Source organism: Rhinatrema bivittatum, chromosome 19, assembly GCF_901001135.1.
Source record: "Rhinatrema bivittatum chromosome 19, aRhiBiv1.1, whole genome shotgun sequence".
NCBI classification, from domain to species: Eukaryota; Metazoa; Chordata; class Amphibia; order Gymnophiona; family Rhinatrematidae; genus Rhinatrema; species Rhinatrema bivittatum.
Window position 1 is genome coordinate 30,749,100 of NC_042633.1, and position 144,179 is coordinate 30,893,278.

At 42.3% G+C, this 144,179-nt stretch overlaps 4 protein-coding genes across 4 annotated transcripts; 1 reads left to right on the forward strand and 3 right to left on the reverse strand.

Moving 5' to 3' along the window:
- Nucleotides 1-2,172: 2,172 nt before the first annotated feature.
- Nucleotides 2,173-20,872, forward strand: LOC115080334 (vomeronasal type-2 receptor 26-like). Its single transcript, XM_029584484.1, has 6 exons — nt 2,173-2,336; nt 7,007-7,295; nt 10,413-11,237; nt 16,954-17,181; nt 18,406-18,529; nt 19,881-20,872. Exons 1-6 carry the CDS (start codon nt 2,173-2,175, stop codon nt 20,870-20,872), a joined length of 2,622 nt encoding a protein of 873 aa, XP_029440344.1.
- Nucleotides 20,873-37,998: 17,126 nt separating this feature from the next.
- Nucleotides 37,999-65,130, reverse strand: LOC115080484 (vomeronasal type-2 receptor 26-like). The gene is made up of 5 exons (XM_029584682.1): nt 65,066-65,130; nt 62,724-63,548; nt 46,032-46,259; nt 45,696-45,819; nt 37,999-39,634 (listed from the first exon to the last, which is right to left on the reverse strand). Exons 2-5 carry the CDS (start codon nt 63,522-63,524, stop codon nt 38,724-38,726), a joined length of 2,064 nt encoding a protein of 687 aa, XP_029440542.1. The 5' UTR covers nt 63,525-63,548; nt 65,066-65,130; the 3' UTR covers nt 37,999-38,723.
- Nucleotides 65,131-93,121: 27,991 nt separating this feature from the next.
- On the reverse strand, nt 93,122-113,869 carry LOC115080335 (vomeronasal type-2 receptor 26-like). Its single transcript, XM_029584485.1, has 6 exons — nt 113,706-113,869; nt 110,436-110,727; nt 106,480-107,304; nt 103,073-103,300; nt 100,890-101,013; nt 93,122-94,032 (listed from the first exon to the last, which is right to left on the reverse strand). Exons 1-6 carry the CDS (start codon nt 113,867-113,869, stop codon nt 93,122-93,124), a joined length of 2,544 nt encoding a protein of 847 aa, XP_029440345.1.
- Nucleotides 113,870-118,746: 4,877 nt separating this feature from the next.
- LOC115080336 (vomeronasal type-2 receptor 26-like) lies at nt 118,747-127,158 on the reverse strand. The gene is made up of 4 exons (XM_029584486.1): nt 126,934-127,158; nt 125,029-125,256; nt 121,252-121,375; nt 118,747-119,657 (listed from the first exon to the last, which is right to left on the reverse strand). The coding sequence occupies exons 1-4, from the start codon at nt 127,156-127,158 to the stop codon at nt 118,747-118,749; spliced, it is 1,488 nt and encodes a 495-aa protein (XP_029440346.1).
- Nucleotides 127,159-144,179: the final 17,021 nt, after the last annotated feature.

Genomic DNA, 144,179 nt, shown 5'->3' on the forward strand with positions numbered 1-144,179 from the left:
TGAACTCTGCTTGGTCTGGTACAGCAAGCTGTATTGTTATTTGTTTGACAGCCATTAGCAATGGTTGCAGCATAACAAACTTTATTTAATGTAACTAAAACAGAGTTCATGGTTATTCAACGTTCTTATCAAACAGTAGACTCCAGTGATCAAGCTCAGAACCTAACCTGTAGTTTACATCTTCTGAAACCTGCCCCACTTCTACAGGTGTATAGTTAAAGCAAGTAGGATGCTCATTCGACTCCTGCCCCAGTGAAATCTCTTGAAAATGGCACAAGCTGGTTAGCCCCATTTTGTTGTACAGCTATACAAATTTAGAGCTGTACAACAAAATGTTACTGGCTGACCCTAATACAAGCACCATTTTGAAGTCACTGTGGTGCCAGTCTCAGGGCAGACTGGTGCCATTTTTAAAGAGATGCTGGTGGGGCAGGAGACAAGTTGGCATCCTTCCTGCACCTTTCATGATACAGGTCCCCTATAGAAGGGTAATTGTGACCAGTGAGTTCCCGCCCCTGTAGCTTTTCTATGGCGGGAGGTCGGAGGGACCTGAGGATCCCCAACTGGACTCAGCTTAGCCCAACTTGCATAGGTTAGGGTCATAGGCAATTAGTGAATGCCCCAAGGAGGCCTCAAGGAAACCTTGGCTTCAGCTGGCATGGCTAATCAGCTACATTCTCTTTCATTCATAAATGACAGATTTAAAGAATAGTCTCATTCAGTCAATAGAAATATAGAAACGTGACAGCTGAAAAAGACCATATGGCCTATGCAGTGTGCCCATCCAAACCAACTATTCAACTTTACAATCCCTACCACTGCCTCTGTGTTTATCCCATGCTTTCTTCAATTCAGATAATGTCCTTATCTAAACTACTTCCACAAGGAGGCCGTTGCATGCATCCACCACCCTCTCTGTAAAGAAAGATTCCCTTAGCCTACCCCTTTCACCCTCATCCCATAAGCCCTTGTTCTAGAGCCTCTTTTCTTCAAAAAAGTCCCGTCTCCTGTGCATGGAAACCTTGGAAAGATTTAAATGTCTCTTTCATATCGCCTCTATCTCAACTTTCCTCTAGGGTGTGCATATTTAGATCTCTTGGAGAGAGAGGGGGGACAGGCCTTAGGTTGCAGGGGCTCGCTTCTTTCTTTTTCTAATTTTGGGGGTTGGGAGGAGGGGGGGATGGGGGGGGATCTGATCAGGAATGCCTGGAAGATTTTATTTTCAGCTGCCTGGCAGTGTCTACATTTACCTGTGCCGGGATAAACTTTTATGGGTAAACTTAACCGGTACCTTTGAAGGCACCAAGCTTAGCTATATTTAGAATATATCCGGTCAGGTTTAAAGTTATCTGGGTGATGTTACCCGGATAACTTTAGGTGAGTATACTCATTGCAAGATTTTTCCAGCTGAATATCTGTCTCAAGTTATCCAGATCAGTTTAGCCGGCTAACTTGTCTTCTCGCCTCTTTTCTGAATAGTGACCTTCAAAAGGTTAATCCTCCTATTTCTAAAATGGAAGGGGACGGTAAAGAATCTGAAATTAGAACAAAATAGTGTTCTTCCTCCTTCATGTACCAGGGAGACGTCAGGCTGTGATTATCATCAGAACCCGTTATTACAGGTCACACACCTACTCATCATATAATGAGTGCTGGAAGGCACCTGAGTACCACCTTCTTTAATTGCATCTCTAGAATTACAGGGGTCAGTGAAACAACCTCCAGGCAGAGAAGATATAAACCTTGTCCTCTGGTGCAATTATTCTCCTGTGCCAATCTGGCCTCTTCTCTTTACATTTTAAACTCTGTTGTATGTGTGTTTCCTTGTTATTTTCTCTCTATATCTCAATCTCTGTATTGAACATTCCCTGTTTATTTCTTGGTCTCTCGCCTCCTGATTTCACTTTATGTTTTTGAACTTTCAGTGATTATTTTCTTGTCTCACTATTTGATCTTTCTTTGGTCATTTTTCTGCTGTCTTTGCTCTAGTTCCCTTTTTGTATCTTTGATCTCTTTTTGCCTGTACTCCACTTGGTTTTATGTTTCTTTTTCCTTTCCATTTCTCTCTTCTGTACGTCCCATGCTGTGATGATGATGAATCCAGAGGCTTTGTGAAAGAGTGAGAAAATGAGACTTTTTGCGTGCTTGACTCTCTTGCTGCTTGCTGTTCCCATGAAGGAAGCGATAAAGCCAGGATGTAAGCTGGAGCTCCGGGAGATGGCTCCCATTTCTATGGATGGAGACTTTGTCATAGGGGTGATAGCTGGAGCTCAGAGTGATGTTGTTTACCCCATCCTTGACTTCAGAGAGACTCCTCAGCCAGCACGTTGTAAAGAGTAAGACATTCTGTTTGGGAATACTATTCTGTTACTGACAGTTCTAACCAGGATAAAGACCTGGGTCTATTAGTTGGTAATAAATTGGAAGCAAAGGTGCAAATCCAAGCAGAACACATGTTGATACGAATATCTCTAGAAGACTTTTAGTTTAGTTGTGTTTGGAACACTAGACATTGCCAATATTTAACACAATGAGAATTTCTTGATCATAATTTATGATTTCTTACTATAAAATTCCCAAAATTGGTGCACTGAATATCTGGTGCCTATCCATTATATTGATTGTGTAAAATATCTAACAAATTCATCAATACCTCAGTGGAAAGAAAGAACCAATAGAATGCGATAATGGCATATTGTCTAAGTTGGGAAGTGGTTGACTGCTAAAATATGCAGAATTATGTAGTTGGGGAGGGCGGGGGGAGTACAGAAATCAAAGGGAGCTTTATGCAGTGTGGCAGTGGGCAGCGACTGCAGGGTGATAATGTGAGGATTTCAAGGTAGTATAAATGTTGCCATAGGGCAGCAGCCAGATCTGGAAGGATGTTAGGATGCATAGAAAGAGGCAGATCTAGTACAAAAAGTGAGGCAGTTTTGCCATTGTACAAGTAGTTGGTGAGATCTCACCTAGAGAACTGTGTGTCCATTTCTGAAGGCCATACTTTCAAAATGATATGAGTTGATGTGATCCAGAGAAGGCTATTACAATTATAAATGTCTGCATCAAAATTTATGAAACTTATTTACTTATTTAATTGAAAAGAATTATAGCCCATTGGCTCCTAATTTTTGTGGTGGGTTACAAGAAGTACACTCATAAAGTCAAACCATACAGACTTCTAAGTGACTCAGCCAGAGAGTTTGCCATATATTCACAAAAACCAATACTAATCAGTCAAAGAAATCTAGTCCACTGTTTGAAAAACATCCGAAAACTAAAGGACCTAAGTATGTATGCTCTACAGAAGAGACCTCTGAGACTTTTTATTGACGATGTTCTGTTATTGTGCAATGGCACTGAGAAACAGTTGTTGGGTTTTCATCATTGGTTAAATAGAAACATAAAAATGACGGCAGAAAAGGACCAAATGGTCCATCCAGGCTGCCCAGCAAGCTTATGGTGGCAACAAAAGTATCAGGATTATTGGTTAAGGAAGTAACAACCGCATCAGCAAGTTACTCCCACTCCTACTTGCTTTCTCAGACCTTAAAATGTAGTGTCCTCGTTGCTTGCTGTCTGAGTCCTATTCCCCCCCCCCCATTTGTCCCCGCTACCGTTAAAACAAAGAGTAATATTGGAGCAGAGGGCAATAATGGAGTTGCATCTGGTAGCAACCACCACACAGCAAGTTACCCCCATGCACTTCCCTCTTCATTTCCATCCTGTAATCCCTAGGGATCCACAATGTTTATCCCATGCCCCTTTGAATTCTTTCACTGTTTTTGTCTTCACGACGTCTTCCAGAAGGGCAATCCAGGCATCCACCACCCTTCTCCGTGAAGAAATATTTCCTGATGCTGGTTCTGAGTCACCGCCTCTGGAGTTTCATTTTGTGATCCCTAGTTCTACTGATTTCTTTCCAACGGAGAAGGATTGTTGATTGTGCATCATTAAAACCTTTCAGGTATCTGGTCTGTATCATATCTCCCCTGCACAACCTTTCCTCCAGGGTGTACATATTCAGGTCCTTCAGCCTCTCCTCATAAGTCATTTGATGGAGACCTCCCACCATTTTTGTCACCCTTCTCTGGATCACCTCCATCCTGTCTTTGTCCCTTTTCAGATACGGGCACCAGTACTGAACACAGTACTCCAGGTGAGGCTTCACCAAGGACCTGTACAAGGGGATTATCATCTCCTTTTTCTTCCTGGTTATTCCTCTCTCTATCCAGCCCAGCATTCTTCTGGCTTTAGCTATCACTAAAAAGGTGGTAAAGAGAGTCCCTTGAAGTAGAGAGCATGCTCTCGAAATGCTGCCAGCATTGGGTTGTCAGTTGAGTTTCTCGCCTACAAAAGAGCTAAGTAGCTTTGAATACAATGAAATGAATATAATGAAATGAGAGATTACGGTAATAAAAAAATTTTTTATTTGCAATAAAAATATAAAAAAATATTGGTCTTTAACAGATACAGTTCCTATGATGATAATGTTTCACCACAGTGGTTCCGGCTGTTGAGGTCTAATTATTTGAGGAATTGTGTTTATCAATTCAAAATAAAGCTTTGTTTGCTGTTAGTTTTATTGCTAATTTCAGTGGTTACAGCTTGTCCTCTGTGTGGTACAAACATATTCAGAGGCATTAAACCAGATAACTCACAAATTATCCAGCTAAATGCTAACATTTAAATATTTTGAGCACTTATCTGGCTAACCTTTGGCTGAATATTTCATTATTTAGCTAAAATTCATTCAGATTACATATGGACATCGTGGGGGCATATCTGAGAGGCATAAACTGGATAACATATCCGGCTAACTCTGTTTGTGCCCTAGACCTCTCCTACAGTTAAGCTATCTTTAAGAAAGCCCTCTGTATTCCATGGTGTGACTGCACTAGTGAATATCTTTTCAAAGTTAGCTGGCGGATACGTTTATCCGGCTAACTTTACAATATGGCCAGTGACTGAATATGGAACACATATAGTGCAGGTGTCATTTTTGGGGATGGGTCATCTTCTTTGTCCCCTTTGCCCCCATATTATCATTTCATACAGCTTTCATGCAGCAGCACTGAACTTACACATGGGTTTCAAACAAAGGGACTTGGCATGTAGATGGTGCTGCAGAGAGTCAAGAGGTCATGACACTAGGTCACATACTGCACAACCTCTGAGTTCTTCTGTATCAAACACTCAGGCTTTCACTAATCTAGCTACGTTGGATGCCCCTACGTGTTCCGATCGGCCCACATTTCTGAGCCCCATTCATATAAGATACATTCTCTGACATCACCTATTAATTACCTAAAAGCTCTGTATTTTCTTTTCCTCCCTAGAGGAATATATTTGCTGGCAGATGCCTTATCTGCTATAAGTTCTGACTATTCAGTTACCTGTACCAATTCCCCATAACCCAGGTGGAAATGTTTTGCCTCTGGTGGTAGAAGACTGGTTCAGGACAATCTCTCCCTCCTTGAGAGCCCAAATAAGAGAAAAGGCTTACTGAGGGAGACCCATCCAGAATCCATGAGCCTTGCTTTGGGCTGTCCCAGCACTTCTCGGCCAATGTACCAATATTGTCATGGAAAATTGGCAAGCCTGAATAACACCGGACAAGTCAATCAGAAAGAAAGATTTTTATTATTGGTAAAAGAGAGAACATATACAAGTTGTATGAGCTCCCTTCACTCTCTTCTACTCTGAATAGCGAGTAAAACAAAGTGAGCCTTGATTGGCAGGTGAACATGTTTTTTTTTTATAACATTTCCAATTAATATTCTAGCAAGTCCTACATTTTACAAGCTTTCCAATTTCGGCTTTTTGCAGCTCACTGACTACTGGAGAAGAAGGCTGAAACTGCTAATTTACATTACACACCATCTTATCTTTAAAAGATACACAGTCTATTTCTTGTATTTATTCATGTTGCTTATCCTAGGCATGAAATTTATACTTTCCCTTTTATCCTTTACAGCAACCAGGACATGAAATCTGAAGCCTAGTTCAATTAGCCTAAAAAGCAAGCCTTGGGGTTTGCAGTTCCCCTACATTATGATCCCTACCACTCCCTTAGAGATCCTCTGTGTTTATCCCATGTCTTCTTGAATTCAGAAGCTTTTCCTATCTCTACCACCTCTAGAAGAAGGCTGCTCCATGCACCCACCACCTTCCCTTTTCAGAAATATTTCCTTAGATTACTCTTGAGTCTACTCCCTTTCACCCTTATCACATGACCACCTCATTCTAGAGCCACCTTTCCTTTGAAAGAGACCTGCCTCCTCTGCATGGAAACCTTGGAGGTATTTAAATGTCTCTATCATATCTCCCCTATTTCACCTTTCCTCTAGGGTATACAAATTTAGATCTGTAAGTCTGTCCCTATATGCTTTAAAACAAAGACCACTGATCATTTTAGTAGTTACCCTATGGACCAGTTCCAACCGGTTTATATTCCTTTGAAGGCATGTTCTCCAGAACTGTATACAGTATTCCAGATGAGGTCTCACCAGGCGCAATATCTCATCTTTTTTTCTGATGTCCATTCCTCTCTCTAACCACCCAACTATCTTTCTGGCTTTTGCCTTCGCCTTACCTTAAGCTCATCAGATACAATTACCTTTAGATCTTGCTCTTTTTTCATGTTTGGTGAATTTAACCCCTTATACATTACCTCTCCCTTGAGATTTTTATAGCCTACATGCATAACTCTGCATTGTTTAGCATTAAATCTTAGCTCACAGACCATAGATCATTCCTCAAGCTTTGCTAGATGCCTCCTTGGTATCATCAGCAAATAGACAAACCTTTGCCAATAATCCTTCCACAATGTTGCTCATGAAAATGTTGAAAAGAAACAGTCAAAGGACCAATGTCTGCACAAATATTTGGTCCATGTTGGTTTCCATCATTGAACGGTTTGATACTTTGAGAAGGAAGGAAGAATTCTGATGACTCCGCATCTTCCCAATGGTGTATCATCATGACAGAAATCTGATTTCTTCTTAAGTTTTCAGACCCGGTATTACCGTGATATATTGGCCACCATGTTTGCCATAGAAGAAATCAACCAGAACCAGCACCTGCTGCAAAACCACACCCTGGGCTTCCGGATCATGGACTCTTGCTTTTCAGAGGTAGTCGCTCTGAAGGAAACCCTTCTGCTGCTGTCTGGGGGACAAACACTCCCAAATTATAAGTGTGAGGCTCACTTGGTTCTGGCAGGAATCATCGGGGAGATGTACTCATCTGTGTCTGAGGTTATGGCCAGGATACTAGGACTTTACAGAATCCCACAGGTATGAGATTCCTCTTTCTCTGTCAATGACCCATTGAGTTATCCCATGACTTAATTTTATCTGCACAAATCCATGGAGTTCCTCTTACTTTTTAACAGCATTAATAAAAGTTAATAAAAAAATATAAGGTGATACCTTTTTATTGAGCTAACTTAGCGGCAATTTTTAAAATACACATGTTGCTTACAGGTGTGCAGCTACTTCCTATCTCATAGGCCTGTAAGATAATTTTCACCTCCTTCAAAGCAGGTGCAATGTCAGCACTGTAAGGTATGCATGGCTGTTTTACATTAAATCAATGAAGGAAGCAATGCAGCCAATTCAGAGCTTCAAAATAAGGGGTTTCTAATCAATTCTAATGAAATGTGTGAGCAGACATCCTCAGAAGGGGCAAGAAAACTACAAGGCACCAAGATTGAGGCAAAATGGCATGAATTGCTTAAGGCACCGTAAAGGGCCAAAAGGGTACCAACAGTGGCAGGAGTTCTCCCAGGCTCTATGGGAGGAGGAAAGCAGCATCAAGAATGAGAGGAACACTCAGAGACTTCAAAAGAGAGCACCAATAACCATTCCATAAGAGGAGCAAATGGCACCAAGGGTAGCATGAACATCCTAAGGCACCATGAATCGGGAAAGAGACAGCAAAGCTGGCAGGAAGGAAACCTCAAAATCACTGATAGAAGGACAGCGCAGCACAAACAGTGTATAGAAGAACCTAAGAAACCATGAGACATGTAGAGTAGCTACCCAGAATGGTAAGAATCACATAAAGTTGTAGAGTCCGGGGTATGGCAGTAAGTCTGAGTGTCAGAAAGCCCCTCAAGGTGTAGCATAAAGGATGTAGCACCAATGCAGAATGGCATCAATGCAATGTGGCAGCAAGACCTCCAAGCTGTAAAGTATGGGGATTGCAGTAAGACTAAGTTAACTGGATATGCAATGTTGCCCCGATCTGCCCACTGCCCGCCCACAAAGTTCTCCAGCTAAGAAGTAACTTGATAAGTGACTTATCTGGCTATCTAGCAGCCGCTGAATGTGTTTTGAATATCGGGCTCATAACCTTTTAGCATGCTGGAGAAAGTATTTTGTTTCCTGGTGATTAAATCTCAATGTTCATGCCAAACGCCTTTGAAGCTGCTGGTCATAATTACTTTTCTTCTGTGCAAAATAAACTTTTTTCATAATGTCATCCAGAGGTTTTTTTGCATACTTGCACAAAAGTGGAAAAGACGCTGACATTCGGCAGACAAAGTTTGCGAGTTCATGAAAACGTGTACTTGGTGGTTGCATTTAACTGACTAGGTCTCATTCCTAATAAAAGCTAATGCTCATGTCTACCCATAGTTATGCTGACCCTAAAACGTCTAACTAAAGCCACTGAATGGGAGGATAGAAAGGCCTGTTGGGATGATCAAGTTGGGAAACATAGTCAGGGGCCAGTAAATGAACACACTTGAAATATTTTGAACTGAGAACCAGATTAACTAACACAAAATTGGTATAACATGATTGGTGGACTTGACTCCTCACCAAAAGGCAGGCTGCAGTGCTTTCTAAAAGTTGGAGACAATTGAGATTGTATTGTGTGATGCCATGATATGTGGTTGGTGATTAGTATGCAACCGCATACGTTTCTTGAAGCAGTTATGCAGCTGACAAATCTGGTGCAGGTGCATAAAGGGGGTCTTTACTACCACTGAAATGTGAGTTTCCGTTATGAGATTCTGGTTGAGTTGTACCTCATGACTATGTGCAGAGTTTTTAGGTTGTAAAGGGGTTCCTAACAAGTAGCATAAAGTTAATAGAGAATGTCCTTGTCAGCTTAACTAGAGGAGTTCAGATTTGGAGGAGTTTATCTTGAGTTTGTGATTGTTAAGCAATCATTGAGAGTAGAGATGACTGCAGTTTGCTCAATCCCTGGTTTGATCCAAAGATGGATGTCATTGGCAAAATAGGCGAGATTCAATGTTGAAAGACTGACTGAGGTCACAGATTGATAGATGTAGATGTTGAAGAGGACTGGAGAAATGAACCCTGGGGTACTCCACAGATGAGATCCATAGGTATGGATGTTTTGTTGGCCCATGAAATGGACTGTGATTGCTTTCTCAGTAATGATTTGAATCATTTAATAGAAAAGCATTGGTTAACAATGTCAAATGCAGCAGAAAGATCAAGTAAGACAAAGAAGGATTTGCCAGTTGGATCAGCGTGTTGTTTTTAATGCTAACAGGATGGATTCCATTCTGTTCTGAAAGTGGATTGGTAAGGGTGGAGGATGCTGACCTCCATTAGGAAGTCTAAGCATTGAAAGTGAATTGCATTCTTCATTAGCATGGATAGGAATGGAAGTCCAGAGACTAGGCAACAATGATTGACTATTCTGGAGTTGACGACTGATTTCTTCAGAATGGGTTTAAAGGATCAGGTAAGCAGCCTTAGGTTAACATAGTGTTGGCTATTGTGGTTAGCCAGGGGGCTAGGTCTTGTTTCAGGTGGCAAATTAGTTTGGGATGCATAGAGATGTAAAGGCAAGGGGACTGATTGATCCTCTGGAGTATCTTCTCTTCCTCTACTGGGGAAGATTTTCCTAAACTCAGATATTGGGATGCAGTCTGGAAGAAGTTGATCTGGCTAAGATTTCAAGAAAAGTGTATGGAGTACTTTTATTGCATAAGGGGGAAGATGTGGTGACAAGGAATGAGCATATAGCATGATTTTTTAAATTAAATAATTTGATGAAGTCCTCTGCTGCATGACCCTTCATGGTGGTACTAGGTGCCATGGAGTCAAGTCAAGAGAGTTTCTTCATTAGTTGGAATAGTTTCCCTCATTATAACTTTGCACATAGTTTAAAATCTCTAAAGCTAGGCATGTGCCTCCCCTGACCTAGCCCTGTCCGAAGAATACCTGCAAAATTATGCTTGTTGATGACATATGCACATACGTTCTCTCACATAGAGAGCAGGCAATAATCAACAATCCATTACTCATGGAAATGTGTTTTAGTTTTGCCCACTTAGTACATCTCTTAGTATCTTCAACACCGTCGTTTGGTAGACCTCTAAGTAGTAACATGGATATTAAAGATGTAGATATGGAAACTTTTCTTTCTAGATCAGCTATGGAGCGCAGAAGTCAATACTAAGTGATAAAATCCAATTTCCATCCTTTCTACGCACATACCCTGAAAGCACTCTGCATCCCCATTCCATTGTTCAACTGCTCCGACACTTCAACTGGACGTGGGTGGGGATACTGACCTCTAATGTGGATACTACCAGCGTGCCCAGCCAGAAGATAAGGCAGGAGCTGGTGGATAATGGTGGCTGTGTGGCCTTCTTCGAGAAGGTTGATGATCGCTACACTAGAGAGAAATTGATGAGAGTGGCAGATGTGATTCATCAGTCCTCAGCAAATGTGATTGTGTGCGACTGTTATGAAATGCACATCAAGCCTATCCTGGAGATCCTTTCCTTTCGCAATGTCACTGCTAGAGTTTGGGTCTTCTCATCAGGGTGGGGATTCAACCCCCAACTGTTCACCAGAGAGACATGGAGGCTGCTAAATGGCAGCCTGGTTTTCACCGCTTACACTAGTGTCATCCCCCACTTCACTGATTTCCTTTACCACATTGGACATTCTGCATTCCCATCGGACACTCTCACTAAGCTCTTCTGGGAAAAGGCCTTTGGGTGTCAATGGGAGGAACAGAACAAGTCGCAGATAGTGACTGGGAAAGAGCTCATCCCATGCACGGGTGACGAGGACCTCAAAGCAGTGGTCCCAGTGCTCTTTCAGTTGAATGATTTAAGCATTTCCTATCATGCTTACCTGGCTGTTTACGTTTATGCATATACCCTGCACAACATGATTTTGGATGGAGCCAAGGAAGATGTGTTTGGAATCCAAACCCACATTCAGAATATCAAACCATGGCAGGTATTGGTAATAATAATTATGTTTTTCTGTTTAGTTTTAATATGCAAACAGGATCTCAGTGTTATTTAATTTATAACTTTGGAAATATGTATACAGCCATCAGTTAGCACATTAATGTTTTCTCCACCTCACATGAGCTTCTAAAGGCCAGGGGGAAGGCGTAATGTTAGTATGACAATTCTCTAACTATGGGGATAATGTTCAAATAGCCTGAATGGCTGCAAAGTAAGTGGATGCTTTTAGCATTTGGAATGTGCACATTCTGTATAGTATAGAATGAGCATGAGCAATTTACACCTGCAATTTGTGCAGGCAGCTGAGGGCAAAAGGGACAACACCATGTATGTTGGAAAATTAAATATTTGCATGCTGTTTTCCTCCCCTTATGTAAACTCTCTTCCACTCCTCCCCTCCCCTCCACAAATAATACCTGTTTATAGTCCAGCTGAAAGTGCACCTGGCTATAGAAGCTCATATGCACTTTTACATAGGGAGAAGAGGCAATTTTCATTCAGGCAACCAACAAAAAATGCAAACAACAACAAACAAATAGATTCGACATAACAGAGTGGTGGTAACTGAATAAAGGTGAAGAAATAAACAACAGTCACAGATAGAAATATCAATATAAAAGAACAGACAAACCATACTCTAGAGTAAAGCCAGGAAAGGGAGATATGATAGAGACATATAAATGCTTCTGTGATATTAATGCAAAGGAGGAGGGTCTCTTTTAATGGAGGTTTTGGAAAGAGTAGTCATGACAGGATGGTGAATCAAAGGAAATATTTCTTTAAAGAAAAGTTGATGATGCATGGAGCAGCCTCTCAGTGCAGGTGATGGCGACAAGGAGAGGATCTGACTTAATGAACGCATGGGACAATCACAAGCAATCTCTGGAAGGAATGGTAGGGACTGTAGAGATGAACAGATGGTGTAGATGGGCAGGCTAGATAGCACATACAGGGGTTCATATTGAACATTTAGCTGGATTTGTAAGTTATTTGGCTAAATGCTGACTTTTGAATATTTCAGCCACTTACCTGGCTAACATTTAACCCTTAGTTATTCCAGAGAATTCTGGGGTGTAGTTAAGTTAGCTGGCTAACTCTGACCGTAATGTAGAGTAGTCCCAAAGTTAGCTGGCTATTTTTATTTGGCTAACTTTAAGATAGTCAAGTAGATTGTTGCGGCTGCACTTGCAGGAGGGAGGTTCTGGAAGCCAAATTTAGGCTCTTAGGTAGAAAGCTTAAATCTAGAACCTCCAGGGTAGCATTCTCTGAAATGCTCCCTGTTCCACTCGCAGGTCACCAGAGGCAGGCAGAGCTCCGGAGTCTCAATGCGTGGATGAGACGATGGTGCAAGGAAGAGGGATTCAGTTTTGTTAGGAACTGGGGAACCTTTTGGGGAAGGGAGAGTCTCTTCCGAAGGGATGGGCTCCACCTTAACCAGGGTGGAACCAGACTGCTGGCGCTAACCTTTAAAAAGGAGATAGAGCAGCTTTTAAACTAGAACAAAGGGGAAAGCCGACAGTCGCTCAAGCAGCGCATGGTTCGGTGAGAGGTATCTTTAAAGGATACTAATGATGCATTAGAATTAGGGCATCCCGACAGTGAGGTTCCAATAATTAGAAAAGTAAAGTGCCTGTAACTAAAAACTCATCTGAGCTAAAAAATTCTAACTTATCCCTATCAATTAAAAAGCAGAATAAAAATACAAACAAAAAACAAACTTTGAAATGTTTGTATGCTAATGCCAGAATTCTAAGAAGTAAGATGGGAGAATTAGAATGTATAGCAGTGAATGATGACATAGACTTAATTGGTATCTCAGAGACATGGTGGAAGGAGGACAACCAATGGGACAGTGCTATACCGGGGTACAAATTATATCGCAATGACAGAGAGGAGCACCCGGGAGGCGGTGTGGCACTTTATGTCCGGGATAGCATAGAGTCCAACAGGATAAACATCCTGCATGAGACTAAATGCACAATTGAATCTTTATGGGTAGAAATCCCTTGTGTGTCGGGGAAGACTATAGTGATAGGGGTATACTACCGTCCACCTGGTCAAGATGGTGAGATGGACATTGAAATGCTAAGAGAAATTAGGGAGGCTAACCAAATTGGTAGTGTGGTAATAATGGGAGACTTCAATTACCTCAATATTGACTGGGTAAATGTATCATCGGGACACGCTAGAGAGATAACTTTCCTGGATGGAATAAATAATAGCTTTATGGAGCAATTGGTTCAGGAACCGACGAGAGAGGGAGCAATTTTAGATCTAATTCTCAGTGGAGCACAGGATTTTGGTGAGAGAGGTAATGGTAGTGGGGCCGCTTGGCAATAGTGATCATAATATGATCAAATTTGAATTTATGACTGGAAGAGGAACAGTATGCAAATTCACGGCTCTCATGCTAAACTTTCAAAAGGGAAACTTTGATAAAATGAGAAAAATTGTTAGAAAAAAACTGAAAGGAGCAGCTACAAAAGTAAAAAGTGTGCAAGAGGCGTGGTCATTGTTAAAAAATACCATTCTAGAAGCACAGTCCAGATGTATTCCACACATTAAGAAAGGTGGAAAGAAGGCAAAACGATTACCGGCATGGTTAAAAGGGGAGGTGAAAGAAGCTATTTTAGCCAAAAGATCTTCATTCAAAAATTGGAAGGATTCAACAGAAGAAAATAGGATAATGCATAAACGTTGGCAAGTTAAATGTAAGACATTGATAAGACAGGCTAAGAGAGAATTTGAAAAGAAGTTGGCCGTAGAGGCAAAAACTCACAGCAAAAACTTTTATAAATATATCTGAAGCAGAAAGCCTGTGAGGGAGTCAGTTGGACCGTTAGATGATCGAGGGGCTAAAGGGGCACTTAGAGAAGATAAGACCATCGCGGAAAGATTAAATCATTTCTTTGCTTCAGTGTTTACTGAAGAGGATGTTGGGGAGGTACCCGTACTGGAGAAGGTTTTCATGGGTAATGATTCAGATGAACTGAATCAAATCACGGTGAACCTAGAAGATGTGGTAGACATGATTGACAAACAGTAGTAAATCACCTGGACTGGATGGTATACACCCCAGAGTTCTGAAGGAACTAAAAAATAAAATTTCAGACCTATTAGTAAAAATTTGTAACCTATCATTAAAATCATCCATTGTACCTGAAGACTGGAGGATAGCTAATGTAACCCCAATATTTAAAAAGGGCTCCAGGGGCGATCCGGGAAACTACAGACCAGTTAGCCTGACTTCAGTGCCAGGAAAAATAGTGGAAAGTGTTCTAAACATCAAAATCACAGAACATATAGAAAGACATGGTTTAATGGAACAAAGTCAGCATGGCTTTACCCAGGGCAAGTCTTGCCTCACAAATCTGCTTCACTTTTTTGAAGGAGTTAATAAACATGTGGATAAAGGTGAACCGGTAGATATAGTATACTTGGATTTTCAGAAGGCGTTTGACAAAGTTCCTCATGAGAGGCTTCTAGGAAAAGTAAAAAGTCATGGGATAGGTAGCGATGTCCTTTCGTGGATTGCAAACTGGCTAAAAGACAGGAAACAGAGAGTCCATTATTATAATAAGGGACAATTTTCTCAGTGGAAGGGAGTGGTCAGTGGAGTGCCTCAGGGATCTGTATTGGGACCCTTACTTTTCAATATATTTATAAATGATCTCGAAAGAAATATGATGAGTGAGATAATCAGATTTGCAGATGATACAAAATTGTTCAGAGCAGTTAAATCACAAGCAGATTGTGATAAATTGCAGGAAGACCTTGTGAGACTGGAAAATTGGGCATCAAAATGGCAGATGAAATTTAATGTGGATAAGTGCAATGTGATGCCTCTAGGGAAAAATAAACTATGCTATAGTTACACAATGTTAGGTTCCATATTAGGTGCTACAACCGAAGAAAGAGATCTAGGCGTCATAGTGGATATTGGATAACACATTGAAATCATCGGTTCAGTGTGCTGCGGCAGTCAAAAAAGCAAACAGAATGTTGGGAATTATTAGAAAGGGAATGGTGAATAAAACGGAAAATGTCATAATGCCTTTGTATCACTCCATGGTGAGACTGCAACTTGAATACTGTGTACAATTCTGGTCGCCGCATCTCAAAAAAGATAAAATTGCGATGGAGAAGGTACAGAGAAGGGCTACGAAAATGATAAGGGGAATGGAATAGCTCCCCTATGAGGAAAGACTAAAGAGGTTAGGACTTTTCAGCTTGGAGAAGAGACGGCTGAGGGGGGATATGATAGAGGTGTTTAAGATCATGAGAGGTCTAGAACGGGTACATGTGAATCGGTTATTTACTCTTTCGGATAATAGAAAGACTAGGGGGCACTCCATGAAGTTAGCATGTGGCACATTTAAAACTAATCGGAGAAAGTTCTTTTTTACTCAACGCACAATTAAACTCTGGAATTTGTTGCCAGAAGATGTGGTTAGTGCAGTTAGTATAGCTGTGTTTAAAAAGGATTGGATAAGTTCTTGGAGGAGAAGTCCATTAACTGCTATTAATTAAGTTGACTTAGAAAATAGCCACTGCTATTACTAGCAACGGTAACATGGAATAGACTTAGTTTTTGCGTACTTGCCAGGTTCTTATGGCCTGGGTTGGCCACTGTTGGAAACAGAATGCTGGACTTGATGGACCCTTGGTCTGACCCAGTATGGCATGTTCTTATGTTCTTACTGAATATCCTTGAAGAGTTAGCTAGATAAGTTTACTCCGATAATTGCCAGGAGCTGAATATTACTCCCATGGTCCTTTTCTGCTTATCACATTTCTATGTTACTAAATTAATTGGCTGCAATGACATTACTTTTTTTCTCCTAATACACACTCTCTCTTTCCTTCTCTCTCCTGGGAAAGACACGATAGTTATGCAGAGGACAGCGAATGGAACCAGGCAACCATAACCTCGGCGTAGCTGTCGTGTCTTTTAATGTGTTCATGGTGAGACACTCTTTGGTTACGTTTCCTTTATTTAATATTTGTCAAGATTCTGATATGAAAAAAAGCTGTCGTTTTTCTCAAATATTCAATCTGTATGGTAACTGTTAAGTCGCTTGAGGAACCAGCTGTTAAACGACCACCATATCAGTCATCAATAGAGGCTGTATTTAGGCCTTATGTTGTGTGCACATATTTGTTGGTTTTAACTTTATTAGTTTGTACATGTCCCCTGAAGAAGCCTTCCTGTGTGCTGGCAAAACCGTGGCCTATGGTTGGGAATATGTGTGATTTTTAAATGTTTGTTTGTGTACACACTAGATATATTTAAACATTGTGGATTATGTTTGTATAATACAAATTCTTTGTTATTTTGTAAATTTTGCTTCTATGCATTAGTATTGCCTTGTGCCTTCACTTTGTACCTTCCGGTTTTGTGTACCAGTGTGATACATTGGACCAGATCTATGAAATCTCACAAACACAAAGAAACTAGGCAATGTTGGAGTGGGGAAAGAAAAGAATGTGCACGTATTTCATTTTCAGAACACTGCCAGAAAAACAGGTGCAAATTGTAAGGATCCAAAACCAGCACTAGATCAGCGTGTTACCTGACAAAGAGGCAACACTAGATTGAGGGCGAAGTAGGGAAGAGACGTGGAGGTGTGAAGCTTCAGGGGAATTAAAAAAGCTATCTACATAATCATTTAATGCCTTTCCATAATCAATGCAATTGATAGGTCCTCCGTTACCTCTGGGATGTGCATTTTACAACAGAGTCTGGAGAAGACATCTATTTTGATAAGAATGGAGATGTGCCAACTGTCTTTGACATCATGAATATTCAGATATACCCAGATGACACCACCAGACTGGTAAAAGTGGGTAGATACGATGCCAGGCAATCACCAGCACTGGAAATCATTATCAACGTTAGTGCCATCTTATGGAACGAAAAGTATAACCAGGTGAGGAATAAAGGCTTTGGGATGAATTTCAGAATCAGATAAAAGCAGAGGTGAAAAAGGGCAAAAGGCCTGCAAATAGATTAGCTTGCATAACTTTGAAAAATGCATGTTTTTGCCAAAGCTGTTATTTTACATATATATATTGTATTTTATATGTTATTGTAATGATATATGACTTTCTGAAATTTTAATGCTTGCATATGACATAAGCTGCTATGGGCAGTCCTTCCATATTGAAAAGGTGAGTAATAAGTATAACTAGAAATAGAAAAAGGCTTTTGTTTCATGCAGCTTCAGATATAGGGGAATAGTTTAGAAAATGGTCCTTCCATGGTATAAATAACGTAGAAATGTCAGGCCTGTGTGAGTGGAGCGGCTGCTGAATATCTAGGACAATTAAGCAAGATATGTTTATCCAGTTAACTTGTTCAGACAGATAGCAGCTGAATTTTGCCCTCATAATGTTTTTATTCCAGTTGCAGTCGCCACCACCTTAAATAGATTTGTGAGGTCAATTTTAAAATGAGCGCACGTGTGCGCATTTACACACGTATGTTTTAAAATGCGCCAACTGCACATAAGTATGCTCCTAATTTTAAGAGGTTACTCGATCACAACTAGCAAACCATCTACTTATCTCCCGCTGCCCAGTGAAGCAGAGATACCGACTGTTAAAATCCCTGCAGGGGACAACAGGCTGAATTATCGAGGGTCACAGGCAGTACCTTCTTCTGTCCTGCTCTATCGCTCTTTAATGGTCCTGAAAAGCTCAGGCAGATTTGAAATCTTTGCCCTTTTCACTTTCCTATTGATCAAATTCTCTCCTGCACTCCTATTGGTTGTTAGTCATGTGATCAGGGCCACACTACAGTTCCAAAAGGAAATGACAGGCTGTGGCAGCCATATTGAGAAGGCCTGCAGACATCTCAGAGGAAACATGTCAACAGTTGCCATGAATGTATGAACAAGATAAGAGGGACCTACACACACATGGTGCAATGTTCGAATAGAGATGGTGGGAAAAAAAGGGTTAACAGGACTAAAAAAAAAAAAAAAATGCTTGTTTCATGCATAGGTGATCCATAGAGGCAGTGGAAGTGAGGGGAAAGCCAGATACCAAGTAATCTGTGGTATTGCTGTGGAAAGGCAGAAAGGGCAGACTACAATAGCAGATAATGAGAGAACATAGATACATAAGTTGGCTAATTCTTTTATAATTCACAGACGCCTCGCACTGTCTGCAGTGAGAGCTGCCTTGTTGGATACAGGAAGTCTGGCAGAATGGGGCAACCCAGCTGCTGTTTCGACTGCGTCCCCTGTTCCATTGGAGAAATAGCCAACGAAACGGGTGAGCCACTTCTGGTGATTCTGTGAATCTACTTAGCACATTTTTCACTTCCCAATCCTACGATGTAAGGCTTATTATAGAAGGGTTTGGCGGATCCATGTGGGTTCTGTAATTGTCCTAAGAGCCAGTCCTGGTTTTATCCCATTTCCTGCTGGGACTTGTAGATCACGTTTCTACACAAGATGCAAGGTCCATATTTCCAAGGGCTGAATGGGTTGGCGCCTTGTTTTTTGACTGAGGATTTAAATCATTATATCCCAGGTAGATCTTTTTGCTCCCTCACAAGCATCCTTGCTCTGTATTCCAGGGCTAAGAGATTCGCAGCAAGATAAACGAAGACAAATCTTTGTTACCTGTTGCATCTTGCCTCTGAAATGTTCTTCTAAGGGAAATTAGAGCAAAGTAGGTTCACCATTGGTTTAGAAAGCAGGTTAAAATATGGCTGTTTGGTTCAGAGTTTGACAACATCTGGGTGTGCCATGCAAGCAATTACTGAGGCTTACTTTAACAGGGCAGTACATGGATATTTTTATTTTAGTGGTTTAGCTTTCTCTCTCTCATGCATATTCATTGTGGCTATCCTGGCTGGTTAAGTGCACTGTCAGGAGGGGATTGAGAAACACTGCTTTACATGTATGTCAGGTTTCACGAGAGCCCTCTGGTGGCACAGAAGGCAGGGCATCACTTTCTCATTTAAGCACACTCCCAATTTAAGGCCCAGCATAGACAGTCCTAACACCCAAACTTCTACATAGAGAGCTTAGGGGTAGATTTTATAAAGTGCACGCGTGCATCCATGTGTGTGCAGTTCCCGGCGCGTGCAAACTCCACACGGCGACGCGTTTGGGCCTTCTCCAGTCCGCTCCAATTAAAGAGCCTTCTCCAGTCCGCTCCAACCCCCCTACCTAAACTTCCTCCCATTTCCCCTCTCCTGCCCACCCCCTAAACCCCACCTTTCTTTTTTTTTTGTATTACAACTTACCAAGCTGAAGCAAGTTGCATGTGCCGGCCAGCTGCCGGAGCGCGAGTCTTCGGGACAGCGTTCAATGGTGCTGTCCTGGCCTGCCATTGGCCCCGCCCCTCCCTGCCGCCCCGGCCTGCCCCTTTGAAGAGGCCCAGCATTTGTGTCCATACCAGTGTTTACGTGCATGGCCGGGCCTCTTTGAAAATTTGCGCAGCGCGTGTAAGGCCCAGCCACACGTGTAAACCCCAGATTTTACGCGCGCAGGCCTTTTAAAATCCAGCTGTTAGGTTGTAGGCCCTACACAATTTTGGTAGCACACTGGAACCTTGTACAGTTATAGCACAGATAGAGATATTGCATTTGACCAATGTTTCTCCACCTTTTCAGATACAATTAAATGTTGGAAGTGCCCAGAAGACCAATGGCCCAATGAAAGTCGAGACAAGTGCCTACCAAAGGTTATCGAGTTCCTGTCCTATGAGGAGGCCCTGGGAGCATCCTTGGCTGCTACTGCCATTATCCTGTCTTTGGTTACAGTCCTTATCCTTTTTGTTTTCTGCCGGTTCAAGGACACACCACTTGTGAGAGCTAACAACCGAGACCTCAGTTACTTCCTCCTCTGCACCCTCACACTGTGCTTCCTCTGCTCCCTAACATTTGTTGGATTTCCCATGAAGCTCACGTGCATGATTCGCCAGCCTGCCTTTGGACTCATTTTTACTGTCAGTGTGTCTTGCATATTGGCAAAAACTGTCACTGTGGTCATTGCTTTCAAGGCAGTCAACCCACACAATCAACTCCGGAAATGGGTTGGGCCAAAGATACCCAACCTCATTGTTATTTGTTCCTCCCTGGTCCAATTAGCTATCTGCACTTATTGGATTTCCAGCCATCCTTCCTTTCCTGAGAACAACACCAGATCTGAAAGTGGGAAGATAATCATTGAGTGCAATGATGGGTTGACCATACTCTTCTACTGCATGCTGGGATATATGGGCTTCCTGGCCATCATTAGCTTCATTGTGGCCTTCCTGGCTAGGACATTACCCGACAGCTTCAATGAGGCCAAGTTTATCACCTTCAGTATGTTGGTCTTTGTGAGCGTCTGGCTGTCTTTCATTCCCACTTACCTCAGCACACAAGGGAAGTACATGGTGGCAGTAGAGATCTTTGCCATCCTGTCCTCCGGTGCAGGGTTACTCTTTCTAATCTTTTTCCCCAAATGCTACATTATTCTCCTCCGGCCAGAGATGAACACCAAGGAACATGTAGTAGGAAAAAAATACAATGAAAAGAGAGTGACCCTATCTTATAATAATCCAAAATGCAGTATGAGAGACAAGGATCAAAAAGGAACTGAGTCAAAGACAAAATTTTGACTATATAAGTGTTAGCAATCCAGACAATGCAAGGAAGAGTATATCCAACACTCGGTCTAATCTATCATCCATCTTTAAAGCAGGCTAGATTTATCAATAGAAAATCCTTACTTCAAATAAACCACTTCACAGCCATATAAAAAATTATTTTTCTGAAATTGTTTGTGATGCAGTCAAAACACATTGGGGTAGATTTTAAAAGAAGTGCATGCGCTACCCAGCTACTCTTCTACATTGAAACCCTGGCATCCTTCTCCCCCTCAGCATTTCTAGACACACTTCCCATGAGCAGACACCAGTACTCTATCCCCCTCCAGTTCAATCACAGCTCTCTTTGACCCCAGGACAGTCAGCCCATCCCAGGATGCCCTCCCTTCCCCCCCTAGTCTGAGCCCAGCTCTCTTTGAACCTCCTCCACAACCCATCCCAACTGTGACCACTCCCTCTCCCCAGGATTATCTCAGCACATTCCGATTCCTCTCTGCATAACTCTCTGAAACCCATAGAAATAACCTGGAGGCATGGTGTGACTGTCCTCTCCAGTTCCAACCCACGCATCCCCATCCTAGCACTTCTTTCTCTTCTCCTCAGCCCTTAATCATACTCTGTTATCTCCCTCCCCAGGACACTCAGATCTCGCTCCCCAGCCTCACCTCAGTACTAACTTACCCCTTCATTAGCCTAGTCCCAACATACAATGTCTCCCCCTCCCGAGACCCACGTATCCTCACAGGTCTAACCCCTGCACTTCTTTCTCCCCTCACTGTCCAACCCCAGAACACTTTGCTCCCCTGTCAAACCCAGCCAGGCTGCACCCTCTTCCCAGTTTGATAGCAGCACACACTAGCTCTCCTTCACACTCCACCTCAGTGCATTCAGTCCCTCCCACCCTCTATTTATTTATTTAAGTATTTTTATATACCACGGCACATTCGGTTTACAAGTAACATAAAACAGCAACAGGCTTTACAAGGAACAATTAAGTGGAATAATATAGCAGCAGGCTTTACAAAGCCTGCTGCTATATTATATTGCCAGGTTCTTATGGCCTGGATTGGCCACTGTTGGAAACAGGATGCTGGGCTTGATGGACCCTTGGTCTGACCCAGTATGGCATGTTCTTATGTTCAAACTCATAGAGTAACAGGAACTGAATAACATAAGTGATATAATATAGCAGCAGGCTTTACAAAGCAAACTCATAGAGTAACAGGAGCTAAATAACAAAGGAAATATGTGCAGAAAAATGTGGTGATAATAGCATTGCTTTATCAGAGTGAGCTACAGAAAGTGCTATCAGGCGAGAGTAATACCAGAGAATTTACCAAGAGAGAAAGCTGAGAGAGGAAATGGAGTCAACTAAGGGGGCTAGGAAATGTAGAGAGAAGGGGGGGGGGGGGGGGTACAGGTGAGGAAAATTAAAGTGTATGCCTGTTTAAAAAGCCAAGTCTTGAGGTTCTGTTTGAATTTCCTAGGGCACACTTCCTGGCGTAGACTATCCTAGTTATTATTATTCCTAGTTGTAGTGTGACTATCATGTTATAATATGACAGACCACCACATCACATCAAAATGGCACCAGCCTCAGGTTGACTGGTGGCCATTTTGGAAGATCCCGACAGTGATAAAATGAGGACTAGGTGTGAAGGGGTCTTGGAGGAAGTGGTGGCTAGGAGAGTTCCTTCATTTTATTGGGTATATTGGGTATATTGGGAGGGAGGGAGGGAGGCACCCACTCCCCAATGAACAACAGAAAGCACAAGCAGCTATGCACATTGGGCCGGATTTTATAAATTAGCGCAAGCGCGAACAAGAGTACGCGGGATTTTAATGGATACGCGCGTATCCATTAAAATCCGGGGTCGGCGCACGCAAGGCTGCCCAAAATCGGCAGCCTGGGCACGCTGAGCCACACAGCCTGCCTCCGTTCCCTCCGAGGCCGCTCCGAAATCGGAGCGGCCTCGGAGGGAACTTTCCTTCCACCCCCCTGCACCTTCCCTTCCCTTCCCCTACCTAACCCACCCCCCCGGCCCTATCTAAACCCCCCCTACCTTTGCACGCGCTGGCCGGCTGCCCAGCTCCATGTTCCGGTCCCGGGGGCTGGTCCGGAGGCTGCTACCACGCCCCCAGAACTCCCCCAGACCGAAACCACGCCCACGGCGCGACACCCCCAAAACGCCGCATCATTCTGGGTACGCCCCCCGACACACCCCTCCATGCGCGTCCCGGGGCTTGCGTGCGCCGCCGAGCCTTTGCAAAATAGGCTCGGCGCACGCAAGGGGGGGTTTGGGGTAGGTTTTCGGGGGGTACGCGCGTACCCGTTTGAAAATCTACCCGATTATCTATAAAAATATATCCCATTTACTTCTTTATTTATTTAATTTTTTAATTGCCTTTCTACTGTCTCAGATGATATACAAAAACTAATCTAAATACATTAGAGAAAATAACATTGTCGATACTCTGACATTTGTATACTCTACAGAGGATAATTTAAATTTGTTAAGGCTGATAAATACACACATACTCATATTTTTCAGTGGCACACATGGCTGTATATATACACACATATATCTCTCAGTTTGGTATCCTGCTGCATCCATTATGTCCAAGCCCCATGTACAGACAACAGATGCTCATATGCTTCTTGGATGTCCAATTGCAGGAGCACACTACTAGATGACTTTCATGCAAAGCACATAGGTGATGCAACGTAGGAAACAGCTATTGAAGAGTGACAAATAAACTTGTCTTTTTCCACTGCTTCTCCAGAACACATGCATATTCCATTCTAGGGAAAGGAATCCCAGCATGCCTTTCTCTCATTTTTTACTCTGGTCCAGGCCCGAAGTTACACAGAGAACTGGATGAGAAATACCATGCTTCTGTACATCCCTCAATGCCAAAAGGAAGAGCTTTCCCATTGTTTCACCTTAGTACATATACACACCTCCATGTGATACCAACAGCATGACATCTGAAGATTTGGCCTTTGGGATCTCCAGAGTTCATGTATTACAACATCTTTTTTTGCTGGGTCTTTAAATGTTTTACTGCTTAGAGTATACCTGATGAAGCAAAGAAAAATGGTTTCTGGGATAAGGGTTAGAGGTCTAGACTCAGACATATATAACACGTTCATTTCTGATCTATGGGCAGAAATGAATTCTCACAATTACATTAACTGATGAAGTCACATTTTTAAGAATATAAGGAATTGCATTTGGCAGAGTTCTTTAGATGAGCTACGCAACATGAGCAGGAAGCCAGTTGGTGGAGTCTCCGATGTCGTACTGCCTTCCATTTTTCATGAAGATACTATCTCATAAAAAGGAAGGCCTATGAGGAAAATATTGTCTATATAAAATCTTTGTCTTTTTTTGTATCTTATTTTACTGCAATAATTATTTGTCTTGATTAATCTATGTAAAGTTTATGGTGATGCTGTGTGCTTATTACTGATGTCTTTGTTGATTACACAATTTTCTAACACTTAATAAACTAAGTTTTGCTTTTATAAGATTGTGTAGTGTGTTTTATGTTGTAATATAACACCACTCAGCCCACCTTTCACATGGCATTTCCCAGTACGGTATGAAATTCTTCCAACTACTGCAAAATACTGCTGCGAGAATATTAGCAGAGGCAAAAGTAATAAACCATGTAACACTTATGTTATATAAACTACACTGTCTCTGGGTAGAAACCAGAATTCAATTGAAAACCCTTTGCTTTTTCCTTAAATGTATAAATAACGGGCCCCTGAGAACCTCTCACTTCTTCTTACCCCAATACCCCTCACCAGAGAACTCTAATCCTCCCATGATGCCCTTCTCCCTTCACTCCTCTGACTTTTATAATACTGGCCTATACAAGTCCTCGGGCTTTCAGCTGCTCTGCACCCAAAATCTGGAATAAGATGCCTCTTTCCCTTCATTCTGAATCATCCTACCTCACTTTCTGGAAACAGTCAAAGGCATGGTTATCAAAAAAGTCCTTCTTTCAGACTTCTCACTAAAAATATCAGCTGTATCTGGCACTGTCTCTATGAGAGCGACACACTTCCCTTGAGCAAATACTATGCTATCACACAAAAAAAGAGTGCAGTCTGTGGCAAAACTAAGGTGGCTTTATTTAATCGGCATTAGTCACAGATAGTGATCTTTGTGCTTGAATCAGCTGAGTGATTTTTCGGATACTTTGTAGCCTGAAATCTTGTACAGTCCAGTTTTGCAGAAGTCAGAGAAGGGAAGAGAGGGAGAGAATGGCACAGGGAAAGGAGGAAGGAGAGGTTTAGTTGTACATTTAGAGACAAAACAATGGCTATTGAATTTAATCCTGGTTTCTACAGGGAGCCAGTGAAGTGGCTCCCTGTAGGACGACCGTCCCGCTTCCCCCCTCGAGAGCACCCCCTCAAACAACACAGGAAGCGCAAACAACACTGGGATGCCAAACTTATCAAGAACCTCACTCACACCATCCACAAAAAACCTAGGAGTAACCATCGACAGCCAACTCAACTTTAAACGACACATCTCCAATATAATCAAAGATGGATTTTTCAAACTTCAAACACTTAAAAAACTCAAACCTCTCCTCCAACTGCATGATTTCCGAACAGTACTACAATCAATTATTTTCTCAAAACTCGACTACTGCAACTCCCTCCTCCTTGGACTTCCTGAAATCCACATCAAGCCCCTCCAAGTTCTACAAAACGCCGCCGCCAGAATTATCACCAATCACAGAAAATCCTCCCACATCACACCCACTCTCAAAGACCTCCACTGGCTGCCCATCACACAAAGAATCCAGTATAAAACCCTCACCCTTCTTCACAAAAAAATAAACAACAACAGAATGGTCTGGCTAAACAACAACATCCAACCATATTTCACACAAAGAAATCTCAGATCCACCAACTCAGGTCTCCTCTCCATCCCAACTCTTAAAAATGCTCACCTCAATACAACACGCAAACGAGCCATTACAATAGCTGGCCCTACCCTCTGGAACTCCCTCCCCCCACAGCTCAGAAACGAACCCTCACCGCAAGTCTTTAAAAAACAGCTCAAAACATGGCTGTTCTTGAAAGCATTCCCTCCTGAACCCCAACATCCTATAATAAACGCTCTTGAAAGCCTTACCGCATAACTTCTACTCTGCATGAACGCATAACCCCTCCCCCCTTCTCTATCCTCCCTTTTCCCTGTCCCCCACCCTTCTCGTAACCTCCCTCTTCCCTGTCCCCCACCCTACTCATAACCAAGTCATATTGTACATATTGTATATAGGCTATTTGCCATTTCTATATACCCACTAATATTTAATTCTAATTTTATTCATATGTTACAATGTTCCTTATATTTATTGTTTAATCAACTGTTCTCTTGTTACAATGTAAAATAGGGCAGCTCCGGCTCTATTCAACCTGTTTTCTGGAAACCGATGTGATATCTCGATCGAATGTCGGTATACAAAAGAAATAAATAAATAAATAAATAAATAAATAAATAAATATATAAGATAGGAGCTATGTGTCATTTGCTTTGGCCTCTACCAATATTTTCACATCAGTACTTTGTAATAGATGGAGGCCTTCCATGCTCTACTGGGAAATTCCATTTAGTAGAGCATTGCAATAGTCAATCCAACTGGTGATTAAACCATGAATTAAGGTGGCTAGGATGTGCTGATGAAAAAAGTTTGTATAATTGATGGATCTGGCATAGGTACGTACATGAAGGAAGAACATGCCATACTGAATCAGCATCCTATTTCCAACAGTAGCCAATTCAGGCTACAAGCATCTGGCAGTGGCAAGTATCCAAACACCAAGTAGATCCCATGCTACTGATGCCAGTAATAGCAGAGGCCCTAACCACATCCTCTGGCAACAAGTCCCAGAGCTTAATTGTGCATTGAGTGAAAAAGAATTTTCTCCAATTAATTGTAAATATGCTACTTGCTAACTTCATGGAGTGTCCCCTAGTCTTTCTATTATCCAAAAGAGTAAATAACTGATTCACATTAACCCATTCTAGACTTCTCATGATTTTAACGACCTCTATCATACCCTCCCTCTGACATCTTCTCCAAGCTGAACAGCCCTAACCTCTTCAGCCTTTCCTCATAGGGGAGCTGTTCCATCCCCTTTATCATTTTGGTTGCTCTTCTCTGTACCTTCTCCAGTGCAACAATATCTTTTTGGAGATGCGGTGACCAGAACTGTACACAGTACTCAAGGTGCGGTCTCACCATGGAGCGATACAGAGGCATTATGACATTTTCTGTTGTATTCACCATTCCCTTCCTAATAATTCCTAACATTTCTTTTGCTTTTTTGACAGCTGTAGCACACTGAGCCGACGATTTTAATGTGTTATCCACTATGACACCTAGATCTCTTTCCTGGGTGGTAGCTCCTAATATGGAACCTAACATCGTGTAACTACAGCAAGGGTTATTTTTCCCTATATGCATCACCTTGCACTTGTCCACATTAAATTTCATCTGCCATTTGGATGCCAAATCTTCCAGTCTCTCAGGTCCTCCTGCAATATATCACAATCTGCTTGTGATTTAACAACTCTGAATAATTTTGTATCTTCTGCAAATTTGATAACCTCACTGTTCATATTCCTTTTAAGATAATTTATAAATATACTAGCCATTAAGCCCGTAACAACGGGCTACATTAAAAAAAGTTTTTGGTCCATTTCCTTCCCCCTCCCCCTCATTCTCCCCTCCTTCCCCCCTCATTCTCCCTCCCCCTCCCCTCACCCTCTATTCTCCCTCCCACCTCCCCCCTCTAGTCTCCCTCCCTCCCTCCCTCTCACCTTCCCCCCTCCCCTCAGTCACTCCCTCCTCCCTCCCTCAGTCACTCCCTCCTCCCTCCCCCCCTCAGTCACTCCCTCCTCCCCTCAGTCACACCCCCTCTCTCAGTTCATTCACAACCCCTTCGGATGGCACAAACGAAAGATCTCCGGGGGAGGTCCCTCCCTCCCTCGCTACCGCTCCTCCCACCGCCATTTTTGTTACAGGCAAGCTCTGACCGATGTGCTCTACTGCGCATTTGCGGCACATCGGTCAAGCTTCATTTATCTTGTAGATTGAAAAGCAACGATCGAAGTACAGATCCCTGAGGCACTCCACTGTTTATCCTTTTCCACTGAGAGAATTGACCATTTAATCCTACTCTGTGTTTCCTGTCTTTTAACCAGTTTGTAATCCATGAAAGGACATCGCCTCCTATCCCATGACTTTTCTTAGAAAAGGGATTTTGTCAAATGTCGTCTGAAAATCCAAATACACTACATCTACCAGTTCACCTTTATCCACATGTTTATTAACCCCTTCAAAAAAATGAAGCAGATTTGTGAGGCAAGACTGTTGACTGTGTTCAATTAGACCATGTCTTTCTATGTGCTCTGTGATTTTGATCTTTATAGAAACATAGAAACATTGAAATGACGGCAGAAGAAAACCAAAAGGCCCATCCAGTCTGCCCAGCAAGCTTTCACACTTGTTTTTCTCATACTTCTGTTACTCTGACTGCTGAGTTCAGGGCCCTTATTGGTAACTTTTTGGTTCCAATTCCCTTCCACCCCCACCATCGATGCAGACAGCAGTGCTGGAGCTGCATCAAAGTGAAGTATCACGCCTAACTGGTTAGGGGTAGTAACAGCCGCAATAAGCAAGCTACTCCCACGCTTATTTGTTTACCCAGACTATGCAATTCAGTCCTTGTTGGTAGCTGTCTGAATGTAAATCCTCTTATCTTCATTCCCCCCTGCCATTGAAGCAGAGAGCTACGCTGGATATGCATTGAAAGTGAAGTGTCAGGCTTATTTGGTTTGGGGTAGTAACCGCCACAACAAACAAGCTACTCCCACGCTTATTCATGAAAGCAAATCCTTTTTCCCACATTTCCTCTTGCCGTTGAGGCATAGAACAATGTTGGAGTCGCATTAACCGTGTGTATGTTTATTGAATAAGAGTATTAATCACCAGGTAGTAGCCGTCATTCCCGCAAGCCACCCCCATGCCTCTTCTCTTCATTCACATCCTCTAAACTTTATGGATCCACAATGTTTATCCCACGCCCCTTTGAAATCCTTCACAGTTTTTGGTCTTTAGAATAGTTTCTACTACTTTTCCCAGCAATGAAGTCAAACTCAGTGGTCTATAGTTTCCAGGATCGCCCCTGGACCCCTTTTAAATATTGAGGTTATATTGGCCACCCTCCAGTTTTCAGGTACAAATTTTAACTAATAGATCTGAAATTTCATTTTTTAGTTTCTTCAGAACCCTGGGATGCTTACCATCTGGTCCAGGTGATTTGCTACTCTTTAGTTTGTCAATTTACATCTCTTACTACCTTGGAGATGTGGGATTCCATTGTGGAATTTTTGTCACGTTGAACTCCAAGGCTTCATAATCATTCTTTAGAATGAAGGAAGGTTCCTGATAGATACAGTAAAGAAAGCATGGGATATCAGTGGCTGAGCCAGAAGAGTTCAGGTTTAGAGGGGTTTTAGTTTAAGTCTGTGGTTACTGAGCCAATGGGCTACTGCAGTAAGACATTAAGATTAGCGATAGAAGAGGATTGGTTGGATTGTTTTCTGATGCAGAGTTGCATGCCATTCATGAATAGGTGATATTCAATGTTGATGGTATGAATAAGGTGGCAGATGGGTCAAATGTAACTATTGAAGAGAACTGTTGAGAGAACAGAGCCCTGTGGTACTCTACAGATGAAGTCCTTTGGGGGAGATGATTTCTTGGCTCAGGAGATAATTTTATCCTGTTGGATAGGAAAGATTCAAACCATTTAAGAGCAGTGGCCTCAATGCCAGTGCTCCCTAAGTGCTGATTCAGAAATCAGTGGTTGACTATGTTAAAGGTGGTAGAATGATCTAATAGAACTAGAATGGAGACACCCCTTTAGTTTGAATTAAGATGAATACTGTTATTGGAAGACCAATAGGTTAGATTTGGTTCCATTACCTTTTCAAAAGCTGGATTAGTGAGAGTGTAGGATATTGTTCTCTTCAAGGAAGTCAAAGATTTGGAAGTAGACTATTCTTTCTACTAGCTTGCAAAAAAGGGTGGGCTGGAGAGAGAATGGTAAAGATGAATTACTTTTGGTTTTATCAGGACAGGCTTGATGATTGTCTTTTTAAGCAAACTTTGAAAGAACCTTTGAGATAAGATGACATTGATTATGGAGGATAGCCATGGGGCTGAGTCCTGTTTCAGGTTGCAGATGAATCAGGGAGGGATTGTGTGTTAAGAGTTTGTGAATTGTCTGATTCTTTATTTTTCCACCTTTTGGGGTGTGATGGTACCAAAATTGGACTTTGGGATGCTGTCTGGAGGGTATAGAAGTCATCCTGCCAAGCCTGGTGTAGGGGTGCTCTGTAGAGGTTTTGTGATAAATATACCTGTAAAAAATTACTTCTGTGAGCAGAGAAGTGACAGGTAGGCAGTAAAAGGCAAGTCACGTATTATATTTTTGCTTAATGTTCAATATCTTCTTTGCAAACCAAAAGCAATATGAAAGAATATATTGGAGAATCCCAAGATGTGCAGAAATATACCAAAGGTTAGAGTCTATATTCCATCTTAGCTCCAGTATTTGCATATTTCAGTGATTGAACTTGTAGGAATAGCCAAGGCTGCTGAAATGCTAGAATGTGTGCCAAAATTCAAAAAGTATGTCAAAGGTCAGTCTTAAGTTTCATTCCTGCCTTCTGGGCTCAATATACAAGAAATCACATGACTTACAAGAATTCACTCTCAGCACATATGAGATAAAATTATGTCAACCAATTAGGAAAAGGGAGGAGGAGGGCCAGTTAAATTGATTTAGAGTTGGCTTTTGTATATGTAATGCTGTATTGTAGGTAATTGGTTTTATGTTGGATTTTATTATGTATGTTAAATCTGTAAACCGCGTCTATTGTAAATTTTACTAGTTATGCAGTATATAATTTTTTTAAATAAATAAAATGTTATGCAAACAAACAACTTATTTGTGTATAGATTGGAGGTGTTGACCTATTTAACCCTTTGTATCAGCAAACGACCTCTGAGAGACCTGTTCCTGTTTCATTACATGGTAACTTGTAGTGCTCTCCATAAACATAGAAACATAGAAATGACGGCAGAAGAAGACCAAACGGCCCATCCAGTCTGCCCAGCAAGCCACGCAGTTTATCCATTCCCCCCCCCCCCCCTTTTTCTCCCTCCCACCCGTCACTATTGGCTTCCAGCACCCTCCGGCCCCAATTCCCTTCCACCCCTCCACCATGCAGAGAGCAGCGCCGTATCCGCATCCCGGTGAACATCCAGCTCAATCAGGGGTAGCATCCGCCGCAACAAGCAGGCCACACCCCTGCCCCATACTCTTACCCACCCCTGCTTTGTTTGTTTTTTGTTTTTGGTTTTTTTTGGAGATAGCAGCCCTCCGTGAAGGCGGAACATCAACCACTGGCCACTGGCATCCCGCTCCGTGAATGCCTCTGTGGCTACTACTGCTCCGTGCAGTGTTTTGCTGCCTGAAGGTGGAACACCAACTACTGGCCACTGGCATCCCGCTCCGAGAATGCCTCTGTGGCTACTGCCACTCCGTGCAGTGTTTTGCTGCCTGAAGGTGGAACACCAACTACTGGCCACTGGCATCCCGCTCCGTGAATGCCTCTGTGGCTACTGCCGCTCCGTGCAGTGTTTTGCTGCCTCCTCTTTATTTACGCCCACTAGACTTGATGGATCCACAGTGTTTATCCCACGCCCCTTTGAAGTCCTTCACAGTTTTAGACTTCAAGCTGCTAGTGTTAAATTATTTATAGCCTACAACAATGTTGTAGTGAAGCTAATGTATGTGTGAGGAGGGAGGAAGATAGGGACACATAAAAGGAGCAGTGCATAGCTTGGGTTTTATTCAGGAAGAATTTTGCAATCAAGTCAAATAGTTTGGTGAGTCCTATCATAACTTTCTATCTCAGATTTCTTTAGATCCTTTCTTGAATCAGAAAATTAGCACATCAATGAAATCCAAACAGCCTGTAGAGAAAATTATTTATTTAGTCAGTCCTATTTCTTACTTTAATTTCCAGTGACTGGTAAAATTAATTAAGATTTATAGCCGAGTTAAATAAAATACCAGGTGCACAGACTAGTATAAATAAAGTGGCAGCAGTAGACTTTAATAAAGGGGCAGAAACAGATATGCTTATGTAGATTTAACTATAATTTTGGAAGACATACAAACAAATATTACAGATAGTCTTAAAAATTTGAATTCATCAGCAAATGCCATTGTCAGAATTCATTTCTGTCCATGAATCAGTGTCATCACTCTGAGTTCAGACCTCAAATCCTTATCCCAGAATCCATTTTCCTTTGCTTCATCAGGTACATTGTAGGCCGTAAAACTTTTATAGACCCAATAAACACGATGCTATAATACATGAGCTCTGGAGATCCCAAAGGCCAACTCTTCAGATGCCATGCTGTTATCACATGGAAGTGTCTGTATGTACCAAGGTGAAACAATGGGAAAACTCTTCCTCTTGTCAGTGAGGGATCTTCTGAGAGATAGAAACATGATATTTCTCATTTTGTTCTTTATACAACTTTGGGCAATACAGCAGAGTAAAAGGTGAGAGGAAGGCAAGCTAGAAGACCCTTACCTAGTGTGAAATATGCATGCCTTTTGGAGGAGTAGTGGGAAAAAAAATCTGTTTGTCACTCTTGAATGGCTGTTTCCTACCTTACATCACCTATGTTCTTTGTATGACGGTCACTTTGTAGTGTGCTCCTACAATTGGATGTCCAAGCAGTACATTAGTGTCTGTTGTCTGTACATGGACATAATGTATGCAGCAGGGTATCATATTGAGATATGTATGTGTGTATATATATATGCAGCAGTGTGTCCCACTGAAAGACATGTTTATAATTATGTATATATCATCAGCCTTAACAAATTTAAAGGCATATCTGAAGAGTATACAAATGTCAGAGTAGTGTCTATATTATTTTCTCTAATGCATTTTGATTCCTTTTTGTACATCATCTAGGGCAGTAGAAGGTACTTAAAAATGCAATAATTAAATAAGTGTGGTGCATCTATACAGATAATATAAGTAGCCAGATGTGCTGTCTGTAATTGGGGCATGGTATACCTTCCTCCCGCCCCCAAAACCTAATGAAATGAAGGAATTTGCCAGCCCCCAAAATTCCCTCCCCAGTCCAAGCCTCTACTCTACCTCTGTCTCAATCTTCCAAGGGCTGGCTCAGTCCATAGTCACTCCTGCCTGACTGCATTTACATTCCAAAATGGTCATTCTTAGGCTGGTGCCTTTTTTGTCTCACTCACCGGTGATGCAGTTCCTTCCCTGAAATATGCAGAACATGATAGGTTAAGGGCTGGGCTGGGAGGAGGGGCACTAGAGGGAGCCAGCGAGTTCTTTTATTGAATCAGGTTTGATGGGAGAGAATAAGGGTCAGGAACTGAGTCTTGCGGTTTGGGGGGGGGGGGGGGGAGGCGGGTCTTGGCAGCTATGAGACTTTTGCTTAACTGGATTTGTGAGTGGAGGAAGGTGGACGTGTTTTATTTGGGTGTTTCAGGAATTTTTGTTGGCTTTATCTTATTCTTTCTCTTTCACTTTTGCTAATGGTCCCTCTGCTCAGCTAATGCTGAGCAGAGGGACTGGGTTGATTGGCTTGAAGTTGCTGAGGGACTGGGTTGACGTTGCTGTGGGGTAGAGTGTGCTAGGGTCAGGTTGGCGGAGGGGGTCACAGTGTCCTGGAGTTGGGCTGCTGGGTGAAAGAGACAGGAAAATGTGCTGGGGTCAGCTAGAGAGGGGCTGGGTTTGAGCTGAGGATGAGGGGTTCAGACTGCTGCAGTTGGACCACTGCTGCAGGTGGACCACTGCTGCAGGTGGACCACTGAGGGGAGTAAATATTACTGGGGTGGGCCAGTAAATGGGGAGAGCATGGTGGGGTTCAGCTGGGAATGGGGGTTTACATGAGCAGGGCTGGTAAGGGGTGGTCAGAGTATGCAGGAGTCAATTTGGGGGAAGGGGTGGTTGAGTGTGCTTAGATTATTCTGGGGCGATTATTCTGGGGCGATAGGAGTCTGATTGTGCTGACAAACTGGGAAAGGGATTGGAGACTGGCAGGGTTTGACTGGGAAGGGTGACATGGTGTGCTGTGGTCAAACTAGTGAAGAGGAAGGGAGTGCAAGGGTTAGGCTGGTGAAGGGGGATGGGAGTACTGAGGTGAGACTGGGGGGGGGGAGGTTATTAGTATTCTGGGGATGTCATAGTGTACTGTTTAAGCGCTGAGGAGAAAGGAAGAAAGGAAATGCTGGGGTACAGCAGAACAGCATGGAAGGGAATGCTGAGTTTGAATTTCGGAGAAGCACAGTAAAAACAGGCTTCTGGGGAATATCTACAGGTTTCAGAGAATTATGCAAAAGGGAGGGAGGTCAGAATGTGCTGAGCTAATAGAAACATAGAAACATAGAAATGACGGCAGAAGAAGACCAAACGGCCCATCCAGTCTGCCCAGCAAGCTACGCAGTTTATCCATTTTTTTTATCTTCCCCCCCCCCCCCTTTTTTTCTCCCCCTCCCCCGTCACTATTGGCTTCCAGCACCCTCCGGCCCCAATTCCCTTCCACCCCTCCACCAATGCAGAGAGCAGTGCTGTATCCGCATCCCAATGAACATCCAGCTCAATCAGGGGTAGCAACTGCCGCAATAAACGGCCACACCCCTGCCCCATACTCTTACCCACCTCTGTTTTGTTTGTTTGTTTTTTTGTTTGGTTTTTTTGTTTTTTGGGAGATGGCAGCCCTCCAACCTTCCGCTCCGTGAAGGTGGAACACAAACCACTGGCATCCCGCTCCGTGAATGCCTCTGTGGCTACTGCCGCTCCGTGCAGTATTTTGCTGCCTGAAGGTGGAACAACTACTGGCCACTGGCATCCCGCTCCGTGAATGCCTCTGTGGCTACTGCCACTCCGTGCAGTGTTTTACCACCTCCTCTATATTTATGCCCACTAGACTTGATGGATCCACAGTGTTTATCCCACGCCCCTTTGAAGTCTTTCACAGTTTTAGACGTCACCACTTCCTCCGGAAGGGCATTCCAGGCATCCACCACCCTTTCCGTGAAGAAATACTTTCTGACATTGGTTCTTAGTCTTCCTCCCCGGAGCCTCAGCTCGTGACCTCTGGTTCTGCTGATTTTTTTCCGTCTGAAAAGGTTTGTCGTTGTCTTTGGATCATTAAAGTTTTTCAAGTATCTGAAAGTCTGAATCATATCACCCCTGCTCCTCCTTTCCTCCAGGGTGTACATATTTAGATTCTTCAATCTCTCCTCGTACGTCATCCGATGAAGATCCTCCACCTTCTTGGTTGCCCTTCTCTGTACCGCTTCCATCTTGTCTTTGTCTCTTTGTAGATACGGTCTCCAGAACTGAACACAGTACTCCAGGTGAGGCCTCACCAAGGACCTGTACAAGGGAATAATCACTTCCCTTTTCTTACTCGATATTCCTCTCTCTATGCAGCCCAGCATTCTTCTGGCTTTTGCTATCGCCTTGTCACATTGTTTCGCAGACTTCATATCATTAGACACTATCACCCCAAGGTCCCTCTCCTGCTCCGTGCACATCAGCCTTTCCCCCCCCATCGAATACAGTTCATTCGGATTTCCACTCCCCATATGCATGACTTTGCACTTCTTGGCATTGAATCTCAGCTGCCATATCTTCGACCACTCTTCCAGTTTCCTTAAATACCGTCTCATTCTCTCCACTCCTTCCGGCGTGTCCACTCTGTTGCAGATCTTAGTGTCATCCGCAAAAAGACAAACCTTACCTTCTATCCCGTCCGCAATGTCGCTCACAAAGATATTGAACAGGACCGGTCCCAAAACCGATCCTTGTGGTACACCACTTAAAACCGCTCTCTCTTCAGAGAAAGTTCCGTTTACCATCACACATTGTCTTCTGTCCGTCAACCAATTTGCAATCCAGGTCACCACCTCGGCCCTCACTCCTAAGCTTCTCGTTTTATTCACCAGTCTCCTGTGCGGAACCGTATCAAAAGCTTTGCTGAAATCCAAGTAGATGACATCGAGCGCTCTTCCTTGATCCAATTCCTTGGTTACCCAGTCAAAAAAGTCAATCAGATTTGTCTGACAGGATCTTCCCCTGGTGAATCCATGTTGCCTCTGGTCCATTAATTCTCCTGACGGTAGATAGTTCACTATTCTCTCTTTCAGCAGTGACTCCATTACTTTTCCCACCACCGAAGTGAGGCTAACCGGTCTGTAGTTGCCAGCCTCCTCCCTGTTCCCACTCTTGTGAAGCGGAACCACCACCGCTCTTCTCCAATCTCTTGGTACCACTCCTGTTTCTAGGGATCTATTGAACAGGTCACACAGCGGACCCGCCAGAACATCTCTGAGCTCCCTCAGTATCCTTGGATGAATCCCATCAGGCCCCCATAGCTTTGTCCACTTTCAGATTCTTTAGCTCTTCCCATACATTTTCTACTGTAAAAGGATTTTCATCTATTCCACTTCCCTCCAGTTTCTTGTTGTGTAGAGATGGTCCTTCTCCAGGGTCTTCTTTAGTGAACACAGAGCTGAAGTATTCGTTTAATATTTCTGCCATTTCTTCATCTCTCTCCACACATTGATCATTACCACCTTTCAATTTCACTATACCACTTTGGACCTTTCTCTTTTCGCTGATGTATCTGAAAAATGTTTTGTCACCATTTTTTATCTCCTTGGCAATCCTCTCTTCCGCTTGACTTTTTGCCAACTTGATTAATTTCTTCGTCTCCCTCAGTTGAAACAAATATTCTTCTTTGTGCTCCTCCCTTTGGGATCTTTTGTATTTTTTGAATGCTGTTCTTTTAGCTTTAATTTTGTCAGCCACCTCCTTTGAGAACCAGATAGGTTTCAATTTTCTTTTGCTTTTCTTTACATTTCTAACATATAGAGCAGTTGCCTTGGTGATTGCTCCTTTTAGATTGGTCCACTGCTGATCCACATCTCTTTCATTCTCCCATCCTTTAGTTCTTCCTCCAGGTACTTCCCCATTTCCTCAAAGTCTGTGTTTTTGAACTGTAAAACTCGGGTCTTTGTGGTTCTTTTCCCTATTCTTTTAGTGATATTAAACCATATCGTTTGATGATCACTGGTGCTGAGGTGGGTGCCCACCTGGACATCGGAGACATTATCTCCATTAGTGAGCACTAAGTCGAGTATAGCTCCTTCTCTCGTGGGTTCCAACACCATTTGTTTGAACAAAGTTACTTGCATGGCATCCACTATCGCTCTATTTTTAGTTTCTGCAGATGGGATTTTCCAGTCTACATCTGGCATATTAAAGTCACCCACGATCACCACTTCTCCCTTCTTACCTATCTTATGGATGTCTTCAACCAGATCTCTGTCCAGCTCTTCCTTTTGGTTTGGAGGCCTGTAAACCACTCCAATATAAATGGATGCTCCGTCATCTTTTTTTAGGTCGACCCATAGTGCTTCTTCCTTGCCCCAACTTCCTTGCAGCTCAGATGCTTGGATGTTGTTTCTGACATAAAGAGCCACACCTCCCCCTTTTCTATCCACTCTGTCCTTCCTTAACAAGTTATAGCCTGGTATTGTTGTATCCCATTCATGAGATTCTGTGAACCATGTCTCTGTGATAGCAACAATGTCCAATTCTGCCTCTGTCATTAGGGCCTGTAGATCTGGGATTTTATTTCCCAAACTATGAGCATTTGTGGTCATAGCCTTCCAGGTACTCTCTTTAAGGTTATTGCTTTTCCTGGACTCCTTATGAGACTTTAGTTGAGATTTGTTATTCCCTTCACTCTTTCCTTTTGCAGTTGTGCCACTGTTGACAGAGTTATCCATCTCAATTAGATTTTTCTTTTGGTTATGGAACTTGATATTCTGCATGCATTGTGTTTTTTTTCTCTTTTCTGGTAACACTTCAATGTTTTTTTCAAGAACGTCATTAGTTTTTAATATAGAGAAGGCTTTTTGTTCTTTTTGCATTTGGTACATTGTGTGTCTCCTCATCACAGGTCTAATTCTACCAGAGCCCACTGTAATCCTGGATTTTAAAGAATTTCTTAATGACCTGTTTGAGTGGGGGGGTGTATCTGTTGGCTGTCCATTCGTCAAGAATGGGTTACTGATGGGGAGGGAGAGTTGGTTAGTGTTGCACCAGGCTTGGGAAGAGATTCAGAGAGTGCTGGGGTCAGGCTGGGTCCTGTGATGGATGGTGAAAGGACAGTCTTGAGGTCAAAGAGTGCTGGGATTGGATATGGGGAGGAGGGAGAGAAAGAGTATTGGTGTGTGATCAGGGAAGAGTGTCTAGAAGTGTGGAGGCGACAAGGATGTTAGTGTTCAGATGAAGAGGAGTGGCTGGGAGTGCTGGAGTAAGTCTATTTAGAAAATTAGTGCACACCTCTATTTGGACATGCCCTCTGTTGAATTTTCAACAGGTATCAGCTAGTTATATATAATAAATGTAAACCTTTGCATAACCATGCTTGTTGGATCTCTGTAGAGAAATGTTTCTGCGTGTGTAACATGATGAAACACTCCTACTTCATGCAGTATGTCTGTAATGAGGGTTTTGGCTAGGGATGCATACCCCTGTGTCTTTCCCATGAAACATTTATTTCTACAGGAGACAGACATTGTATCCCTGTGTCCATCCCTAAGCCATCCAGTCCTAGAGCTGAAAGACTCTTTTGCCTCTATGCCAGTTATATAGGTTATTCATTTTCAGGACATGATAATTAGGCATTATTTCCGTGTTGTATTTTTTCCTACTAAGTGTTCCTTGGTGTTCATCTCTGGCTGGAGGAGAATAATGTAACACTTGGGAAGAAAGATTAGGAAGAGTAACCCTGCACCGGAGGACAGGATGGCGAAGATCTCCACTGCAACCATGTACTTCCCTTGTGTACTGAGATAAGCAGGAATGAAAGACAGCCAGACACTCACAAAGACCAGCATGCTGAAGGTGATAAACTTGGCCTCATTGAAGCTGTCGGGTAATGTCCTAGCCAGGAAGGCCACAATGAAGCTAATAATGGCCAGGAAGCCTATATATCCCAGCATACAGTAGAAGAGAATGGTCATCCCATCATTGCACTCAACGATTATCTTCCCACTTTCAGATCTGCTGTTGTACTCAGGAAAGGAAGGATGGCTGGAAATCCAATAAGTGCAGATAGCTAGTTGGACCAGAGAGGAAGAAATAACAATGAGGTTGGGTATCTTTGGCCCAACCCATTTTCGGAGCTGATTGCGTGGGTTCACTGCCTTGAAAGCAATTACCACAGTGACAGTTTTTGCTAATATGCAAGAGACACTGACAGTGAAGATGAGGCCAAAGGCAGGCTGGCGGATCATGCAAGTGAGATTTATGGGAAGGCCTACAAATGTTAAGGAACAGACGAAGCAGAGTGTGAGGGTACAGAGGAGGAGGTAACTGAGGTCCCGGTTGTTGGCCCTCACAATTGGTGTGTCCTGGAACCTAAAGAAGACAAAAAGGATGAGGACTGTAGCCAAAGATAGGACGATGGAAGTAGCAGCCAAGGCTGCTCCCAGGGGCTCTTGGTAGGACAGGAACTCAATGACTTTTGGTAGGCACTTGTCTCGACTTTCATTGGGCCACTGGTCTTCTGGGCACCTCCAGCACTTTGTTATATCTGAAACAGTAGTGAAACACCAGTTTCAAGCACATGTTATAGATGCAATATTATCATCTGTGCTATAACTCTACAGAGCTCCAAAGAGTTACCAAACGTTTATGTTTATCATATTTTTAATTTATGAGTCACCCATACCAAAACCCTAGGCAAAATACAAAATAAAACAATCATAATCAAAAAAACACATTTAAAAAATGACATAAAATAAGCAACACTAAATCCCACTAAGAACAGGGGATGGGGAGACAACCTCAACAGCAACACCTATTGGTGGGAGCCAATGTTGCATGCACACTATGTTCCAACAGGGACAGCATAACTGGGGATTCAAAATGTGCATTTGCACAGAGTGGTGCTGCTGTAATAACAATAATACAGTAGTGCCCTCCTCCACCTCTTAAGATAATCAGCCTGCAGAGCAGGCTTCTGCTTATTTCCTCACCTGTACAGCTGATTGGTTTCACTCTGCTCAGGATAGCCAATCAGATGGGAGAGGTTGGAGCTAGCAGCCAGTTTTTCAAGTTACTTCTGCTGGCACACAAAAGGGTAGTGGGAGGCTGACAGAGAGGAGGAATAGGATGAACAGATAGAGGAGGGGAGGTAAAGCAGCAAATAGAAGGAAAGGGGGAAGGAGAAGAGAGACAAAGGACGGAAAGGCAGCAGAGATTAGGATAGTGCCGAGAAGAAGGGAGAAAAAGGGAAAAATTAGCAAACAGATGGAGTTTAGGGCAAGGAGCTGGCTGCACTGCTGCTTTTTCTGCCACCTCATTGGGATCCAATGATGGGAGATCCTTCACTACAGGTAGGTATCTGCCTACAGCACCATCCTGGGGAACGGGGAGGCACAAGAAGATACCTACAGTACCTGAATTTAATCTCTTTGAAGTAGCGGAGCAGCCATGAAAGGTGAAATATAAATAAATCAAATCAAAATGACTCAATGGAGGCAAGGGGGTCAAGCTGTCCACCACACAGCCCACTTCCAGAACCTTCCTCCTTAATCCAATTGCACATATTCCATTCTGCCCCAATATGGCACTATTAATAGTGTTTATGGCCATCCAGCATGGGTATATACTTGAAACTGATTAACTGGGGGACTGCATGTTTGTTTTGTCTTTCTCACCTAATCGTATGATAACTTTAAATCTTGGGAAACGTATGACTGTCACGCCTAGCAGTATGTAGTTGGGTATCTCATGTAGAAAGGGGGAGCCAATTTTTTGTTTAATTTCTTCTAACGTCTCAGTTCTTCCTCCCGTAAGGCTCTGAGTGACCAGAGTAGTCTATTGTAAGTTTGATGCGTGGGAGCAGGGCTCTCCTTACAGAATCTTATCTGTTGTGATAAGGAACTGCTATATTTTCATGGCTGTCCTGATTGGCTTGATCTAATGCTACCTCATTCTGAAGTGGTTAATGGTCACTTAGGGAGCCACTTTTAAGTGTTTTTCTCTCCCTCCCTTTCTTCTTCATGCATTGGGGGAGGTGGGGGAGTGGCATGAGTGCCAGCGCTGGCATAACTCATGCATATAGCACCAGTGATATTACTAGAGAGAGAGAGAGAGAGTAGTGTGATTACAGATCTGCAAGACTTTGCTGTGTGTGCTGTTGCTTGCTTGCTTGCTTGTGCCAAGAGAAAAACCTGTATACTGGGTGTGTTTGTGTGATTGGAAGTGAGCAGAATGTGCAAGAAAGGGAAAGGATTCAAGAGTGGTGATGAAAACCAAGGTTTTGAAGACGGGCAACAGAGTATTGTTTGTAGAAAGCAATATGTATTTTTGCACAATTAAAATCAGTTCTAACATACTTGAGTTTATAAACATGTATTTATTTGTATTTATTTATTTATCGGTTTTTATCTACCGTTGTTTGGAACAAGCCTTCACAACGGTTTACAGACTTAACAACTTATTCCATATAACAGAGCTAAAAATTGAAAACATTATAACAAGTGGGTTACAGACGTAACAGCTTATTACAAATAACAGAGCGCAGGATTGAAGAACATTATAATAAATAGTATGGGGGAGAGAGACTATTTCATAACTGTTAGCTGGAGTTATTACTGATTACACAAAATAGAAAAAAACATAACAGGGAGAATTATAGCGAGAAATCTTGGGGAAATGATGTAGAGGGAAATTGGTTGATATATAAGATAGATATCAAACTATAAGGGGGGAATAGCAGAGGAGTGATTATTATTCTGAGGGAAGTGGAGGGGGGAGGAGATGGGAGGGTATGGGAACGAGGATAATAGGGGATGGTACTTTATATGTTGAGAGAGTCTTAGTTAATATAGTTATTGTTTTAGTTCATTGCTAAGGACTGGTGCTAAACATGATGGAAAGTCCATGTTAGGATAGGGGGGAGGATCTGTGAAGGTGAGAGAGTATTTATCTGATACCATCTTTATATGTTTGTTCGAAGAGCCAGGTTTTTAGGAGTTTTCTGAAAAGTTTTATGTTGCCTTGTTTTCGTAATCTTTCTGGTAAGGTGTTCCAGAGGCGTGGTCCTGCAAGGGAGATCGCTCTGTCCCAGACTGAAGAAAGTCTGGCAAAGGTGAGTGTGGGTATTGATAGTAATGCTTTATTGGCTGCTCTTGTGTTTCGTTGTGGGGTGTATATTTGGATAGCATTGTTCAGCCAATCGATTTCTTTTCGCAAATTGATTTCTATAATATGGTTAGAACTTTGAAGTCGATCCTTTTTTCGATGGGTAACCAGTGTAGGGCTTTTAGTACAGGTGTTATGTATTCAGATTTACTATGGCCAGTTAGAATTCTAGCAGCTGCATTCTGCAGAATTTGGAGTGATCGTATTGTGGCTTTGGGGAGGCCTAATAGGAGAGAGTTGCAGTAATCAAAACTCGTGAATATCAGGGATTGAAGGATGGTTCTGAAGTCTTCTGGATTTAGGAGGGGTTTTAGACGTTTTAAGGTAGACCTGATTGACAAACTGAAGAGTAGTAAATCACCTGGACCGGATGGTATACACCCCAGAGTTCTGAAGGAACTAAAAAATGAAATTTCAGACCTATTAGTAAAAATTTGTAACCTATCATTAAAATCATCCATTGTACCTGAAGACTGGAGGATAGCAAATGTAACCCCAATATTTAAAAAGGGCTCCAGGGGCGATCCTGGAAACTACAGACCGGTTAGCCTGACTTCAGTGCCAGGAAAAATAATGGAAAGTGTTCTAAACATCAAAATCACAGAACATATAGAAAGACATGGTTTAATGGAACAAAATCAGCATGGCTTTACCCAAGGCAAGTCTTGCCTCACAAATCTGCTTCACTTTTTTGAAGGAGTTAATAAACATGTGGATAAAGGTGAACCAGTAGATGTAGTATACTTGGATTTTCAGAAGGCGTTTGACAAAGTTCCTCATGAGAGGCTTCTAGGAAAAGTAAAAAGTCATGGGATAGGTGGTGATGTCCTTTCGTGGATTGCAAACTGGCTAAAAGACAGGAAACAGAGAGTAGGAATAAATGGACAATTTTCTCAGTGGAAGGGAGTGGTCAGTGGAGTGCCTCAGGGATCTGTATTGGGACCCTTACTTTTTAATATATTTATAAATGATCTGGAAAGAAATACGACGAGTGAGATAATCAAATTTGCAGATGACACAAAATTGTTCAGAGTAGTTAAATCACAAGCAGATTGTGATAAATTGCAGGAAGACCTTGTGAGACTGGAAAATTGGGCATCCAAATGGCAGATGAAATTTAATGTGGATAAGTGCAAGGTGATGCATATAGGGAAAAATAACCCATGCTATAATTACACAATGTTGGGTTCCATATTAGGTCACTGTTAATGGTGTTTAGTTTGGAGAATGAGAAAAATCTTGTTCTCCAGAATTACTTCAGAAATAAGGAAATTATGTTCTGTGGTCAGAAAATTCAAGTTTTCCCGGATGTTTCCAAAGACACTCAGTTGAGGCGGAAACAGTTTCTGAATTTGAGACAGAGAGTGTTGTCCATTGGGGCTACCTTTTATCTCAAATTCCCATATAAGTGTTTAATCACTTTTCAAAAGAACAAATTTGTGTTTCTGGAACCACCTCACCTGGAATCTTTTCTTGTAGATAAGGGTGGATAGGCAGAGTAGACCGCCTTCCCTATAGGGGAATAACTGGCATAAATAATAATGGCTTTCTCCTAGTAATATTCATGTATATTATGAATTTTTTTTTTTTACCTTTATATTTTACTGTTAAGGCTTCCCATTAAGTGGGCTAGTTATTGTATTCGCATGATAATAAGGGGTAAAGTATTTCTGTTTATAGTATTGATGATGTGAATCAATATTTTCTTATTTCTTTTTTGCATTATATAAATGTTGAAGAAATTTAATAAACCATAAATAAAAAAAAATAAATAAATCGTCGGTTCAGTGTGCTGCGGCAGTCAAAAAAGCAAACAGAATGTTGGGAATTATTAGAAAGGGAATGGTGAATAAAACGGAAAATGTCATAATGCCTCTGTATCGCTCCATGGTGCGATACAGAGGCATTATGATTATCTCACTCGTCGTATTTCTTTCCAGATCATTTATAAATATATTGAAAAGTAAGGGTCCCAATACAGATCCCTGAGGCACTCCACTGTCCACTCCCTTCCACTGAGAAAATTGCCCATTTAATCCTACTCTCTGTTTCCTGTCTTTTAGCCAGTTTGCAATCCATGAAAGGACATCACCACCTATCCCATGACTTTTTACTTTTCCTAGAAGCCTCTCATGAGGAACTTTGTCAAACGCCTTCTGAAAATCCAAGTATACTATATCTACCGGTTCACCTTTATCCACATGTTTATTAACTCCTTCAAAAAAGTGAAGCAGATTTGTGAGGCAAGACTTGCCCTGGGTAAAACCATGCTGACTTTGTTCCATTAAACTATGTCTTTCTATATGTTCTGTGATTTTGATGTTTAGAACACTTTCCACTATTTTTCCTGGCACTGAAGTCAGGCTAACCGGTCTGTAGTTTCCCGGATCGCCCCTGGAGCCCTTTTTAAATATTGGGGTTACATTTGCTATCCTCCAGTCTTCAGGTACAATGGATGATTTTAATGATAGGTTACAAATTTTTACTAATAAGTCTGAAATTTCATTTTTTAGTTCCTTCAGAACTCTGGGGAGTATACCATCCGGTCCAGGTGATTTACTACTCTTCAGTTTGTCAACCAGGCCTACCACATCTTCTAGGTTCACCGTGATTTGATTCAGTCCATCTGAATCATTACCCATGAAAATCTTCTCCATTTCGGGTACCTCCCCAACATCCTCTTCAGTAAACACCGAAGCAAAGAAATCTTTTAATCTTTCCGCGATAGTCTTATCTTCTCTAAGTGCCCCTTTAACCCCTCGATCATCTAACGCTCCAACTGACTCCCTCACAGGCTTTCTGCCTGTGAGGGAGTCAGTTGGACTGGTGCAGCTCCTCAAACTCCTGTCTGAGTTTGAGGAGCTGCACCAGTTCCTGAATAAGGAGTAGCAGATCTACCTCTCAAGGCTGGAAGAGGAAGAGAAGGAGATTATAAAGAAAATCAGAGATAATGCCATAATGCCACCCTGCCTATGCAATGATCCCCTCCCTCACTTGTTTCATAGTGTATTAGGCTGATCCTTTCTACTCCTTTCTATCCACACTGTCTCTTCCTCCTCGTATTGGCAATGCCTTATATTATTACCTTGTATTATTTTTCTCCTCGTATATGCAATACCTTTGTATTATTACCCTGTATTATATTTCTATTTGTTGTATCATATTTTTACCTTGTATCATATCTTAAACTATTCTTACTCCTTCTATCCACTTTGTCTCCTCCTCCTCATATATGCATTACCTTATACTATATCATTACCATTGTATTATATTTCAATATGTATTTCTAAAAAACTAAGTATCTCTTTTAAAAATGTAAACCGTTGTGATGACATGTCTGAACGATAGTATAGAAAAATTGATAAATAATAATAATAATATCAAAGAAATGGGAAGTTACAAATGTTCTAGGTAGATGCACAGATACAGCGTCAGCGGCTCACCCGTTTCGTTGGCTATTTCTCCAATGGAGCAAGGGACACAGTCAAAACAGCAGCTCGGTTGCCCCATTCTGGCAGATCTCCTGTAACCAAGAGAGCAGCTCTCACTGCAGACAGAGCGAGGGGTCTGTGAAAGGTAAATGAATTAATTAAGGGTTAAATTAAATGATAGGGCATAAGTCCCCCCCTCAGCCCTTCTCGTTCAAGGTTTTTCTGACACCATTTTATCTTTCTCCCCTCCCCCTTCCTCAAGCCACATACAGCAAAAAGCCTTTTGCAGTTATTTCACCCTTAATTTTATCTGATTCTAAAATGCATCCCGAATTCTTTGCTTCTCACCTGATTATTGTACTTTTCATTCCATAAGATATCAATGTTGACAATGATTTCCTGTCCTGGGGATTCCCTAGAATCATATCTACCCACTTTAACCAGTTTGGTGGTGTCATCTGGGTATATTTGAATATTCATGATGTCAAAGACGGTTGGCACATCTCCGTTCTTATCGAAATAGATGTCCTCCCCGGCCTCTGTTTTAAAATGCACATCCCAGAGATGATGGAGGACCTATCACATGCAGTGATGAAGAAAAGGAGTTAATCTGAATATATAGCTAACTTTATGGATTCCCCTACAGCTGCCCACCTCTGCCCTCAATCTAGGGTTGCCACCTCCTCCAGGTCTGCCCAAACAGGTTTATCCATTGCAGAAATAGAATTATAGTTCTGCTTTTCCATATAAAATTAGGTCTACAGCACCTGCCTATTACACCATTTAAGCACATAAAATGACACAAAGCAGACAGGGCTTGAGGGAGGGTCAGTAGTGGATCTGTGAAAAAAACTAATATGTTAACATCTCTTAAATGAACAATCATGGGAGGACTCAAGTAATTCAGAAACTAGAAGATCGGAAGAAGACTCTAAACAGTACTTCTGTGGCTTCAGGTGCTTTACCAGCAGGAGGGGAAGGAACCCAAGACACTCTCAGCTCCAGAAGGCACTGGGAGGGAGAAGACAGAACAACCATACTCCACCATCATTAATTTATGATGAAAAGCCTATATGGCTACTGTAAACCCCCACCCTGGCTTGGAACTCTTAATCAAATGAATGGAAGAGGCAGATGATACTGATGTGCTGGGTACACCCCCAGGAAGAGTGAGCAGTAGGGATGTGAATCGTTTTTTGACGATTTAAAATATCGTCCACAGTGTTTATCCCATGCTTCTTTGAAATCCTTCACAGTTTTAGTCTTCACCACTTCCTCCGGAAGGGCATTCCAGGCTTCCACCACCCTCTCCGTGAAGAAATACTTCCTGACATTGGTTCTGAGTCTTCCTCCCTGGAGCTTCAAATTGTGACCTTGTTCTACTGATTTTTTCCAACGTAAAAGGTTTGTTGTTGACCATGGATCATTAAAACCTTTCAGGTATCTGGAAGTCTGTATCACATCACCGCTGCTCCTCCTCTCCTCCAAGGTGTACATATTTAGGTTCTTCAATCTCTCCTCATAAGTCATTTTATGAAGACCACTTTTTTGGTTGCCCTTCTCTGGACCGCCTCCATCCTGACTTTGTCCCTTTGGAGAATCGGTCTCCAGAACTGAACACAGTACTCCAGGTGAGGCCTCACCAACGCCCTGTACAAGGGGATCATCACTTCCTTTCTCTAACTAGATATTCCTCTCTATGCAGCCCAGCATTCTTGTGGTTTTAGCTATCGCCTTGTCACATTGTTTCGCCGACTTCAGATCATTAGACACTATCACACCAAGGTCTCTCTCCTGCTCTGTGCACATCAATCCTTCACCCCCCATCAAATACATTTCTTTCGGATTTCCACATCCCATATGCATGACTCTGCACTTCTTGGCATTCAATCTGAGCTGCCATATCTTTGACCACTCTTCTAGCTTCCTTAAATCCCGTCTCATTCTCTCCACTCCTCCTGGCGTGTCCACTCTATTGCAGATCTTAGTATCATCCGCAAAAAGACAAACCTTATCTTCTATCCCATCCGCAATGTCGCTCATAAAGATATTGAACAGGACTGGTCCCAACACCGATCCTTGTGGCACTCCACTTAACAACGCTCTCTCTTCAGAGTAAGTTCCATTTACCATCACACATTGTCTTCTGTCCGTCAACCAGTTTGCAAACCAGGCCACCACCTTGGCACTCACTCCTAAGCTTCTCATTTTACTCACAAGTCTCCTGTGCGGGACTGTATCAAAAGCTTTGCTGAAATCCAAGTAGATGACATCGAGCGCTCTTCCTTGATCAAAAAAGTCAATCAGATTTGTCTGACAGCACCTTCCCCTGGTGAATCCATGCTGCATCTGGTCCAGCAATTCTGACTGTAGATGGTTCACTATTCTTTCTTTCAGCAGAGACTCCAATATTTTTCCCACCACCGAGGTGAGGCTAACCGGCCTGTAGTTTCCAGCCTCCTCTCTGCTCCCACTCTTGTGAAGCGGGACCACCACTGCTCTTCTCCAATCACTCGGCACCACTCCCGTTTCTAGGGATCTATTGAACAGGTCACGCAGCGGACCCGCCAGCACATCTCTGAGCTCCCTCAGTAAACTGGGATGAACCTCATCAGGCCCCATGGTTTTGTCCACTTTTAGTTTTCCTAGCTCTTCCCATACATTTTCTTCTGTAAATGAAGTTACATCTACTCCACTCCCCTTCAGTTTCTTGTTAACTAGCGATGGTTCTTCTCCAGGGTCCTCTTTAGTGAACACTGAACTGAAGTATTCATTTAATATTTCTGCAATTTCTTTGTCTCTCTCCACACATTGATCATTGTCACCAACTTCGGACCTTTCTCTGATATATCTGAAAAATGTTTTGTCACCTCGCTTTACCTCTTTGGCAATCCTTTCTTCCGCTTGACTTTTTGCCGTCTTGATTACTTTCTTTGTCTAGTTCCACCAGATACTCTTCCTTGTGCTCCTCCCTTTGGAATCCTTTATATTTCTTGAACGCTGTTCTTTTAGCTTTTATTTTGTCAGCCACCTCCTTTGAGAACCAGATAGGTTTCATTTTTCTTTTGCTTTTCTTTACTTTTCTAATGTATGGATTATTTTTCTTGGTAATTGCTCCTTTTAGTTTGGTCCATTGTTGTTCCACATCTCTCTTGTTCTCCCAGCCTTCTAGTTCTTCCCCCAGGTACTTCCCCATTACATCAAAGTCTGTGGTTTTGAACTGCAAAACTCGTGTCTTTGTGCTTCTTCTCCATATCCTATTTGTGATATGAAACCATATTGTTTGATGATCACTGGTGCTGAGATGGGCACCTAGCTGGACATTGGAGATATTATCTCCATTAACGAGCACTAAATCGAGTATAGCTCCCTCCCTCGTGGGTTCCATTACCATTTGTTTGAACAAAGCCCCTTGCAGGGCATCCACTATCTCTCTACTATTGTTAGATTCTGCAGAAGGGATTTTCCGGCAGATTAAAATCTCCAACAATCACCACTTCTCCCTTCTTTCCCATCTTTTGGATGTCTTCAACCAGATCTCTGTCAAGCTCTTCCATTTGATTTGGAGGCCTGTAAACCACTCCAATAAAAATGGATGCCCCATCATCTTTTTTTAGGTCGGCCCATAGTGCTTCTTGTCTGTTCCATCTTCCTTGCATCTCAGATGCTTGGATATTGTTTCTGACATAAAGAGCCACTCCTCCCCCTTTCCTATCCTCTCTGCCCTTCCTTAACATGTTATAACCCGGTATTGCCGTATCCCAATCATTAGGGCTTGCAGATCTGGGATTTTATTGTCCAAACTACGAGCATTTGTGCTCATAGCGTTCCAGCTTTTCTCGTTCAGGTTACTGCTTTTCTTGGACTTCTTTTGTGACTTATTTAGTTGAGTTTTGTTATCCACTTCAACCTTTTCCATTGCATTTGTATTTGGGGGGTGACATTCTAATTTCTGCCATCCCCGGCTTCTAATTTAAATGCCTTATAACATAGGATTTGAATTTATCTCTTAGGATCCTTTTTCCTGCCACAGACAGATGTAAGCCATCTTTGACATATAGCTTTTTATTGTTCCATACACGGTCCTAGCCCCTAATAAATCCAAAACTTTGTTCCTTATACTAGGATTTGAGCCATACATTGAAGTTATTAATATGGCTTAGCCTCTCCTTCCCCTTTCCATGAACAGGTAACATTTCTGGAAAGGCGATGGTTGTCGCCATGTGACTAATCTGCTTCACTAGAGACTGGAAATCTCTCTGTACTTATTGGATGCTGTTTCTAGCAAGGTTGTTGGTTCCCAGATGGATGATAATATCAACTTTAGAGTCTTTGCTTTCTTCTTTGATCACTTTGACTATTTGAATAGCATTTCTGCTGGCTGATGATCCTGGGAGGCTTTTAACTGTAGTGTTTCCATCGCTAAGAGTTCCCAGATTAGTGCCTCTGATGACAGTCACCCAGCACAATGAGCTTTTTCCTTTGGTTACTGATTGTATTATGGAATTTCTGTATACATTGGGTTTCTTCTTTCTTTTCAGATAACACTTCAATCTCTTTTGCAAGAGCTTCTTCAATATCTAATACAGAGAAGGTGTTTTGTACTTGATACAGCGTGTGTCTCCGCATCACAGGTCTAATTATACCGGAGCCCACTGTAATCCTGTTGTTTTTTGAGTTCCTTAATGCCCTGTGTGAGTGGGGGAGGGAGGGGAGGGTGGTAGACTTATGGGCTGCACAACTGAAATGTTGTTCTAAATCAGCCATGAAATTGTTTATTTATTTATTTATTTATTTAAAATTTTTATATACCGGCATTCATGTTGCAAACACATCATGCCGGTTTACATATAACAGGGGTGTACAGTAAACAATTCAATAACCTATTTGTGTAGAAGGAAGCAGTTACAAATAACAAGGTAATAGAACTGGGAGGAGAGAAGAAAAGAAAGAGAATAACATTAGGTATAGGTATTTACATTAGTAATAACATTTTTACATGTGGAAGTGGTAGAATCTGGCTGAATAGAATTAATCGGTGTCCGGGAAAGCTTTTTTAAACAGCCAGGTCTTAAGTCTCTTCCTGAAGGTTGGGAGGCTGGGCTCCTGTCTAAGGTCCGGTGGGATGGAGTTCCATAGAAGGGGGCCGGCTGTTGAAAAGGCCCGATCTCTCAAGGTAATGTGTTTGGTAGTTTTGGCTGGGGGCACTTGAAGAGATCCTCTGAGTGTGTCTCTTGTTGGTCTGGAGGAGTTATAAATTTGGAATGGGACTTGTAAGTCGAGTGGGGTGTGTTGATGGATGGTTTTGTATATTATGGAAAGAGATTTGTAGAGGATTCTAAAGTGAACAGGCAACCAGTGGAGATCTTTTAGGATTGGAGATATATGGTCCCTCCTCCTGGAGTTTGTCAGTAATCTTGCCGCAGCGTTTTGTAACATCTGGAGGGGTCTAGTATAGGAGGAAGGTAGGCCCAGAAGGATAGAGTTACAGTAATCGATCTTAGAAAAAATGATAGCTTGTAGAATGGTTCTGAAGTCCTGAGTGTGGAAGAGTGGTCTAATTCTTTTCAGAACTTGGAGTTTGTGGAAACAGTCCTTGGTGGTTCTGTTGATGTAAGCTTTAAGGTTCATCCGGTTATCAATTAATACTCCTAGATCTCTCACCTGTGTAGTAGTTGGGATAGTTGGAGGATTAGAGATGGCATTATTATCTGGGGAGATGAGAAGCAGTTCTGTTTTAGAGGAGTTTAAAACTAGGTTTAGGTTAGCCAGGAGATGTTTAATTTCGAAGAGACTGTTTTCCCAGTGAACCAATGTTTTTGTGTAAGATTCTTTAATGGGTATCACGATCTGGATGTCGTCGGCGTAGAGGAAATGTTTGAGGTTAAGGTTGGAGAGGAGTTGGCAGATAGGTAAAAGATAAATGTTAAAGAGTGTAGGTGACAGTGAGGAGCCCTGGGGGACACCTATGGATGCGTCCATTCGTGAAGATTCTTTGTTCTGTATCTTAACCTTGAAGCCTCTGTTGGAGAGAAAAGATTTAAACCATGAGAGAGCTGTGCCTGAGATACCTATAGAAGCCAGAATGGAAGTGAGAATGGAATGATTGACCGTATCAAAGGCGGCTGATAGGTCCAGTAGAATTAAGAGGAAGGATTGGCCTTTGTCAAGGCCCATTAATATGAAGTCAGACATGGAGATGAGGAGGGATTCTGTGTTCAGTGACTTGCGAAATCCGTATTGTGATTGGAATAGGATTTTGTTTTCTTCTATGTATTCGGAGAGTTGAGTATTGACAACTTTTTCTAGAATCTTGGCTATGAATGGGAGATTGGCGATAGGACGGAAGTTGTTGGGGTCTTTAGGATCCAAGTTGGGTTTCTTGAGTAGAGGTTTGATGGAGGCCAATTTGAGGTCGTCAGGATATAGTCCTTGGGAGAGTGAGCAGTTTATGATGTCCGACAAGGTTTTAGCGATGGAGTCAGGGATGGCCAGGAGCAGTTTGGTGGGGATAGTATCCAAAGGATGGGAGGAAGGTTTCATTCTTCTTATAAGAGTTTGTATCTCTAAGATAGAGATGGGTTCAAGTGTTTCCAGACCATTGTTGTTGAGGGATGATTGTTGAAGAGACTGGTAAAGAGCAGGGTCGGTGGGATTAGAAGGCAGATGAGTTAGAAGGCTGTTGACTTTGTTGTGAAAATGAAGAGCAAGTTCTTCAGCTTTGGGTTGTGCTAGGTCGTTGGGAATCTCCTGTGGGATGATTTGGGTGAGATTGGAGACATAGGCGAAGAGGGCTTTTGCGTCGAAGATTAAGTGGTGAATCTTGGATGCATAGTAGTCCCTTTTGGATTTAGAGGTAGTTGACTTGTATTGATGGAGGGTGGCTTTGTAGATGGATCGTGTATTGGTGCTTGGGGATTTGCGCCAGTCGCTCTCTTTCTGTCTTAGATTTTGTTTTAGCTTTCTTAGTTCTTCCGTGAACCATGGTTGTCTTTTGGAGGCGTTTGGGAGTGATTTTTTGGTTGCTAGCGGACATAGCTTGTCGGCTATGGAATCTGTGATGGCTTTCCAAGAGCGGAGAGCTGTGTTCGGGTTTGAGAGATCAATGGATGGAAGTTGAGAGGCTAGGTGGGAGCTGAGGTCTTCTGTAGAGCAGGATCTTCTGTATGGGAAAGATGGTGAGGGCCCTTTGGAGGTGGAGGGTTTGTTCAATGAGAATGCGGTTGAGATAAGTGAGTGATCAGACCAAGGGACCTTCTTGCTTTTGAGGCGTGAAGAATGTTTGATGCCTGGGTTAATAAAGATAAGATCCAGCGTGTGGCCTGCTTTGTGTGTGGGTTTGGTAACTAGTTGTTTGAAACCCAGGGCTGAGAGGGCAGAGAGAAAGGATTCACAGCTGGATGATGGGGTAGGATTGTCCACATGCAGATTAAAATCTCCTAGGATAATTGCTGGAGCGTCCAGTTTGATGAGGGTTGTGATTTCCTCTACTAAGGGGGAGGGGTCTGTCTCAAGGAGGCCCGGAGGGGCGTAGACGAGTAGGATTTGTAGTTGTTCCGAGGTGAAGAGACCCATTTCTAGTTTAGAGTCTGAGTTGTATGGGTGCTGGATGAACCCGAGGTCTTTTTTTGATGCAAATAGGAGTCCTCCTCCTCTTTTTTTCAGTCGGGGGATGGAGAAGATGTCGTAGTTTGATGTGGGAAGTTGGTTTATAATTGCTGTGTCCGTGGGTTTGAGCCATGTTTCTGTTATAGCACATATATCTGGTTTGGTATCAAGGAGATAGTCGTTGAGGATTAGAGATTTCTTGGACAGAGATTGTGCATTGAATAGTGAAAGTGAGAATACAGTGAGGCCTAAGAGTTGGGTGATGGGTGTTATCAAAATTGGGGTGAATGATTTAAGGTTTCGGTGTAGCGCCTGTCGTTTGTGTTGTAGTATGAATGATCTGTTCGGTTTTCCTATTGCTGACAGGCTGTGTTGTAAAATAGGTATTGGGAAGGTGGGGAACATTTTAGCGTGTAGTGCTTGTGTTGTAGTGGTGCTGCGTTAGTGCTGTTGATGGACCGAGGGGCGAAGGCAGTCTTTGTGAGTCTTTTGTTTTAATGTAGAGTGCTGAGAGGTAGTTGTTTTGCTGTTGCTTGAGTGTTGTTTGCTCAGGATGGTTGCTTGTTCAGGATGGTTGCTTGCTGAATGCTTGCAGGATGGTTGTTTTTTTGCTGAGCACTTGTTGAATGCTTGCAGGATGGATGCTTGTTGAGAGCTTGCTGAGATGACACTGGCTGGGTGCAGTATGGTGCTTGTTGAGAGAGAGCTGGAAGAACGTGAAGCAGGATGGATGCTGGCTTACTTATGAGGGTTCACATTGGTTTCAATATAACCAATTAGGTTACTTGCTGTTAGGAGGATAATGGATGAACCAGCTATTATCATCGTCATGTGAGACGTTGGTGGAAACCATCAAACATTTAGAGGAAGGATCCCTCAATATGGGAAGGGACTTTTTGTTTAGCCTGGTGTTGCTTGGGCTGGTCGTCCGGGGGTTTCACTGTTCATTCCGAGGAAGCCGTGCGGTGGTACTGCTTAGAGATGTCCGAGGGTGCAGGGAGCCACATCTATGTCCTTCTGGGCTGTCTGCAGGGGCTGCTCGAAGGGGCGCTCAAAGGGGCAGGCCCCTTTGTCGCGCTCCTTCGGCGCGTGACGCTAGGCGCGTGACGCTTGACCAGGTTAGATTTTTATAGATGACTCTTTTTTGTGTCGCTCAAAAGTGATGTCATCAATATGGGTCTTAGCATCCAGCACAGAGATTTAAAAGCGGAGTCGTTAGAAGCAGGGCAGTCTTCCAGCTGGGGGAGGGGTCAACAGCCACGAGGTGGAGGAGGAGGAGGGGGTCCAATGGAGGGCTGGGTGCAGGAAACAGCTCAATCCAAGCCCTGGATCCTGGCTTGCAGAGCAGAGAAGAAAAGAAAGGCAAGTACCTGTACGGAGATTTAAAAGCACATTCGTTAGAAGCAGGGCAGTCTTCCAGATTGGCATATTGTGTAGTCATAAGGGTACCCATGGCTTCACACTTCTGAGATAGACAATTAGCAGATACGGCTCAGGCTGCTCTTCACTGCAATCTGTCTCTGGAGCTAATTTTAAATGCAGATTAGTCTAGACTGCAGTGTAGCGTGTGAGACAGAGTGGTAGCAAAACCCCCAAGGTGAAGCATTGTTTATGGCAGCAAGCAGAGTATGTTATATGGCAAAGGGCTAGAATTTAAAAAGCCTACGTGCGCCGGGCCTATTTTAGAAAGGTCCGGCGACGCTTGTATGTCCCGGGGCTTCAAAAAAGGGGCGGGGAGGGGCTGGGGTCAGAGCCTCCCAGCACAACGGATATTTGCCGCTATGCTGGGGGATCACGTGCTGGCAGGCAGGGCAAAGGTCCGGGAGGGGGGGGGGGGTCTAGATTAGGGCTAGGGGGTGGGAGGGTTGGGGAGGGAATGGGCGAAGGCCGTGGATGTCGGCGCGCACAAGTTGCACAATTGTGCACCCCCTTGCGCGCGCATGTTTTAAAACTGGGCATCCATGTGTGCGCGCGCGTGTGCTATTTTTGAAAATGTACCCCAAAGAGCGCAGAGGCATCAAATCCTTCAAGGTGTAGAATGAGGGGTATTAAACACAGCAAAGAAGCATGAAAGTCCCTAAGATGTAGAGAATGGGATAATGCAATGGAGGCATCAAAACTCTTAAGAGGTAGAATATGTTTTATAGCAAATAGCACAAAGGCATCAAGGACACCAAAGTGTAGATTGTTGGGTTTTATTTACAGTATGGAGGCCTCAAACCCCCAAGGCATAGAATGCATGTTATCATAAACAGCAAAAAGGCAGCAAGGTACAGTGGAAGCAAGACTCAAGGTGTAGAGTCCGTGAATGGCAGCAAGGCAGAGTTTTCCCATTTGCAACCGTTTTGCTGCTGCTTTTGCTCTGAGTGGCAGAGACGGTCCTCAGGCTAGTACTGCCACCCTTCCTTGATGCTAGTGTTAAAAGATTGTGTGTCTATAGCTGATGTAACATACCAAAATAATTTTCACGTGCCCCAGCTATCTTACCTCAATTGATGGCTTTGCCACTGTTAATACACATACCAAATATGGATCCTACCTCACTTTAACGTGTCTTCACACCACAGATCTCTTATGGGATCCCCTCCACCTCTCTAGATCCTTGGGAATACTGCAAGGTAAAAGGCCATGGGCATCTCTAACTGCACTGCTCACTAGAGATGTGAATCGTGTGATCGATCGTCTTAATGATCGATTTTGGCTGGGGGGGGGGAGGGAATCGAATCAAAATCGATCATTAAGACGATCGATCACACGATTCACATCTCTAGTGAGCAGTGCAGTTAGAGATGCCCATGGCCTTTTACCTTGCAGTATTCCCAAGGATCTAGAGAGGTGGAGGGGATCCCATAAGAGATCTGTGGTGTGAAGACACGTTAAAGTGAGGTAGGATCCATATTTGGTATGTGTATTAACAGTGGCAAAGCCATCAATTGAGGTAAGATAGCTGGGGCACGTGAAAATTATTTTGGTATGTTACATCAGCTATAGACACACAATCTTTTAACACTAGCATCAAGGAAGGGTGGCAGTACTAGCCTGAGGACCGTCTCTGCCACTCAAAGCAAAAGCAGCAGCAAAACGGTTGCAAATGGGAAAACTCTGCCTTGCTGCCATTCACGGACTCTACACCTTGAGTCTTGCTTCCACTGTACCTTGCTGCCTTTTTGCTGTTTATGATAACATGCATTCTATGCCTTGGGGGTTTGAGGCCTCCATACTGTAAATAAAACCCAACAATCTACACTTTGGTGTCCTTGATGCCTTTGTGCTATTTGCTATAAAACATATTCTACCTCTTAAGAGTTTTGATGCCTCCATTGCATTATCCCATTCTCTACATCTTAGGGACTTTCATGCTTCTTTGCTGTGTTTAATACCCCTCATTCTACACCTTGAAGGATTTGATGCCTCTGCGCTCTTTGGGGTACATTTTCAAAAATAGCAAACGCGCGCGCACACATGGATGCCCAGTTTTAAAACATGCGCGCGCAAGGGGGTGCACAATTGTGCAACTTGTGCGCGCCGACATCCACGGCCTTCGCCCATTCCCTCCCCAACCCTCCCACCCCCTAGCCCTAATCTAGACCCCCCCCCTCCCGGACCTTTGCCCTGCCTGCCAGCACGTGATCCCCCAGCATAGCGGCAAATATCCGTTGTGCTGGGAGGCTCTGACCCCAGCCCCTCCCCGCCCCTTTTTTGAAGCCCCGGGACATACAAGCGTCGCCGGACCTTTCTAAAATAGGCCCAGCGCGCGTAGGCTTTTTAAATTCTAGCCCTTTGCCATATAACATACTCTGCTTGCTGCCATAAACAATGCTTCACCTTGGGGGTTTTGCTACCACTCTGTCTCACACGCTACACTGCAGTCTAGACTAATCTGCATTTAAAATTAGCTCCAGAGACAGATTGCAGTGAAGAGCAGCCTGAGCCGTATCTGCTAATTGTCTATCTCAGAAGTGTGAAGCCATGGGTACCCTTATGACTACACAATATGCCAACAATTTCATGGCTGATTTAGAACAACATTTCAGTTGTGCAGCCCACAAGTCTACCACCCTCCCCTCCCTCCCCCACTCACACAGGGCATTAAGGAACTCAAAAAACAACAGGATTACAGTGGGCTCCGGTATAATTAGACCTGTGATGCGGAGACACACGCTGTATCAAGTACAAAACACCTTCTCTGTATTAGATATTGAAGAAGCTCTTGCAAAAGAGATTGAAGTGTTATCTGAAAAGAAAGAAGAAACCCAATGTATACAGAAATTCCATAATACAATCAGTAACCAAAGGAAAAAGCTCATTGTGCTGGGTGACTGTCATCAGAGGCACTAATCTGGGAACTCTTAGCGATGGAAACACTACAGTTAAAAGCCTCCCAGGATCATCAGCCAGCAGAAATGCTATTCAAATAGTCAAAGTGATCAAAGAAGAAAGCAAAGACTCTAAAGTTGATATTATCATCCATCTGGGAACCAACAACCTTGCTAGAAACAGCATCCAATAAGTACAGAGAGATTTCCAGTCTCTAGTGAAGCAGATTAGTCACATGGCGACAACCATCGCCTTTCCAGAAATGTTACCTGTTCATGGAAAGGGGAAGGAGAGGCTAAGCCATATTAATAACTTCAATGTATGGCTCAAATCCTAGTGTAAGGAACAAAGTTTTGGATTTATTAGGGGCTAGGACCGTGTATGGAACAATAAAAAGCTATATGTCAAAGATGGCTTACATCTGTCTGTGGCAGGAAAAAGGATCCTAAGAGATAAATTCAAATCCTATGTCATAAGGCATTTAAATTAGAAGCCGGGGATGGCAGAAAGAAATTAGAATGTCACCCCCCAAATACAAATGCAATGGAAAAGGGTGAAGTGGATAACAAAACTCAACTAAATAAGTCACAAAAGGAGTCCAAGAAAAGCAGTAACCTGAACGAGAAAAGCTGGAACACTATGAGCACAAATGCTCGTAGTTTGGACAATAAAATCCCAGATCTGCAAGCCCTAATGATTGGGATATGGCAATACCGGGTTATAACATGTTAAGGAAGGGCAGAGAGGATAGGAAAGGGGGAGGAGTGGCTCTTTATGTCAGAAACAATATCCAAGCATCTGAGATGCAAGGAAGATGGAACAAAGAAGAAGCACTATGGGCCGACCTAAAAAAAGATGATGGGGCATCCATTTTTATTGGAGTGGTTTACAGGCCTCCAAATCAAATGGAAGAGCTTGACAGAGATCTGGTTGAAAACATCCAAAAGATGGGAAAGAAGGGAGAAGTGGTGATTGTTGGAGATTTTAATCTGCCGGAAAATCCCTTCTGCAGAATCTAACAATAGTAGAGAGATAGTGGATGCCCTGCAAGGGGCTTTGTTCAAACAAATGGTAATGGAACCCACGAGGGAGGGAGCTATACTCGATTTAGTGCTCGTTATTGGAGATAATATCTCCAATGTCCAGCTAGGTGCCCATCTCAGCACCAGTGATCATCAAACAATATGGTTTCATATCACAAATAGGATATGGAGAAGAAGCACAAAGACACGAGTTTTGCAGTTCAAAACCACAGACTTTGATGTAATGGGGGAAGTACCTGGGGGAAGAACTAGAAGGCTGGGAGAACAAGAGAGATGTGGAACAACAATGGACCAAACTAAAAGGAGCAATTACCAAGAAAAATAATCCATACGTTAGAAAAGTAAAGAAAAGCAAAAGAAAAATGAAACCTACCTGGTTCTCAAAGGAGGTGGCTGACAAAATAAAAGCTAAAAGAACAGCGTTCAAGAAATATAAAGGATTCCAAAGGGAGGAGCACAAGGAAGAGTATCTGGTGGAACTAGACAAAGAAAGTAATCAAGACGGCAAAAAGTCAAGTGGAAGAAAGGATTGCCAAAGAGGTAAAGCGAGCTGACAAAACATTTTTCAGATATATCAGAGAAAGGTCCGAAGTGATAAGGTGACAATGATCAATGTGTGGAGAGAGACAAAGAAATTGCAGAAATATTAAATGAATACTTCAGTTCAGTGTTCACTAAAGAGGACCCTGGAGAAGAACCGTCGCTAGTTAACAAGAAACTGAAGGGGAGTGGAGTAGATGTAACTCCATTTACAGAAGAAAATGTATGGGAAGAACTAGGAAAACTAAAAGTGGACAAAACCATGGGGCCTGATGAGGTTCATCCCAGTTTACTGAGGGAGCTCAGAGATGTGCTGGCGGGTCTGCTGCGTGACCTGTTCAATAGATCCCTAGAAACGGGAGTGGTGCCGAGTGATTGGAGAAGAGCAGTGGTAGTCCCGCTTCACAAGAGTGAGAGCAGAGAGGAGGCTGGAAACTACAGGCCGGTTAGCCTCACCTCGGTGGTGGGAAAAATATTGGAGTCTCTGCTGAAAGAAAGAATAGTGAACCATCTACAGTCAGAATTGCTGGACCAGATGCAGCATGGATTCACCAGGGGAAGGTGCTGTCAGACAAATCTGAATGACTTTTTTGATCGAGGAAGAGCGCTCGATGTCATCTACTTGGATTTCAGCAAAGCTTTTGATACAGTCCCGCACAGGAGACTTGTGAGTAAAATGAGAAGCTTAGGAGTGAGTGCCAAGGTGGTGGCCTGGATTGCAAACTGGTTGACGGACAGAAGACAATGTGTGATGGTAAATGGAACTTACTCTGAAGAGAGAGCGTTGTTAAGTGGAGTGCCACAAGGATCAGTGTTGGGACCAGTCCTGTTCAATATCTTTGTGAGCGACATTGCGGATGGGATAGAAGATAAGGTTTGTCTTTTTGCGGATGATACTAAGATCTGCAATAGAGTGGACACGCCAGAAGGAGTGGAGAGAATGAGACGGGATTTAAGGAAGCTAGAAGAGTGGTCAAAGATATGGCAGCTCAGATTGAATGCCAAGAAGTGCAGAGTCATGCATATGGGATGTGGAAATCCGAAAGAAATGTATTTGATAGGGGGTGAAGGATTGATGTGCACGGAGCAGGAGAGAGACCTTGGTGTGATAGTGTCTAATGATCTGAAGTCGGCGAAACAATGTGACAAGGCGATAGCTAAAACCACAAGAATGCTGGGCTGCATAGAGAGGAATATCTAGTTAGAGAAAGGAAGTGATGATCCCCTTTGTACAGGGCCTTGGTGAGGCCTCACCTGGAGTACTGTGTTCAGTTCTGGAGACCGATTCTCCAAAGGGACAAAGTCAGGATGGAGGCGGTCCAGAGAAGGGCAACCAAAAAAGTGGTCTTCATAAAATGACTTATGAAGAGAGATTGAAGAACCTAAATATGTACACCTTGGAGGAGAGGAGGAGCAGGGGTGATGTGATACAGACTTCCAGATACTTGAAAGGTTTTAATGATCCATGGTCAACAACAAACCTTTTACGTTGGAAAAAATCAGTAGAACAAGGGGGTCACAATTTGAAGCTCCAGGGAGGAAGACTCAGAACCAATGTCAGGAAGTATTTCTTCACGGAGAGGGTGGTGGAAGCCTGGAATGCCCTTCTGGAGGAAGTGGTGAAGACTAAAACTGTGAAGGATTTCAAAGAAGCATGGGATAAACACTGTGGATCCATAAAGGCTAGAGGATAGGAATGAAGAGAAGAGCCATGGGGGTGGAGTACTGGAGTGGAAGCTACTACCTGGTGATTACTACTCTTACTCAATAAGCCTTCGCACTGTTAATGCAACTCCAACATTGCTCTCTGCTTCAACAGCAAGGGGAAAATGTGGAAAAGAGGATTTGCAGTCAGATAACAACCACCAAGGACTGAACTTCACAATCTGGGTAAACAAATAAGCATGGGGGTAGCTTGCTTATTAACTGCAGTTACTACCCTAAACCAATTAAGCCTGATACATCACTTTGAATGCATATACAGCATTGTTCTCTGCTTCTATGGCAGGGGGAAATGTGGAAAAGAAAATTTGCATTCAGACAACAACCAATAAGGACTGAACTTCACAATCTGGGTAAACAAATAAGTGTGGGAGTAGCTTGCTTATTACGACGGTTACTACCCTAAACCAATTAAGCCTGATACATCACTTTGAATGCAAATACAACATTGCTCTTTGCTTCAACGGTAGGGGGGAAATGTGGAAAACAGGATTTACATTCAGACAACATCCAACAAGGCATTGATATGTAGTCTGGGTAAACAAGCATCGGGTAACTTGCTTGATGCGGCGGTTACTACCCTTAACCATTAAGCCTTATGCTCACTTTTGATGCAACTCCAACATTATTCTCTGTATCAATGACAGGGGATGGTAGGAAATTTGAATCAAACAACAGTTACCAACAAGGGCCCTGAAATTGGTAGTTGATGAAGTATGGGGAAATAAGTGTGGGAGCTGGCTGAGCAGACTGGATGGGCCGATTGGTCTTTTTCTGCCGTCATTTCTATGTTTCCTCAACTCCTACTCCCAGAAGCTGCTCCTCTACCTAAGATACATTGATACATCATCAGGACCCATGTTCTTGAAATACTTAATTCTACCACGAAGTCAACAAAATCCATCCCACATTCAACCTGAGCATGGAACAATCCACCCAGCAAGTCCACTTTCTGGACACCATTGTCAAGCTAATGAAGGGCACATATGAACCACATTATACCAGAAACACACTGAGTGCCACACATACTTTCATGACTCCAGCTTCCACCCACCCCCTACCACCAGGTCCATTGTCTACAGCGAAGCCCTTCAACACAATAACATCTTTTCTGACCCCTCAGGGAGAGACTCCCATCTTGAGAAATTACAATGGATAGTTTTGAAATTATAATACTCACCCAATGAGGTAAGAAAACAGATCAATCGAGCCAGACAAATACCCAGGGACACTCTGCTACAGGATAACCTCTGGTTATTACCTACTGCTCTCAATTAAAACCACTGAAACATATCATCAAGGACCTATAACCCATCCTGGACAATGACCCCACCCTCTCACATACTGTAGGTGGCAAGCCTATCTTGGTCTACCGATAACCCCCCAACTTCAAACAGATATTCACCGGTAACTAAAAATTGTACAATTGTTACAAAATGGGCATGTTCATGTGCGCGCACTGGGAACCCAGCACACATGGACGCCCGTGCGGTTGTTTTAAAATGTACCTTTTAGGGAGTAGTCACTGCTGATTACCAGCATTAATTACATGAGATCTATTTAATGTTTGAGCACTTGTCAGATACTTGTATCCTGGATTCGCTAATGTTGGAAACAGGATGCTGGGCAAGATGGATCCTAGGTCTGACCCAGTATGGAAACTTATGTTCTTATGTGTAGAAACCAATAATGTGCTATCTGATCATTCACCCTAGTAGTGCCTGCATGCATGTTTTCAAAGTTATAAACTGTAAACAGCACGGAGATCCTGTTTGAATGTTAAATTAAACAAATAAATTGCTATTTTTACCTGCCATGGTTTGATATTCTGAGTCTTGATATGTGAACCAAACAATTCTTCCTTGGCTCCATCCAAAATCATATTGTGAAGGGTGTAGGCATAAGCATAAACTGCTATGTAAGCATGATAGGAAATGCTTAAATCATTCAACTGAAAGAGCGCTGGGACCACTGCTTTGAGGTCCTCTTTACCAGTGCATGGAATGACATCTTTCCCAGTCACCATCCGGGTCATGTTCTGCTCTTCCCATTGACACTCAAATGCATTTTCCCAGAAGAGCTTGGTGAGGGTATCCCACGGGACTGCAGAATACCCCATGCGGTAAAGGAAATCAGTGAAGTGTGGGATGCCCCTAGTGGAACCAGTGAAAACCAGGCTGCCATTTAGCAGCCTCCATGACTGTCTGGTAAACAGTTGTGGGTAGAAGCTCCACCCTGTTGAGAAGACCCAGACCATGACTGTGACACTGCGGAGGGAAAGAATCTCAAGGATAGGTTTGATGTGCATTTCATAACAGTCACACACAATCACGCTTGCTGAAGACTGATGAATCTTATCTGCTACCCTCATCAATCTCTCTCTAGTGTAGCGATCATCAATCTTCTCCTGGAAAGCCACACAGCCACCATTATCCATCACCTCCCGCCTTATCTTCTGGCTGGTCAGGCTCGTAGCATCTGAGTTGGAGGTCAGTATCCCCACCCACGTCCAGTTGAAGTGCCTGAGCAGCTGGGCAATGGAACGGGGATGCAGGGTGGCTGCGGGGAAGGTACGTAGGAAAGATGGAAACTGGAATTTATCACTTAGCATTGACTTCTGTGCTCCATAGCTGATCTAGAAAGAAAGATTTCCATCATCATCTACATCTTTAATATCCACGAGACTATTTAGAGGTCTACCAAAGAAGAAGGTTCCAAAAATGTATTACATAGACAATAATAAAAGACATTTTCATAAACAATGGGTTGTTTGATTACATGGGTAAAGGTATTTGCGTATGTGATCAACACACATAATTTTGTAGGTAGTTTTTTTTATATCCCACCTATGCATGGAGACCCTAAGTAGCTTAAAAAACAAATACATATTTAAAATTACATGGTAAAAGTCAATAATTCACAGATAAATTAACATTAATAAAGAAAAATAAAACAAAAGTCTAACAATATGCTTGTTGAAATAAAATGGTCTTAGGCTGTTTTCTAAATGTCTTTGAACAATGGAGGGAATGCATCTCCAGAGGAAGCTGTTCCATAATTCAGGAGCAGCCACAGAAAAGGCACGCTGATCAATTTCAGACAAATGCACACATCATTTAGATGGAACTTCCAAATGAGCTTTCTGAGATGAATGCAGTGTTCTTGATGGATTATAAGGCTTGGGCAGGTCATTTGTCCTGGGAGCCAACGGAAGAGGAAGCAGTTTATCTACCAGCAAAGCAGCTTCATATTTGATCCTCCACTGGATGGAAAGTCATTGGAAGCCAAACAGCATTTGCTGTAGTGTGGCAGCAGCATTTTAAAGAAACTGCATCGACCTATAAACCTATAGCTAGATTTTATCCCTCCATCTCTTCATCATGTTCTCCATAGGCAAAGTCTATACTTCCCTCAACGCACCTCTATTGTGCTTTCTCAGCACCTCCACCCATCTATCCCTTTGTTTTGCTTCCTTTACCATCTCCATCTATCTGGACCTTCACTCTTGCTCTCAGAAACCCTCCTCTCTCAACTTTCATCTACCTCTCCTCTTCCATCCCTCCTTCCTCCACCCTAGAAATCATGCATTGAATCAAACTGATTGCAATAAACTGCCTGACACCAATTCTGGTTGCCTTGAACCTACTGAAATAACCTATTGGTTTGCACAGATGTTTGTGTATTTATGCTAAGCTTATAGATTATTGTTTAAGGTAGTCATTATTGCTGATTTATTTCTAGTCCATTTCCTTACTGTTTTCACCTTCTTTCTATTGTTAAAGCTGCTTTTAAGTTTAGGCACTTATATACTAGTTCAGTGCTTACTGTGCACCTTACTCTATTGTTAACCTGCTGCTAATAAATTGTATTATACCCCCATCTTGAGTGGATTTCTTATTCAAAAAGCCGAGTAATAAATCCAAATAATAACAACTTGAATAAAATCGGTCACAAGCCTTGCTAAAGTTCTGGCCTTTACCATGTCCTCTGGTAAACCATTTTAGGCCTTGTCATCTACACTGAGGTAAATACAATCACAATTACAGGGAGTTTTGTTTGTTTGGGTTTTTTTGGAACAGAACTGGGGGGGAACTAAAGCTAAAATCTACGCGAAAAGGAGAAACGGGCAAATAAATGCTCATGAGGCACCACCTTCGTTACTTTCGTTGACCGCGCGCCGGCAGCGTCGCAGATCTCCCTAATATGCTCGCGCCTCTTCGTGACGTCATGGGATGGGGCGGAGCTGATAGTCCCGCGAGCCGGCGCCTCAGCGCGCGCGAAGGGGAGGAGCAAGTCGCAGCACAGCCTCTGGCGGGAAAATCGGGCAATTCAGAATGAAAGCCCTCGCTGGAAGCAGGTGGCAGCCGTGTGGCAAATGAATGAAGAAAGCAGCTGCTCCGTTCGACAGGCAAAGGGACAGCATGGCACAGGGATACTCTAGAAATGGATGGCTTAAGGCATCCGATGTAACCTCATTTTGGAACTTGAAAATTCATATGACCCCCACAGGCTTACCTGGGAACTTTTGATTTCCTGTCACCCTGACATTGTCGATGGTCGGGGAGAGGGAGGAAATTAGCAGCAGGCGCACAAACTTTCACATTAGCATACTCCCATGTGCACTCACTCACATACTCATTCATTTTTCTCCCTTGTCTGCATACATATGCACACTCACTTCTCTCCTTGTTCCACCACATACACATGCACTCACTCCTCTCCCTTTTACACACGCACACTCTCTTCCAAACACATACATACACGCTCACTCCTCTCCTTCCGCACACATACATGCATTCACTCCTGTTTTCCACACACACAAACTCACTTCTCTTCCTCTGCCATACATATACAGGCACACTCACTCCTCTCCCTTTTCCACATACGCCCATAAATGAATGCTCTCACACACACATGCACACTCATTTACTTCTCTCCCTCTTCCACACACACATGCACACTCATTTACTTCTCTCCCTCTTCCACACACACATGCACACTCATTTACTTCTCTCCCTCTGCCACACACACATGCACGCTCATTCTCTCTTCTCACTAGCCACAGGCATCTTCTCTTTCCCCAGGCCTGCAGGACATGTGCTCCACGTCCTCCTCCTCCTCCTCCTGCAGTGTCGGGCTGCTCTGCCCTTCTTTTATTTTCAGTGCTCGGCCCGACATTGTTGCTCCTTCTCCTGCATCTGCAGTTTCTCGTTTTCCACAGGGGACGGCAATGCTCCTGCTCGTCTCGCTTTTCACGTCATTTTCCCGAGGCACAGGTGCTGACGCTCCTCCTTCCTTGCGCCTGCGCTGCTCCAGACCCTTTTTCTTCCGGCCTTCTGCAGCAGGGCACCCGGAGTTATCGGGTGTTGGCCCGGAGACCCGGCAATCCATTCAGAATTCCAGAATCTCCAGGCCAAATCCAGAGAGTTCCCGAGTATGCCCAGAGGATGACCAAAAACAAATTAGCAGTGATGCAGTTCCCCCTCCATCAGTCACGCCTTCTCACCCTTCCTGTACTCCATCTAATGCCCTCTCTTGACCTCCTCCCCTCTCTCAATCTCACTCCCCAGCCCTCCCCTTCTCTCTCATCTCTTCCAGTCCTTTTCACATCTCCCCGTTGATTCTCTGTCATCCCCTCCCTCTCACGCCATCTCCCATTGCCTCCTCCCTCTCATCCTCTCTCTCAAACCTTCCAGCTTCATCTCCTCCCTCCAACCCTTTTTTCACATCTCCATTCTTTTTCCATCCCTCAGTGGATCTTCTGTCATTCCTTCTCTCTCACTCTCCAGAAGTAACCCCTCCTCACCTTATCCAACACAAAAAAAAACCCTATTGTCTCTCATCCATTTCTTCAAATAGCCCCTCTTCCAAACACCTCACTGGCCAGAGTCAATGGTAAAATTTTCCTTTGGGCTCTGGGCAAAAGGTGGATCATAACAGTGGGAAGAGAGCAGGCTGATAACAGGGGCAACATTTTTCTCTTGGTTAGGTTCAGTGGTTGGTGAGGGGAGGCTAATGAGACGTTCGAAGACCTCCCTAACAAAATGCTCAAATACAGGCCTTGCAGCACCAAATACTTAGGAAGCAGCTATAGCGTGTACACTGCTGTGTACGCCCTGGCACACGTACTGCATGACATGGTCGTGTCTGGCTCTGGAAACTACACTGCATGGAGAGGAGAAAGTGAGGGTTTTAAGGATTTTAGGCCATGGAAGGTAACATGCTTTGTCAGTGTAATGAAAGAATCAGAACAATAAAAGGACTGATCTGCAGTGTTACCGACTGAAAGGGAAGCAGGATGCAGTGAAGGCTGCAGGCGTACGAGGATGCGCTGTTCTCAAGAGCACAGAGTGCTCACAGCATCTTTGCCAGAAATCAAGCATTTTTCCCATAGACACAGAATGGGAGAAAACCTTTAGTAAACAGGCCTCTTAGATTGTAAAACCTCTGGGAATAGGGCAATACCCACAGTATCACTTTGACTAAAGGCGGACTATAAATAAATGTAATATTTAATTTAACAGTTGTACAGGCTCTATGAAAAAGTGAGCAGTTTCTTAACTCTGGTTCATGTTTTGGGAAATTGCATCAGTTCTTCATATTTTCAGATGTGCAGATAAAAGAGAGTCTTTTATTCCAATTCCTCTCTTCCCAATTCCCATTCCCCCGATCCCTGGACCTTTGAGAAGCAACCCAGCCATGCTACTTCTCTGGGCACCATTTACTATCTTCAAAGGAAGTATCACACTTTACTATTGTTTTTGTAACAATTATTCACAACTATTGCCTTTGCTATATCTGTGTATTAATGGTCAGATTCCTGAGCACATAATAAAACCCTGCAGTCCTGGTATCTATGCTTGTTTTGACTCAGAGGGAATGTTCAGGATGTGAGGGTGGCTTGGTGTTTTGGGTAGTGGATCCTGTTGGGAGGAAGGAGGGCCTGTGTCTGGGAGTGGCAGGTCTCACCAGGTGAGCACTCTGGGAGATATTGGCCTTATGTCTTGGGGGGAAGTATCTTGGGGCATTGTGACCGTGTGTGTCATAGGGTACACTCACACAGTGAATCTGTGACAAGTTTGGCACTCTGAGCAGTTTTTCAGATGCCAGGATTCCAAGATAGAGAAACAGACAGAGGGAGAGCAAGAGAGAGAGAGAGAGAGGGGCAGACACAAATACACAGAGAAATATACACACATAATCAGAGAGAAACACACAAACAAAAAGAGGCGGGGGCATGCACACACACACACACACACATAGAGCAGGAAGGAGCTGCAGGATTGCAGTGAGACAGAGACACACACACACCTACAGCGAGATGGGGGGCAGACTGGATGGGCCGATTGGTCTTTTTCTGCCGTCATTTCTATGTTCCAGGGTGGGACTAACAGTTATGTGCATAGGTTGCTATTTAAGAAGATACTAACACATGTACATTGGGCAACTTAATTGCATAATGTTACACCTGCTCTTTAGCTTGCATAATTGGTATCAGACTTGTTTATTGTCTACTATTGCCTGGGTGGGAGGTCTGGGTGAACTGGGACTGAAGAACTGGAAAAGAACTTGGTGAACTGGTGGAGAAATTAGAAAACTCCTAATTTCAATTAGGCGCGCATGTTTTAAAATAAAGACTTCTGTACATAAATGGGGTTTTATGCTAACAAGTGCTACGTTTTTTGCATGTAAAATATACACATATATATTTTTTAAATTGATAGGATAAATATGCATGTTCAATGTATTGAAATACTTTCAATACATTTCATGTATTAGCACGTAAGCACACATATGCACGTATCTGATACACTCAGGTTATAAAATATTATTGTAGATCTCTGCATGGCTATATACACACATATATGTGGCTATGCAGAGTTGAAAGTTAGCCTGTATTTCTCCAGCCAACTAGAATTTGCAGATTCACTCACGGAAACTATTCCAATAAGTGAAGGCACTCTCCCAACCTAACTCCATGGCATCTAGTATCACCATGGTGGGCCACTCAATAGAGGATGTCACCAAATGATTTTATTCATTAATTAAACTCTGCTCCTCCTTTGTCAACATATCTCCCCCCTCACAGGCCTATGCAATGAAAGTACTCCAGACTCTTCTCTTGAAACCTCAGTCAGACCTATTCAGCTTCCTCTAGACTGCATCCCACTGTTTGAGATTAGGAACATCTCTCTTAATAAAAATAGAGAAGATCCTCCAGGGGATCATTCAGTTCCCTGGTGGTTTAGATCCCATGCCTCCCAAATTGATCTGCAACCTGAGACAAGACCTAGCCTCCTGGCTAATCAAGGCCATGTTAACCGAAGACTGCTTACCTGTCCCACTAGAAAAGGCTGTGATCAAACTGAAGTTGTGTTATGATTTTGTCTATTGTGTAGCCTCATCATATCCTGATTCTGACAACTTTCTTGTTTCCCCACCTGCAGAGGTTTCCAGTGATCTCTGTTCAGAGCTATCCCAGCCATCTCCTCAGTGGCCTCCTGATTCAGCCTGTCGTGCAGAATACGCTCCAAAAGGAATCCTCAGTGAGCTTGGCCTCCAGTCTTGCCAAGCTCATCTTCACAGCCTAAGCTCCAGCCCTATGTAACCTAGCCTTACCACTTCACCCTTGCCTTCTTATGGAGTCACCTTTGGCAATTTGATCTGGTTGCTGCTCCTTGCCTTGAGGTATTTGAGCCTTCTTGCTCCTTGAATTGCCTTACGGCCTTTGGGTCTTCTTGCCTTGTGGCCTACCCTAGATCTTGCCTTACTCAGTGGCCTTCGGGCCTGACCTTACTTCTCTTGATCTCTCCTTGCTTACTGGCCTTTGGGCCTTATGCCTAGAGGCTTATGAACCATCTTTATCACTGCCGTCAGGCGTTTGTCTTCTTTATTCTGTGTTGTCTTGTCTTGTCTAGTCCTTATCCAGTCCTGTTCTTGTCTTGTCCTGCCTTGCCCAGTCCCAGTTCTAGTATCCTGCTTTGCAAATGTCTCGCCTCTTCCTAGCCTGTACCTGGTCTCAGTTCTTATCCAGTTCCAGCCTGTGTCTGTGTTCTGTCTTAGTCCCAGCCTGTCCAAGCCTTGCTCCAAACTCACCATGTGTTGGAGTAATTTTTTGTTAGTTTTGCTGAGGATGTATATAGAGGTTAGGCTGTGTGGATTCAGAGTTCTCACCCAGACACAGACTAGTTTGAAGGCTATGGGCCAGCTACTGGGTGAACTCATATTTACTGTTTTGCACTGTGAAATGCTTACAAACAGGCAAGAGTCTGTCTATTTTAGTTATTCCACTAAGTCTTTGATGAGAAAACTAGCAATTAACTGATACTAAATCCTGAGAGAGAGAATGAAGGCCACACATCTGAGCCTGAGCCGCGCGTATCTTATAAAATCCGGGGTCGGCGCGCACAAGGGGGTGCACATTTGTGCAACTTGTGCGCGCCGAGCCCTACGCGCGCTGCCCGTTCCCTCCCCCCCCCCCCTGCACCTTCCCCTCCCTTCCCCCGGCCCTATCTAGACCCCCCCCCCCTTACCTTTATCTGAAAAGTTACTACTGCCTCCGGGCAGTAGTAACTTACGCGCACTGGCGCAGCAGGCCCCGACACAGGCCGCTGTGTCAGGGCACTCGGCCATGCCCCCAGACTGCCCACATGCCCCGAACACGCCCCCTGGCCACGCCCCTGACCGCCCCTTTTTGCAAGCCCCGGGACTTGTGCGCGCCGCCGAGCCTATGCAAAATAGGCTCAGTGCGCGCAGGGGGGGTTTTAAAAGGGTTACGCGCGTAACCCTTTTAAAATCCGGCCCATACTGTGAATGCGCATGCATGAGAGAAAGAGACATTTTTGCACAACTGAGAGAGATAGCCCTAGGCACTAATCAGACAGAAACTGAGTTTGTGCCACTAGTTAGCCACTAACTCTGCATGGAAAGTTGACATTGTGTCCTGAAATGAACTCAGTCTGTGGACTTGACTGAATATGTGTAATAGACAGAATCTCAGTGGTACTGGAAAATTGTATGGTACCAAGAAAGTATATTGTGACATCAAAAACCCCAGTAGCCACTTCTAATTCCATCATGCCACTGTAAGCAAAGGGGTAAAAAGGGAATGGGAGGGGAAAAGGATTGGGTGTCTTGCTGTCACTTTGCCCAGCTTCTCTACTGCTGACACAACTCCTTAGTGTTGCTGCTACCAATCTGCCAAGCTGCCCTGCTCCTGATATACACTTGGGGGCCTTGCTGCAACTCGGCCTTTCTGCCATAGTCCAGAATCTAGTCCTTGAGGGACTTTATTTCATTTAGCCTTGCTACCATACTCTAGATCAGGGGTGGTCCACTCTGGTCCTCAAGAGCCACAAACTGACCTGGTTTTCAGGATATCAACAATGAATATACATGAGATAGATCTGAGGAAACAACTAGGACTATGCAGATAAAAAGAAGTCAACACACTGTGTCATTGAGAGGGAAAGCAATAGTGGAATCTCATACCTGTGGGATCCTGTAAATCCCTAATATCCAGGCCATGATCTCAGACATTGCTGAGTAGTTGTCCCCAATGACACCTTCCAGAACTAGGTGAGCCTCACACTTATAATTCGGGAGTATTTGGTTTCCCCCAGAGAGAAGCCGCAGAGTGTCCTGGAGAGCGACTACCTCTGTAAAACAAGAGTCCAGGATCCGGAAGCCCAGGGTATAGTTTGGCAGCAGAAGTTGGTTCTGGTTAATTTCTTCTATGGCAAACATAACAGCCAATATGTCACGGTAATATCGGGTCTGAAAACTGTTAGGAAGAAACCAGCCTGCTGTCATTTTGATTCACTATTTGGAAGATGCTGAGTCAGAAGAATCCTCCCTCTCTACTTATCGGTAAAAAGAAAAAAAAAGGAGGAGAGGGGAAGAGAGAGGGGGTTTAGGTAGAGGAGTAGGGATCTGAGGAAGGCCCAATTGCGTCGCCATGCAGATTTTGCATAAATTCACCCCTCCTTGCGCGTGTGGATTATAAAATCCAGTGCGCATATGCGCACAGCCAACAGATTTTATAACATGTGCGCACCAGCGCATGCATGTTATAAAATCGGCACGTCCATGTGTGTGTGCCGAGAACCGTGCATACATGGACGCACAAGCGCATGTTATAAAATCTACTCCTTCGAATGCAAAAACCCAAGGAAAATAGAAAGTAGTAGAGGTGAAATTCTTATAAGCAGAAAAGAAGAACAGGATGTGGGAGTGATCATATCTAATGATCTTAAGGTGGCTAAACAGGTGGGGAAGGAAAAGGCAAAAGCCTTGGGTGCATAGGGAGAGGAATGGTCAGCAGAAAAGAGGAGGTGATGTTGCTCCTGTATAAATTTTATTTATTTAAAATTATTTATATAACATCTAGCAATAAAATATTGATCAAAACAGTGTACAATGTACATAAACAAACAAAAATAAAAGCAAGTAGAAAGATACAATCATGAAATTGTATTAAAATTATAAAAAAACAAATATTTTAAAATAATAAAAATTATCTAACCTTAAAAACAAGAAATAAGAAAAGAAAGACAATTCATATTGGATGGGGAGTACATGATGAAGAATGCTTTGTATAAAGTAGTTAGGAAAGATTTGCATCTGGGGTGACAAATGCTTTTGTAAAGAGAGAGATGTTAGTGATTTCTTAAATTCTTTTGGATTTGAGATTTGATGAAGGGGAGTAGGTAATGAGTTCCATAATTGCGGGCCAGTTACTGAGACTGCTCTTTTCTTGTGATGTTTAGACATGCTGGGGTAGATTTTTAAAATTTGCGCGAACAAAAGTACGCTGCGCGTATCTTATAAAATCCGGGGTCGGCGCGCGCAAGGGGGTGCACATTTGTGCAACCTGCGCGCGCCGAGGTACAATAAGTGAACCTTGTCAGGAAGGTTATTAACATTCAAGAAAATTCACTGTGACCTGATAGAGGGATGTACAATCAGAAAGAATTACAGAAAGAGTTTTCAAGATAAAGTATTAACAGAGTATTTAGAAAAGAGTATTTACAGAAGAAGGAACAGGAAAGGTGGGTGAATTGGGGGGGGGGGGGTTATTGGATGAGATAGTTCAGGTGTATGCCTGTTTAAAAAGCCAGGTCTTGAGGTTCTGTTTGAATTTCTTTGGGCACACTTCCTGGCGAAGACTAGAGGGCATGTTGTTCCAAAGAGCAGGCCCTGCGATGGAGAGAGCACGTTCTTTGGTGGACATAAGTTTTGTGAGTTTAGGTGAGGGTGTATGCAGCGTTGCCAGATATTGTGTTCTGGAGGGTCTGTCAGGAGTGCGAAATCGGAGGTGCTAATTGAACCAATGCATATTTTGGTTGTGAAGGGATTTATGGATGATGGTGAGGGACTTGTATATTATCCGGGATGTGATTGGCAGCCAGTGTAGGTATTTGAGGACAGGGGTGATATGATCATATCGGTGGGCATTGGTGAGGATACGGGCAGCAGCATTTTGGAGCATCTGCAGGGGTTGGATAGCATGTTTTGGAAGGCCTAGGCAGATGGCATTACAGTAATCAACTTTGGATAAGATAGTGGCTTGGAGAATTGTGCGAAAGTCATTGAGATGTAGAAGAGGTTTTAGTTTTTTTAGTGTGTGAAGCTTGAAAAAGCCGTCTTTTAGGGTGGAGTTGATGAACTTTTTTAGGTTGAAATGGTTGTCCAGAGTGACGCCGAGGATACAAACGTGTTGGGAAAAGGTGGTGGAGGGGGGTGGTATATTGAGCATGGGTAGGTTAAAGTTGTTATTGTGGGGTGAGATGATTAGGAGCTCCGTTTTAGTGGTGTTGAGCGCAAGGTAGTTGTCTGAGAGCAGGGTGTTGATGGCTGCGAGGGCCGATTCCCAGGTCTTCATGACATTGGGTAAGGTGTCAGTTATGGGTACAAGGATCTGATAGTCGTCCGCATATATAAAGTGCGGAAGACCAAGCTCAGAAAGGAGATAGCAGAGGGGAAGGGAGGGTAGAGGACAGTGAGGCGCCTTGAGGTACACCTTGCGACAGGTTAAGAACATAAGAAAATGCCATACTGGGTCAGACCAAAGGTCCATCAAGCCCAGCATCCTGTTTCCAACAGTGGCCAATCCAGGCCATAAGAACCTGGCAAGTACCCAAAAACTAAGTCTATTCCATGTAACCATTGCTAATGGCAGTGGCTATTCTCTAAGTGAACTTAATAGCAGGTAATGGACTTCTCCTCCAAGAACTTATCCAATCCTTTTTTAAACACAGCTATACTAACTGCACGAACCACATTCTCTGGCAACAAATTCCAGAGTTTAATTGTGCGTTGAGTAAAAAAGAACTTTCTCCGATTAGTTTTAAATGTGCCCCATGCTAACTTCATGGAGTGTCCCCTAGTCCTTCTACTATCCGAAAGAGTAAATAACCGATTCACATCTACCCGTTCTAGACCTCTCATGATTTTAAACACCTCTATCATGTCCCCCCTCAGTCGTCTCTTCTCCAAGCTGAAAAGTCCTAACCTCTTTAGGTTAATTGGTTTTGTTTCGCAGTGCCCAATTTTTACTCTGTATTGCCTGTTGGTTAGGTATGATTGAAACCAGCGGAGGGAGGTGCCAGATAGAACGCCTTAAAGAAATCGGCATATTAGGATGTTGTGGTTGACCATGTCAAATGCGGCGGATATGTCCAGGAGGGCCAGGATGTATGATTGGCCTTTGTCAAGAGCTTTCAGGATATAGTCAGAAAGGAAAATAAGGAGGGTTTCAGTGCTGTGGTGTCTGCGGAACCCATATTGGGAGGGGAAAAGGATGTGATGATCGTCTAAGTATTCTGTTAGTTGCCGATTGTTTTTTCTAGGATTTTTGATATAAAGGGAAGGTTGGAGATGGGGCGATAGTTGGCAGGATCGGCTGGTTCAAGGGAGGGTTTTTTTAGAATAGGTTTTATTATGGCTTGTTTAAGTTGGTTTGGGACTGTGCCAAGTGATATGGAGCTGTTGATGATATTGGATATAGGTTTGGAGATAATGTTAGAGATAGTGAGGAGGGTTTTGGTGGCGATACTATCTGAGGGGTGCACTGCGGGTTTGATTTTCTTAAGGATGGATTCTATTTGCATAGCTGTGGTGGTCTCGAATGACTTAAGTACTGCAGTGGTGTTTACTGCTTGGGATGTAGTGGACGTGGAAGTAGTGGCAGTGCAAAAGTTGACTTTGAAATTTAACCAAAATAACATGCATACTTTTTACATTTAAACGTTTGTGTGTATAAATGGAAACTGTGTCCCAGTTCCACATCCCAGAATATCTGAGTCTGCGCCTTAGCAACCTCTTGTTCTAGAACTTTCAATTCACTGAAAAGTGCATTCTTTATATTTGGGCCATTTCTATTAGGGGTATGTAAAGACTTTTTTTTTGTTTTGTTTTTTATTTCATTTTTTTCTATTTTATTTGTATTACTGTATTCTGTCTTCGTAAATTTACTTGGAGACAATGCTGTTATGTGTAAACCGATGTGAAATTTTGAATAGAATGTCGGTATAGAAAAACAAATAAATAAATAAATCAAAAAGTAAATTATATTCTTAAAAATGTCAGGTCTGGCTGCCTCCTCCCCCTTAATCATTCCTTGCACATGTGGATTCACCAGAAAAATCCCTCCTAGACTCTCTGGCCTCTCCCCACACCATCTTTCGCTGTCCACAAGATTTGAAAACTCTTCAGGAGCAGGAACAACTTACCACTTGCTCCTGCCCTGCCAATGTAATTGTTGAAAAAGCTGCTAGTAGAAACGAGGCTGTCACTATGATGGATAATTTCCATGCAACAAAATGGCACTGGCCGACATGAAGCAAGTGTAAGGCAATTATCCACAATGGTGCTGGCCTCAGGTCATCTATACAATACATTTCCCCCTTGACTTAGACAAGATGCTGGAAACACCCTCTCTCAATATGCCTGAAAATATGTGTAGAACAAGGCCCACCATTTATTCCTGTCCCCTCTGCTAATGGAATATCCCAGCTGCCAGACATAGAGTAGGACTGCTTTACAGATATCATACTTCATCCAAGACTGTTTCTGTCATCTTCTTCATTTATATTCTACCATCTTGGTAGTAAAGCACATTTTATTTACCTTTCTAAGCATTTTATTTTCCTCCCAAGGCACATTACATAAAGTATCAAGGCACTGAGTTAATAAATAATGGTGAAGAGAGTGCACTGGGTGTGATAGATATTCAGGTGGCCTAGAATTGGGTGAGCCTTGTGGGTTTGCCGTCAGGAAGACTTCTGGTGGATGGGATGAGTCTCTATTGTGGAATCTAGGGGAAAGGCTTTGTTAAACAGCCAAGCCTTGACTATTTTTTTTCTGGAAGGTAGGAAAGCAAGGTTCCTGGTACAGTGTTAAAGGTAACGTGTTCCATATTTTAGTGACAGAGCAGCTGAATGCACAAAATCTCTTTTCTAGGGTAGAAATATTTAGATCCTTTAGTCTTAGGATACTTTTGCAACAGTGGACTAGATTAATTTGGTATGACCTTCAGATCTGCCTCTAAAACTAAAAAATAACCTTATGTAATTGAAAATCCCTCCAGCATTGGCTACAGCCGTGTTAAACATTTTACTATCTTGAACTCCTTGGATATATTCACCCCAAGCTATCAGTATTTCATTCCAAACTGTGTAATGCTTCCTGGAGATTTCCGCACCCAAAATGCATGATTCTGCATACTTTAGCATTTAAATTTAGCTGCCAAGCAGACAACCACTTCTCAATTTAGACAGTATGCCATCATCACATTATTAATGTCACTGAGGTATTGGTGATTTTCTTAGATAGATGCACCAATTTGGGGAATTATACCAGAAAGAAAACTAAATTATGTTCAAGAAATTCTCATTGTGCTCAAAGTTAGCCAAAACTAGTGTTACAAACACAACTAAACCAAAAGTCAGCTGAAGATATTCATATCAACATGTGCTTGCTTTGTGCCTTTGCTTCCAATTTATTACCAACTAATAGACCCGGGTCTTTATCCTGGTTAGAAGTGTCACTAACAGAATAGTATTCCCAAACAGAATGTCTTACTCTTTACAACGTGCTGGCTGAGGAGTCTCTCTGAAGTCAAGGATGGGGTAAACAACACCACCGTGAGCTCCCGCTATCACCCCTATGACAAAGTCTCCATCCAAAGAGATGGGAGCCATCTCCCGGCGCTCCAGCGTACATCCTGGCTTTGTCGCTTCCTTCATGGGAACAGCAAGCAGCAAGAGAGTCAAGCACGCAAAAAGACTCATTTTCTCACTCTTTCACAAAGCCTCTGGATTCATCATCACAGCATAGGACGAACAGAAGAGAGAAATGGAAAGGAAAAAGAAACATAAAACCCAGTGGAGTACAGGCAAAAAGAGATCAAAGATACAAAAAGGGAACTAGAGCAAAAACAGCAGAAAAATGACCAAAGAAAGATCAAATAGTGAGACAAGAAAATAATCACTGAAAGTTCAAAAACATAAAGTGAAATCAGGAGGCGAGAGACCAAGAAATAAACAGAGAATGTTCAATACAGAGATTGAGATATAGAGAGAAAATAACAAGGAAACACACATACAACAGAGTTTAAAATGTAAAGAGCAGAGGCCAGATTGGCACAGGAGAATAATTGCACCAGAGGACAAGGTTTATATCTTCTCTGCCTGGAGGTTGTTTCGCTGACCCCTGTAATTCTAGAGATGCAATTAAAGAAGGTGGTACTCAGGTGATTTCCAGCACTCATTATATGATGAGTAGGTGCGTAACCTGTAATAACGGGTCCTGATGATAATCACAGCCTGATGTCTCCCTGGTACATGAAGGAAGATGCACATTATTTTGTTCTAATTTCAGATTCTTTACATTCCCCTTCCATTTTAGAAATAGGAGGATTAACCTTTTGAAGGTCACTATTCAGAAAAGAGGCGAGAAGACAAGTTAGCCGGCTAAACTGATCTGGATAACTTGAGACAGATATTCAGCTGGAAAAATCTTGCAATGAGTATACTCACCTAAAGTTATCCGGGTAACATCACCCAGATAACTTTAAACCTGACCAGATATATTCTAAATATAGCTAAGCTTGGTGCCTTCAAAGGTACCGGTTAAGTTTACCCATAAAAGTTTATCCCGGCACAGGTAAATGTAGACACTGCCAGGCAGCCGAAAATAAAATCTTCCAGGCATTCCTGACCAGATCCCCCCCATCCCCACCTCCTCCCAACCCCCAAAATTAGAAAAAGAAAGAAGCAAGCCCCTGCAACCTAAGGCCTGTCCCCTCTCTCTCCAAGAGATCTAAATATGCACACCCTAGAGGAAAGTTGAGATAGGGGCGATATGAAAGAGACATTTAAATCCTTCCGAGGTTTCCATGGAAAAGAGGCTCCGGAATGAGGGGGTCAGGGATGAGAGTGGAATATTTCTTTGCAGAGAGGGTGGTGGATGCCTTGAAAAGTCTTCCCCTTGGAGACAAGGACAGAATCTGAATTGAAAAAAGCATGGGATAAACACAGAGGATCTCTGAGGGAGTGGTAGGGAAAGGTTCAGGAGGCCTGCCAACTCGCCTCCTTCCCCACCAGACATAGTGATTTCAAAACGGTACCAGTCTCGGGGTCCGCCCGTGCCATTTTCAAGAGATACCATCGGGGCAGGAGGCAAAGGAGCATCCTGCCTGCTTTAGCTATTCACTTAGTAGTAGGGCAAATTTCAGAGGATGTAAGCTACAGGTTGGTTGCCATGCTTGCTATGAATGACTCGAGTCTGCTTTTTAATAATCAGCCACTCTGATTATGCACTAATGGTTGGATTATCCAGTCTGTAAGTTACTATTTATGGGTGTGAGATGCACTTCCAGATGTTTTTCCTTTTTGATGGGAGACAGCACACAGCAAGCCAATATGATTCTTCTTAGGCTATTTTTCTTTTCTTCATCTTGTACTCTGCTACACATTATCTGTTCACAGAAATGGCTGAAAAATTGGTAAAGAAGGAAACGTGTATGTATGAATCACAAATATGCATTAAAAGATAAATATCAATAAAACATAATATGAAAAGTATGTCATATAAATACATAAATACTATAAATAATAATAATACAAATTAAAACTAGGTCTTTCTTTGGAAGGGAAAGAATATTCCCCTGGAATGGGATCAACCTAAACAGGATGAAACCGGCTGCTAGCACCAGCAATAGATAAAGCAGCTTTGAAACTAGACTATGAGGGAAAGCCGAGAGTTGCTGAGAAGAGAATGGATTGGAGGGAGGCTATCTTCCAAGGATATTGCAAAAGAGGGAAGTTAGAATATCCCAGTAGAGAGTTTGTAGGTAAGTCTGAAGAAACCCAGATGGATGTAGACGCACAGCTGTGAATGTCTCCTTTATCTTCTATTAATAAGGAGGTTATGAATTCAGATAGAAACAGAAATAAAAAACAAACTTTATTATGTCTGTATGGAAATGCATGAAATCTGAATGGTGATACTGAAGAGTTAGATAGTATAATATTATACAATGATATAGACATTATAGACATTTCAGAGAGGTAGTGGAAGGAGTATAACCAATGGAACAGTGTGATACCAGAGTATAAATGATATTGACATGACAGGGAACATTGAATTGGTGGAGGGTGACATCATATATACATCATATAGATAGATAGATAGATATAGATATACAGTATATGGAAGCATTATACAAATTCAGCAGGAAACAAAATGCAGTGTGTATCCTTATGGAAAGAAATCCCATGTGTTATCGGTAAGAGTATAACAGTGGGTGTATAATATATCCCTGCGTCCATCTCTAAGTCAACCACTCCTAGGGCTGAAAGGCTCTTTTGTCCCTGTGCCATTCAGTTTTTGGATATTTTGTTTAACTTATATTTCCGCATTGTATTATTTCCTGCTAAGTGTTCCTTGGTGTTCAACTCTGGCCTGAGGAGAATAATGTAACACTTGGGGAGAAAGATTAGGAAGAGTAATCCCGCACCAGAAGACAGAATGGCAAAGATCTCCACTGCCACCATGTACTTCCCTTGCGTGCTGAGGTAGGCAGGAATGAAAGACAGCCAGACGCTCACAAAGACCAGCATGCTGAAGGTGATAAACTTGGCCTCATTGAAGCTGTCAGGCAATGTTCTAGCCAGAAATGCCACCAAGAAGCTAACGATGGCCAAGAAGCCCATATATCCCAGCATACAGTAGAAGAGTATGGTCATCCCATCATTGCACTCAACGATTATCTTCCCACTTTCATATCTGCTGTTATACTCAGGAAAGGAAGGATGGCTGGAAATCCAATAAGTGCAGATAACTAGTTGGACCAGAGAGGAACAAATAACAATGAGGTTGGGTATCTTTGGCCCAAGCCATTTTCGAAGTTGATTGCGTGGGTTCACTGCCTTGAAAGCAATGACCACAGTGACAGTTTTTGCCAATATGCAAGAGACACTGACAGTGAAGATGAGGCCAAAGGCAGGTTGACGAACCATACAGGTTAGATTTATGGGAAGGCCGATAAATGTTAGGGAACAAAGAAAACAAAGAGTGAGGGTGCAGAGGAGGAGGTAACTGAGGTCTCGGTTGTTAGCTCTCACAAGTGGTGTGCTCTGGAATCTGAAGAAAACAAAAAGGATAAGGACTGTAACCAAAGACAGGATAATGGCAGTAGCAGCCAAGGCTGCTCCCAGAGGCTCCTGATAGGACAGGAACTCGATGACTTTTCGTAAACACTTGTCTCGACTTTCACTAGGCCACTGGTCTTCTGGGCACTGCCAGCACTTGGTTATGTCTGAAACGGCAGAGAAACATCAGTTATAAGCACATGATATAGAGCAATGTTCCCTCTACGCTGCACACACACATGTGCTGTCACGCACAGCTTTTCATGCTTCAATGCACAAACATTTCCTGGCAGCGCACAACTACATGTCTGATTTTGGATTTTCAATCTCTGATTCCCACTCTGCCTCTGACTGCAGTGTAGGCTGCGACCTGCAACTTGTCTTTCTCTGCCCCTGAAATGCTGCAAAGAAGAAAGGTAGGCAATATTAGTAGGAAAGATCAGGTGTACAGATGGACAGAAAGAAAGAGGCACACAATCACGGCCTTCTCCTCCCTCCCTAGTGCTCTGCTTGGTCACATTCTTCCAGGGGACTGGGACGTGAGGAAGGATCTCCACTCCCCGTGGCATAGGTTGGCTACATTCTACATGGGGAGCTTGCTTGCCCAATCAGTGACATAATCACAATCTCTAAATACTTCTGGGAAGCAGTCTCAGAATTTGCGGACAATCAGAGATGTCTGTTAAATTTACAGAGTATGCATGTGCGTTTCAGCTTGCACAAACCCAGTTTTTAAACTCAAGCTACCACATTCATTGTACTTGCCTATTGAGCTGTGAGATGAGCAACTTCACACCTTTTATAAATAATGCCAGGTTAGCTGGGTTAGCAGCATGACTGCAATGCATGAACTTTTAAAAAATTCAAGGTACTCAATTAGGGCCGAATTTTAAAAGTGTTGCTCAGGCTAAAAGGCCCATGTGCGCAACATAAGTGGGCCGTGCATGAGCAATGCAGATTTTAAAAAGCGCTAATTACGTGCATTTATGCGTATGAAAAAAAGGGGGTGCAAAATGGATGGGGCATGGGCGAGGCATGGCTGATTAAGTAGGTTAATTCTAGTTCTCCCCCAGCCAAAAAGGCACCCAAATCTTAGAAAATATACTCCAAAACTTCCAGGGCTGTTTTTTTTTAATATTTCTGTTGCTGGATGTGTCCCATTCAGGATCCCAGAGAAAGGCGAGTTGTGGTGGCATCTCGGGTCACCTAGAAGCCTCGTGCCATCAGAGACAGGCTGAACCAGACAGATTCATACCTTATTGTCTAATCCTGAATCTGTGAATGTCTCAAAGAGACTCACAGCTGTTTGAACCTAAAACCTACAATATGTTAAAACCAATCTAATTTACAAGACAGTCATGAAAATTTGCAAAAAAAAAAAAAATATATATATAACCAACTCAGTAAAATAAAAAAATTCCCCGTCCTGCCTGTTAGATCAATATTTGCTAAACTTCATTAAAGTAAGTCTCAGTAATTATTTTCATGGCACGCTCAGACGCAGTCCTGCCAGTTGGCCAGACACAGAACCAAACAGCCAAGCTTTAACCTGCTTCATAAACCAGCTATGATCCTCCTCAGCTCTCATTTCCCCTGGTAGAAACTTCCAGAGTCTACGGGTAGCAACAACAACAAGAATAACAAAAATTCCATCTGGTTTTATCTAGCGGGGCACTTTTTAGCCCTGGAACCTGGAGCAGAGCTGCTGAAGAAGATGAAAATGATCTACCTGAGAAATAATGAGTTAAAACCTCAGTCAAATAACCAAAAGCAATAACATTCATCCCCTTCCACACCAGAGTCCATTGTAAATATGGACCTTGCATCTCGTTGCCTTGCTCACATAGCTTGAACTACATGTTCCAGCATGCAATGGAGGTAAAACCAAGCCAGGCTCTTGGGACAATTAGAAATTATGGAACCCAAATGGATCAGCCACACTCATTCATGATAATAACCCTGGACTGTGATATATCATAGAAATGGGAAGTTACAAATGTTCTAGGTAGATGCACAGATACAGCGTCAGCGGCTCACCCGTTTCGTTGGCTATTTCTCCCATGGAGCAAGGGACACAGTCGAAACAGCAGCTGGGCTGCCCCATTCTGGCAGATCTCCTGTAACCAAGAGAGCAGCTCTCACTGCAGACAGAGCGAGGGGTCTGTGAAATGTAAATGAAATAATTAAGGGTTAAATTAAGGTTTTTCTGATACTGTTTTATCTTTCTCCCCTCTCCCTTTCCTCAAGCCACATTCAGCAAAAGCCTTTTGCACTTATTTCACCCTATTTATTTTTTTTATGTGTAGTATTTATATACCCGTTGTTCTGAAGTCAATCACTATGGTTTACAAAGTAAAAATAAATATCAAATGCATAAAAATTCATATTATTCTACGTAAAATCAAATCAAATATATAAAAACAGACAAAACAAGAAAAAAATAATGTGGAATAAAATAAAACAGCAAAATATAATTAAAAAGAAAAGAAAGAAAAGAAAAGAAAAAAGTAAAAGAAAAATACCTCACTTAATTTTATCTGCTTCTCACCTGATTATTGTACTTTTCATTCCATAAGATATCAATGTTGACAATGATTTCCTGTCCTGGGGATTCCCTAGAATCATATCTACCCACTTTAACCAGTTTGGTGGTGTCATCTGGGTATATTTGAATATTCATGATGTCAAAGACGGTTGGCACATCTCCGTTCTTATCGAAATAGATGTCCTCCCCGGCCTCTGTTTTAAAATGCACATCCCAGAGATGATGGAGGACCTATCACATGCAGTGATGAAGAAAAGGAGTTAATCTGAATATATAGCTAACTTTATGGATTCCCCTACAGCTGCCCACCTCTGCCCTCAATCTAGGGTTGCCACCTCCTCCAGGTCTGCCCAAACAGGTTTATCCATTGCAGAAATAGAATTATAGTTCTGCTTTTCCATATAAAATTAGGTCTACAGCGCCTGCCTATTACACCATTTAAGCACATAAAATGACACAAAGCAGACAGGGCTTGAGGGAGGGTCAGTAGTGGATCTGTGAAAAAAACTAATATGTTAACATCTCTTAAATGAACAATCATGGGAGGACTCAAGTAATTCGGAAACTAGAAGATCAGAAGAAGAATCTAAACAGTACTTCTGTGGCTTCAGGTGCTTTACCAGCAGGAGGGGAAGGAACCCAAGACACTCTCAGCTCCAGAAGGTCTTGCATCAAGTCACTTAAAACCACTACAACTATTACAGAATGCCGCAGCAAGATTATTAACAGGATGCAGGAAATATGATCACATTACGCCCTCGCTGATGTCACGGCATTGGTTACCAGTACAGTCCAGAATATACTATAAAGTAATAACGATAATATTTAATATCATTCCTTCCAATAACACCGGACTGCTAGGAGTAACAGTACAGCCCTACAACTCTAAGGGGAAGATTTAAAAACGTATACGCACGCAAATGTGGCTGCGCGGGCATGTTATAAAATCAGGGGTCGGCGCACGCAAGGGGGTGCACACTAGCGCACGCCAAGTCCTCGGGGAGACCAGCTGGCTTTCCCCGTCCATCCCCCCCTCCCCTCCCTTCCCTTACGTGTCCTGCTCCCCAGCCCAAAAACCCCACCCCCGTACCTTTGTTTTTGCAGGCGTAACTTGTGCACCCTGGCCGAGTGCTGTGCCGGTGCGCAATCCCCCAGCCGCTGTGCCGGAGTCCTCGGCCACGCCTCCCGGACCGCCCCGCCATTACCCCTGGACCGTCTGTCCTGCCCCGCCCCCTGCCCGCCCATTCAGAAAAGCCCCGGGACATATGCGCGCCGCCGGGCCTTTTGAAAATAGGCCCTACGCGCGTAGGTGTTTGAAAATCTGCCCCTAAGCGAACACTAAGCTCCCTAAATATAGGACTCCTGAATATTCCCACTATACGGAACACACATTTGATGCAAATAAGAGATCGAGTGTTCCCCATAGCGGGTCCAAAGCTCTGGAACCTCCCTACCCCCCTACCTAACCTCCCTTCTCTTTCCCCTCTCCACCCTGACCCCTAACCCCTACCTATCTTCCCCTCATTTTTTAAATTTGTGTTTACTTACTATTCCTTGGGAGCCGGCACATACTTCCCCAGGACAGCATACAATGGCGCTGCCCTGGCCTGCCCCCGCCTCTCCCCGCCCTTTCGAAGAGGCCCGGCACTTGTGTGCGTACCGGGTTTTACACGCGCAGGCTTTTGAAAATCCAGCCTAAAATTATTCCAAGTAGTTAAATCACAAGCGGATTGTGATAAATTGCAGGAGGACCTTGCGAGACTGGAAGATTGGGCATCCAAATGGCAGATGAAATTTAATGTGGACAAGTGCAAGATGATCCATGCAGGGATAACTAACTCATGCTGTAGTTACTGTGTTAGGTTTCATGTTGGGAGCTCCTGTCCACAAAAACGACCTGGGCGTCATAGTGGACAATACTTTGTAATTCTTGGCTCAGTGTGCTGCAGCAGTCAAAAATGCAAACAGAATATTAGAAATTCTTATGAAGGGAATGGTGACTAAAATGGAGAATGTCATACTGCCTCTGTATCACTCCAAATTGAGACCACACCTTTAATAATGTGTTCAGTTCTAGTCGACACATCTCAAAAACAATATAGATGCACTGGAGAAGGTACAGAGAAGGGCAACCAAAATGATAAAGGGGGATGGAATGGCTCCCTTACAAGGAAAGTCAAAAGTAGTTAGGTCTGTTCAGCTTGAGGAAAAGATGACTGAGGGGGGATATGATGGAAGTGTACAAAAGGATGAGAGGACTAGAATGGAGAAATGTGAGTCAGTTGTTCACTCTTTCTGGTAATAGAAGGATTGGGGGGCACTCATGAAGTTAGCAAGTAGCACATTTAAAACATATTGGAGAAAATTCATTTTTACTCCATGCACAGTTAAGCTCTGGAATTCATTGTCAGAAGATGTGGCTAAGGCAGTTATCTTAGCTGGATTTAAAAAAGGTTTTGAGAAGTTCCTGGAGGTGAAGTACTTAAACTGCTATTAGTCAACTGACTTAGGGATCAGTCACTGCTTATTACCAGCATTAGCTGCATGAGATCTATTTAAAGTTTGAGCACTTGTCAGATATCTATATCTTGGATTGGCCACTGTTGGAAACAAGATAGATCCTCGGTCTGACCTAGTATAGAAACTTCTTATGTTCTTATGTGTAGAAACCAATAATGTGCTATCTAATCATTTACACCTGTGGTGGCTGCATTCATTTTTCCAAAGTTATAAACTGTAAACAGCACTGGGATCATGTTTGAATGTTAAAATGAATTAAAGAAATAAATTCCCATTTTTAATACCAGTACCTGCCATGGTTTGATATTCTGAGTGTTGCTGTGTATACCAAACACATCTTCCTTGGCTCCATCCAAAATCACGTTGCGAAGGGTGTAGGCATAAGCGTAAACAGCCAGGTAAGCGTGATAGGACATGCTTAAATCATTCAACTGAAAGAGCGCTGGGACCACTGCTTTGAGGTCCTCTTCACCCGTGCATGGCACGAGTTCTTTCCCAGTTGCTATCTGTGTTGAGTTCTCTTCCTCCCATCGACAACCAAATGCTTTTTCCCAGAAGCGCTTGGTGAGGGAATCCCATGGGAATGAAGAAGGCCCCAACTGGTAAAGGAAATCAGTGAAGTGAGGGATGCCACCAGTGTAACCAGTGAAAACCAAGCTACCATTGAACAGCTGCCATGTCTCTCTGGTGAACAGGTGTGGGTTAATTGTCAAAGCTGAAGAGAAAACCCAGACTATGGTGGTGACATTGCGGAGGGAAAGAATCTCCAGGATAGGTTTGATGTGCATTTCATAACAGTCACACACAATCACGCTTGCTGAAGACTGATGAATCACATCTGCTACCCTCCTCAATCTCTCTCTAGTATAGCGATCATGAATCTTCTCCTGGAAGGCCACACAGCCACCATTATCCATCACCTCCCACCTTATGATCTGGCTGTTCAGGCTCGTAGCATCTGCATTGGAGGTCAGTATCCCCACCCATGTCCAGTTGAAGTGCCTGAGCAGCTGGGCAATGGAACGGGGATGCAGGGTGGCTGCGGGGAAGGTACGTAGGAAAGATGGAAACTGGAATTTATCACTTAGCATTGACTTCTGTGCTCCATAGCTGATCTAGAAAGAAAGATTTCCATCATCATCTACATCTTTAATATCCACGAGACTATTTAGAGGTCTAACAAAGAAGAAGATACCAAAAATGTATTACATAGACAATAATAAAAGACATTTTCATAAACAATGGGTTGTTTGATTACATGGGTAAAGGTATTTGCATATGTGATCAACACACATAATTTTGTAGGTATGTGTTGTGGTCTAGGGATGTTCCAGGGTGGGACTAACAGTTCTGTGCATAGGTTGCTAGTTAAGAAGATACTAACACATGTACATTGGGTAACTTAATTGCATAATTTTACACCTGCTCTTTAGCTTGCATAATTGGTATCAAACTTGTTTATTATCTGCTATTGCCTGGGTGGGAGGTCTGGGTGAACTGGGAGGAGTTTAGACTGAAGAACCAGGAGGGTCTCAAAGAACTGATAAAGAACTTGGTTAACTGGTGGAGGAATTAGAAAACTGGTAAATTCATTTATGTGTGCACGTTTTGAAATAAATTGGGTTCTGTCCTAACAAGTGCTACCTTTTATGCATGCTAAATATACAGATATATATTTTTAAAATTGAAGAAAGAGTATGCATGTTCAATGTATTAAAATACTTTCAATGCATTGCATGTATGAGCACGTAAACACACATACGCACCTCTTTTGAGGATGGACGTGAATATTTTAGAAAATGCACAAATCTGATTCACTCGGGGCCAGATTTTCAAAGGGATACGCGCGTACCCCCCCGAAAACCTGCCCGAAGTTCCCCCTGCGCGTGCCAAGCCTATTTTGAGTAGGCTCGGCGACGCGCACAAGCCCCGGGACGCGCGTAAGTCCCGGGGCTTTCCTGGGGGGCGTATCGGGGGCATGTCGTGGCGGCGCATCATTTGGGGGCGGGGCTGCGGGCGTGGTTCCGGCCTGGGGGCATGGCCGAGGCCTCCGAAATGGCTACCGGGCCTGGGAATCGCGCACCTTGCTACCATACTCTAGACCAAGGGTGGCCCACTCTGGTCCTCAAGAGCCACAAACAGATCTTGTTGTCAGGAAATTCACAATGAAAATACACAAGACATATCTGAGGAAACAACTAGAACTGTGCAGATAAAATAAAGTCAAGAAATAACATAGTGAGAAAGCGATGAGGGAATCTCATACCTGTGGGATCCTGTAAATCCCTAATATCCAGGCCATGATCTCAGACATTGCCGAGTAGCTCTCCCCGATGACCCCTTCCAGAGGCAGGTGAGCCTCACATCTATAATTCGGGAGTATTTGGTTTCCCCCAGAGAGAAGCTGCAGAGTATCCTGCAGAGCGACTACCTCTGTAAAACAAGAGTCCAAGATCCGGAAGCCCAGGGTGTGGTTTAGCAGCAGTCGTTGGTTCTGGTTAATTTCTTCTGTGGCAAACACGATGGCCAATATGTCACGGTAATACCGGGCCTGAAAACTGTTAGGAAGAAACCAGCCTTTTGTCATAAGTCAGCATTTTGAAGGTGCTGAGTCAGCAGAATCCTCCCTCTCTTCTTGTACTAAAAAAGAAATTTCAATAATGGAGCCCAATGAGGACTAAATATTTGTGCTACAGGGATCATTCCTTAGAAAGCTTTGTTTAATATTTTGGTGAGCAACATTGTGGAAGGATTATCAGGAGAGGTTTCTCTTTTTCCCCCAGTGAAACCCACATCTTCAAGATGGAAGACAGCCAGGAAGGTATGGAAAATATGAGGAGGGGTCTAGCAAAGACTGAGGACTGGTCGAGAGCCTGGCAGCTAAGATTTCATGCTAAAAATGCAGACTTATGAATATAGAATGCAAACACCCAAGGAAGAGATAAAATATTAGAGGTGAAAGTCTTGTAAGCACAAAAGAAGAGCAGGATTTATTGATTGATTTATTTATTTATTTTTCTATACCGAAATTCCTGTATTAGATACAAATCAGTCCGGTTTACAAAGAACGTGAACTCGCCCGGGTCTTGTTTGGCCGAGGCTTTTTACATTGTAACAGTTTTAACATTGAAAGGATGTGAGGGTGATAGTATCTGATGATCTTAAGAAGGTCAAACAGGTGGGCTGGGTGAATTCAAAAGCCAGAAACCTGCTTGGGTGCATAGGGCGAGGCATGATCAGCAGAAAAGAGGAGGTGATATCGTTCCTGCAGAAATCCCCGCTGAGATCTCATTCGAAATACTGTAATCAGTTCTAGGTTCCAGGTGCAGCCTTAAAGGTAACTTGTTCCATATTTTAGTGAAAGTGCAGCTGAATGCACAGAGTCTCATTCTCATTGCTAGAAGCGAGGGGATGGGAGGCTCAAAATTAGCCTGAGGTGGTTGGGGGGTGGGGGCGCCATAGGAGAGTGGAAGCTGAGGTAGATAGTCAGGGGCCAATTGATTCACTCACTTGAAGTCAAACCAAACAGTTTTCAATTTCATCTTGGTCGGAAATGGGAGCCAGTGTAGCTGGCATCATGCCCAGCACTCTTCCCTTCCTATGTCTATCTGCAAAGGGATTTAATAATATAAATAGCGATCAGGTTTTCTTCTACAATTTTCTTTCCACCGAAGAAAAGTATGTCTTCTCCCTAATTAATATCTCTTTCTTCTAGAGCTTATATTTTCAGGTCCTTTAGTCTTAGGGTGCTTTTGAAACAGTGGCCGAGATGTATTTGGCTGATTATTCCTTGTTTTGGTGCATATATAGCAAACGCTCTGACTGAGTCACTTAGAGGTTTGTATGTTTTGATTTTCCAAGAATTCTTGTTGTACCCCACGTTAAACTTTCAAAGTAAATAAATAAAGGCCACCGAGTTTTTCGGCACAGCATGCATTTCAGTAGCTTTCTCTGGATCACTTCCGCTCTCTCAATATCCGTCTGAAAGTATGGCCATCACAATTGGACACAATAGTGAGGGCTCATCAACCACTTATAGAATGGCAAAATCACCTCCTTTTTCCTACTACATCTGCCTCTAAATCTAAAAATCTCCCCATGCATCCTAAAATCCCTCTAGCTCTGGATCCTGCTCTGTTGAAACATTTTATTCCCTTAAGTCCTCGGATATATCCCCCCCTAAGGTATCAGTATCTCATCCCACACTCTGTAATTCTCTCTGAGATAGCTGCAATCTAAATAGATAATTCTGCATATTTTAGCATTGATATTTAGCTGCCAAGCAGACAATCACTTCTCAGCTTAATATCCTTTCTTTCTACTGAGGTGTTGGTGATTTTGTTAGATATTTTACACAATCAAAATAAAGAATAGACAACATATTTCTAATGCACCAATGTTGGAAATTTTACTAGAAAGAATCCTAAATCGTGTTCAAGAAATCCTCATTGTGCTAAATATTGTCCATATCTCATGTTACAGACATAACTAAACTAAAGTCATCTACAGATATTCATATCAACATGTGTTCTGCTTGGATTTGCACCTTTGCTTCCAATTTATTACCAACTAATAGACCCGGGTCTTTATCCTGGTTAGAAGTGTCACTAACAGAATAGTATTCCCAAACAGAATGTCTTACTCTTTGCAACGTGCTGGCTGAGGAGTCTCTCTGAAGTCAAGGATGGGGTAAACAACACCACCGTGAGCTCCAGCTATCACCCCTATGACAAAGTCTCCATCCATAGAAATGGGAGCCATCTCCCGGAGCTCCAGCGTACATCCTGGCTTTATCGCTTCCTTCATGGGAACAGCAAGCAGCAAGAGATTCAAGCACGCAAAAAGTCTCATTTTCTCACTCTTTCACAAAGCCTCTGGATTCATCATCATCACAGCATGGGACGAACAGAAGAGAGGAATGGAAAGGAAAAAGAAACATAAAACCCAGTGGAGTACAGGCAAAGTGGGATCAAACATCCTGAATGAGAACTAGAGAGAAGAGAGCAGAAAAATGACCAAAGAAAGATCAAATAGTGAGACAAGCAAATAATCACTGAAAGTTCAAAAACATAAAGTGAAATCAGGAGGTGAGAGAGCAAGAAATAAACAGAGAATGTTCAATACGGAGATTGAGATAGAGAGAAAAAATAAACAAGGAAACGCCCAGAGAAAGGTCATACAACAGAGTCTGAAATCTGAAGAGAAGTGGCCAAACTGCCATGGGCGAATAACTGCCATAGGACTTGGTGGTTTATATCTTCTCTGCCTGGAGGTTGTTGCACTGACCCCTGTAATTCTAGAGATGCAATAAACAAGGTGGTACTCAGGTGCCTTCCTGCACTCATTATATGATGAGTAGGTGCGTGACCTGTAATCACGGGTCCTGATGATAATCACAGCCTATCTCCCATGGTACATGAAGGAGGAGGAGCACTATATAGTTCTAATTTCAGATTTTTTTGTGTTCCCTTCCATTTTAGAAACAGGAGGATTTTATCACTTAGTATTGACTTCTGTGCTCTGTAACTGATCTAGAAAGAAAGATTTCCATCATCTACATCTTTAATATTCATGGAACTATTTAGAGGTCTACCAAAGTGCAGTGGTGCATGTACTAAGACATGTAGTTTGATTATTGCCCACTCTCTATATGGGTAAAGGTACAGTATATGCATACTGTATGTCATCAACAATCATAATTTTGTAGGCTTGCTTGGGGAAGAGTACGTTAATAAAAGCAACCACATGCATAATTTTGGATATTTTAAACTTTGTGTGTTGTTTTCCCTTTAATTAGTACCAATGTAGAAAGCAAGTGTCTTAATATATTCCCTGGATATTCCTTCTCCTAGTCTGGGCCTATTTCTCCTTTTTGGGGTCTGGGTTTTATTTCCCTCCCCGGAGAACAACATTATGCCATGGTTTTCTACTTTGGGTATCTCTTAAGGTTGTCGGGGCTAGATAAATAGCAGGACCTGGTCCTTTAAGATGTTCTGGCAGTTTGACCTATCTCTGCCTTCACAGGCAGCTCCTTTAGATTTAGTCCTCAGTGCAATGCATGATCGGGTACATGGAGTTCTTGAGGTGGAGCTGCTAAGCAGTAACAATCATAATACAATCAGATTGAGGAAGGACATTAAGTAAATTACTGCAGTAGCGTATAAACTGAAAAAGGGAGACAGAGTGAGGAAATTAGAAAAAAATAAATAAAAGGAAAGTTGCAAAGGTCAAAATCCTACATAAAAGTAAGGCATTGTTTAAAAAATAACATCTTGGAAATCCAGATAAAATGTATTCTATCTGATAAAAAAAAAAAGTCAAAGGAAGGCCGAACAACTGCCAGCATGGTTTAATGGTGAAGTGAAAGAGGCAATTGACAACAAAAGGGCATCATTCAAAAAATGGAAATCAGTTGTAAATGAACATAATAAGCACTGGCAAGTTATATGTAAAACAATAGTGATACAGATTAAGAAAGAATTTATAAAGAAGCTTGTCATGGAGGTAAAACCTAATAATAAAGTGGAAGAGTAGCTTAGTAGTTAGAGTAGTAGGCAGCAAATGTGAGAAGCTAGAGTTCAAATTCCATTGATGGTGTTTCTCATCCAGTTCTCTGCAACTCTGGGCATTGCAGCAGAGTAAAAGGTTAGAGGAAGGAATGCTCGTAGGCCCTTTCCCAGTGAGGACCGGAATACATGTGTTTTCAGGAGGGGCAGTGGAAAAAGATAACTCTGTCATTCTTGCGTGGCTATGTCCTACCTTGCATCACCTACGTGCTTTTTCATGAAGGCCACCTTATTTAGCATGATCCTGCACTTGTATGTCCAAGCCACTCATAAGTGTCTGTTTCCTGTATATGGGACATGGGCAAATTGTATGCAGAAGCATACCAGATTGAGACATATATGAGTGTATTTCAGCAGCAGTGTCTCTCACTAAAAATAATGTGTGTGTGTGTATGAATATATTAATCTTAACAAATTGCAGGGATTCTCTTGTACAATATACAAATGTCACAATAAGGATTATGTTATTGTTTATTCTGTTTTTCCAAATTGTATATTATTTTTTTATTTAGTATTTTCATGATGCATTTTTAAAATTATTTTCCCTGATGTATGTGAAATTAGGTTTCCTACAACATCTGGAGCAGTGAAGGTGATTAAAACCTTGCAATCTATATATAAATACATAAATAGAAGGGATGTCTGTATGTAATAAATGTATGCAGTGTCAAAACCCTGATTGTAGTGTGTCCTATAGAATGGTGTGGCACAGAGAGGTGTCTCTGTGTGTTACATGATGAAATACTGCTAAGCAGTGTTTTATGCACCATCTATGAAATGAGAGTTTTGCTTAGAAAAGCTAGTTCTACAGGTAACAGACCCTGTGTCCCTCCCTTAGACATCCAGTCCTTAAGCTGCAAGATTCTTTTCCCCCTGTGCCAGTCATTGAGGCCACTCATTTTCTGGACATTTTACTTAAACTTTATTTCCGTGTTATATTTTTTCCTACTAATTGTTCCTTGGTGTTCATCTCTGGCCGGAGGAGAATAATGTAGCATTTGGGGAGAAAGATTAGGAAGAGTAATCCTGCACCTGAGGACAGAATGGCAAAGATCTCCACTGCAACCATGTACTTTCCTTGTGTGCTAAGGTAAGCGGGAATAAAAGACAGCCAAACACTCAAAAAGACCAACATGCTGAAGGTGATAAACTTGGCTTCATTGAAGCTGTCAGGCAATGTCCTAGCCAGGAAGGCCACCATGAAGCTAATGATGGCCAGGAAGCCCATATATCCCAGCATGCAGTAGAAGAGTATGGTCAACCCATCATTGCACTCAACGATTATCTTCCCACTTTCAGATCTGGTGTTGTACTCAGGAAAGGATGGATGACTAGAAATCCAATATGTGCAGATAACTAGTTGGACCAGGGAGCAACAAATAACAATGAGGTTGGGTATCTTTGGTCCGACCCATTTTCGGAGTTGATTGCGTGGGTTGACAGCTTTGAAAGCAATGACTACAGTGACAGTTTTTGCCAATATACAAGAGACACTGACAGTGAAGATGAGGCCAAAGGCAGGCTGGCGGATCATGCAAGTGAGATTTATGGGAAGGCCTACAAATGTTAAGGAGCAGAGAAAGCAAAGTGTGAGGGTGCAGAGGAGGAGGTAACTGAGGTTCTGGTTGTTGGCCCTCACAATTGGTGTGTCCTGGAACCTAAAGAAGACAAGAAGGATGAGAACTGTAGCTAAAGATAGAATAATGGCAGTAGCAGCTAAGGCTGCTCCCAGGGGTTCCTGGTAGGACAGGAAGTCAATGACTTTTGGTAGGCACTTGTCTCGATTTTCATTGGGCCAGTGGTCTTCTGGGCACTTCCAGCATTGGGTTATATCTGAAATGATGGAGAAACACCAGTCACAAGCACATTCTATATACACAATACCTCTTTTTGTGTGATTACGTTACAATATTCTAGATGACCCTCTTAAATAGTAAATGTCATCCCTGGAAAGCTCTTAAATAAATGATATGAAACTTTGAGGTTAATACTTCTAGCCATAAGACTGGAATCATTCTCTAGTGACTTGGCTTGCAATTTTCAAACAAAATACCCCTGCGTACTGTGAGGCCAATATAAAAATAAATAAAGGATAACATCAAAATAAATTGGTAATCCTGGCTATTGAGTGAGATAAATGTCCTGTTGAAAATATTTGAATAAAGATGTCCATCTAACTTTAGCTGGATAACTTTAAACCTAATCTGTTACCTTTTGACTATCTCTGGTTAAGATTTGTGTTATTGGACTGGTCACTTGAGGCTGGACAACTTTAGACTTACCAGCTATATTGGAAAAGAATATAGCCAGATAAGTGGGCAATATGTACAAAAAAATCCTGCTTGGTCCTGGCATCCCAAAGCACTGATCCCCACCCAATATTTTATCCATGGGCCCCACTAAGCTGATAGAGAGCAAGGGAGGATGAGGCAAGGCTGGAAGACAAGGTTCAGGAATGCAGGAATCAGCAACACTAGCAACACACACTGCAAGGCAGGAGACCTGTTGCTGAGGCAAGGAGGACTTGCACCGATGGCCTTAAGTAGCAGGGCCAATGACATAATTTGTAAGCACCACCAGAGTGTTTTCCTGTTGCAGAGTCCTTATAATGTGCCCAGCAGTGAGCACGTGCACCTAACTGGAGCCGCATCAGAGGGGACCAGCATGGAAGTGTCAATGTCACTAGAGGGGAGTTGGCGACATCCTGGTGGTCCTCAGCATTGGGGTTGAGTACTGCAGCTTGTGGGGCTGAAACGTGAGCCACGAATCTTAACAGTAAGTCTTGGCCCCGCCCTGGAACACCCATGCCCCACCCTTTTTATGCCCCCTTATTCCTTACGTGAACATGGGTATATACACATGGGTTAACGCAAATTGGTTGTTTGCACTTTCAAATATTACAAAGAGTTGGGGGCACTCAATGACGTTACTAAATTGTGCATTTAAAACTAACAAGAGAAAATGATTTTTTTGTTCAACACATAATTAAGCTTTAGAATTCATTGCCAGAGGATGTGTTGAAAGATGTTAGTGTAGCTGCATGTAAAAAAGTCATGTCTTGTGTTGATTGTCTCTAAAACCAAATTCCTCTTTCCCTCCACCCCCTACCCCCTCCTTCAAAGCAGAGAGCAATGTTGCAGTTGCGACAAAAGCATCAAGGCTTATTTGTTAAGAGTAGTAATCCATGCCTTCTGTTAAGGGGAGTAACCGCTGCTCTGTGCAGGTTACCCCCATGCTTATCAGTTATCCAGACCATAAAAGTCGGGGCCCTCAATTCCCCTTTTCCCCTGCCATTGAAGCAGAGAGCAATGTTGGAGTTGCGACAAAAGCATCAAGGCTTATTGGTTAAGAGTAGTAATCCATGCCTTCTGTTAAGGGTAGTAACCGCTGCTCTGTGCAGGTTACCCCCATGCTTATCAGTTATCCAGACCATAAAAGTCGGGGCCCTCAATTCCCCTTTTCCCCTGCCATTGAAGCAGAGAACAATGTTGGAGTTGCATCAACAGTATCAAGGCTTATTGGTTAAGGGGAGTAACCACCGCACCAGCAAGTTACCCCCAGCACGCTTTTTTCGTTTCCTGTAGGACTTGGCCGTAGAAGCAGTCCTGTGCTTTTTCCTTATGTCCACATAACAGTATCCCAGACCATGGAAGTCAGGGCCCTCGGTTGTTGTCTGAATCCAATTTCTCTTTTCTCCCTGCTATCTAAGCAGGGAGCAATGTTGCACTTGCATTAAAAGCATCAAAGAGCATAAGAACATAAGACTTGCCATCCTGTTTCCAATAGTAGCCAATCCAGGTCATAAGTACCTGGCAGGATTCCAAGGGGGTAGAGATTCCATGCTGCTTATTAGAGGGATACGCAATGGATTTCCCCAAGTTCATCATAATAATTTTTTTTGTATATATGTCTTTATTCAATTTTATAACAATTGCTGAACACAATCAAAAGTTTATAACATTAAATGAATCTTACCCCAAGTCTCATTCCCCACCCTTCCCCTTCCCTCAACATACTATTGAGAGTAACGAACACAATTAGGTCATGATTTTTGCAGCTTGGCAGTCCTTGCTACTATTGGATGTAGATATCGGTGCATATTTCGCTTGGAATGAAGAAGGTAATGTTGTTATAAATGCACCCCAAATTTTATGAAATGTTAATCTTTTCCCATGAGGAGGTTTTATGGTCCAAATTTATAAGCTCTAACATTTATGAAGACCATAAATTAATGTTGGGACCACATTAAGAATCCATTTAGACAAGATACATTTTCTATCAGTATAGATCCCTTTAACCAAAAATATTATCTCAAAACTAGAATAGTCAATATCATCAGAAATCATCCCGCGGACACATAAAGTTGCATGTGCTACTGTTCGCGTTGTCAATAATTCATATATATGAATCATAAACTTCTCCCAAAAAGCATGAATTGGAGGACATTCCCACAACCCGTGGCATAAATTTGCTTTAATCTCAGAACAGTTTAAGCACCCAGGACTGGGTACAAGATTCATCTGGTGAGCTCTGTAAGGCAAGATTGTTAATCTATGAATAACTCTAAGGTGCTGTTCCCTTTGCAAAATCGATGAAATACTTCTATAAAACCAGTCTATATTTGAAGAAATGTAATCATCTTCAAGATTTGATCCCAAATCCACATTCCACACCCCGGCCAAAACAGAAAACAGATTTTGTGTAGTTACCGAGTTAAGAAACGTATATAGGCTTGCTAAAGACTGCTTTCTCCCCTTACACATCTGGATAAGCCTTTGAAATACTCTGGATGAATGGGAGACTATTTTAATCTTCAGTTTTTTGGAAAGAAAACTAGCTAACTGGAGATAAGGCAGAAAGTCCTTTGCCTGAAAGTTAAAATGATCTTAACAATATTTGAAAGAGGAAATTTGTTTATTTTGATAATCAATAAAAATACTAAAAATGTCATGCCCTGCTTGAGTAATTTGTGAAAAACATTTACATGATTCCCCTGGTTTAAACCATGGGTTCCCACAAATAGGCAGCCACGGAGACATTTTCATGAGAGCGACAGTAACTTCCTTCTAGCTTTCCAACCATATTGCATAAACCTGATTAGGAAAATCCAACCAATTACCTTTCAAATGGCCCATAATATCCAAAGCTTTTGATTTCTCTAAATTTAGCTTAAGGCCTAAAAACTCCCAAGTTACAAATCCTATAGAGCTCCCCATCTTGCCACACAAAAAAAAAAACTATGCCAGCAGGGCCGGACTTTGCATACATCATATGAGATCTCCTGAGGGACATCCACAAATTCCAACTCCCTCTTCTAATATATAACTGCCTTAACCTACTTGCCTCTCTTAATATGACTTCTCTCCAAACTAAAAAAGATACATTCCCTTTCCTACCTTCTACCCTAGCCCCCTTCCCTCCCTCTCCCTCCTCCCTCCCCCCACCACACCCCCCCTACCTTCCTCTCCCCACTACTACCCCCTCCCCCTTCCCTGACTCTCTCCCAAACCTGTCCCCATACTTCTTGAGAACTCTGACAACTGAGAGAACGAGTCACATTGATGTGATTAGGTGCCTTCCCCCCTCAACACTTAATAATTTATTTTGAGAAATTTCCTCCAGGAACTTGTCCAAACCTTTTTTAAATGCAGCTAAACTAATAGCTTTTACCACATTCTCTGACAATGAATTCCAGAACTTAATTATGTGTTGAGTAAAAATATATTTTCTCTTATTAGTTTTAAATATACCACTTAGTAACTTCATTGTGTGTCTCCTGTACTCTTTGAAATAGTTATCGACTGATTAACATTTACTCATTCCATTCCACTCATCATTTTATAGACCTCTATCATATCTCCCCTCAGCCGTCTCTTCTCCAAGCTGAAGAGGCCTAACCTCTTTAGCCTTTCTTCATAGGGGAATTGTTCCATACCCTTTATCATTTTGGTTGCCCTTCTCTGTATCTTTTTCTAATTCTGCTCTATCTTTCTTGAGATATGACCAGAACTGCACAAAATACTGAAGATGGTCACACCATGGAGCGATACAGAGGCATTATGATATTCTCTGTTTTATTCTCCATTCCTTTTCTAATAATTCCTAGCATTCTATTTGCTTTCTTAGCTGCTACAACATACTGAACAGAAGATTTCAATGTATTATCAACAACGCCTAGATCCGTTTCCTGAATGGTGACTTTTAATGTGGAACCTTGCATTTTGTAGCTATAATTTGGATTACTCTTCCCTTAGTACATCACTTTGCACTTGTCTGCATTCAATTTCATTTGCCATTTGCATGCCCAGTCTCCCAGTTTTGCAAGGTCCTCTTGCAGTTTCTCACAATCCTCTTGCGATTTAACAACTTTGAATAATTTGGGATCAGAAAGTCCCCTATATTGGTAAATGAAGATATGGCAGGTTGGCACATATGGCAGCAAGTCCCCTATGGTGGTATTTGGCTGGTGGCAGGAAGTCCCATACGTTGGTAAATGGGTGTATGGCATTTAGGCCTATAGCAGGAAGTTTCCTATGGTAGTATTAGGAGTATGGTAGGTAGGCATGTGACAGCATGTTCCCTGTGGTGCTTTAGGGGTATGGCAAATAGACATGAGTCAGCAAATCCCCTACAGTTGAATAAGGGGTATGGTAGGTAGGCATGTGGCAGTAAGTCCCCTCTGCTGGTATTAGGGGTTGGCAGGTAACAGCATCCTCCCAAGACAAGGTCTACAGAGGAAATGATTATTTATTTATTTACATACCGTCGTTCTGTTTTATCAATCACGGCGGTTCACAGTAGCAAGTATGAACATAAACATAACAATCATCCATTAATTAAAATACAGTACAGTAAATTTTAAAAATGACAATACTTCAACTTCCATATTGGAGGGGAACATTTTTTTTCTGCTTCTGTTAACTGATTACTTCTCTTTCAAAAGCTTACCTAAAGAGCCCTGTTTTTAATTGTTTTTTAAAGGTTTTAAATTCTCTTTGTCCCCTTAATTCACTTGGCATGGTGTTCCATAGTTACGGCCCTGTGATTGGTAAAGGTCTCTCCCTCCCTTCGCAGAGATGAGCAGTTTGAAGAGAAGGTGTATTCAGCAATCCTTTGTCAGCAGACCTTAAATTGCACTGTGGAGTATGAAATTGCTAAGTAGTGCCCAGCCAATTTGAATCTCTCCCATTTATTTTTATGGATTATACCCGTTATTTAGTAGTAAATATGATATTTTATGGGTATCCAGTGTAATTATTTTAATACTGGAGCGATATGGTTGTATTTTCTGCTTCCCATAAGCAACCTTTCAGTCGCATTTTGCAGCATGTGTAGAGATCTTAAAGTGGATGCTGGCAATCCCAGTAAAAGTGAATTACAGTAATCTAAGTTTGAAAATATCATAATTGCAGTATTGTGCAAAAATCTTCAAGGGTTAATAGTGGTTTTAAGTGTCTTAATAGGCATAGCTTATTATAGCCTGCCCTGATTACATTATTAATAAGTTTCATCATTGTTAGATAGTGATCTATTATTACTCCTATATCTCATGCTCAGTGTTTGAGATTAGTGTCAATGGGATCCAAAGAGCAGTGATAGGCCTGATCATTGTGATATGTTGTCGCTGTGCTGTGGTCTCTGACAACAGCTCACAGCCTCATACATGACTCATTGGGAAGGCTGGCTGCTAACTTGCTATCTAGTAAAAATTACTAACTGCCACCGTCTCCCCATTAATTTCTATCTGCCATGGAGTTTAGTGGTTCATCAAATGGGACGTTAAATGAATGGAACAAATCGGATTTGTTAAATTTGAGGGACCACTTCCATTTGTTTTTGAGGACTCACAGAAGAAACGAATGGAGTCCAATTCATTTTCGAATGCCCATTTCTTTTAAACGAATGTACATCACAGGTTCAACCTGACTGGCTCCAATTTATTGTATGTATTTATTTATATTTGTGGATCATGCATATCTAGAAAAGATTCATGGCAATTTGCAGCAAGCTATAACTTACAATCTAATTAAAAAAAAATACTTTGAAAGACAATCATGAAAAAAATAAATAAATAAAGCCAAGCCACTAAAAGAAAAACATCTACTTACTGACCATTGGGTCAATATTTCCTCAACCCTATTAAAATAAACCTCATTAATTAGTTCCATACCACACCCAGACACTGTCCTCAGGTTTGGTCAAACACAGAACCAAACAGCCGTGTATTTAACCTGATTTCTATAGCAGTGATGATCTTCCTGAACTGTAAACTCCCCTGGAAGAAAGTTCCAGAGTCTAGAGACAGCAATAAAAAAACCCTCTTCATTTGGTTTTATCTAGCCGGGCACCTTTTAACCCTGGAACATAGAATAGGGATACTTGAGAAGAGCAAAGGGATTTACCTGGGAAATAATGAGTTAAAACCTCAGACAAATGGCTAGGATCTATCCCATTCAGCCTCTTGAACACCAGATTCCATGGAATCATTCTGCCTTACAGAAACTTGAACCAAATGTTCAAGCATGCAGTCAGGGTAAAACCAGGCCTGGCTTTTAGGGCAATTAGTAATTATGGAATACAGATGGATCAGTCAAACTCATCCATAAAAAGCCCAGACTGTGATACAATATGGAGTAAGGGAAGTTAAACATGCCCTTTGTGGATTCACAGATGCACCAGAGGTGCCTCACCCGTTTCGTTGGCTATTTCTCCGGCGGAGCAGGGAATGCAGTCAAAACAGCAGCTGGGCTGCCCCTTTCTGGCAGACTTCCTGTATCCAACAAGGCAGCTCTCACTGCAGACGGAGCGAGGCGTCTGTGGAATACAAATGTATCAGAGCATAGATTCAGAAGCTTGTGATCTTCATCTGCTTTTGTATTCTACCTTGTCAGCGCTTTCTGCCTTTCCAAGGCAGTACCATAGACCTTACACTCTCACATGTACCATAGTCGGTTTTTATATACCGACATTCAACATATATCATCACATCGGTTTACATATAACGAGTTGATAAAGAAAAGAAAAAAGAAAAAAAGTTACATTGCAATAGAAAGAGGTAAATGAGAAAATAAAACAAGGGGAGGGAGATTTAATTATATGAGTTCCTAGTGTCCTTTTTTGTTGTTTTCTGCTTTGCATCACAGAGTGCATGTAAATATAATATACGTGTCATTGTAAGTGATATTTTTGCATCAGAAGACTGTAAGTTTAAAAGTAAAATCTATAAATGCCTACTTTTTAATGGCGTGTGAAGAGGGCCATTGAGGTGAGAGTGCAAGACAGTAAGGCTCACCTAGGATGCCTATTGCCCTTGCACCATCCCTGGCTGAGTGCCATACACAGAAAGTGTCATAACGCAGGGAGCAGCCCAGAGAGAGTCAAGGAGATTCCGGACTCTTCCTGAAGAATCACACAGTTTCATCCATTGGAGTAGTAAATCTCTCTCACTGGGAAGAACAACAATTGTCCTTAGAGGGCTTGGGGACAAGTGTATATGTTGATGAATGTACATTCCTGGGACCAGTGATATACCCGCAAACGTTATAATGCGTTCACTGATCATTTGAAGGTATATGGACTTCGGTACTAGTAAATACAAGGGTACATATTAGTCATAGCTTGTTGCTCTAAGGGCAAAGCATTACTAAAAATGGTTTAACTCTGTGTACAGATGTTTTGAACCTGCCTATGTTTAACCCTTTATGTGCATTTCCCTTGCCACCATCCTGGTTCCTGACAGTATGAAAGCTGTGTTGTTTTGCTTTGATGTGTTCACTGGCTCACAGGGAAAGGGGCTAAGTAACACTTTTCGGATGCTGATTTCAGAAGCCTATTCACAGAGGGGGAACTCGCCATGATGCAGCCTGCGCCCCTGGGTGGGGCCCGCAGGTGCACTTCTGTTCCTATGTAGAGTGATCTCTTTATGTTACTTCTGACTCCGCCCCCCCCCCCCCCCCCCCCCTATAACCTCATTCCATGACCTCGCATTTAAACAATGATCTCTGCAAGGAAACAGGTTTGATGTTTCTCCATCATTTACACATTGGAAGGACCCTTTGCAAATCTACGCCCCCGAGTAAAATGTCTAGGGCTCGAAACTGCTCGCCTTTGCCAGGCTAAAGACTGCGCCGTGTCGTTCACGGTGCACACGTTGCTTTTAGTTGTTTATGTTTATCAAATATTTATCCGGCGCCATTCAGAAGCCCTAGACAATGTACAAAATAAAAACCGTCACAATTTCCAAGGAAGCACCAACAATAAGCTGGTGGATGGGTTTAGGTCGAGGGGGACTAAAACAGCAACGAGCCTTTACATTTCCAATGTAGGCGTGCTATCTGGCCCCTGCTCTGCGGCCTACAAGAATAGGAGGTGCAAGGAAGTGTTAGTACTTAGAAAGTCATCTGCAGTGTATACGGGCATTTCCAAAGGTTAAAAATCAACTTTATTCATGTATGTTTTACTCCTAAACGTACCCATGTATACTGGGAAAAGAGCGGGCTGTTCACAGTCACCCCCACTGAAGTAAATACGAAAGTAGATGATAGGGCAAATGACCCCCCCCTCCCCTCTCAGCCCCGTCTTACCCAAGGATTTTGTTGACCCTGTTCTGTCTATGCATCCGCCGTTTCCTGAAGCTGCTTGAAACAAGGCCTTTCAATATATTTTTGATGCTCCTAACCCACTTTTTCAGTCTGAAAAGACTACCCAACGTGGTTAATGACACTTTAAAAAAAAATTACAATTTCAGAAAGCCACATAACATTTAAAGCATAATCTACAAATTGATATAAAGTAACATCTTTGGCAAAAGCAAACCTATTTGCCGGTCTTTTGCTGATTTCTAAAAGGCTTCCCAAAGGCTTTTACTGCTCACCTGGTTTTTATACTTTTCGTTCCATAAGATGTCAGCGTTGAGACTGATTTTCTGTCTTAGGAGTTGCCCTGAATCGTATCTACCCACTTTAACCAGATTGGTGGTGTCGTCCGGGTCTATCTGAATATTCATGATGTCAAAGATGACTGGCACATCTCCGTTCTTATCGAAATAGATGTCCTCCCCGGCCTCTGTTATAAAATGCACGTCCCAGAGATAATGGAGGACCTATCACATGCAGTGATGAAGGAAAGGAGTTAATGAATATGTAACTAATTTTATGAATTCCCCTACAGTTGTGCACCACTGCTTCTCTCCCCCGCTACTTAATCTAGATTTGCATCCTCACCCAGGGGTACCCAAAAAGCCTGATCTAGTGCTGATTTTGCCCCATAGCATACACAGAATTGCAGTTCTGATTTCCCTAACAAAAGTAGGTCTACGTTGATTGCCTGTTACATTGTGCAAGTGGATCAAACGAACCAAAGCAGGCAGGACTTGAGGGAGGGTCTGTGGAGAAACGCATGGGAAGGATCCATTAAGTGTCAAGCTAGATCAGAAGAAGTACCCAGCCACACAATAATTCACTACTTCTGTGGCTTCAGGCGTTTTGTTGGCCAGATGAGAAGGCTCCCAAGACACTCCCAGCACCAGAAGCCCCTGGAAAGGAGTAAACTCTCCACCACCATTATTTTATAAAGCATATTGCCATTTATTGAATTTTTGATGTATTGCTCTATATTTTAGTATTTTCCTGTTCTGTTAACCCCTTTGAGTAGGACTATGTCTAAGGAAGGGATATGCAATATGAAATAATATGAAAAAACTAGGACCGAATCAGCCTATTTGGGATGAACTGATATCTCTGCCTACTCCTTCTGCCTCCAGAGCAGTAGCTGTACCACAGGCGATGGGCATGATGAGGAAATGCTGCATTCGTTGCCTCTGTGTATGCGCTCTCTTCCACAGGCAGTGCAAACTGGGGACAAATGCATCCCTGAAGTCAGGATCGGTTTGCCTCTGTGCACGGAGGAGAGGGAAGCACCTTCATCCTCTTACAGTGACGCATCGAACAATCCAGTTTTCTTTTGGAAATCTCATTTCACGAGATGGGTCAAAAGTGCTAAAGAGCTTTCTCCAGCTCAGCGGGACCTTGGTACTAATTTTGAAAGGGGAACTTGCCAATGCCCAAAGATTCGTACTTTGCGAATTTGGGGCCAATGGGTTTCGAATCCTTGTAATTTGCGCCTGCTTTTCCTGGCAGTGGTTTGACAAGAAAATCCCTTCCCCTCTCTAACCCCTCTCCCGCTCCTCTTCAATGTGGCCAAAAGATTGCTTACTGGGAATCAGCACGTGTGCTTTTGGCCACGTTGAGGGTCAATGAAGCTGAGTAGTCAAATTATTAACATGGCTAGATGCCTGTAGATCCGGAGAAGTATGTGGTCTAATGTTCTAAGCTTTGATGTACGAGACACGAGAGCTGTTAACACTGCCAAAGATTCTCTAGGTGACCCTAGTGAAGTGAAGTGATTTAGCCTCCCTGTGCTCAGCCAGGTTTAGACTTGAAGCACCCACCTAAAGTCACTCTCCCTGTGTGAGCCATCCAGCATCCATGTGCCTCACTTCTAAACCTCAAGTCTGCCAGTGATCCTTTGGATGATCTTAACCAAATACATTTTGCCATTTTCATCAGTTTGGAAAGGAAGCTTTTCAAAGCCTCCTACCTGGGTAAATTGGCATGTCTGAAAACTGGATAAATACCGTGGAATGCCTTAACAGCCAGAAAATTATTGGTAGACTAAGGGTATCATAGCCACTTACAAGGCTTGCTGAAATGCAGCCCATATGCCCTATGGAGATCAAACAAGTTTTATATAAAATCCTCCCCACTGAGTTCAAGCTTAGTAAGAAAGAGTCGGAGGAGACCCCCCCCCCCCCCATGCAAGGGGGTCGATGAGTGGGAACTCCCACGCCTGCTCAGAAAGTTCATTCTGTGCTCTTAGAGAGCTGCTCCGAGCCGGCACCCTCAGATGAAAAAATATAGTGCTGGCAATAGAGCTAGGGTGAAGGAATCAATGACAACTACAGATACAAATATCTCCCTCATGCTTAGTGCTGACTTGGGGGTGACATCTCCATGCAGTGATGCTGGTTTCAAACTCGTGCTACTACTACTACGTAACACGGTGCTAGATGATGTACACAGCATATAGGCATAGCAAGAGCAGGGCACAGAAGGAGAGCAGATGGCCTGCATTCCAAGCCGCTACCCAGAGCTGGTTGCATGGGGGGTGAGGTGTGCAGCCAGAAGATAGAGGAGACCACTTGTTGCAGACACAGACTGTGGAACAGAGGAAGGCACAGGACTGAGCCATTTCCCAGACAGCTGTCAAAGGGAAATGCGGGAGAATGAGATCCAAAGAGGACGGTCAGGTTTATTCACAGCTCTAAAGAATTTAGTTAAATAAAAGCTTCAATTCTCCCATCATCCTTCATTTTACAGATTACATATACTCAATAAAAGGAATCATATCTTTTAAGCAACCATCAAATTGGTCTGTCTGATACTGTCCTGCTTGTCTACGCAGGAAGCAGTGTTGCTTACCTGTAAAAGGGGTTCTCTGGGGACAGCAGGACATGCCGATCTGACCATTGAGTTGAAGCTTATCAAAAAAGGGACTGAGGCGTCTAACATACATGGAGCCGAAGCATGAATGCTCAGAAGGGCATTGTTTTGGTGGTGATGGGGGGCGGGGAGGGCAGGAGGAAGATGTAATTGTTTAGATCAGTGGAAGAAAACAGCATGCAGATATTCAGTTTTCAAATAAATGTGTGATAATCTCCACTCATACAAATAGCGAGAGTAAAGTACAGATGCTGCTTATAGAGACATACATTCCACCTGGCAAAAGTACCCACTTTGCAGCCATGCAGGGTATTTGGAAATTGTCCCCATAGTAACGGACTTTTAAAAATCCCCATGCGTAAAAAACGGGGGTTATGCATGTGGCTGGGCCTTGTGCACGCTGCAAGCAGTGCACATTTTAGAAGAGGCCCAGCCGTGCCTATGACCCCCGTTAAGCGCACAAGAGCCAGGCCTCTATGAAGGGGCGGTCCAGGGGGTGGGAAGGAGCAGTCCGGGGGTGGGCCAGAGTGGCAGGCCGGGACAGCGCCATTCCTCGCTCTGCTGGCACGTGCAAGTTACTTCAGAATAGTCACGTTAACATTATGTCTTCTCCCTTGACCTTTGGAAGCTTACATGCAGTGCAGAAACCAATAATGTGTTATCTGATCGTCCACTCTTGAAGTGGCTACATGCATGTTTACAAACTCCTAACATGCCCTAGGATCCTGTTTGCATCTTAGCACTAAACAAACCAAAAAATCCCAGTTATTAATAGCAATACCTGCCATGGTTTGATATTCTGAATGTTGGTGCGGATACCAAACACATCTTCCTTGGCTTCATCCAAAAGCATATTGTGAAGAGCGTAGGCATAAGCGTAAACAGCCAGGTAAGCATTAAAGGAAATGCTTAAATCATTCAACTGAAAGATCGCTGGGACCAGTGCTTTGAGGTCCTCTTCACCTGTGCATGGAATGATGTCTTTCCCAGTCACCGTCTGAGTCATGTTCTGTTTTTCCCACTGACACCCAAACGCCTTTTCCCAGAAGACTTTGGTGAAGGAGTCCCAAAGGAATGAAGAAGGTCCCATGTGGTAAAGAAAATCACTGAAGTGAGGGATGCCTCCGGCATAAGCAGAGAAAATCAGGCTGCCATTGAGCAGCCTCCATGTCTCTCTGGTGAACAGTTGTGGGTTGAAGACCCACCCTGATGTGAAGACCCAGACCATGGCAGGGACTGTGCGAAGAGAAAGCATTTCCAGAATAGGCTTCATGTGCATTTCATAGCAGTTGCACACAATCACACTTGCCGAGGACTGATGAATCAGGTTTGCTACTCTCATTAGTCTCTCTCTAGTGTAGCCATCACCAATCTTCTCCTGGAAAGCCACACATCCGCCATTATCCATTATCTCCTGCCTTATCTGTTGACTGCTCAGGCTGGCAGTGTCCGAGTTGGAGGTCAACATTCCCACCCATGTCCAGTTGTAGTGCTGGAGCAGCTGGGCAATGGCCCTGGTATGCAGGGTGGATACAGGGTAGGTGCGTAGAAAAGATGGAAACTGGAGTTTATCACTCAGCTTTGAGTTCTGTGCTGCGATGCTGATCTAGAAAGAAAGGTTTCCATCATCTACCTTAAAAATATGCATGGTTTTTTTAGAAATATACCAATGGGTAGTGGTAAAGGTATTAATAGATGTATTAAGTGGGCAATAATAAAAGGCTCTTGCATATGTTAAGGGGTAATTTGATAATTTCCAACCTTCTGCATGGATAAAAGTATGTGATAAAGAATAGTTTTTTATGCCTTTTCCTTTTGATCTATCATTGGTGCATCTACATAACCAGAACTATTGGTTGATGTGATTAGGCAGATACTTATGCCAGAAATGATATTTAAACGTGATGATTAAGAGGAACTGAAATAAATCTCAGGGAACCTGTAAGATGTACAGCAAATTAACAAACTAAATAGTAGTAAATCACCTGAACCAGATAGTATACATCCCAGAGTGCTGAAAGAATTGAAAAATGAAATTGGAGGCCTATTATTATTAATCTGTAATCTATCATTAAAATCAGTACAGTACCTGAAAATTAGAGGGTGGCCAATGTAACACCAGTTTTTGAAAAGGGTTCCAAGTGTGATCCTAGATACTATAGACTAGTGAAACTGACATCAGTGCTGGGAACAATGGTTGAAAGTATTCTTAAGAATAAAATTACTGAACATATAGCTAGACATAGTTTAATGGGACAAAACCAACATGGATTTAGCCAATTTTGCCTCAACAATTTGTTACATTTTTTTGAAGGTGTAAATAAGCATGTGGATATAGGTGAGCCAGTTGATATAGAGTATCTGGATTTTCAGAAAGTGTTTGACAGAGTACCTCATGAAAGTCTCTTGAGGAAATTAAAAAGTCATGGGATAGGAGGCAATGTTCTCTTGTGCATTGAGAATTGGTTAAAAGATAGAAAACAGAGTAGACCTAAATGGTTAATTTTCTCAATGGAGAAAGGTGAATAGTGGAGTGCCCCAGGGATCTGTATTAAGACATATTCATAAATCATCTAGAGATGGGAGCAACAAATGAGGTGATCAAATTTGATGATGATACAACATTATTCAAAATTTTTAAATCACAAAAGGATTGTGAGAAATTGCAAGATGAATTTGCAAAACTGGAATACTGGGCATCCAGATGGTAGATGACATTTAATGTGGGCAAGTGCAAATTATTGCTACACAATGCAAGGTTTCAAATCGGGAGTTACCACCCATATTATCCACCATCATTATGGATAATATGTTGGAATCCTCTGCTCAATGTGCAATGGTGGCTGAGAAAGCAAATAGAATGCTAGGAATTATTATGAAAGGAATGTAGAATAAAGCAGAGAATATTATAATGCATCTGTATCGCTCCATGGTGTGACCTCATCTTGAGTATTGTGTGCAGTTCTGGTAAGTTGACTTGTTTAACACAAATAGGTTGTTTTCGCTTTTAAAAAATACAAAGATTAGGAGTCACACAATGAAGTTACTAAATTATGCATTTAAAACTAATAAAAGAAAATATTTTGTTCTACTCGGTGCATAATTAAGCTCTGGAATTCATTGCTAGAGGATTTGGTTTGGACAAGTTCCTGGAGGAAAAGTCAATTAACCATTATTAAGTTGGACATGAGAAATCCACTGCTTCTCCCTGGGATAAGCATCATGGAATCTATCTAACCTTTTGGATCCTGCCAGGTACTTGTGACCTGGATTGGCCACTGTTGGAAACAGGATACTGGGCTTGATGGACCTTTAGTTTGACCCAGCTTGGCAAGTCTTGTGTTCTTATGTAATAAGAGAAACTCTGGGAACAAGTAGACCCTATGATGGACTTTATATAAAGGAGGAGGTATGGTCTGGTAAGGAGAGCATTGAACAATGAATTCCCTGCCATTTCACCTTGCTATTTTCTCACCATGCTGTAGCTCTTAGTTCTTCCAAGGCTCTGTGCCTTGGTTTTCAGCCCACCATGCCATTCATTCTCTTTCTCTCTCTGTGTGACTGTGGGTGAGTCACTTTATCTCCCTATGCCTTAGTTCTAGTCCCCTTTCTGCCCCTGACTATCTGTGTGACCCATCTCTAGTTGGGTATTTATAATCAAAATAATGATGTTGTTTTTCTCCTCAGAAAGAAGAGAATGGGATAAATCCAATCTAGAAACTGTGCCAGCACATATCTCAGGATCCCCATAGTTGCTCACTTGAGAAAGACATTCAACATAAGCAGACTCTCTTCTAATCTAGTAAATATACTATTCAATGCAGAAAATATGAAGAGAGATGCTACGCTGGCGATACAGATCAAAATAATTGCCAGGTCCTTGTGGCCTGGTTTGGCCTCTGTTGGAAACAGGATGCTGGGCTTGATGAACCCTTGGTCTGACCCAGCATTGCAAGTTCTTATGTTCTTAAAATAAGACTATAATCAATCTAAGGAGAACAAGATAACACATCACAAAGGAGTGCAAGGCAGCAGTTCTGTGTGGGGAACATTCTTTGGGACCAGACCACTGCATCAGTGACCTTCTAATTGGGATAGTAAAAGGGAAATTCAAAGCTATCCATTTGAAATTAAAAACATTACTAGATACTTGAGAACAAACATAAAAGGACTTAACAGAGATATGGGCTTTTTAAATGTCGGAGTAAGAGTGGCAGCCTTCACCATGGAGGCATAAGGAAGTTACAATGAACTAACCACTGAGTGCAAAGAGTGGCTTCTCTCAAGATGATTCAATTTGAAACATGACTATGTTAGGAGATAAGTATCTGTTTCAAGGTTGCTGACAGTTCATACTATGATGACTCCATTTTGAGTGGTCATTTTACATGCAAAAATGAAAAATACACACAAGAAAAAGACCCCATTTTTGGGTTCCAAGATGATAAAGCCGATGGTATTTATGCAACGGTACTTTTTCACTCACTACCAGATGTAACAGTTGTCTTTCTGATATTTCTTATCACATTGCTAACTCCTCCCCTCTCCCCAAGTTAGTTCAATAAAAAGATATCACCGTATATTTTTTAAATTTACCTCTATTGTGCATTTAAAATTAAGGAAGTAGAAGTCCATGGATTTACTACTGAGGAAACAACTAGGAATATGCAGTTAAAAGGAAGTCAATCGATAACTCAATGGGTCATTGACCAAGAAAGAGAGAAAGGAATCTCATACCTGTGGGATCCTGTAAACCTCTAGTATCCTGGCCATGACCTCAGACACTGAAGAGTAGACCTCCCCGATGATTCCTGCCAGGGTCAGGTGAGCCTCACACTTATAATTTGGGAGTATTTGAAGTCCCCCAGACAGCAGCAGGAGAGTGTCCTGGAGAGCGACTACCTCTGAAAAGCAAGAGTCCAAGATCCGGAAGCCCAGGGTGTGGTTAGGCAGCAGCTGCTGGTTCTGGTTAATTTCTTCTATGGCAAACATGATGGCCAATATATCACGGTAATTCCGGGTCTGAAAACTGTCAGGAAGAAACCAGCCTTCCGTCATTTTGATTCACTATTTGGAAGGTGCTGGGTCAGCAGAATCCTCCCTCCCTTCGTATAAATATAAAACCTTTTAATAATGGAATCCAACATGGACTGAATATTTCTTAATCTCTTAGGTGTGTGATTTTAGGGAAGTTAATTTTGTAACGTCAGGGGATATTGATGTGGCAGCTGCATGCAAAGGTTTTGCCAATTTTCAAAGCAAACTTATGCACATAAATCCACAATGAAAATTAACCAAAAAGCAGAAACCCAACCACAGAGAGTTTCACCTGCTCTTTGCATATTAATTAGTGTGCAAACAAAAGAACAAACAAAAGTGTGTAAATCCAAACTCTGCCCCAGCTCTGCCCTATGGAAAACCTGAATGTATATGCAAACTTGCGTTGGGCACATACTTTCATGAACATAAATCACAGTGTAACGTTATAAAGAGCTATTTATGCTCCTAAATCTGTATTCTATGGAATGGATCAGGGAGTGATCAGGTTTCTCTCAGGGAGGTGCAGAGGCAACAGTGGATGTTGTGTTCAGGGAAGTAGTGGCAGGTGATAAACCAAAAGTCGACAGGCTCCTTTCCTTTAGTTTGGGAGAATTAAGGAGGGGAAAGTAAGTCTGAAGCGTTCTATTCCTTTATTTTCCTTTTCAAAGTCATGGACAGAAGGAGTGAGATTTTCCATCATGCCAAAGATAGCTCTTGCTCTTAGGGTTTTCCCAGGGAGAATAATCTAGTTGGTTTAGCCAGAATGGATCTGGAAACGACAGAGCAGCCGTCTGTGATTTTCTGTAAAGGATAAGGAGTTTCATTCTGACTCTTTCAGTCAGTGTGATCTGGTGCCTAAATGATGATGGAGAGAAGAAAAATTGGTACCTGTCAATAGGGAGGAGAAGCGAAAGCTGTCTAGTTGGGCAACAAAATCATATCTCTGAACTATTTCGTCCTACTCAAGGACTATAGACCCTTTCTCTTCCTCTACTCTCCCATCTTGTTCCTTCACCTCCCTGTTACATGTAACTTTATTTTTCCACTTCTTAAATTATGTGAATTAACCCTGTTATCTGTAAACCGATGTGATATGCAAATGAATGTCGGTATATAAAAGTTTAAAATAAATAAATATCCTATATGGCTCTAATATCCCCACTGGAAGAATAAAAAATTTCGTTCTTTAACTTTAGTGACTCACATCAGTGATAGGCATAACTGGCATGTCCAGTATGGTTCTAAAATACCCACAGGAAGAAGCAAAAGCCTTTAAATGTAGGGATCCACGTCTGGGGAAGCCATAATTTGCTTAATAAAATGAAGCACTTGTTGCTCAAACAATGCAACTTGGCCTGGAATCTTACTGCATGAAAGTTTAAAGAATAAGGGCTTGATTTTCAAACACATTTACATGCTTAAAAATGGATTTTATCTGTGCAAATGCACTTTACCGATGTAAGTGAGCTTTATGTTCCATTTATGTGTGTAACGCCTTTGAAAATTCACCTCTAAGGCTTTTGACTGTCCAGTTGAAACATGGCCATATCAGTTGTATGATTGTACTGTTGCTGTAGACTTTAAGTGTAAGTATGCATGAATGCGATTAAGTAAGAGATATCCCCCTTGTAACTGGGTGCCTTTATTTATTTGGTTAATTAGTTTACATGAGTATTTTTATAATTTACATTTTAATTTAAATATATATTAATTCATATATGGTTTTTTGTTGGTTGCCATTTGGTTGTGTACCACTACACTCTGTTCCCTATATTGACTGTGGTCTTCTGGCCTCTCAATTCCTGCTGTGGTATTGTTATGTCATGCTTCTCTTTACTTTTTTTTTTAATTTTGTTATTTAAATTAAGGATCCTCCTGCTTATCTCATGCCTTCTTGAATTCTCTTTTACAATCCATTACACACTACAGGATGGCATTCCATGCATCCAGCTCCCTTCCCAAGAAAAAAATATGCCAAGAAAAAAATATGTTTACCCCTCTTGGAACCTCATATCGTGACCGAGAATTTTCTTTCCACTGGAAAAAAACGTTATAAATACCTTTCAGGTATTTGAATGTCTTTACCATATCTCACCTGCCTCTCTTCTCTAGAGTATACATATTTAGCTCCTTTATTCTCATCTCACACAGCCCTTGATGCAGAATTTGCAACATTTTTTAAACCCTTTTTGGAGCACCTGGAACTGGGAGAATTATGCAGCGGTTAGGAACTTGTACTTGTGTTTATAGTTGGAAGATTGTTATTGTACAATTTTTTAATATTACTTTTAAATGTAAATTTTATGAATATTTTAGCTGCAAGCCACATATAATGAGAGGTATTGTAAAGATGGAGTAAACATTTTTTTAAAATAAATAAATAAATACATTTTGTCAACATCCTTCTGAAAGTATGACCTTCAGAACTGGACACAATATTCTAAGTGAGGTCTAACCAAACACATGTACAAGAACAAAATTGTTTTTCTCTACTAGATCTGAATCTCTCTATGCTTGATGGTAATCAGTATCTCATCCCACACTGTGTAATGCTCCCGTTGGTTTCTGCAACTCCCAACTACATAATTCTGCATATTTTAGTATTGATATTTAGCTGCCAAGCTGTCAGCCACGTCTCAGCCTAGACAGTATGCTATCATTTCATTTTTTGTGGCCTTCCTTTCCACTAAGATATTGGTGATTTCTTTAGATACTTCACAAAATCAAAATATTGGTAAGGCAACTGATTTTCAGTGCAGCAATTTTGGGAATTTTATTGGAAAGAAGTCCTAAATCATTGTTCACAAAATAATCTCATTGTGCCAAATGTTGGCCCTATCTAGCGTTCTAAACACAACTAAACTAAAATTCATTTGATTCCAGTTTATTACCAACTAATAAACCCAGGGCTTTATCTTGGTTAGAAATGACATTGAAATTATAGTATTCCCAAACAGAATGTCTTACTCTTTACAGCGTGCTGGCCGAGGAGTTTCTCTGAAGTCAAGGATGGGGTAAACAATGGCACTGTAAGCTGCAGCTATCACCCCTATGACAAAGTCTCCATCCATAGAGAGGGGCGTCATCTCTCGGAGCTCCAGCTTACATCCTGGCTTTATGGCTTCCCCCATGCGAACAGGAAGCATCAAGAGAGTCAAAAACTCAAAAAGTCTCATTTTCTATATCTGTTTCACAAAGCCACTGCATTCGTCAAGACAGCATGGGAAACACAGAAGACAGAGAAAGAGATATAAAAAAAAAGTGGAGTATAGACACAAGGAGATCAAACAGATTGAAAACTAGAGTGAGGAGATCAGAACATTACTAATGAAAGATCAAACAGTGAAATCTAGAGAAAAGAGATAAGAAAATAGAGAGACCAAGTAATAAACAGAGAATGTTCAAACACAGAGATTGAGATACTGAGAGAGAGAGAAAAAAGGGTACAAGCAGGGAAAAGTCATACAACAGAAACTGAAATCTAAAGAGAAGAGGCCAAGTTGTCACTGGTGAATAATTGCACCAGAGGACAAAGGTTTATATCTTCTCTGCCTGGAGGTTGTTTCACTGACCCCTGTAATTCTAGAGATGTAATTAAAGAAGGTGGTACTCAGGTGCCTTCATGCACTCATTACATGATGAGTAGGTGCGTGACCTGTAATAATGGGTCCTGATGATAATCACAGCCTGACGTCTCCCCTGGTACATGAAGGAAGATGCACATTATTTTGTTCTAATTACAGAATTTTTATGTTCTCCTTCCATTTTAGAAATAAGATGATTAACCCTTTGGAGGTCACTATTGAGAAAAGCAGTGAGCAGACAAGTTATCCGACTAAAGTTAGTTGGATAACTTGTAATAGATATTCAGCTGGATAAGTCTCACATTGAATATACTCACCTAAAGTTATCTGGGTAACATCACCTAGAGCCTTTCAACCTGACTCACCTGCCAGGACGTTGATTAACCACCTTGCAGCGCCTTTGTACTATGCAAGTTTAGCTACCCCGCCCATCTCTGACATCATCAGGGCGCTAGCAAACTAGCACTGATATGCTGCCAGTGGCGCTGCACGCCGGTGCATTGCGCACTGAAGGAGCACGAAAATGCACAGGCTGGATAAAGATGTGTGGGAGTAGTTTGCTATGACGGCGGTTTCTACCCCTAAACAATTAGCTAGATACTTCACTTAGATGCAGCTCCAGTACTGCTAACTACATTGATGGTGGGGGTGGAAGGGAAATAGATCAATGGTGGGGGTGGAAGGGAAATAGAACAAAAAAGTCACTTACAAGGGACAAGAGTAAGAGATAAGTATGGGGGAAAAAAAAGTGAAAGCTTGCTGGGCAGACTGGATGGATCATTTGGTCTTCTTCTGCCATCATTTCTATGTTTCTATGTCTCCTCTTTTCTTGAGGCAATGGAGGGTTTGGGTTGGGAGCAGTTAATAGACAGGCCTACACATAAACATTAGTCACGCTCTTGATCTTATTTTCTGTAATCCCCAATTTATACACTTACCTTCTGTCAAATTTACATTAGATCCTGTGCCATGGTCAGATCATTTTTTGATTGCTATTTCAGGTAACATTAACTGTAAAAATTCTAATGTCAGGGAGCCAAGATGGCTGCTTAACGCCAGCACTGCTTTTGTTCCATATACTCCTTTGGAGAATTATTGCCTCGAATTGTGTCTTCGTGCCATCTAAAAGGAAGAGTAAGGTGTGGCTTTATCCCTCAGAACTCTTATCTTCCTCTGGGCAATTGACTATCTCGCAGTGCTTGGCGCCGGTGTGGCAGAGTGGGGCTCCGGGTCCGGCAGCCGTGGGGAGCAGAGGAGATCTTACCCTGGCTACGGAGGAGGCATCACTGGGCTGGATTATTGTAATGCATTATATCTAGGGCTCCCAGACTCTGCTTTACATCCTTTACAATCGGTACAAAATCTGCTGCTCGCATTCTTACTAGTACAAAACGTAGAGATCACATCACTCCCATTCTTTGCTCTTTACATTGGCTTCCGGTCTCATTACGAATTCAATACAAAATCCTATTAATCATTCACAAACTCATAAACAAGAAATCAGCAATCTGGTTATATTCTTCTTTACATTTGTATCAAGCCACAAGATATTTACATTCCATGAATAAAAGTCTCCTCGAGGTCCCTTCAGTCAGAATGGCCAGGCTTGACCTTACTAGAAAATGTGCCTTCTCGATTGCTGGCCCCATCCTTTGGAATTCCATCCCAGATTCCCTTAGGCTAGTAACAAACATCAAGGAATTTAAGAAAAACCTAAAAACGTATTTATGTTCCATTGCTTATAAACAGCTAACAGTGGACTGAGCTTCAATTAGTGTATCCCTTAGGTACGATTCTCTTACTATCCATACGACTTCTGTTATGAATTTTGTCTTTTGATTTGTTCTTATTTATTATTTTAAATGAGATTTTTATGTTTTTATTATGAGTGTGCTCTTTTTAAACCACTTTGATCTAACTCCATTGCATAAGCAGTAAATAAAAACATTTAAATAAATAATAAAATAAATAAGATAAGAAGTTCTATGCTGAGTCAGATCAAGGTCCATGGAGCCCAGCACCCTGTGTCGAATAGTGGCCTTTCTGGGTCATATCCCCAATAGTTGATCTATTTCTGGTATCTCACTCCCAGGGATAAGTGCTGACTTTCCCAAGTCTACTTAGACAATAACTGTTTATGGACATTTCTTTTAGGAACTTGTCCAATCTTGTTTTGGTCCCCACTGTCTTAGTTGCCTTGACCACATCCTTTGGCAACAGATGCCATAAGCTTGATTTTACATTGAGAGAAAAAATACTTCCCATTATTTTTTTTAAATTAGCCTTTTGCTAGTTTCATGGACTGTCCTCCCATCTTAGTGTTTTTTTAAAAGAGTAAATAACCATTCCCTATTTACCCATTCCACCCCCACTAATGATTTTACAAATCTCAATCATATTTCCTCTCAGTCATCTCTTTTTCAAACTAAAATGTTGTAACCTGCTCAGCCTTTCTCCATAAAGGAGCTTTTCCATCCCCTTTATCATTTTTGTTGCCCTTCTCTGTACCTTTTCTAGTTCTGTTGTGTCTTTTTTGAGATGGGGCAACCAGAACTACACACAATATTCAAGGTGCGGTCCCACCATGGATCACCAAGGCATTATGATATTCTCACATTTGTTCTCTATTCCTATCCAAATAATTCCTCATGCCAATAAGGGTGGGGCAGGCATTTCTGGCTCCTCTTTCTTGCTCTGAGGTGCCACTAGTGACTGAACTCTTAGGGATCTAGATTCCTCCTCCTGGGTGAGGTACCATGAAAGACACCACCTCTCCATGATGTCACCATTTACAATCAATAAGGATTTCCCCAGAAAGAGATTTGCGGGGCTGTCGCTGGAAGACATGATTAAGGTTTTTGCAAAGGATGGGGGTAGGTCAGTGGAAAATACCAGACTGAAATGAGGTTATTTAACCAAATTTTATTGTTTCCCTTGGGCTAGGTCAGGTAAATAGTGAACAAGATTGGAGAACCAAAATGTAGAAGTATATTACGATGCACAGTAAATATGGATAGTAATCAACCAACTTACGTAAACATTACTTTTTCTTCCCAAACACTCTATAAATTTGAATATCACCCCAATGAACACAACCAACAAATTTCCCTTCCCTTACAGGTGAATTTTAGAAGCCCAACAGGCGCATTCACATGCTGAGCAAATTTTAAAAGCTGCCCAGATACCCACATAAATGCCGCAGCATGTACATCTCCAAAGATTTCAAAAAGGGGCAGAGAATCGGTGTTGTTTTGCAAGGGACATGGGTATTTCGGAGCATGAAACTGAGATGTACGCATAAATACTTATGTGCTCTGGTGTGCACCACTGCCCCTGCCATGTAATTTTACTTCTGTTATGGATGCCATGTAAGTTATAAAATAAAGATAAATAGGCAGATCTGCAGGGTTTTCAGGGTCAGGATAACTGGGGGGAGTGAAGGTTATTAAACTGGGGAGTTTGGAAGATCTATCTTTTAACTGGGTGAACTAGGGAGAGAAGTGGGCCAGCACAGAAGCAGTGTCAAGAGAAGCTCCTTATAACAGCACAGCAGGGAATAGAAAGCTAATGCTATAGGCACTGGTTATCTGTAGCTGTATTCTCTGTCCTCTTGCTACTTACATGGAAATTCCTGAAAACTCCATGGAGAGAGGTTTATTTTAAAAAAAGACCAACTTTTCTACCATCTCTGTCACCAACTGTAAAAGATATGGACTCAAAAATATACCCTACCATTGAGAATAACAATTCATGAAGCATGCTGGTTGGTGATTAGGACAGGAAATACTGGGCCACACTGGCAAAGTCTTATGTGTCTAATATGGCAATGGGTCTAAGATGGAGGTGTAAGAGGCTTAATGAGATCTCCTTCCAAAGCAAAACTGATGCTCCCATGTTGGTCTTTTCAGCGGGGATCACTAACCAGGAAGAAAGGGCGTCTCAGTAGGGAAAACTCTAAAACCTTTCTTTTACGAGGCATCTCAACAAAAGTAACAAAAAATAGATTCAGCCAGGCAGAGTTCCATGTCTCCTCACACAGCCATCTTGCTCCTTGTATATGAATGTTTCAGACATTTTTGAACATCATCAAAAGCTAAATTAAATTCTGTTGAGAATGGTTATATTGAACAGAAATGACTAAAAACACATTGCCATAAAGTCCATTTTATTCACACATTTGAAAACAGAATAAAAAAAGAACGGATTTATGGTAAATGATTATAACAGTGCATATTGCCATATTGAAAATTCTATCTATGATAAACTATATGATATTTCAATTGTTTAACCTCATTAATAAGTCATCCCTCCTAACTTTTTGATATTCAGCATAATTATTTGAGTCATCCAGTCCAAGAGATGAAAAGGTCTATATCCATTGTGCCAAGCCAATATATTTCAGTTTCTGCTATGTAACACTGACTTTATATCCATGTTCTAGTTCTCCCTACTAAGTTATCCTTGGTGTTCATCTCTGGATGTAGAAGAATAATGTAACACTTGGGGAGAAAGATTAATAGAAGCAGCCCTGCACCAGAGGACAGGATGGCAAAGATCTCTACTGCAACCATGTACTTCCCTTGTGTACTGAGGTAAGCAGGAATGAAAGACAGCCAGACGCTCACAAAGACCAGCATGCTGAAGGTGATAAACTTGGCCTCATTGAAGCTGTCGGGTAATGTCCTTGCCAGAAAGGCCACAATGAAACTAATGATGGCCAGGAAGCCCATATATCCCAGCATGCAGTAAAAGAGCATGGTCAACCCATCATTGCATTCAACTATTATCTTCTCTTTTTCAGTTCTGGTGTTGTTTTCTGGAAAGGGAGGGTTGCTTGAAATCCAATAAGTACAGATAATTAACTGGATGAGGAAACAGAAAAGAACAATAAGGTTGGGTATCTTTGGCCCCACCCATTTTCTGAGGTGATTGTGAGGGTTGACAGCCTTAAAGGCAATGACCACCGTAACAGTTTTTGCCAATATACAAGAGACACTGATTGTAAAGATGAGACCAAAGGCAGGCTGACGAAACATGCAGGTGAGCTTCATGGGTAAGCCAACAAATGTTAAAGAGCAGAGGAAACATAGAGCAAGGGAACAGAGGAGGAGATAGCTAAGACCCTGGTTGTTGGCTCTCACAATTGGCGTGTCTTGGAACCGGAAGAAGATGATAAGGATGAGGACCGTAGCCAAGGATAGGCTAATGGCAACAGCAGTCAATGCTGCTCCAAGGGGTTCCTGATAGGACAGGAACTCAATGATTTTTGGCACGCACTTATCTCGACTCTCATTGGGCCAGTGGTCTTCTGGACATTTCCAACATTCAGTTGTATCTGAAGCAGAGGAGAAACACCAGTCACAGCTTCCAACTAAAGATGTATTCTATCTGTGCTATAACTGTACAAGGCTTCAGAGATTCCGTATAATTAGTAAACATTATTCTTGGAACTCTTATATAAACAGCTTGAGGTCCATATTCAAAGGCATTTAGCCAGATAACTTATGAGCTATCCAGTTAAATGCCGACATTTGAATATTGTGGGCACTTATTCAGCTAAAGTTTAGCTGGATAAAATAGGGGGATTCCGGGGGCATTTTTAGGAGGACTTAAGTTAGCTGGATAAGTTGTCTGACTAATTACTAATTACAATATTCAAAGTTAGATGGATAACATCTTTGGTCATGCGGGAGACCTGTCCTAATGATACTCAGATAAACTTTTCCAGCTATCTTTAAAATAGACAGCTATTTTCAATATTGCAGCTGGACCACTGAAATATCACTGCAAATTTAGCCAGATAAGTTTATCTGGCTAACTTTGCAATCCATCCAGTGACCCCCATGTGTCCTTGAGGGCATGGCCTCAATGCCACAATATGGTAAACCTAAAAACCTGGTTATTCAAACAAGCATACTACTAACTGTATGGGACCAATTCTATCCACTTACATCTCCTTCACAATTACTCTTGGTTTCCCCTCCCCCCCCCTACTCCCTCCCCCCCAGAAACGCTCCCCTCCGTTAATTTTCTCTATGTAAATGAACTTTCTTTTGTCAAGTTATCTTATAAGTTAATAACTATTACACCAGACCCCTTGACTCCCTTATATCATCGATCGTTATTCTCCTAGTTGATTTTATACTTTGTTTATCGTTTTATCAGATAATCTGTTGTACTGTAAAGCGCTTTGCTGAGTTATTGTTATCTGTAAACCGAGGTGATGTGCCACACGTGCCGCGGTATATAAAAATCTTTAAATAAATAAATAAATAAGTTATAAGACAATATCAAAAATGTAAATGCCTCTGAGGGCTGAGATTGGCAGTTTATTATTTAATCATCCGTTGTGCATGAGTCACTGTGCCAATGAGTGACATGTTTGGGAGGTGTGCAGCCATCAATTAACTTGATTGTTGATCTAATGAGATTGTTAAGTCTATTTATCAAAAATATTTGGCAGTGGTTGTTTTTAAGTGTTTTGTCTTGATGTTTTCCATCTTTAGATTTACATCCTGACACACTCTTCAAGTGAAATGCTGGCCATCTTTGCTTTCTTCTGTGTTAGACAAATCCTTGGCTTTGAGCAACTTAATCCTTTAATCTTATTTACACTACAGATATGTTAATGTACATCACTTAACCCGGAGGTATTTCTGATCAATGATTAAATAGATAATGTCGATTGCCTAAAATGTAGACATTACAGCATCAATCAGAGATCTTTTCCTCCAATGAATTAGTCTTCCAGTCTCTGGACAAAGATTTATTTGAATTGTTTGGACTATATGTCTTCACTTTTCTTGATGATTTTGGTTCCTGCAACCCAAATGATTCAGCCAGAGTCATCCATGTGGTTCGTCATAGCCTTGGGAAGTCAAAGATGCAGTGTTCTAGAACCCTACATTATCTCATAGAAAGTGGCTCACCCGTTTCATTGGCTATTTCTCCAGGGGAGCAGGGGATGCAATCAAAGCAACAGAGGGGCTGCCCCATTCTGCCAGACTTCCTGTATCCAACGGGGCAGCTCTCACTGCAGACAGAGCAAGGTGTCTGTGGAACAGAAAAGGTTTGGAACAAAGATATATTGGGTCTTTGGCAATAAAGCTCATGCTAAAATAGTGTGATTGTGCAACGTGGTAAAAGTTTTTGCACAAGCATTAACTCAAGGCAGTTTTTGGCATAGATCATTAAGTTCCATTTTAATATTCAAACTTGCCCTCAAGAGAGAAACTATGAGACGAATGTGGACTTAGTAACATAGTACATTTCAGCAGATAAAGAGCAAAATGGTCCATCCAGTGTGCCCAGAAAGGTGTTTAGGGTTGTAACTGTTGCTCTGTGCAGGATACCCCAAGGGTAAGAATGCCCCATAAAAGCAGATGTTGGCCAGACCCCCACCACCCCCCCAATGTTATTTATTCATTCCTTCTACCCCAGCCATAGAAACACAACAAATGACAGAGAGCCCCCAATATATCCAAACCTTTCTTCTTTACATCAGGTTTTGAACAATGCATTGGAATTATTAATATGGCTTAGCCTCTCCTTCTCCTTTCCATAAACAGGTAACACTTCTGAAAAGGAAATAGTTTTTGCAATTTGCCTAATCTGCTTCCGCAGAGCCTGGAAATCTCTCTGTACCATTTGCATGCTGTTACCAGCAAGGTCATTGGTTCCCAGATGGATGATAATATCAGCTTCAGAGTCCTTACTTTTTTCATTGATTGCATTGACTATCTGATTTGCATTTCTACCAGCTGAGGAACCCACAAAGATGGGTCCATAAAAACATTTCTATAAAAAGTCTCAGAGCTGCCATGTTGTGATAGAAAGGAAGTATACATTGAAGTATTTAAGTTCCTAAGAATCCCAAACAGCATATTTGAGTTCTTACCAGCTGCTTGGATTTGGGACATATAAAATAATTTCTAAACTGGGCATGCAAATGGCAAATGAAATTTAATGTGAATAAATGCAAAGTGATGTACTTAGAAACATAGGAACATAGAAATGACGGCAGAAGAAGACCAAACGGCCCATCCAGTCTGCCCAGCAAGCTTTCACAATTTTTTTTTCCTCATACTTATCTGTTACCCTTGGGCCTTAGTAACTTTTTGGTTCTATTTCCCTTCCATCCCCACCATTGCTGTAGAGAGTAGTGCTGGAGCTGCATCTAAGTGAAGTATCTAGCTTAATTGGTTAGGGGTAGTAACTGCCGCAATAAGCAAGCTACTGCCACGCTTATTTTTTTATCCAGACTATGTAATTCAGTCCTTGTTGTTGTTGTCTGAATATAAATCATCTTTTCTTCATCCCCCCTGCCGTTGAAGCAGAGAGCTACACTGGATATGCATTGAAAGTGAAGTATCAGGCTTAATTGATTCGGGGTAGTAACAGACGTAACAAGCAAGCTACACCCATGCTTATTTGTTTACCCAGACCCAGATTGGAACAGTAATCCAATTAATAGCGATGCAAAGTTCCACATTAGGAGTCGCCACTCAGTAAAATGATTTAGGTATCATCATTAAAAATATGTTGAAATATTCTGCTCAGTGTGCAGCAGCAGCCAAGAAAGCAAATAGAATGCTTGGGATTATTAGGAAAGGAATGGAGGATAAACAGAGAATATCATAATGCCTCTGTATGGTGCAATCTCATCTTAAGTATTGTGTGCAGTTCTGGTTGCCACATCTCAAAAAAGATATAGCAGAATTAGAAAAGGTACAGAGAAAGGCGACCAAGATGATAAAGGGGATGGAACAATTCCCCTATGAAGAAAGGCTATAGAGGTTAGGGCTCTTCAGTTTGGAGAAGAGACAACTAAGGGGATAGATGATAGAGGTCTATAAAATAATGAGTGGAGTGGAACGAGTAACTGTTAATCAGTCAATAACTATTTCAAAGAGAACAGGAGACACACAATGAAGTTACTAGGTGATGTATTTAAAACTAATAACAGACAATATGTTATACTCAATGCATAATTAAGCTCTTGAATTCTTTGCCAGAGGATTTGGTGAAAGCTGTTAGTGTAGCTGGTTTTAAAAAAGGTTTGGACAAGTTCCTGGAAGAAAAGTCCATTAACCATTATTAGAGTTGCAGAAACCCATGACTTATTCTTGGGATAAACAGCTTGAACTCTCTCTACCCCTTGGGAGCCTGCCAGGTGCTTGTGACCTGGATTGGCCACTACTGGAAGCAGGACACTGAGCTCAATGTACCTTTGGTCTGACCCAGTATGGCAAGCCTTATGTTCTTATCTTCTTATGAGAGGAAGACCTCCGAGGACTGAGATCTGTGCCAAAGAGCAGTGACTGAGTTTCTATCCCTTAATGTTATGGGTTTAAAATACCCTCAAAGTAGATACAGAGAGCTGGTGACCTGGAAGATCTCTATTACTTTTATAGAGGAGTCCCATTTCTGTAAATACAGGAATTTAGTCTAAAATCCAAATTTGTGGACTGGGCCTACTTTGCCTTGTGTGGGAAAAAGAAGGGCTGAGTGGGCATGCTAGTGGCAAACCACTTTCCTTTCACGGTACATAAAACCCAAAAGGATCCAGAAGTAAAGTTTATCATTTTAACGGGGAATTTTCATAGTCAAATGGTTACCTTAACTTTGGTCTGCCTAGTTTTCTTTATTTTTTTTATTTACACGTCATCTGCAGCAGAAATAAAGTTATGCAGCAGGGGACCTTGGTGCGCGTCGGTTTATGTAAGTATTTACGCGCACATCTATGCCTCGCCCAGGCCCCGCCCCTTTCACACTGGGCCAGGGTTTTCAAAGACAATGTTAGATACTATAAGGAAAGGAATGGAACATAAAACAGAAAATATCACAATGCTTCTGTATCAATCCATGGCGTGACCACATCTTGAGTATTGTTGTGTACATTTCTGGTCACCCCCATCTCAAAAATGATATTGAGGAACTAGAAAAGATACAGAGAAGGGCAACCAAAATGTTAAAGTGAATGGAATAGCTCCCCTATGAAGAAAGGATAAACAGTTTAAGACTATTCCATCTGGAAAAGAGATGGCTTAAAGGAGAAATGATTGAGGGCTATAAAATCATGAGTTATTTTTACTCTTTCCAATATTAAGAGTATTAAGCTAATGGTTACACTTTCAAAACAAATTGGAGAAAGCATTTTTTTTTTCACTCAGTGCACAACTCAGCTGTGGAATTTGTTGCCAGAGGATGTGGTTAAAGCAGTTAGCGAAGCTGAGTTTAAAAAGGGTCTAGAAAAATTCCTGGAGGAAAAGTCCATAAACTACTATTAGTAGTCATGGAGACTTAGGAAAGTCATTAGTACTTTCTCTGGCTATGAACAAAACCTATTTTGGGGGATCCTACCAGGTATTTTTGACCTGGATTGGCCACTGTCAGAGATGGCTTTAGGGACCTTTGTTTGACCCTGCATGGAATTTCTTATGTTCTCACATACTGAGCAAGATCCCTTTGAAAATCCTTCTTCCACCCTTAAGGGATAAATGAAATAACTGAAAGAATTCTACCATTGGTCTTTTTTGCACTTCTCTTTTTGCCTGTGGATTTTTCTCACTTTTCTAGATGTTACAGGAAATCAGAGCCTTGGGTAAAAAGATGCATTGCTGCAAATGCATGCAAGCAATTTTTGCATTTTTTCACTCCTGATTTTACCCACTTCATAAATGCATCCCCAGTCCTTCACTGCTCACCTGATTGTAGTTTTGGTTCCATAAGATGGCAGTGATGTTCAAAACTATTTCCTCCCCTGGGGATTTCCTGGGATCATATCTACCCACTTTTAGTACTTTGCTGCTGTCATCTGGATATATTTGGATATTCATGATGTCGTAGACGGACGGCACATCTCCGTTCACATCAAAGAATATTTCCTCTCCAGAATCTGTTGTGAAATGCACAGCCCACAGATAACGGAGAACCTATTGAATGTATTCATGAAGGAAAAGCATTATGCTATGTAAATAATCTCTGACTCATACATGCTGATTTATTTATTCCCCTAAGAATGATCACCTTTGCTTATACTCTCCCATTCCTCTATTTATTTTGGTCATCCCTTCAGCACCCCCACCATTCGTCTAGGGTAATCCTCTCACCCCAGTGAATCTCCTCCAGTCCTGATTTAACTGTATCGCATGTCCGGTGTTGTGGTGCTGATTTCCCTAACAAACGGAGGTCTAAATTTCCATTCATGCAATTGGGCTAATCCTGGGCTGAATTGACCTCAGAGATGTAACAAGTAGCAACCATTCCTAAACTTCCTACTTCCAGATGCGCACCATCAGAGATCAGAGAGCTAAAAAGAGAGCATATGCTTCTTTTACCTGTGTTTGCCCTTCCTCTATCTCATGGAGTTATCTTTCATAATAAACATATAGAGGATAACTTTAAAACAAGCGCGCATAAGGCCACCTACGTGGACACGCACACACATGTATTTTATATTTTGCACGCAACTGCACATGCAAGTTATAAAATATGTGCAAATCTACCCAATGTGCTCGCGCATCTGAAAGATATCTGGCAGGTTATGTTCAACATAGCCCGATAAGTAGCATTTTAACATTATTCTGCCTATCTTACTTACTGGAGGATTTATCATTTCGTTATAATTATAGCAAAATGATCCACCGGGGTACAAAAAGGGACCGGGGCAATCGTGAGCAGATGGCTGCATTGCGGCGGTGCATTTTTGCCTGCCATGGTTGCAAGTGCACTGCACACTGTCGCCCTCAGAGTGCCAATGAAATAGATGTAGCTATTTCCGGCGTTAATGTGGGTGATAAAGTGCATGCACAGCTTTTTAAGATCTACCTCCTAGTGGGTAGCTGGAGATAGGAGACATGGACACAGGAAACCGGGGACCCTGCTTCGTCAAGGTAGCCAGCACCTGTGTGGGGTCAATGGGGCCAAATAAATATGAAGATGAGTTTAAGTGATATACACGTTTAAATTATCATTTTATAATGGTGTGTTTCCCCCAAGCCAATCAGATCCAGATTTCCTTTGAAAGTTACTTTTAATAAAATGTATCAGATTGGTATAATGTTTTTTTTTAACATTTTGTGTTTACGAGGAAAAAACATTTACTACAACTGGCGTCGTATCAAATACATGAGTACATTTCCTTCATTTATATAACATGAATAGTGAATATTATTATTAGAGTAGTCTAGCTGTTTAAGCTTTGAAGTATGACTTGGGAGAACTGTAATATTGCCACAGGTTGTCTGTATGATCTTAGAGGAGTCAAACAACCCCCTTCTAATTCTGGTTCTGTCAAAGGCTCTCTGTGAGATGATGAGCAAGGCACGTCCCTTGCTTAGTACTGCCAGTGACCCTCTCTTTTATTATGACCATGTACCTTTGGCCAGTTTTATCAATTAATAATTAGATAACAGCAACAGCAACATAGTGACTTCTCCCCTAGCCTATGGATATTTACACACAGTGTAAAAAGCAGTAATATGCAGCCTGTGCATCCATCCTAGAGATGATTGCATGCTTTTTTCCAAACTCACAAAGCAGAAAGCATTGTTGGTATCCTGCTTGTATTTTAGAACCATTAAAATTCCAATTATTATTATTACCAATACCTTCCATGGTTTAATATTAAGAATGCTGGTGCCCACATCAAAAGTGCCTTCCTTGGGTTCTTTCAAAATCATGTTGTGCAGAGCATGTGCATAAGCATAAACAGCTATGTAAGCCTGGTAGGCAATGCTTAAATCATTCAACTGAAAGAGTGCTGGGTCCAGTGCTTTGAGATCTTCTTCTCCCATGCATAGGATGAGGTCCTCCCTGAACTCCACGTGGGTCATGTTCGGTCCTTCCCATTGACACCCAAACGCTTTTCCCAGAAGAGCTTTGTGAAGGTATCCTGTGAATATTTAGAAGGCCCCATGTGATACAGGAAATCAGTGAAGTTAGGTATACTGCTGATAGAAGGAAGAAATACCAGGCTGCCGTTCAGCAGTCGCCATGACTCCCTGGTGAACAGGTGTTGGTTGATGGTCATTGCTGATGAGAGGATCCAGACTATGGAGGTGACATTCTGGAGGGAGAGGAACTCTAAGATAGGTTTCAGGTGAGTATCATAACAGTCACACACAATAACTTTTGCAGAGGATTGATGAATAATGCTTGCCACCCTTGCCAGATTCTCACTAGGGTAGTGGTTGTCAATCTTCTCCAGGAAGGCCACACAGCCACCATTCTCCACCACCTTCTGCTTTATCTCCTGGCTGCTTAGGGTAGTGATATCTGTGTTGGAAGTCAGGATTCCCACCCATGTCCAGTTGAAGTGTCGGAGCAGTTGAGCTATGGTCTGGGACTGCAGGATGTCTGCTGGGATTGTGCGTAGAAAGGACGGGAACTGGAACTTATCACTCAGCATTGGGTGCTCTGCTGAGAAGCTGATCTGGAAAAAAGAAGAATTTCCATTATCTCCCAGATCGGAGGTGGTAGTAGTGGTAAATAATGTATTATATACTTTTTGGGGTCCATATTCAGCTGCTGAGTGTCTAGATAAGTTAGCCGGATATACCTATCCAGCTAACTTAACCGGGATATTTAGTGGTGCTGGAGCACCACTGAATATACCGGGCTAACTTTAGACCCGTCTGCAGCATGCCAGAGTTAGCCAGTTAGGTTCACCTAACCTTTATTTATATTTACTATATAATTGATTGTATTCAGCAAGGAGGCCAAAAAAATGATGTTAACTAAATGAATGTATACGTATGGTCTATTTTCTTAACTTTAAGCAAATCAATTGCCTCGTTAATGTGTCAAATTAGGCCATTTTCAGTTTGTTCCAAATGAAATAAACTGAATGGACATTGCTTCTAACATGAATTAAAATGATTGTTTTGTTTTTGGCAGTTTGAGCATGCAGGATGGTAGCTGTGTGCTCAAGTTGGCAGTTTGTGCACTCAACTAATCAATTGTGTATGCAATTTATTTTGGAACAACAGTTAACTGATCGCAAGCATAGTGAGACTAACTTTAATGTTTCAGACCAGATGGTGAATTTTTTTAACTAAAAACTGTATGTCATTGGCATAAATATAGCAATTTACACTGAAACTTGCAAATATTCTGCAGATCAGGGCTAGATAGATATTAAACAATATGGAGGAGAGGGTAGACCCCATTGCCCAATGAGCGGAGAAAGCAGCACCAACAATGGAATGAACACCCAAACCATAGATTGAGGGGTAAGACTGCAAGCACAGTGTCATCAGAACCCCAAGACATGGGAGTGAGATATAGGACAGAGAGTACAGTGCATCGATCACCCCAAGGGACCATGAGCGGGGCAAAATATCACAGCAATAGCAGAAGCTAAACCTTGGTCCTGGTGAAAATGCTAGTGACTTTTCCAGGAGAGTGAGAGTAACAGCAGCTGGAGTGATCTTCTATGTGGAAGGATGCCAGAAGAAACTGCATTTTTGGGGCAAATCAAACTGATCCCCTATCCCCTCTCTTCTGAGCAGGACATCTAATCCAAAGCCATTAGGAGAAGCTGACTGCATTCGAATGGACTATTCTTACCAGGACCTTGGACCATACCTCCTTGGGATCTGTGAGAAGACTTCATCTGGGAAATCGCATATCTGATCAACCTGCTATCATGCTCCTATGGTAGGGGAGTAATTAGTCAAGGAGACAAGGAGGTGTGCGTAGTAGTCACTGTTTAAGATCAGTTCAAGACTACATAATGTTTTACTTTGCAAGCTCTTGTATGGTCAATACTCTGTGTTTAGAAATGTAATGTATATTCTGCAGATATTAACGTTTTTGTGCAAATACTGCATTGTATGGTCTTGGACCAATCTTAAAGAGTGACTATGCAATGCATACCTCATTGTCTATATGTACAGTATGCATTTGCTTGTTTGACACCTGCTCTTTGTTTTGCATCTTTGCACCCCCTTCCAACCTGTCACGCTCTCCCTCACACAATTACAAGTTATACATTTATAATAACAGATTTTACATGAAATAGGATATTCATCTTTTGATGAACTAGTTAAAAAAAACCCAATGCTACTGTGTTTAGGTTAGACACCAATCAACAGATGTATATATATTTTCATGGGATTATTTAGGGTCAAAATATATCAAGGACTGCAATAAAATGTGTGCAAGAGAAGTTTGGCAGTGTGAGTCGGTCAAAATGTAATGTACATTGTTAAACAGCTCTTAAAGGTCTATGCAGAAAAGGTTTTCAGTATTAGGCACCACATTTAGGTACTCACTGGGTAATTTTCAGAGACAGACAAAGAGGAATCTGAATACCTGTGGAATTCTATAAACTCCCAATATCCTGGCTATGACCTCAGAGACTGCAGAGATGAACTCCCCCAAGATTCCTGCCAGACCTGGATGAGGCTCACACTTATAATTCGGGAGAGCTTGATTCCACCCAGACAGTAGTAGGAGAGTGTCCCGCAGTGCGACAACTTCTGAAAGGCAAGAGTCCAAGATCTGGAAGCCCAGGGTGTGGTTTGGCAGCAGTCGTTGGTTCTGGTTAATTTCTTCTATGGCAAACAAGATGGCCAATAAATCACGATAATACCGGGTCTGAAATCTGTTAGGAATAAAGTCAGACGAATGTCATCATGTTTCACCTTTTGGAAGATGCTGTGTCAGCAGAATCTTCCCTCTCTTCTGATAAACATAAAACCCTTCCTATGAATCCATCATGGGTCAGACATTTCTGGCACTTATAGAAGTGTGGTCTTATGCTAGAGATGTCACGTGTGCATTTTTTAAGCTCAATTTTCAAAAGCTTTTATGGCTCGTGAAGGACAATGATCGAGTGCTTTTCTAAAAACTGCTCACCCTTAACCTTCCTAAAGGCTGATCTTCAGGGCGTGTCTTGGGCGAGATTAGGAAATAGCACACGTATACTGCTTTTTCAAAAATATGCATGTTAGTTCCCAACCAGATTTAGCCAGCACCAAAAAAAATACCCAGGTGCAAATGTCCCAGGGTACTTGGTGCTGCAGTAGTTTTCAAACTGAAAGTCCATGCAAATTGTACTTTAGAGAATGTTTGCTAAGTCTATGGGCAAAAAGTGCCTGCAGATTTTGCATAGGGGTAGGCTATTTTGAAAATTACCCCCAGTAACTTGCTTAGCTATTGCAATATATGACTTTTTGAGGTGTGACATTGTTGTATTCCATAAATAATTTGCGTTTTTAAAAGCACATGTAAAAATGAGCAATTGGCCATGCTTTATTCTTGTTACCTCCATCTTCTGTATTTAATTTCCATGACTTCCTATTTAATGTTGCTAAATGCTATATTTGGCTTTTTTGGAGGCCAGTGAGAAGTAGAGGAAGCCTACTTGTATCCCCCTTCCCAAATTCCCTACTCCATCTCCTGTACTCGGCATTTGCAATCTTGTGCTGTACGAAGGTGGGAAGCAGTGCTAAGATGGCATTATTTTGACAGCATGAGGTTAGTAGCTCTTTTCCTGCATGTACTTATGGATAATTTTCAAAGGGAAACTATCCAGATAATTTCCCTTCAAAAATTACCTACAAAGTAGAAACTACATGGGCTACTCAAAGGTTGCCCCCTTCCTGCCTAGTGGCACTCAAGGTGCCTGGGGGGATGGCCAGGAAGTCAACTGTCCTCCAGCTCCCATAATGAATGAAAGTGGGTCATGAAAGCCCAGGAGGCTATAGATATTAAACAGACAAAAAAGCCGCAGGTGAAAATCCTTCCCAAACAAAAGTATCATCGAAGATGAATGAATGCTAACTTCATCCCCCAGTCCCTGATGCAGACGCAAGGTGTTGAAACACGGCCAGGTGCCTTCTAATTTTGAAAAATACATTGGATGGAGGATCTGTGCACAAGAAATTAAGATAAGTGCAATTCAAGTTTCAATACAAACCTCGGTATTTTGTTAGACTCCATTGGATGGACTATCATATAAAGATAAGAACATAAGAACATGCCATACTGGGTCAGACCAAGGGTCCAACAAGCCCAGCATCCTGTTTCCAACAGTGACCAATCCAGGCCATAAGAACCTGGCAAGTACCCAAAAACTAAGTCTATTCCATGTTACATTGCTAATGGCAGTGGCTATTCTCTAAGTGAACATAATAGCAGGTAATGGACTTCTCCTCCAAGAACTTATCCAATCCTTTTTTAAACACAGCTACACTAACTGCACTAACCACATCCTCTGGCAACAAATTCCAGAGTTTAATTGTGCGTTGAGTGAAAAACAACTTTCTCCGATTAGTTTTAAATGTGCCCCATGCTAACTTCATGGAGTGCCCCCTAGTCTTTCTATTATCTGAAAGAGTAAATAACCGATTCACATCTACCCATTCTAGACCTCTCATGATTTTAAACACTTCTATTATATCCCCCCTCAGCCGTCTCTTCTCCAAGCTGAAAAGTCCTAATCTCTTTAGTCTTTCCTCATAGGGGAGCTGTTCCATTCCCCTTATCATTTTGGTCACCCTTCTCTGTACCTTCTCCATCGCAACTATATCTTTTTTGAGATGCAGCAAACAGAATTGTACACAGTATTCAAGGTGCGGTCTCACCATGGAGCGATACAGAGGCATTATGACATTTTCCGTTTTATTCACCATTCCCTTTCTAATAATTCCCAACATTCTGTTTGCTTTTTTGACTGCCGCAGCACACTGAACCAACGATTTCAATGTGTTATCCACTATGACGCCTAGATCTCTTTCTTGGGTGGTAGCACCTAATATGCAACCTAACATTGTGTAACTATAGCATGAGTTATTTTTCCCTATATGCATCACCTTGCACTTATCCACATTAAATTTCATCTGCCATTTCGATGCCCAATTTTCCAGTCTCACAAGGTCTTCCTGCAATTTTTCACAGTAGGTGTTTAAAAAAATACATTTTTAACTGCATAATAGATAAAAATAAAAAAATAATTTGTGTACCTATTTGGCTATCCAATGAGTTTGTACCTTTGAATGGTCATTTTCTAGGATAAGCAATACCGGACATACGTTTATCAACCCGGCTATAGATATTAGCCAAGGTCAATCCTACCAAAAATATTCTAAATTTTCTTAAACAGTTAGAAACCTACTGTGTTTACAACTACCAAATTCTGATGCCTGGATTGCTGGAATCGCAAGTTAAGAAATAAAATACTGTTTCCTAATTTAAAGAAGAAATATGCTTACACATCTACACCACCTTGGTTTATTTATTTATATTCTTTTTTATACCGAAGTATAGCTGAGTGCCTTCACCCCGGTTTACAGTGTAACAACTTCATACAATGAACAGGTTATAAATTATAACACAATACAAAAAATAGATATAACATCTCGGCAAAAGCAGAGTATAACATGTTAGAATGAGACAATTTAAGGCTTAATTTAGAAGAAACTTATTAAAGAAGTATTAGGGTTCAAGATGAAGGTTGATATTGATATATATATTGATCATATCAGTCTGTTTAAAGCATATGCAACTCAGCCACCCCAAACTCTCCACCACTGAAAGATAAAAGGAAGTAGTTAGTGTGTCAACATGGCATTGCAGCTTTCCTGCATGTATGGGTCTTTCCTCCAGGGTTCACAAAAAAACCAAACCAACCACACACAGTACAGTGTGAAAGACAACTTTAGCTCAGTAACATGATATGGTAATAATGGTCAACTAGAAACTCGAGGTGAGGTTTTGGTGGTGGTCTAGGATTAGAGGGGCAGTTTTACATGCACAATCAGAGGTACAAACAGCACAGTACACATTACTGAAGATCTGATGTGATTTGGAGTGACGAAAGGTACAAAAAGATGAGATTTGTACATTCTACTCTCAAACTAGTTTGATGCACTCTCTACCTAGTTGCTATCAAGCTAGTCCACCACCAAAACCTCACCTCAAATTACTAGTTGACCCTCCTACAATGATATAAAAGTTGACTAATATGTGTGCCACTCCAGAGGTGCTCTCTCTCTCTCTCTATCCCTCCCTGCCCAAACTCCTCCCCTTTGACTAAATGCGTTATGGCATTATCATGGGCGTTAGGGCCCTAACGCATGTTGATGAATGACCCTGTAAAAGTCATCTGATGGTATTCATACCAATAAGCATCCAGCTTTGGCTGCTGATGCTTGCTTTTAGCCCTTGTCCTATATTATTAACAACTAATATACAGAGGTCTTTATCCTGTCAAGCAATCAAATTAAGATTAAAATTTTCCCAGTCAGTTTGACTTACTCTTCACAGTGAGCTCGATGAGCCATCTCTCTGAAGTCAAGCACTGGATAAACCACGCCAGAATGAACTGCAGCTATCACTCCAAGGACAATGTCTCCATCTTTGGAGAAGGGTGTCATCTTCTGCAGCTCCAGCTTGCATCCTGGGGTTCTGGCTTCTGCTACCAGAAGACTGAACAGAGTAAGTGTCAGCCAATGAAAAATTCTCATTACCTTGTTCTCTTTCACAAAGCCTCTGTTTTCATCAGTACTGCATGGGAGGTAAAGGGGATACAATAGAAAAGGGAACAAGTAAAAAAAAAAGCAAAGAGGAACATAGGCAGAGTGAAACGTAAAGAGAAGAGACCAGGAAAATCAACAAAAAAGATCAAAGAGAATGACATCGAGAATGAAGAGACAAGGAAACTAATTATAGAAAGATTGTAGCGATAAGAGATCAGATAATTAACGGAGAAAAATCAAACACTCATTTTGAGATTTTGAGAGCAAAGACGAAGGAAAGATCATACAACACAGTTTGAAATCTAGAGAGAAGTGACCATGACAAATGTCATGGGCAAATAACTATGTCACAGGATTGTCTATAGAGCCAATAGGTTTATATCTTCTCTGCCTGGAGGTTGTTTCATGGACCTCTGTAATTGTACAGCTGCAAATAAACAAGGTGGTACTCAGGTGCCTTCCTACACTCATTACATGATGAGTAGTGTGAGGCTTATAATAACGGGGCACATTGATAATCACAGCCTGCCATGTCCTCTGGGACATATGGGAGCAAGCACACAAAGTTGTTCTAATTTCAGATTCTTCATTTTCTTCTGGACGATTTATTTGATTTGATTTCTATTCTGCTTTTAAAATGTTGGTGCACATGCTCAACAAGAAACAAATCCACCTCATAAGAACATAAGAACATGCCATACTGGGTCAGACCAAGGGTCCATCAAGCCCAGAATCCTGTTTCCAACAGTGGCGAATCCAGGCCACAAGAACCTGGCAAGTACCCAAAAACGAAGTCTATCCCAAAAAAGAATAAAGTGATGCTTCAGGTGAGGATGGAACTCACAACCTCAGCATAACCCATATTCAGTACTGTCCTATAAATACCACTCGCTATCCAATTGCACCACTGGGGCCCTTTTTGCCCCACTGGATATATGAAGTGAGTTCAATATAATTTCCACAGATTCTTAAATTACAAAGGTTTAACAGAGTATGCATCTGAATGGCTCAAAGGACAGGCACAGAGCTACAGATCCTTGCACCTCTGGCACTGGATGAGTCTGTGGATCCTCACAGCAAAAAAGAGCCTTTTACCGCTAGGATCAGATGGTGCATTGGATTGGCACAAGGCTACAGCCTAGAGTGAATTTTCAAAGCCTGCTTTTGTGCATATAAGTGGCCTTTTCAAAATTTCCCTGGGTGTTGTGTGTAAAAGTTTGGACCAAAGTGATTTTGCATGTACTTTTATGTGCACGACAAAGAGGCATTCTGGGAGTGGGTAGTAGAGTTGTGGAGGGAAAACCATTTACATGAGAACGTTCAGTTTTTGAAAGCTTACGCGTAAATGTATGTTGCACAAATTCACTCCTGCTCGGAAGCAGGGGTAAATGTGTGTATGCTGGGAATTTGTAAAGCAGACTTGTGTGCATTGGGTTACCATCATCTTAAAGGGCCATGTAGTTCAGAAATAACCCTCCCAAAAGAGACAAAATCCCCCTGGGGAGCTTAGCAGACCCCCACCCACCACCACAATGCTGCCTGTCAAGATGGCCCTGCATAAAAAATAAAAGTAAAAAAGTAGCCAGAAATCTTGCATGGTGATACCCCACCCTACCTCTCCTGTACCCCCTCTACTCAAACCTTTCCCCTTTGGCAAAAATGACTCCAGGAGTTGAAACCCCTCCCCAGTCATCCAACCCCATCCTGGGCTGGGTTTGTGTCATTTTTTAATCAGTAATTTATTGCAGAAGCCGCAGTAGACATTGCCCAGGTGGCATCAGGGAGGAGTGCTGTTCTGCTTTTGGCTGTTTCACTCTTCGTACTGCCCTTGTCCTTGTTCCTCCACTGCCAGTGCCGGTGCAACACTCCTCTCTCTCTACTTTATCCTGCCCTCCCACCTTCGGAATAGAGCTAACAACATTTATGGGCCGACCTAAAAAAAGATGATGGGGCATCCATTTATATTGGAGTGGTTTACAGGCCTCCAAATCAAAAGGAAGAGCATGACAGAGATCTGGTTGAAGACATCCAAAAGATGGGAAAGAAGGGAAAAGTGGTGATCGTTGGAGACTTTAATCTGCCAGATGTAGACTGGAGAATCCCTTCTGCAGAATCTAACAATAGTAGAGAAATAGTGGCTGCCCTGCAAGCTATACTCGATTTAGTGCTCACTAATGGAGATAATGTTTCTGATGCCCAGGTGGGTGCCCACCTCAGCACCAGTGATCATCAAACAATATGGTTTCATATCACACAAAGGATACGTAGAAGAAGCACGAAGACCAGAGTTTTGCAGTTCAAAAACACGGACTTTGATGAAATGGGGAAGTACCTGGAGGAAGAACTAAAAGGCTGGGAGAACGAGAGAGATGTAGATCAACAGTGGACCAATCTAAAAGGAGCAATTATCAAGGCAACTAATCTATATCTTAGAAAAGTAAAGAAAAGAAAAAGAAAAATGAAACCTATCTGGTTCTCAAAGGAGGTGGCTGACAAAATAAAAGCTAAAAGTACAGCATTCAAGAAATATAAAGGATCCCAAAGGGAGGAGCATAAAGAAGAATATCAGGTACAATTGAGGGAGACGAAGAAAGTAATCAAGACGGCAAAAAGTCAAGCAGAAGAAAGGATTGCCAAAGAGGTAAAGGAGGTGACAAAACATTTTTCAGATACATCAGAGAAAGGAGAAAAGTTCAAAGTGGTATGGTGAAAAGGATCAATGTGTGGAGAGAGACGAAGAAATGGCAGAAATATTAAACGAATACTTCAGTTCGGTGTTCAATAAAGAGGACCCAGGAGAAGGACCATCGCTAGTTAACAAGAAACTGGAGGGGAGTGGAGTAGATGTAACTCCGTTTACAGTGGAGAATGTGTGGGAAGAGCTGGGGAAACTGAAAGTGGACAAAGCCATGGGGCCTGATGAGGTTCATCCCAGGATACTGAGGGAGCTCAGAGATGTGCTGGCGGGTCCGCTGTGTGACCTGTTCAATAGATCCCTAGAAATGGAAGTGGTGCCAAGTGATTGGAGAAGAGTGGTAGTGGTCCTGCTTCACAAGAGTGGGAGCAGAGAGGAGGCTGGTAACTACAGGCTGGTTAGCCTCACCTCGGTGGTAGGAAAAGTGATGGAGTCGCTGCTGAAAGAAAGAATAGTGAACTATCTACAGGCGGGAGAACTGCTGGACCAGAGGCAGCATGGATTCACCAGGGGAAGATCCTGTCAGACAAATCTGATTGACTTTTTCGACTAGGTGACTAGGGAATTGGATCAAAGAAGAGCGCTCGATGTCACCTACTTGGATTTCAGCAAGGCTTTTGATACGGTCCCGCACAGGAGGCTGGTGAATAAAATGAGAAGCTTAGGAGTGAGTGCCGAGGTGGTGGCCTGGATTGCAAACTGGTTGACGGACAGATGACAATGTGTGATGATAAATGGAACTTACTCTGAAAAGAGAGCGGTGTTAAGCGGAGTGCCGCAAGGATCGGTGTTGGGACCGGTCCTGTTCAATATCTATGTGAGCGACATAGCGGATGAGATAGAAGGTAAGGTTTGTCTGTTTGCGGATGACACTAAGATCTGCAACAGAGTGGACACGCCGGAAGGAGTGAAGAGAATGAGACGGGATTTAAGGAAGCTGGAAGAGTGGTTGAAGATATGGCAGCTGAGATTCAATGCCAAGAAGTGCAAGTCATGCATATGGGGTGTGGAAATCCGAAAGAACTGTATTCGATGGGGAGGTGAAGGGCTGATGTGCATGGAGCAGGAGAGAGACCTTGGGGTGATAGTGTCTAACGATCTAAAGTCGGCGAAACAATGTGACAAGGCGATAGCTAAAGCCAGAAGAATTCTGGGCTGCACAGAGAGAGGAATATCGAGTAAGAAAAGGGAAGTGATGATCCCCTTGTACAGGTCCTTGGTGAGGCCTCACCTGGAGTACTGTGTTCAGTTCTGGAGACCGTATCTCCGAAAGGACAGAGACAGGATGGAGGCGGTCCAGAGAAGGGCGACCAAAAAGGTGGATGGTCTTCATCGAATGACTTATGAGGAGAGATTGAAGAATCTAAATATGTACACCCTGTAGGAAAGGAGGAGCAGAGGTGATATGATACAGACTTTCAGATACTTGAAAGGTTTTAATTATCCAAAGCTAATGACAAACCTTTTCCCTTGGAAAAAAATCAGCAGAACCAGGAGTCACGATTTAAAACTCCAGGGAGGAAGACTCAGAACCAATGTCAGGAAGTATTTCTTCACGGAGAGGGTGGTAGATGCCTGGAATGCCCTTCCGGAAGAAGTGGTGAAGACCAGAACTGTGAAGGACTTCAAAGGGGAGTGGGATAAACACTATGGATCCATAAAGTTTCATGCGTTTCTCTCCACTACTTTGTTCATTTGTCAAACTTTATTCAGCCTCCTTCTCCGTATATTTGTATATTTAAATACTGTATAATTTAAACATTTAATCTGTAACTATTCTGTTTTATATTTGCAACAGCTGCCTTCGATGTATAATAGTTACAACTGTAGTTGTACTCATTCCATTCTATTTATTATTTGGATTAATTTTTAATTTAATTTATTTATTTTGTATTGTATATTTCTTAATCATTTTAAGTCAATTTATTCATAGCCCTGGGTCTGTTCTATTTTACCCAAAGAGAGTTACCTCCTCAGTGTTCTATGGAAGCGTTCTGTTTAAACTGTTTCATGTAAACCTTGGCTTTCCTTAAGCCCGTTGGTATCCTAGTTTTATGTAAACCGGATTGATTTGTATCCTTACAAGAATTTCGGTATATAAAAAATAAAAATAAATAAATAAATAAATAAAGTCTAGAGGATGTGAATGAAGAGTGGGTAGCTCATGGGAATGATGGCTACTACCTGGAGATAATACCCTTAATTCAATAAACATACACACCGTTAATGCGACTCCAGCATTGCTCTAAGCTTCAACAGCAAGAGGAAATGTGGAAAAAAGGATTTGCATTCACAAAAAAGTGGGGAGTAGCTTGCTTGTTACGGCAGTTACTACCCCAAACCAAAAAATACCTGATACTTCACTTTCAATGCATAACAAGCCTAGCTCTCTGCTTCAACAGCAGGGGAGAAAGACTGATACTTCACGCATATCCAGCATAGCTCTCTGCTTCAACGGCAGGGGAGAAAGACTGATACTTCACTTTCAATGCATATCCAGCATAGCTTTCTGCTTCAACGGCAAGGAGGAATGAAGAAAAGGGGATCTATATACAGACAACAACCAACAAGGACTAAATTACATAGTCTGGGTAAACAAATAAGCATGGGTGTAGCTTGCTTATTGCGGTGGTTAATACCCCTAACTAATTAAGCTATTTCACTTAGATGCAGTTCCAACACTGCTGTCTACATTAATGGTTGGGGTGGAAGGGAAATAGAACCAAAAGGTTACTAAGAGCCAAGAGTAATGGAAAAGTATGAGAAAAAAAAAAGTGCGAAAGCTTGCTGGGCCTTCTTCTGCCGTCATTTCTATGTCTCTCTATTCTTCCAGCCTCAGGTACCTTTTGCTTGATGCTGCCTGTGGTTCACTCCCTGCCCCCCAGCATAAAAATCTCTCTTTAGCTTGGATGAGGGATTTCCATGCACAGCTGTCTTTCCAGAGGCAGGCAAAGCTTTTCCTCTCCCTCTGCCATTATAACCACTGCACCTTCTACGTCCCCTCTATTCCCTGTGGCATTTTACAAAGTAATGTGTGTGTGTGTGTGTTTGGACACCTCCTACTCACCATTCACACATACACCAGTGTGACTTTCTCTCTCTCAAACACACACAACCCTCTCCTTGTGACAAGCATCATTACACCTGAAAAGCATCCTGCAAGTTCTCCTCTGTCTACGCCTTATAGTCTCTCTCTTTGCCTGTACAATGCATGTGGAGAAGCAAAAGGAAATGGTTTCTGGGGAGTTTCAGAGGTTTGGCCACCGGATGACAGCACTGATCCAAGGACCGAGGGAGTGAGGTGGCTGCAGCAGGTTGTGAAGCAGCGTTCTAGAAAGCAACCACTTTTCTGAATTGTCTCTGCTCACCGCTCCACATACTGGTGTCAAAGGCTCTGTCCCCCCTGGAGAAATCTGAGATGCACTCAAGGTTACATGAGGTGCGTGGTCTTAAGGTACAAAGGCTTTTACGAGACATTTCTTTTCTCCATAGATGTTGGTGGGATCAATATTCAGAGGGGGTCATTTTCAAAGGAGTTACGCATGTAAATGTGACATGCTATCGTAGCAATTTTCAAAAGCTATTTACTCGAGTAAAGTGCACTTACTTGAGTAAATCCTATGGACAATTCAATGGCATATATTGTAGCAATTTTGAAAAGCCCACTTACTTGAGTAAAGTGTATTTACTCGAGCAAAAACCAGTTTTGCTCGAGTAAATGCTTTTTAAAATCTACCCCAGACTGTTTATCTGCCTATGTTTGGGACCCAGCTGGATAAAACCACAAGTTTTCAATGTCCTGCCTCTCTGAATGGCTTTGCTTTATTTGGCTAACTAACTGTTCAGCCGGATATGTAGGAGGCGGGCAATCTGAGGTGAAGTTAAGTTAGCCAGATAACTTGCTGGCTAATTCAGATATTCAGAGCTAGCCAGATGACTTGTCGTGCCAGACAGCAATCCTAAAGTTAGCAGCGCTCCTCTGAATATCTGTTGACAATGTAGCCAGATAAATCGTCTGCTCACCCTCCGCTATGTATTGACCTTTCTGCTGCTCGGCAGTCTGGGGCTCCGGATGGTGTCTCCCAAACAGTCGCCAAGGTTTTCTTTCTGAGTTGCAGGCCTTGTTGGGCAGACAGCCTTTTATTGAAATCTCTAAGGATGGTATCATGGTCTCTTCCTTCCATTTATCGCTGCTTTATGGCCCTTTGGGCTCCTTGTTGTTGCGATGGATCTCATACTGATTTGGAGCCATAAAACAACGCGGGCCACAGCTGGCACGGAGACTGACACCATTTTTAAATCTCAGCTATCAGGGACTTACTCCTGACCCTGTCTACCTAGAAAACCCCCGATGGGGTTCATAGGAGCTGGATGGGAGACAAGGGGGGATTTTAATGGGTTTTTTTAAGTTTGATACCAAACAAAAAAATCAACAAACAAAATGAATCCCTCAGCCCCCCCCCCCCCCCAGTAAATGAAAAAATAAAAAAGATTTGAAATGAAACTTTTCCCCCCTGCACATCCCTACCTGAAAGATTTATTCCTCCTCTAATGGAGAACACAGATCAGGTTTTGGAAAAGGGGAGTCAGGGACTCAGCACAGATACTGAGTGTGGATTCTTTCACTTTAAGGATAGCCCGGGACCGGGGACTAAGAACATAAGAAGTGCCATGCTGGGCTCTGACCCATGATCCGTGGAGCTCAGTATTCTCTCTGTGACAGTGGCCAGTCCCGCTCGCTTGGGAGCATCCATCAGTTCCTAATGGGGAGATCTCTTCCTGTCTCCTCACTCCCAGGCCATGATCTCATGGCTGATAATTGTTCAGGGGCCTGTTCTTTGCCATCTCGCCAAGATATTCTGCCTCTCTCTGTACTGCTGTGCTATTTTGGGAACTGCGTTCAATTTAGCACCTTTCACAAACGTGGAGAAATGAACATGCAAACAAAAAAATGGTCAAGCCATAATACGACCTCCACCATCCAACCTCACGTGAACTATTTCTCCTCTCCCTCTCTCCCTCCACATCTTTCCATCTTCTAAGGTCTTGATGGCCAAAACTTCCTATTGCTTGATTTACATATAATTAATTTGTAGATTGATGAAAACACCATTATTGCTATAGAGCAATTAAAGGTAATGACTTGAGGGGGACAGAGAGCAGTTGGGTTGTGTTCTCTCTGCTTTAATCATCAAGATTCTTTAGAGGGATCTGAAAACCTCGGAGGATCCCGGGACAGGTTCATATAACAGATCCAGACAAGGCAAAGGAGGTTTCCATGTATTCGCATAAAATGCAAAGTGTGCACAGATGCTTCCTGCTTTCAGTTACTCAATTTGCCAACCAAGTGGTGCATTTTTACAAAATATGGGTTCCACCACCATCATATTCCTGAAGCAAACAGTACCATGAGATTTGCTCCTCCAAGGTTAGTGTAGATTATATTTTGTCATATTGTGGTACGTTCTGCACATTTGTGCTTGCTGATAGAAACAATATTAAGTGCAACTGCGTACACTGAGTTAAATTCAAGATTTGTTTTGCTTTTTGCTTATGAATTTGGTTTATAAAGCACAGAAAATACAGTCATCCACTTTTGCTATTTCTGTGTCTGCATCAGAATCTGCAGTCCTTGGAATCTCTTCCCCATCCTTGGTTCTCGTCTCTAGTCGGCCTCGCCAGCTCCTGTCTGACTCTACTCACTGTCTCTCAGCCCAGACTGCCATCCTCCTCCGGTCCACTGACTACAGCCTCTCTCTACTGTACCACGGCCTTTCTCTGTGACCTTAAGTCAGGTAATTAATCTCCTTGTGGTTCTAAGCTCAGGGACTTTCCTCGGGTGACTTCGGGAAATCGCTTCACTGCCCTGAATTTAACTTCTCCACCCAGCTCTGCCTTTGACTCTCTTGGCGACATTGGTGAAGCCACTTGGAGGACAATTTTGAAAGGGATCTAGGTGCCTCACCACGAAGTGACACATCTAGATCTTTGAGAAAGAAAATTGGCATGAGCAGAGGTGATAAATCTAGCTGAGTACCTTCAAATCAAGCCTATACTTAGCCACTTTGCAAGTAGGAATTTCCCGGGGGGCTTGATTGTATTGTGAGGAGAAAAAGCACGTACATGGAATCGCATGTTTAATTCTGCAAACATCATTTCTCCCCTGAAACTCCAGGCACGGACACAGCAGGTGAAAAGCATGTGGACACTACTGCCCCCATGTCCCTATAGGCAAGGTTCAATATTCTCCGTATTTGACTTTAGGAAAGTCACTTTATCCCCCTGTGTTTCTATTTACTCTCTGGCTCTATCACGGACTCTCTGTGTGTGACCTGGGATGAGTCGTTTTTCCTCTCTGCACCTCAGTTCTAATCCCCGACTCTGCCACTGACTCCCTGTGTGTGACTTTCTCTCCCTGCACCTCATTTCTTGAGCCCTTTATTTATATATATATATCTTTTTAATTTCTAGACTGCCTCCTCGGGCCATCAATAGGAGCACCCAAAGTAGTGCATGAGAATGAAACAGAACAGTGATTTTAAGTTGTATGTATATTTTTCTCCTCCTCTCTGGAAGATGATGCACAGTTCAGGCAGCAGGAGCAGTGTATTTGCAAGCTGGTACTGTCCAGTATTCTCCTGAGCTGAAAGGAAGAATTGGTCTAAGACGAGCACTAGAGCCCCCACCCCCTAGATAGAATATGCTGGAAGTCTCTAGAATGAGAGAGGGCAAGATATAGGGAATGTGGTGCTACAGGGAGGATTTCCTCTGACTTCCACCCCCCATGTGTACTTTCCTCTACCCCCATATTTCAAGGATGTAATGAAGATTTAGAAGTAGGGGACCTCGTAGGTTGATGAGTGACCTCATCGGATGTGATCCAGTTCTCGGTAATTATCTTCCATTTCCAGCAGCTCCTGACCACAAACTTTCTGCAGCACAAGTATCCGTCATCTTCAGATTTCATCTGCTGAAAAGGAGCATTCCCTGGGAAAAGCGAGATCATTCCAGCCCTGCTAAAGCTCACAGCCATCCCTGGAGCCCTGGTAAGGTCTATATTCCTTGCTTATCTTAGCTAAGTGATTTGTGAGGAATCATTCATGGTTTCCCCAATACTGCACCAAGGTGGCAGAACTGTTTCTCAAGAGAAGGAACAATAAAAGGTTTTCGTAACATCCAGTACAGATAAATGGAGACAGTGTCACTGACCAGGAAGACAGAGGAACTAGAAAAGGTGCAGAGGAAGGCGACAAAAATGATAAAGGGGATGGAACATTACTCTTATGATGAGAGGCTACGCAGGCTGGGGTTCTTCAGCTTGGAAAAGAGTCAGCCAAGAGGGGACATGAGAGAAGTTTATAAAATCATAAGCGGTGTGGAATAGGTAAATAAAGGATGGTTATTTGCCCTTTCAAACAATACTAAAACAAAATGATGCTCCATGTAACTAACAACCAGCAGATTTAAAACAAACCAAGTACTATTTCATTCAGCGCACACTCCAGATATGGAATCTGCTGCCAGAGGATGTAGTCAATAGTCATGGTGACTAGCATGGTGGGGCTTGGACAAGTTCCTGGAGGAACGTCCCTAACACATCGTTAGCCTAACCCATCATTAGCCAGGTAGACTAAAGAAAGCCTTTGCTGTCCCTGGGAGTGAGTAGCAGGAAGGA

Bases quoted from the DNA above. Each gene is read 5' to 3' on its own strand.
- LOC115080334 (XM_029584484.1), top strand. From the start codon at position 2,173: ATGAAGGAAGCGATAAAGCCAGGATGTAAGCTGGAGCTCCGGGAGATG. The intron at 17,182-18,405 runs GTGAGGAATAAA...TATAATTCACAG, and splicing joins GGAACGAAAAGTATAACCAG to ACGCCTCGCACTGTCTGCAG. The intron at 18,530-19,880 runs GTGAGCCACTTC...CCACCTTTTCAG, and splicing joins AGAAATAGCCAACGAAACGG to ATACAATTAAATGTTGGAAG.
- LOC115080336 (XM_029584486.1), bottom strand. From the start codon at position 127,158: ATGACCCACGTGGAGTTCAGGGAGGACCTCATCCTATGCATGGGAGAA. The intron at 121,376-125,028 runs GTGAGCAGTGAA...TCTGTTCCACAG, and splicing joins GGAACCAAAACTACAATCAG to ACACCTTGCTCTGTCTGCAG. The intron at 119,658-121,251 runs GTGAGCCACTTT...CCTCTGCTTCAG, and splicing joins AGAAATAGCCAATGAAACGG to ATACAACTGAATGTTGGAAA.
- LOC115080335 (XM_029584485.1), bottom strand. From the start codon at position 113,869: ATGGGGGAAGCCATAAAGCCAGGATGTAAGCTGGAGCTCCGAGAGATG. The intron at 110,728-113,705 runs GTAAGACATTCT...TCTTCCTGACAG, and splicing joins CGGCCAGCACGCTGTAAAGA to TTTTCAGACCCGGAATTACC. The intron at 94,033-100,889 runs GTGAGGCACCTC...CCATCATTTCAG, and splicing joins AGAAATAGCCAACGAAACGG to ATATAACCCAATGCTGGAAG.
- LOC115080484 (XM_029584682.1), bottom strand. From the start codon at position 63,524: ATGCTAAGTGATAAATTCCAGTTTCCATCTTTCCTACGTACCTTCCCC. The intron at 46,260-62,723 runs GTAAAAATAGCA...TGCATGTGATAG, and splicing joins AGAATATCAAACCATGGCAG to GTCCTCCATCATCTCTGGGA. The intron at 39,635-45,695 runs GTGAGCCGCTGA...CTACTGTTTCAG, and splicing joins AGAAATAGCCAACGAAACGG to ATATAACAAAGTGCTGGAGG.